Source organism: Poecilia mexicana, unplaced genomic scaffold (assembly GCF_051168715.1).
Source record: "Poecilia mexicana isolate PSO_F unplaced genomic scaffold, ASM5116871v1 scaffold_18, whole genome shotgun sequence".
NCBI classification, from domain to species: Eukaryota; Metazoa; Chordata; class Actinopteri; order Cyprinodontiformes; family Poeciliidae; genus Poecilia; species Poecilia mexicana.
The window spans coordinates 22,892,951-22,994,756 of record NW_028263387.1 but is presented as its reverse complement, the minus strand read 5'-3'; the positions used below and the strand labels follow the sequence as shown (position 1 = coordinate 22,994,756).

Here is a 101,806-nt window from a genome sequence, read left to right as displayed (position 1 = left end):
AGGTGGAAGTGGCAGACCATCCTGACACCAGGTGGAAGCGTAATACCATCCTGACACCAGGTGGAAGCGGCAGACCATCCTGACACCAGGTGGAAGCGGCAGACCATCCTGACACCAGGTGGAAGCGGCAGACCATCCTGACACCAGGTGGAAGCGGCAGACCATCCTGACACCAGGTGGAAGCGGCAGACCATCCTGACACCAGGTGGAAGCGGCAGACCATCCTGACACCAGATGGAAGCGGCAGACCATCCTGACACCAGGTGGAAGCGGCAGACCATCCTGACACCAGGTGGAAGCGGCAGACCATCCTGACACCAGGTGGAAGCGTAATACCATCCTGACACCAGGTGGAAGCAGCAGACCATCCTGACACCAGGTGGAAGCGGCAGACCATCCTGACACCAGGTGGAAGCGGAATACCATCCTGACACCAGGTGGAAGCGGAAGACCATCCTGACACCAGGTGGAAGCGTAATACCATCCTGACACCAGGTGCCAGCAGCTGAACATCCTGACACCAGGTGGAAGCGTAATACCATCCTGACACCAGGTGCCAGCGGCTGACCATCCTGACACCAGGTGGAAGTGGCAGACCATCCTGACACCAGGTGGAAGCGTAATACCATCCTGACACCAGGTGGAAGCGGCAGACCATCCTGACACCAGGTGGAAGCGGCAGACCATCCTGACACCAGGTGGAAGCGGCAAACCATCCTGACACCAGGTGGAAGCGGCAGACCATCCTGACACCAGGTGGAAGCGGCAGACCATCCTGACACCAGGTGGAAGCGGCAGACCATCCTGACACCAGATGGAAGCGGCAGACCATCCTGACACCAGGTGGAAGCGGCAGACCATCCTGACACCAGGTGGAAGCGGCAGACCATCCTGACACCAGGTGGAAGCGTAATACCATCCTGACACCAGGTGGAAGCAGCAGACCATCCTGACACCAGGTGGAAGCGGCAGACCATCCTGACACCAGGTGGAAGCGGCAGACCATCCTGACACCAGGTGGAAGCGGAATACCATCCTGACACCAGGTGGAAGCGGAAGACCATCCTGACACCAGGTGGAAGCGGAAAACCATCCTGACACCAGGTGGAAGCGGAAGACCATCCTGACACCAGGTGCCAGCGGCTGACCATCACAACCTTTAAGTTATTTGTTTTTCAGATTTCTTTTTGTTGTCAAAAACAAACAAAATCTAAGTTAAACTTGCATGGATTTACACAAAGGTTATATTGAACGTTAGCGACCTCTGGCGATCGATTATGGAATCACACGAATTTGAAATAAAATTTGAAATCACCTTATTTTTATAAATACAGTGTTCTTGAGTTTTCTTTATTTTTGTACAATGACCATCTTTGACTGTTTTATATTTTTCATCTGACTGCATGGCCACTTTGTCTTCAGGGACAGTAATAAAGTGATGCTCATATAGAAAATTTAACATTTTCTAGTCGGAATATGAAACAAATATGAAGCAGCAGTGGTTATCTTTTTCTCATAAAACATTCAAGAAATATTTTTCACTGAAACTTAAATATCTTTATCTGTAACAGACTGAGTTGTTGCAACACCAGAACAAAAAATAACTCACAATCTCATCTCTTTACACCCACTTCATTTATTCACTGTTTTTTGTCTTTTATATGCTTGAAGTAGTACCTTGTTACCAAAACTGAAACAAAACTTTCCTCAAAACAAAAAAAATGGAAACAAAAGAATTTCTCAGCTTTAGAGTGAAAATTGGCCAGAAAAATAATTTCAGTTTTTTCTTCATCTTCTTTTACACAAAGCTTATCGTAATGTTGACTGTCATCACTAAGTTCCCCTTTTATGGGAAAGAAAAACATCATTGAAATCTCAAATTAAGAAAATTAAACACGCCACATATCGACTCTCAGACTCTACATGCTGCAAATCACACAAATTAACATTTTCCCTTGGAAATTATTCATTTAGATTATAAACTTCAGGATATTTGATTAAATTATAGCCCTTCTGATATAGAATAGGTTTTATTAAAGTAGATGCAACCCACATAATTTCCCCCAAACTCAATAAAGTGAAAACATGTTGAACACAGTTTAAACCTGGTTTTCTTCTCCTACACGTCTGTAACTAAAACGTTTGTCCTTCAAACTGTGAAGAAACAAAGACAAAACATTTCAGCTCCTCCATTTTCAGGACTGGATCCAGATTAAGATGATCTGCAGCCGGTAAGCCATCCGAGTCGCTATGGAAACCATCTGGAGAGACATAAATAAATTATTTTCTCTTATCCCTGCAGTTCATTTAAACTATTTCTCTCTTCCATTTAAACAAACCAGCCACACATATGGCTGCTGCAATTCACTGAAATCATTGTTTCACTTAAAAACGTTAAAAATTGGACAAAGTCAACTTTCAAATTATCGCTAACCTTCTTTTAGGTGGATCTTTAAAAGTTAATTTAACTTCATGCAGGAAGCTTTTCTCTTAAAGAGATTTGACCATTAACTTTTCAATACAAAACTAATGATTATTAAAGTGTTAAAAGTTGAAATATATAATATCACCTACTGAGTCCAGGCCAGGCTGATGACGGCCGGACCTCCATACCCGGCGGATCGGCGTCGTCTCTTAGAGCCGCCGCTGCAGTTCTGGGGTTTTATCAAAGACAGAGAGGATTATTTATTTTATAAAACTTCTAAGGATGTGACCAGAGCAACAAAAATCTAAATAATTATTCAGCTCTCCAGAGATCGTTGTGAGAACACCAAACGTTTCCAGTTTTCTGCAGATTTCAGGAAGGCGTACCGGGACGCAGCTGTTCCCCTGTTTGACGCACAGCTGCAGCTTGCAGTGCAGATAAACGTCCCCAGAGCTCCCAGTGAACTGGAACATGTTGAAGGAGAAGCGGTTGGAGGTTCCTTCTCCGTTTCCCTCCACCTGCACCGTCTGGTCGCCGGGGGCGGCACAGCTGCAACCAGAGGAAAGATTATCAAAAACAGATTTATGGCTTAAGTAGCTAGAAATATTAACTCTTTACAGAAGCGCCTCACCCGTTCTTGATCAGGTCGTATCTCGGCTGGCTGCTGGGAGAGTCTCGACTGGTTGCCCAGCATGAATCCGTTTCCACGGCGATCACGGCTGCATCCAGTCCAGCGGTCGTCAGCTCCACCCAGATCTTCTGGTTGAGAACCACGCCGGTCGTTGAGTCCAGAGCGTGTGTGAGGCCGCCGTCGCTGTAGGCCTTCATGGCCACGGTGTAGTTCCACTGTCCAGACTTCACTATGACGACCACAGAGCTTCGGACACAGAGACACCAGCAGCTCGGTTAGCGCAGCAGGTAATATGGCAGCAGAATCTGAGGTTAACAGAAAGTTCAGCTTTCGCACCAAATTTGTGCCAGATAAAAATACTTTGGTGTCTAATAAAAAAAAAATCATATTTACTGATAATTATTTTTATTTTTAAAGATGGCCATCATGATTGTAACAGAAAATAGTCGTTTGCACTAAAATCAGCAGTAGTTATTGCCATTGATGGTCATAGCTAACCAAAATATGAGGTTCACTAAGCACAAATTTACTAAATGAGAATCTTAGCAATGCCAAAATATATAAATATACAAATAATTAGCAGAAGCTAACACTGAAAACCACTAAGCAGAAACAAATATTAACAGAAACAAACATTAAACCACTAAATATATAAAAAAGGAGCAGAAGCTAACTGCTTAACAGATTAAAAAGCTTAGCGGAAGCTAATGCTAACCACTGAGAGTTTCTCAGTCTGTATCTCACATCCTCATCTCCTTCCAGTTGACGACAGGAAAAAGCAAACTCCTCAGTTTCTGATTTTGCTACATATTATTACTTTAAAGTTGTATAAATAGGATCCCCAAAGTCAAAAACACATGATACGATCTAAAGCTCATCCAAGTCATGAAAACAGGTAAAACATTTGGTTCAAAAGGCTCACAAACAGCGGCCATCTTGAGAAATAGACGTGATCCTGAAACTGAAGTGGCTAACAGGGAATTTCTTTCAGTTTGTATCAAAACCTGGAAGATTTTTACAGTAATATTTGGAATCAAGGCCTCAACAAGCTTCCCATTGGAGCTGCAGAGCCTTGAATGCCAGCACACACCTGTCCTTGATGTTGAAGGCAACAATCTTCGTTTCGGGCTGAGTGTGCTGGCAGGAGAAGTCGATGTAGAACTGGTCCTGGCGACTGATGACATCAGAGCTGTTCTGGTACTTGATGGTGTTCCTGTAGGTTATTTGACTTCCATTATTCTGTAAGAGCAGAAAGTACAACAATAAAAGCTCATCGTCATGAAGCTGGTCAGTGACGTGGAAACTTATGAATGCTGTACATTGCAAACACACAAAACCTCACCAAATATTTTCTGATGCAAATATCTTGGTACACTTAAATAAAATAGGACAAAAATACATTTTCAGCTTGTTTTAAGTCAACAATTCCTTAATATTGTTGTAAAAGTATTAGTTGTAGTGCAGATTAATTAACAAATTCTTCCCAAGTTATAAGTGAAATAATCTGGCTGAGGAACTAGAACTTTTTCATCAGTATTAAGGAATTATTTACTAAAAACAAGCTTCTGATAAGTTACTCTTAAGTTAGTCGTCTTAATTCAAGTATGCCAAGATATTTGCACCAGAAACTGGACCAGAAATACTTGTTGTGTTTTTTTGGAGTTGGGGTGATGAACCCACCGTGACCTCCGTCCCGCAGGTGCTGCTGCTGTCGAAGCTGAAGGTCACCATGTGCTTCTCCTCGTCCATCACGCCCCTGCAGCTCCGGTCGTTCAGGTGTAACGTAGAGAAGTCGACGCCTTTTTCCTCCAGCAGACATCCAATCAGGGTGATGGAACCAGAGTTCTGGCTGCAGACAGTTGGATCGCCTAAAAGTTGAATAGCAAAAAGAAAATGAGTTTTATGGTTTGACTCAGTCTTGTTGTGAATGGCGGCTGTCTGTCTTACTCAGAGTGTTGGACTGTTTGTAGTCGTAGGCAAACGCGGCTCTGCAGAGGCAGCCGGTTCCCCCACTGATTTTCTCTCCACAGAACTCATGATCACTGCAGACTTTGTCCTGGCAGAAACCTTCAGCCGAGGCTGCAGAGAAACACGGTGAAAAATCAGCACAGACACTTTGAAGTCATGTAAAGATTCAGCTGAAGTGGATCAGTTCTTACAGCAGCCAGCAGCGGACCGCCAGTCTCCCACTGAGGTTCTGCTGTCCAGGCTGCAGGCTCTGGCGTAGGCCCACAGGAAGTGACACCTCAGCCCGTCCACTGAGGGATATTTGCACAGAGTGTCGCTGCAGGCGTTGATGTAGGGAGTCGGGTCGACGTCACCGTTACAGGAGGAGAAGGGAGATTCCTTCAGGGTGTTGCAGCTTCTCATCAGACGGGAGAAAAACAAACAGATGTGTTTCAGCATGCTTAACTTTCATATTTTCAAACTAAACAGTATTAAAAGTGCATAAACTTTGTATCTTTTTATGTTTTGTCTACATGGATATCTTAAAGGTGCAGTTTACTGTTTGTTTTAATAAAAGAAACAGTAAATATTTCCTTTAGTGTGATTAAATCTACTCACTGGTCCTTTATCGCGCTGCAGTTGACTGAAGTGTCAAGAGAGTCGTTGTACTGAATCTGACAGCTAGGGGGAGACAAACCACATGATTAGAAGACATTTTGTTTTTCTTTGACTTGTCCGTGAGCAGTGAGGTGAATAAGTATCCATAAGTTGTACTCAAGTAAGAGCAGTACTACCTCTATGACATTGTATTAGGGATTTTGTTCGTAGGGGGGAAAAAGGGCAAATTTCCACCAAAATGCTCAGAAATCTTGAGATTAATTTCAGAAATTTACTATAAAAAAAAAACATGAACATTTTTGAGGTTGAAACTTTGAAAATGTGCGAGAACAAAACACGGACGGTTTCAGAAATCTTTCTACAATATTTACATTTTCCACTCTTGGACCTAAAAAAATGTCTGTTTTTTCTAGAAAATTTCAGAAATTATTCTCAAAAATATCTGAATTTGGACATGTGAGTGTCTGTTGAGCGTCTAACCTGGAGGAGCTGTACTGATCCAACCTCTGGGCTGAGATACTGCTGCTGTTCACACACAGACCATCAACAGACGACCAAACTGGAGCTGAAAACATTCAGGACAGAATGTGGGTCAGAAAGTTTTGCTCTGTGCTGCTGAAGTTTAAGACCTTTCAGTCTAATCTTACTTCCCGTGTGGATCTGTGCTGTGGAGCCGTCAAAGAACAAATAAACTGTGTGATTGGAGATCGTAAAGTTTGCCATGACTCCGGTTGAGTCTTTGGAAATCCAAACGCCGTGCAGCGTCTGTCCTGAGCTGCTGAGGTTCAGCTGGGTGTCGTTCATCTGTGGGTCAGAACAGAAACGTTGGCGGCAACGATAAATCAATCATAAATCAATCATAAATTAATCATAAATCAATCACAAGCGGGGTTTCCATTGACCATGTAATGGAGCAATTTGACATTTTGCTTAATGGAAACATCAATTTCAAATAAAAGTTTTGGTGCTAGGATGAGGTGGGATTCTTTGGCCGTATTGAAATTGGTTTATTTTGCATCATCTGATCAACAGCTGCATGTTGCCACTGGAGCAAACCACAAAGAAGACGACAGGAAGTGACAGGAACATCATTTTTATGACTTATCGCATGAACAAATGTATTCACGCGTGAGTTTAACTGTATTCTTTAACTAATGGCAAAACATTAGCGAAATATTGGCGACGTTTTGCAGACATCTGTACCGGAAACACAGCTGGCTTCTGATTGGCTCACCTGGACTCTCCCTCCGTGCTGCAGGTAAAACTGAACATCTGGATCCTGCAGCTTCAGGGTGACGCTGTCCAGAAAGCTGACGTCTCTGCGACGGCGCTCCCTGAAGGTGGCAAACACTTCGAAGCCCGTTGATGAATCAGAGAGCATGGAGTAAACGCACCGATCCGTCACAGCAGTGAATCGGCCTTGAAAGTCGATGACGGCGCGGCCGGTCACAGTGCAGAGGTCGGCTGCAGCAGCACCTGCAGGCACGGACACACAGGTAGTCGGAAAAGTTAAAGTTTACTTCATGGAAGCTCATCTGTACATCTAATTTTTTCTATTTCCGTATGTATGGATGATTTAATAAAAATTTATTTGACATAGATCTAAAGATTTTCTTTTTTAAATAATTGCTTGACTTTAGGAATCAAAAATGTTTGAATATTTTCCTGTGATTAAATGTTTTTAATGGTTATTTTTCCACACTGAACTTGTAAACTGCAATATTTCAGTGTGTAAACACTGATTTACCTGTCAGTGCCATGAAGGTACACAGGTAAAGCAGGAGGCGGAGCATCGTGGAAAACAGCTGGCAGAGCTGAAAGAAACAAAGTTAGAAGAAGGTTCAGTTGCTTTGCTTTACCCTCGGGAAATTAAAAAAAAAATAATTTAAAAATCAGTATCTGGTTGTTTTATCATGGATCTGTCTATAGATGCCATGTAGATGTTTCAGCTCATGTTGTTCTTTTGCCAGATCTGTGCAACACATAAATCTTTTATTTTAAAACCAGAACAATTAAATAAACTCCATTAAATCCCCTTTAATGCCACCATTAACTCTTTACATTTCAAATAACTTTACATAACTGAGTTGTTAAAATCTATTTACATGTTTCCTCAGTTACAAAAAAAAAGAGGATTGGTTCAAAATGCGGCAGTTACCATGGCGACACACCTGGATAGTGATTGAATAAACTTTGTGATGCTGGAAATACCAAACAGCTTAGCCTGATATTAATGGGGAAAAAATCAAAGCATCTTGTTTTAAATGTTATTAATAAAATCTCAAAGCTAATTTACCTGTTTCACTGCAAAATGATTGGATTTTTAAAAAATGTAATGATACTTATGAGGAAGTGCAGCGTTTAAATGAGCCAGTGCCTCTGTTATTGTGTTAAGTTTTGTAAAAAATGACGACTTTACTTAGTTACAAAAACACATTAAAAAGCTTTAGGTGGAAGTGTTTTAAAAAATAATGTTTTTCATTGCAACTAATCAAGTTAATCAAATGTTTTTATTGCAGTTTCTCTCCACTATCAGCTTGTTGTAAATATTAACATGCTGTTCATTGTTTTATGTTTTAAATGTAGTAAAATGTGGTAAAAGTCACCTTCTTTGTTCCAGAGGAAAGGAAATGATTTATTTTTCTGTGTGAAGCTAACCTCTGCTGCTCCTTGTTCTCCTGGAAACAACAAACAGATTTTCAGCAGTTTTCACTTCTTATCGGCTAAAATCTGTTTTTCTAATCTTAAATAATAACAAACAAGACGTTTAAAGATTTAAATCACCCTCTTCAGCTGCGGGGAAGGATGATGACGGCGGAGGCTCCTCTGACCCGTCTGCCACCGTCTCTGCTCCGTCCCTCGGTTTGTTTCCGTCTCTTTTTATGTCCATCCTCGGTCCCGTCCACACCCAGGACCAAAGGGAGCGGCGCAGGAAAAACGACACTGACGCCTCCTGATAACAATCTGAAAGCATCTTGTTACAACCACAGAACCCTGGAAACACGCATACATCAACGATACCGTGTGACATTCACAGAAACAAAGGGATGCAAGTTATTAACTGTGTTTAATCGGTTTCTTTAGATCATTTGGTCAAACATCACATTCACACGCTTTTAGAGGAAAACGTTTTTCATTTTGGACAGAATGTTTCTATAGGAAAACAGGGAGAACATGCAGAGTTGATCTGCCTTTCTTTATCTATAGACAAAAATACAATAATTTAAAGCTAACATTAGCTCAAACTGAACATTACCACACAGACGTTGAGTCTTTGCATCATTTTCTTTTAGTTTGCAGGAAAAAAAACATGTAAACTGATGTTATTTTTGTAAGTTTTAATCAGTTTTCATTTATTTTTGTCCATCAGCTCACTGCTGTTCTGTTATCAGTATTACTCTTTTTCTGATTTTCTGCTGCTTTGTGGAAGATGTTGGCTAAAGTAGGTCAAACTATCCTGTGAACGTTCATCTGTACGTTTTCCCATCAGCATCAGCGAACAGCCGGAGGTTCACTGATCCTCACGACTCTTTCCAGTTTGTAAAAAACAGTATCAATGTTTCACAGAGCAGAATTTCTATGACTGGTAATTTAAATCTGTAACTCAGCATGTCCGGTGGAAACCTTTTAACTTGAGTGTTTGGCATGAAGTCTCATCTTACCAGCAGATATGAGTCAGAAGTTTCTGCAGAAATGACTGATACAGTTGACAGTTCAAAGAAGTTATGAAAATTGTGGCGCATATTACTGTAAAAATCGTCTAGATGTGGAAACAAGCATAAAAGTTTCCATGCTCGCCCCTCAGCTTATGTTTGTTTTTGTTTTTTTTCCCCAAGATGGCCGCCATTTTTGAGTCTTTTAAGTTTATTATTGCCAAAAGATGTTGCGCATTTTCGCAGGTTGGATAAACTTTATGCCACATCATTTGCATTTTACTCTGGCAATCATATTCATACAAATTTAAAGAAATAATATGCAGCATCAAAAATCAATAATTTACCTCAAAGAATAGGGAAAAACAGTCTAATTGCTTAAATCTGTTTATTAATAACAGGCCTGCACATCCTAAAGGGAAGGATTATGAAACCCAACACCTAAAACTGTAAATACAGAGTGCTGTGCATTTGGGTCCACAAAAGTCTCAGAAATAAGGTTGCTAAATGACCAATCAAAAAATTGAAGTTATTGAATTATTAGTCTATTTTATTTTACCTATTTTTTTCTCGCCCTCAACGTTCAAACCGATCTGCTTCTGACTGAGCAGAACGGCATTCTGACATTTAATATGTACATTCAAACCACATAACTAGTTAATTATAGGGCTGATCGTCACCGAGTCCATTTCCTGTCTGACAACTTTACGCTTTGCTTTAGTGACTCACCTGCTAACGAGATAATAAGACATCATCAGGAAGTTGTCTCAACTAAAGCATTTTTTTTAAAGAAGAATTTTGTTTACAAAGCACCAGACTGAAGACTTTATTCATTTGGTCTTTGGTAGAAACAGAGAAACAAATCATGCAAATGGAAATTGAGGATGGGAAGGTGACAGCAGGACAGGTGTGCAGGTTCAAGGTCAAACCCTTTAACGACTCAAGAATGAAATCACTTTTCATAAACTCACTTTTGAATGTCACTTAAATATCAGCAAAAATACCTGCAGCATTCCTTAAGGAAAATTGCTCAGAAAGTTTCAAGTAAAAATGGTAAACAATCAGGAAGCGTCACCTGGGAAAACTTCCAGGGTTTCCTCCAGAAAACCCGCTGAGCCCAGTGGGAGATCTGCTGGGGTCGCCCATCAGCGGTCTGCTGCGAGTTTGGGTTAAAAATGTCAAGTTACAGAAAGTCGGAGGTGCAGGATCAGGCATCAAAACTCAGAAATAACAGTGTGTAATACCTCAACCATAAACCTTTAGCTTAATCTGTCTTTACTGTCACTGGTGGAGAAAAATCCCCATTTAAAATGACAACACACAGCCTGGTGGGGGGAAAGTAAAGCCTGGTGGCCCGCCAGGCTGATAAAATACTGGGAGAAACTGACTTCTGTCTGTAGCTCGGAACCCTGTTCATATCGCCATCTCTAAACAAGAACACTGTGTTTGTATTAAAAGGATCTTTGGGCTACTCTTGGTCCGATTCCTCACCTGGGACCCGTTTGCCTCGGCAGATCCGACCCAAATAGAGGCATGAAGCCTCTGATAGACCCAGGATCACCGGGACACTCAAACCCCTCCACCATGATAAGGTGGCAGCCCAACGGAGGGGAGAAAACAAAGCCAGAAACAGTTCCCTGCTCTGGACTGGAGAGAGACCAGAAGGTGGCGCTCTGGTGTTTCTAACTAAACAAGAAGCTTAGTTCTTGTTTAGTTAGAAACTAAACGTTATGTTCTCGATTATTTTTCTCTCCATAGAAGCTACACCTGGTCGGGCATTCTGATTGGCTGTGGCTGCTTCCTGGAAAAGGCCATTGGCTGACATGAAGCTACCATCACCTGACCGTTCTCCCTGTCCTTTTCACTTCCATGACCATGGAAAGTTCTCCTGATCAGTTGATCTGTTGCTGTGTCTCTGCTCTGCCTTCTCCCAGCTCCAGTCGGTCATGGCTGCTGGTACTGAGCCCGGTTCTGGTTCTGCTGGAGGTTTCTTCCTGTTAGAGGGGAGTTCTTCCGCTCCACTGTATACATGCATGCTCTGCATGAGGGACTGCTGTAAAGTCAACGACTCAACACAAGCCAGTTGCTGTCGCCCCCTGCTGGACAGGAGGAGTGAATGCTGTAAGTAATGACTCCATACAATCTGCAGAATGTCGTTTGGTATAAAAGTTTTAAACTACGTTATAATTAAGTGAACCTAATGAATTGATAACTTGGATGAATAGTAATCTGACTAAATTGAAATGATTTTAAGTAAAATGCCATGACAACATTGTTGTGAATTAAGATAATTATAAGCTTTGAACCTCTTGGTACCTACTTTTGGGGTTCTGAACCTTTTTTGTATTGGTTGTTGGGGTTTTTGTTTGTTTTTTTATATTGTGTATTGGTGGGGCTCATTTGTTAGTTTGAAAGTTAATTAACAACAAATGTCTCAATGCACTTTAATAATTTCAGTTCAATCACATTTACTCCAATTGCTGGTACAATAAGCTCAGTTTATTGTTAAAGTAGTTTAAAAAGTTTGTACCAAACGACACCCAGCAGATTGTATGGAATCATTACTTACGGCATCCACTCCATCTGACCAGCAGGGGGCGACAAAGTCGCTGACTTTGCAGCAGTCCCTCATCTCCATGTAGCGACAGTGGAGAAGAAGAACTTCCCTCTGTCAGGAAGAGACCTTCAGTAGAACCAGAACCGGGCTCAGTACCATTATATGTTTTATTCATAATTCATCCCTGCTATATTTTTAGAATAATTTAGAGAAACACCAAAAATGTATATTAATATTTATAATGTAGAAAGTATGACATGCAAATGAGACGCATAATGATCCATAATGCGTCTCATCATGGATCATTACGTTTATTAAAATGAAGCACATATTATATTTAGGTTGTGTGGAAATTATAACTTCAATAACTTAATTTTATCTGTTTCACAGCATAAAAAATTCACGTTAAATGTGAAATCAGGCTGCAGCTGCTGTTATGATAGTACATAACTGATGCTGAAGCATGCAGAGAATTTGGACCCCTACTGGTCACAGATGTGCATTACATCATTTATTAAGTGCGTTTATAAAGAAATTAAATTTTTGAAAACATAGCTGTGTATTTGTAGATGTGCCTGGTAATCCAAAAACAGATTTCAAGAAAATGTAAAACATGTAGTACAACTTTTCAGACATTAAGATGAATGAGTAACATTTTGCATAAAGGTTCTCTTTTGGTTTCACTGTAATTTAATTGTATAAATTACTGAAAGTGTGCAGTTAAATATGCATCTGTTGTATCTGTTCATCTCTAATCCAGAGCAAGAAAAATCAAACATCAGGCTGGTTCAGTGAAAAGAAAAGATGAAAAACATTTTTATGCCACATTTTATTTATTTTTTTGTATTTTTATTGCTAGAAAAGTGAAAGAAAAAAAGCTTCATGTCAGAACTTCTTTTTAAAAGAAGTCAATTTGATTTAAAAATATAAAGTTATAATCAAATACAGTCCTCGTGGTTCCCTTCATTTAATTAAATCAAAACTATGAAGAAATAATTTCTGGTTGACTTTTGCCCCGTCCCCACATTAATTGTACTAAAAACCAATTTCATCTCAAGATATTAGATGATGAAGCATCAAAAAGTCAGAAATAATCCCAGATTTCCAAACATCCCGTTTGTGGATCTGGACTGATGTCAGGAATCAGCATAAAGGTCGGCAGTCGGTCCGTCGGTCCAGTTTCACATGGAAACCACCTGAGGAAACAATTAAATATCAGAGACATTCCTCCTCTACAAAGACTTTTCTCTACTTGTTTAGTGCAGATTTAGTTTTTTAACTTCGTTTATCACAAATCTGAGTTTTTGATTAGCCATGAATGTCAGAGCAGAGACTGAAAATAAAAACACACAACAGGTAAAAAGCTGAACAAATATAAAACATGATTTCAGCCAATTAGGGCATTCAAACAGGTTTTCTGAATTATTATTTAAATATTGCAGCATATTACAATCTTTTTATTGTGCTTGATTGTAAAGAATAAGAAAAAGGATAAAAATATTTTAATATACATATGAAATCCTCTTATCTAAGTAAAATCTAATTTCCTTTCAGAAAGGTAAAAAAACCCTCTCTTGTTATGTAATATCTTGATTACTGAATTTCTTGCCCAAAACATATTAAATAAATAAATAAACTTTCCACTTTCAGCTACTGAAATCTTTATGACAACAGTTGAAAAAACAAACCCACGTTGCCGTCTGGCCTAATGAACCCAGCCCATGCTGATGAAGGATGTGTCTCTAATTTTCGGTGGCGGTCTGATGGCTCTTCGTTCTCTCTTAGGTTCATCGGAGCAATCCTGGCATTTAAACACAGAAACACGACATTTACTATTTTGCAGACCAGCACTACACATACAGTGTTTTCCTAACATTCATCCCTTTAAAAACTAAGTTTTATTTTGAAAAAAATGTCCATCTTCCTCAGAAGCATTTAAAGTCTTGGTAAAGAGAACCAGGGCTGCACATGTGATGAACCCTAACCCTGTCTTGCTGAAAAGTTACTTGTAAGTTTTGTCTGACTTCATGTGTAAGAAGATATCTGCACTAGAAACTAGACCACAAAGCCTTTGTAAGACTTTGTGTTTTTGCAGTGTACTGTGTGATCAATCGGATTATTCTTTTTAATCGACTGACAGCACCAGCTGTTAATAAAGTTTCCTAAAGTTTGCACCGGGATGCAGTTGTCCTCCTGTTTAGGACACAGCTGGATCTTGCAGTGCAGATAAACTTGACCAGAGTTCCCAGAAAACTCAAACATGTTGAAGGAGAAGTAGGTGGAGGTTCCCGCTCCGTTTCCTTCCACCTCCACTGTCCCGTCATTCGGGTCAGCACAGCTGGGAGGAAGAAAAACCAGTTCATGTGAGTCTTATAACCCAGTCTGAACACTCTGATGGTTATGACTGATAGTTAGAGCCTCACCCATCTTTAATCAGGTCATAACTTGGTTTGCTGTCGTGTGATTCCTCGCTGGTTGCCCAGCATGAGTCCATCACCACGGCGATGGTTTTTGCATCCAGCCCGTCCGTCTTCAGCTCCACCCATATTTTCTGGTTCAGCAGAACACCAGAATCTACAGCTCTGGTGTAGGCAGCGTTCTCATATGCTTTCATCGACACAGAGTAGCTCCATTCTCCAGACTTGATGTGCTGGACCACAGAGCTGCAAACAAACAAACAAACAAACAAACAAACAAACAAACAAACAAACAAACAAACAAACAAACATGTGAGCTTATTAAACTGCAAAAACACAAAATCTTTCCAACTATTTTTGGACTAGTTTCTACTGCAAATCTTAATATACTTGAAATAAGACAAAACTAATTACAAGTAACTTTTCAGCAAACTATAGGAGCTTGTTTTAAGTTAACGATTCATCAATATTGATGGAAAAAGTACCAACACTGGCAGATTATTCCACTTATAGCAACACATTTTTCCATGTTCAAAGTAAAATAATCTGCCAATAGAACTAGTACTTTTTTAAATCAAAATTTAAGAATTAATGGCTTTAAAAAAGTCCTATGTTTTGCAGAAAGTTACGCTCAAGGTTTGTCTCATTTCCACTGTACTAAGATATTTGCACTAGTATCTAGTTTTGCATTTTTGCAGTGAAATCAGCTTAAAAAGTTTCCATCATGTGAAAACAAAAGCAGTCACACACTTGTCTTTAATTCTGAAGGCCACAATCTTTATGTCGGGTTGAGTGTGGTGGCAGGAGAAGTCGATGAACACTTGATCATGGCGAGTGATGACATCAGAACTGTTCTGGGTCATGATGGTGTTCTTGTAGTTTATCTGACTTCCATTATTCTGCAGAATCAGACGATTATTAGAGAAAAAAATCAGTTATTTCTGCATAACAGTTCTGTTTTTCTACTTTACTGAGATTTTATTGAACACAATGGATGAGAAAAATGCAAGAAACACACAAAGATCTCTGATCAGAATCAGAGGATGAGTGTAAGACCCACCATGATCTCCGTCCCGCAGGTGTTGCTGCTGTCGAAGCTGAAGGTCACCATGTGGCTCTTCTCGTCCATCGCGCCCCTGCAGCTCCGGTCGTTAAGGTGCAGGACTCTGTAGTCGACGCCTTTTTCCTCCAGCAGACATCCAACAAGAGTGATTGAACCAGAGTTCTTCCTGCACACAGCCGGCTCACCTGGGCATAAAAACATCTGTGGAAACTCTGATTTCCATCTTTTTCCAAAGACCTGTGTATATCTCAGAGGTTTCTTACCCAGAGTGCCAGACAGTTTGTATTTGGAGGCAAACAGAGCTCTGCAGAGGCAGCCGGTCTTCCCGCTGTGTTTCCTGCCACAGAACTCATGATCGCTGCAGAGCTTGTCCTGACAAAACGCCTGAGGCTCGGCTGCAGAGAAGCAAAACCAAATGTTACTCTGACATCATGCAGGCTGTAGAAACATTGCAGTAAAGTTGTGATTCTCTCACAGCAGCCTGCGTTTGACCACCATCTGTCCAGTGTGATGTTGCTCTGTAGGCGGCAGGCTGTGGCGTACGCCCACAGGAACTGGCAGCCCAGACCGTCAGCTGAAGGATATCCACACAGAGTGCTGTTGCAGGCGCTGATGTAGGGAGTCGGGTCGACGTCGTCGTTGCAGGAGGAAAACGGGGCGGCCGTCAAGAGGTTACAGCTTTTTCACACACAGGAAGATAAAAATGTTCGCCAAATTACATCAATTAGTCCCTCCAGTTTATTGCGATTCTACAATTGCAGAAATTCAGGTAAAATGAACAGATCAATTTTTGTTGTGTTAATGTGTAGCTGTGAAATTGCTGCAAATTTTCCACAAAATAAATGATCAAATACACTGGATTTAATTGGTGCCAACTCCCACCTGCAGGTGGCAGTATTTCTTACTTATACTCCTGTCTCAGGCTTACTTGATGTCAAGTTATTGTCTGAGATCAATAAGGCGCAAATATTATGTAATGTTTCTTGCAAATTCTTCTAAATTAGTTCCACAAAATCAGCGATTCCAGCTGGGAAAAAAAAAAAAAAAAATCACAGAAACAATCGAAAAAACCCTGATAGACTGATCAATTTGAAAAGATGTTCAATATTTAATTTTAAGAAGAACTTACCAAAACGCAGAGGCAGCTGTTAATAAATACTTTAACAGTTTGCTAATCGGGTTTATCAATAAATTCTGCCACTACCGGCCCTTTAAGAACATTCATGATCCTGATGCAATTCAAAATGAAAATGAGTTTGACATCCCTAACATCTACAATGCAAACTACACAGAATAACACAGACCTGTTCTTGGTAGAAGAAATAAATCTACTCACTGTTCGGTGATCATGTTGCATTCTATTTGACTGTCCACAGGGTCTTCATACTGCCTTTCACAGCTAGCAAGAAAACAAATCAACAAGTCAACTTCATGTTTTTGAAGGAATGGTTTTGAATTCAGAATAATTGTATTTAATTAATTATTCATAATAATGTTGCACCTTGGAGAGCTTAAATCAAGAAGCTTCGCACTCGACATATTTCTGGAGTCGACACACAGACCCTCCATCGCTGATCCAACAGGGACTGAAAGTTTACAGACAATATTAGTGAAAGTTTCATGAAAGCAGGTCATTAAAATCCTTTGAATTTACATCTTATAGCTGAATTTTGACAACTGAAAAGTATTCCTACCGACTTAAACCAGCATTGCATCTTCAATGTGTTTGTTAATAAATACACTGTAATCTTTACATTGTCATGTGAAAAAGTGTTTCTTTTTGTTTTAATTTTCAACCTTCCTGAGTAAAACTCAATTACAGCTTTAAGTCTTATGTCCTTTTATGCTCATCTAGAGATGGATTTGTTGCCTGTTTTTCTTTCTGGATAGAATTAATTAGTACTTAAAGGACTAATCCTGCCTTTACTAAAAATAAATACAGAACAAATAATGATCATAAATAAATAGCTTTAGAAATAAATTGCATGCCCCAAATGATTAACAAATGCATTACTGTACCATCAAATTTAATTAAATAATAATACAAAAGATATTTGTTTCTCAATCTTTGACTTTAAGAAATCATTTTTTGTGCTCATCTTCTCATTTTGTATTTTATCTTATTTGTTTTTTTTTCTTTTGCCAAATTCATATTTGTGGCAGGATTGGTCTTCCATAGGGAAGAACCAGACATTAAAAAGTTGAAGAATAATAATCAGTTCATTGCTGCCTTGTTTATTCCTACCTCTCATGTGGATCTGTGCTGTGTAGCCATCAAACAACGCCGACATTTTGAGCCCAGAGAACAAAGACGATGCTGTCAGTCCATTTTTATCCTTGCTTAATGAAATGCCCTCGAACTGCTGGACTGGACTGTTCAGGGTCAACACTGTCTCGTTCATCTGAGTGCAACACAGTAGGAAAATTATTAGTCACAAAATGAGAATCTATGCGAAGATGGGAAGAGTTGTGCAGGAATTTTGATCCAACTTTCTGGGAATTACCTTAATCCTGCCACCTTGTTCCAGGTGGAAGTAAACCTTTGAGCCAGCAGGTCGAAGGCTCACACTGTCCAGGAAGCTCACGTCTCTACGGCGGCGTTCCTGGAAGTTAGCCAGCACTTCAAACCCGCTCGATGAGTCTGACACCAGAGAGTACACACACCGGTCCGTCACAGAGCTCTGTTGACCTTGGAAGTTGATGACAGTGGGGCCCGTCACGGTGCAGATTTGGTTTTTAAAACATCTGATGGAAAAATAAACAGGCAGATTAATAACAAATCACAGCAACAGTTTAATAACAAACCCTAGCTTTCTGTCTAAACCAGAAACCAGAATGTGTATGTGTGTGTGTGTGTGTGTGTGTGTGTGTGTGTGTGTGTGTGTGTGTGTGTGTGTGTGTGAGTTTACCTGCCGTTTCCGTCACATTCCTCCTGCTCACCACAGCCGGTTGATGTGACAGCTCTGTCGATGCTACAGGTGAAACTTCTGCAGGTTTTTTCAAAATGGACTGTTGAATTAGGTAAAATCCCAACACCTGAAGACAAAAGTTAGACTTTTGTGTTTCCAATCTTAAAGATCACCCTATTTCTCTTTCAAATGTCAACAATGCTTAACAGAATCACCACAAAATGATTATTTCACCAACCTGAGATTCTGCATCCACTGATGTCAGTAAATCCAGAGTCAGCCGACCCAAGAGATACAGACTCAACTAGCTTACCCTCAACTGCTACATCCGCCATCTATACGGTAATAAACATTTAGTTGTTTTTATAAACAAAGAGCATAAATTACTTGAAACATTTAAATAGTTTATAGCTAAAGAAAAAGTAAAGATGGTTTTAATTTCAGCCTTTTATTCACAATATTGCTTTCAAAACCAATTTGTACTCTTAGAATACATGATTTATAGTAAATATACATGTGAAAACAAAATAATAAAAATACTCACCACTTCTGCCTCACTGGAGACTGAACTGAAATGCAGAGCTGTTTGTTTCCCAAAACTGAGGAGGTTCAGATTTACCTTGGTTAAAAGACAAAAAGACGCAGAAAATAAAAAAGCTATAAAAAGTGAAGCACTAGATTTTCCCGGGATTTCATATTGACCCTTTGCAACTACGTCACTTAAGGTGCATCCACACTGCAGCCTGAAGTGACTCAATTCCGATTTTTTGGCAATTCCAATTTTTTTTGCCGGGGTCGTTCACATTGCCAGTAAATGCGACCTGTATGCGTTCTGCAGTGTGAACGGGCAAACGACCTGAAAGTTTCCCGCATGCGCACTAGAGGGCGCAATAGCGTCAGCGTTCTCATTGTTCTGCCAACTGCCATAAAAAGAAGAAGTGCTCAGTGTTTGCGGAAGTAAACATGGAGGCTAACGGTGGAGCTTAGCTTACATATTTGAAGTTGTTGTCCAACTGGAGCAGCATATTAACGACTTAATCCTCATATAATCCGTCATGGTTGTTGTTTTTCTTCCTCTTTGCGCTTATCAGGACGCAGAATAGTGAGATTTGTTGAGAATTAGTGACGTTCAGTTCGGATGAATGCGACCTGGACGTTGGGTCGCAGTTGAATCGGATACGTATCGGATATGGGTCACATTCGAAAAAGAATCCGACCTGTGCTGTTCACACTGCCATGAAAAGATCAGATACAGGTCGCATTATCGGAACTGAGTCACTTCAGGCTGCAGTGTGAACGCAGCCTTAGTCACTCGAGGCGCCATGTTGGACGTTGGAATTGTTTATTCATGGCTTCTTCTTGTTGGAGTCAAGCTAATTTGTCAGTGAATATAACACACCTGGTTGGGGCTCATAGACGGCGGTATTTACAAAAGTTTGAAATAGCTAGCTTAGAAACCGACCCATACCTCCTTCCTCCTGACGTGTTTATCAAATTACCGACTCTACCTGAATTCATACCATGAGATTTATGTCACTGTGTCATAAACAGCGTTTCCCCTCACTCAGAAGAAGCCTTAAAATGAACAAAAGACGAGATGTTAGCCATTTTTTTCTTCCATTCATGCTAGGCTAACGTGACGGTGGGGCACTGTCTTATGGTTACTAATGGTAAGACAGGTACCTTTCTCCATAATGCGATATTGGATATCATCTTTCTAATCATACTTACTTATAAAGTATATGAACCTTAATCTCCTTACCTTGTAAAAAGTGTTTTTTGCAAATCCGCGACTACACGGATTACACCGAGGGTTGACGGTCATCATGAATAACTGCTGCTATCCACCGCCGCCGCATAATCCCTCAAAGTTATAGAATAAAATTACAAGTTAGGTTTTCACCCTCGTATTAGCAGCTGACCGCGTCTATTGTCAAAGCAAAATCAACTAAATAAAAACGATATTAAGCTATCAGATGTCGTTTTTTGACAGGTTTTACAGAAGCTGCGTTTTGACGTCCATCATGGCGGAGCGGGCCGAGTTCTGAAGACCGTGACGTCACGTGCAAAGGGTCAATATGTGACTAATCTGTTTATTTACAAATCTCGTAAACATCAAGAAGAGCTCGAATTAAATGTGTTCTATTTACTTTCTTGTTCATGTACATCATGTCAAAATGCACAGAGCACTTCAAGCTGCTCCTGATGGTTTGCACTGCTGCTTTTGCTCGAGCTTCATACGAAGAATCTTTTTCCCTTATGATGAATTTCGCCTCGCCAGACTCGGGTTTAGGTCCAACAATGCAGTCATCATTGCTTCCAGAGTTATAAAAACCGTTGAAACAGATGGCAAAGTTCTTATCGGTGAAATTCACCTGTTAAAAACAAACACACCACTTTAAAAAGCTGCCATGTTTTATGTCATTTTACATGTACTGAATTTTTAATGCTAAATATAAAAGATTCGACTACTAAATGGGATTCATGAGTTTCAGCTGCACACATAAATACAAATTAAAACCCATATTAGATTATATATCCACATGTATTCAGAAACTTTTTTTCTCCATTTCACTTACATAAACCTGCTGGTAATCATTTTGATAGAAAGATAAAGGACACAAGGTGAGGTTGAACTTTGTAGCTACATCAAATTTCTCCGCAGAAGCACCTGCAGACATGAAAACATAAAAATTAAATGCAGAATATTAAGTAAAGGTGGTCTGAAATTCTTGGTGAGTTATGAATATTAATAATAATATTTTAATTTTAGCTTCTCTTCAGTGGTTTCCACAGATTAACAATATAATGTAAAGATTTTCTTTAATTTGCAAACTTAAGGGATATGTAATGTGGATTGCACAAATTAAAACAACAACAACAAAAACAGCAACATGTTTTTGAGTAAATCCAGACAAAAAAAAACTCATTGGACATTTTTTTGTTTTTCAAAATGATGCATTTTTTGAATAATTATAGTTATTGGTCTAAGTACTTTAGACTACTATAGTACAATTTATAGCATATTAAAATTGAAAATTTTATTTTATTTTTTACAGCATGTGGGGCTGATCAGGCAACAAAGTATGACTCTATAGGGCTTCCTTGGAAGATATGGGTCACAAAATAGTTAAATAAAACCACAAACAATATAATGTGCTGTAAACATTATCTAATATAATTATTTTTAAGACATAAAGCTTAGTGTTTAATAGTAAAATTGTTTTTTTTTATCGTCATCAATCCAAAGGTGCAAAATATTTGTATGTCTATAATCCAGATTTTATGCTCTGTTATTTTTCACACAGCCTATTATGTGATGTTTTATTGACATTTAGAAACTAAAATACATCATCAATAATATTTCTGTGGATAAATAACCTGCTCTTTGCAGATTTGTCCATGTATTCTTTCATTTCAAAAATCACATTAGCCTGTAAATAATACTGTTCATTCTGGGTTCAGGTTGGAGATGTTTGACAGAATAACTTCAAAAACTATTTTGTTTTTAGAATTTTTCTTGTTGACGTTCATCAAGTTTAAAATTGACAACTTACCCATCACCTAAAAATAACTAATAATATTAAAATCTTACCAGTTTCAGCAATAAGTTGCACTCCACTACTTCTGACATTCTCAAACTCAGAGAAGAGTCTGAATGTGTATTTGGTTTCAGCAGAAAGAGACGACACTGTGTGAGTTACTGGTCCGTTTCCAGCTGCCGCAGCGATTCTTCTCTCGCTACTGTTGAACTGGAGAATGAAGCTGTTGACGTTGTTCACTCTGTTCCACTGCAGAGTTAAACTGCTCTCAGTTTCATTTAGGGACACCAAGCCAGTTGGATCTGGAGGAGCTGAAGACAAAGTTTAGAAATTTATAAAAGGTGAAAATTGCACTGCATCTCAGTAATGGTGTCTAATTTTATAAAGTGGAGAATAAAGCGAGTGTCAACCATATTTTGTCTTATAATAGGCAAAAATGTCTTATTGTAAGTGAAATAATCTACCAGTAGCCGTAGCACTCTTTTCCCAATTTTAAGGAATTATTTACTTTGATCAAACTGTTGAATAATTACTTATAAGAAAGGTTTTGTCTTATTTCGAGAGCACTAACGCATATTTACACTAAAAACTAGACCAAAAATACTTGGTAAGGTTTGTGTCTTTGCAGTGAGTGTATTAATAATGTTATTATTATTTCCTTCAAAAAGTAAAGTGAAGCATCTTACCAGTGGCAGCTGTAAATTGTACTCCTCGGTCTCTGACATTTCCAACCACAGCAAATATAGTAAATGTGTATTTAGTTGCTGCCGTGAGGGAAGAAACTGTGGCTGATACGGCTCCATTTCCACTTGGTGCTCCGACTGAAATCTCTCTACCGTTATACTGGATAACAAAGCTGACAATGTTGTTCAATCTGCTCCACTGTAGAGTGATGCTGGTCTCAGTTTGGCTTATTGCTTTGACGTCAAACACGTTGTTAGAAACTATTTCTAGAAAAAACAACATGACAACATTATATCAACATTTTAGGGGTTTTAGAGAAAGATTGAATCGTAACAGTGATGATGGAGCATTACCTGCACAATATGCAAGATGGCAAACTGATGGTTTCGCAAGTTTATAAACGTAAAAGTTTCCAGGACAGAGCTTGACGTTTATGGTGTGTGAGGGAAAATTGCAACAGGAAGAGGCCCAGTTATTACACACAGTGCGAGTTACAATTTCATTGATCTGTGTGGGGTGAGGCTGTGTTATGTACAAAGGAGCATGGGTTCCACATCTGTTTATGGCAACACACTTTTCTGGAATAGCAGCACTGCTCCCTCCTAGATAAAACCGATACCAGCCGTCCCAATTTACATGCTGGTCACACCTCACATTGCTCTGGTCTTGGTTATTTACTGAGCGCCACTCATCACGCAGTTCAGTGTAACGGGAACAGGGATCTGCACACTGAGGAACTCCATTTACGTTGATGCAGTCCAATCCAGCAGAACAACCTCCCACTACACAAGACAGAGCTTGACCTACGAGAGAGAGAGAAAAATCATGACACCTTCACAATAAAAAACAAACAAAAAGAGACTGAATTGCATTTTAACATGACGTGAATTTCTCCTAAAATGTTAAATTAACTGTTTTCCATTGTTAGATTTGTTTTATCTATTGCTGTTTTCAGTTACTTTGCATGATTTTATTCTGATTATAATAAATAATCCTGCTCTATGATCTACTGTAGCCTCAGTTTGCCTTTGACTGGCAAAAAACATGACCTGGAAATTATTCTGTGCATAATAATAATAATCATAGTTTGTGTCATAATGGTGTTGAGAACCAGAAAATTGCTGGAGAGCCAGTCACTGATATGGGACAAACATTGGACGAGGATGTCCAACCTGTCCAGCTGATGAGGTCTAAATGAATAATACAGTTGAATGTCATCTGTGTAAATATGAAAAGAAAAGGACTAAATAATGGCAGCAAGAGGAATAAAAGGAAAACAAAAATGGACCCAAAACAGAGCCTTGTGGCACCCCACAAGTTAAGGGGGCGGAGTCAGAGGAGAACCTGTGTGTCTTTATGCTGAATGTCCTGTGAGATAAATATGAGGTGAGCCAGTTAAAGCTGAGCCAGAAATATCAGCCAGGACCTTCAGCCTGTTAACAGGATTTCATGGTCGACAGATGAGATCTAATGAAACCAGCGCAAGATACATTTCTTTATTTTTATTTAATTTTTGTAGTTTTGCAAAGAATGTTTCAAAATACCTTAGCAGAGAAGCATAAAGAGAAGATTATGTTTCTGTTCTCCTCTGACTATGCCCCCTTAACTTGTGGGGTGCCACAAGGCTCAGTTAATAATTTCAGATATTAACAAAAAAGAAACCTTTGAGTTTATATCGTAACTGAATTAAGTACAATAATAAAAGAAATATGCTTTTATTCTAGGAATAAAATGATGTGTGTTTAAATACCTGTCAGTGTGATGAAAACACACAGGAGCAGCAGAAGACGAAGCATCTTGGAGGCTGGCCAGACAGCCGACAAGAGATGAAACACCACTGGATGCAAAAAGGTTCAAATTCTTCCAAAGTTTTTCTCTGGTTTAGAAATAAACACCAAAAAAATGACATTTAGGATTATGGTTATCAGAAAATACAAGAGTTTGAACTATAAATATGAACAGTGATGTTGCTCTTAAACTTGGACAAAAAAGGTAATTAAAAACAGTAGACAAAACCGTTTTTGTCTACTGTGACCTATGACCTTTTGGTTACAGATTGAAGACGACATTTCTTACATGTTCTGAAGGTTGTCTGCCGCCGCTGCAGTTCTGTCTTCATCTCAGCTCTTTGTTTCTTTCTGCATCCTTTTATGCTCATCCTGAGTCCTGTCCACACCCAGATGGGTTGTTATCTCCCTTGTTTGTCGTTACACAACTAGAACAAAAGAACACATAAAATTTCTGCATGTACTCCATTTAAAATTAATTTGAGTTTTAGTGTATTTGTCATAAAACTGAAAATTAAATAAAATTATTTGCATATTACTTTTCTTTTCTTTGTTGCAACAGTTTTTGTGTTCCAGAAATGCAATGCTGTCTTTCCTGTATCTTTAACACAATATTTGAATTGTTTTTCATTAGAATAAAGAAAAGAATGTACAAAAATAGGTTTTCTCCTTTAGGTCACTTATAAATACAAAAATGATAAATATCTATACGTAGTTTAAATACATTTCTCAATAGACTGACTTTGTTGTCACCCTTTAACTAAATTAAGATCTGCTTTGGGCATTTTCCATTGTAAATATAAAACACAACATTCTCAAAGAAAACTGTAATTTGTTATTTTGGCATTCAGAAATTTGACATATTTATATTTTCTGTAGCTGCAAATAAGTAAAAAAGGATTGTTTAAAGTGTTTTCATTGACACTTTCAAAAAGAGTCAGGGGCTTCAAGTTCACAAAGTTACTTTTCAATAGTTCCTTTGTTTTCATTATTTACTTACAGTAAACAATGAAAACTTATACTCATCAAAACCAAACAATGGTAATTGTACACAAAAGATTTAGAGATATTTAGAGTCGACTACACCTATTTGCTTGTTCCTTTTGCAAACTCCAGCTGGAGAAACCAGTTTACATTGTTCATCTCTCTTTGCTCTACTGTCACTCAAATAGATTAATTATCATTTCCAACTAGACTGTGACTTGATCAGAAACAGAGTAGAAGAGATAAAACTTTTATTGTCCCAGCAGTAAAGTGACCAGCAAGTTACAGCATGTAGATTTACACAAATAAACAAAAACAATTTACATTCTGTTTACATTCTAACAAAGCATTGAACTGTAAAGAACTGTGAGGTTAGCTGAGTGTTGTTGCTGACCATGTCCATCCCTTTGTGACCACAGAGTACCATCTTCTCATGGATACTTCCAGCAGGATAACACTCCATGTCATAAAGCGCCAATCATCTCAGACTGGTTTCCTGAACAAAACAGTGAGTTCGGTGAGCTCGAATGGCCTCCACAGTCACCAGGTCTCAGTCCAATGGAGAACCTTTGGGATGAGGTGGAACGTTTTCAGTACCTTGTTGAATCTATGCCACGAAGGATGAAGGCAGTTCTGAAAGAAAAAAGGAGGCCAACCCGGTACTAGCAAGGTGTACCTAATAAAGTGGCCGGTGAGCGTGGTTATAGGTAAACAATTAAAATCAGGATTTGGTCTTTTAAACCACCAAAGGGACCCAAAATATTAATCCAGCAGCAAAGTAGCAAATTCTAAAGGATTTGACAAAACCTTTTAGTTTCAACTATATTTATAAAAAGCTCAGATATGTTACTGACATGTGCTATATAAATAAAATTTGATTGATTTATTGATGTATTTGTTTGCATTATTGCTGTAGGTGTTTCCAGGATAGCAGGAGACACAAGGAAGTATAATGGAAAAACAAACTCCTTATGAGACAGCTGTTAAATTTCTCATTTACTTTGCGTTTACCTGTGACCTAGAAAGTGAAAACCACAGTTTGCAGAGTATCAGTGGACAGACAGAAGTTTAAACATGAAATATAATAACTCCTGTAATTCCAGGAAATACATCCTTGTTTTCCTTGAACCACAGGCAGGTAGCATCCGCTTTGGTCCTTCTAAGAACAAACACAGCTGGTTCAAAGAAGCTCAGTTGTCATGTGGGTTAGACTTCAGATATGAATATAAATTACAGTTTTGGTTTGGTTTTATTAATGAATATAAGTCAAAACGATGTCTTAATGACAGAAATACAAACATGCCATGAATGTGTGGTTCACTGTAACACGTTGTGTTCATTCTGTGATTTGCTGCTCTCAGTTCTCCTGGTTTATGTCTGCTTCCAGATCAGCACAACTATATGCATAAAAATGACACTTCCTGCTTAGCAAAATATAGTTTTATCTAATTATGAATCAGAAAATGTCTTGTTCATGGCCTGCTGTATCTGAGCTGCAAGCTGGTGACCTCTGAACCAACGGGTTTAACACATAGGTGACTCATTTAAGACACAACAATCAGGTAAAAGTTGGATTAAAAACAGCAGCAGAATTTGGACAGTTTTCAACAAAATGGGAAGAATAAGTGGAAGAGTCAGCATTAATAATCCTAAAACTTTAGCTTATTTCACAAATGCTACTAATAATCATTAATAGCACAGCATGCCAAGTTTAGTTAAGTGTGCAAAGACTGTGTCAGATTTATTATTATTATGATTGACACATATAATCTTTTGGTCTTTCCAGTGAATGGTACGTAATGATCTGCTTCCAGCTACTGACTTGTTTCCATGACTTCTCTTTTAATCCAGGTATAAAATGTATTTGTTTCATTGTTTGGACTAGAACTTGTTACATAAAAAATAAATTAATACTCATAAATTGAAATGAAGATTAGGCGTAAATTCAAGCTGGGCGACTCTGTCCTCCTACCTGCATCAACAGTGTGTCACGCCTTCGCCTCATCCAATCAGCAGCAAGCTGTCACTAGAATTCAGCCAATCATGACTCAAGAACCCCTTCTTAAAGCCAAACCTCCATGGATCCACCTGCTTCCCAGCTGTGCTTTGGCCCACCTCCTCCCCGTCTCCACCCTCATCCTTCCAGCAGGCTTCCCTCCACCATCGGTGCCTTTGCCCCGGGGCTAAAGGCCACCTGAGCCCCTCCCTGAGCTCACGGCAATTCTCGGCATCCACGTCTTCTGCTGGCGCCAAAGAACCTCAAGTCAAATAAAACTTTCCAACTGTTGCTTTTTCTCCATCTGTGTCTCTCCAGATTAAAATCTATTTTAATCTGATCATTTTCACTTGACAATTCTGTTTTTTTTCTCTTTTTCTAATTAATTCAATATCAGTTGTTAAAGTTTTGTGCCTTTCCCTAAATATTTACAGCAGTAAATTTTTACCCTGCAGGATCATCCCACCTTTTCTAAAGGAAGATCGTACATTATTCTAAAATTATATAGATGTTTCCTTCATGCACACATGGAAGAGCAAACAGGAACTGATTGGAGCTTTTAATTTTTAATTCCTAAAATATTTCTTGCTATGTTTTATAAATGTACTGGTTGTTTACACTGTTCGGATAATGAAGTGTTGTTTGCAAAAACCCAGAGACAGTTTGTTCCCTCAGGCTGTCTGGTGAACTCCATGTTCACCTCACATCCTGAGTATCAGTTTCTCTACTGCATATTTGCACTACCAGAACCTGCCTTGAACAACAAATATTAGTCTGCATACATATAAATGCACATATTGTTCTTTTCATTTTTTAATTGAAATGTCGCCACAGCAAAATTACTAGATGGTGCTCAGTTTTGTTCTCTTACATAAAAGTTTAGAAAGCCAATATCTATACACAATCTGTTTGAGAATACACTGTTTCCATGCAAATGAAACCCAAGAATCAGCAACAATCAATAAAGTAAATAAGTAATTATTCACAACCAGGGGTGCGGTATGGGGGAAAGTGATGACAATTCTAAGGGCCCTGACCAACAGGGGGCCCTCCACAATTTATTTATTTTTTGTTCATAGAAATAAAATAAAAAAATTTATTATATTGTATTTTCAAAGATTGTTTTTAGCAGTAAAAATTAATGTTTCCACTCCCAGATCAAAAAACACACATCCATATTTGCCCTGAACCCCCTATTGTGTTAAATGGTTCGTTCCTGGTCGGAGCTTCAGAGTGATGCTGTTAGCAGCAGGCAGTGGAAGACAGAAATGACTGTGGCAGTTACTATGCTGCTAAGAAAAGTTATAAAATCAGGTTTTCAAAAAACAAACAAAAAATAGAGGGAGGGAGAGAGAGAAAAAGGCAAGAGTGTCAATTTGTAACCCAGTTTTTCTCTATGAGAGTTGAGTAGACTGTGTGAGATTATCAACCATTTAGCATAGTTAGCTTAGCTACTACTGTTTGCCTCCATTTCATTAGCATTTAATGAATTAAGGAAAAAACTTACAAAGATATTCATACATTTAACTTGTACCTTTTGCCACTTAACAACAGATGAGTTAGTCAGCAGCAGCTCTAACCCACGTCCCTCCTGATCCATCCTCCCCTGAGTGAAATTAAAACTGCAGTATATAACTTTTATAAAAAATATTTTTTTCCACATATTTTTTAAAACTGTCATTATGTTGTGACAGTATGGTATGAGAGGTAATCTGTGAAAAATCTATTTCCTCTGCCTTCTCCCAGTGCTCTCTAAAAACAACTAGAGAGCACTGGGAGGAGAGGCAGGAGAGTTTTAGTGCTGTCAATCACAATCTCATGTGATGCTGCTCATCCTTCCTCCTCTTGCTCTGTGCTATGCTGCAGCTAGCATAGCCTGTTTTGAATGCTTAGTCTAGTAAGCATAGCTAAAAATGACGGCAGAACGATTTTCCTGTAATCACAAGTTGTTTCTCCCCCATTAGCACATTTAGCAGTGAGTGAATGAGGCTAATTGACAGTGCTAAGAGTGTCCTACTAGTTCTGATAGGTTGTTTTGGTCAGACCCGTGCATTACTTTAGCTAGCAATAGTGGTTCAGGAAGGAGATGGAGGAGATTAATTGTTTTCACAGATTATCTGTCTCATAACAAACTGTTACGACATCATGGCAACTTTAACAAATATGGAGAGAACATATTTTTTATTAAAGTTATGTACTGCAGCTCGAATAAAATGCAACTACATAGCATTTTTGAGAAGTCTGGATTGCTTTATGTGTATTTTGCACATTGTCTGTGACTGTTGCTAGTGGGGAGAGATATTTCAGTATCTAAAACTAATAGAAAAAATTGAAGTAACCTATTTGCATACTGTATGCAGACTGAATTTTTACCTCTGCATCTAAAATTCATGAGCAGTAAATATTGTACTAGTTATCAGTATTGGACCAAAGAAAGCAATGCAGTTGTAAGCTTTTGAAATTGTGACGCTTTTGATGAGTCAGATAGACTCAAGAAATTGTAACAGTAGCTGTGTGAGGGGGGGCCCAATAAAATATTTTTTTCGGGGGCCCAAGATTGCTGGCAGTGCCCCTGGATCCAGGTGCCATTATGCAGCAGGAGAACCAAACTGAGAGCCAGTAAACCCAGATTCAGACCCACTACAACTCTAAAATATTGTGATCATGGAGGTAGCCAGTGATCTTTGGGTTAGTTTGCTCAGAAGGAGCAGATTCTGCTGGGTTTGTTTCATTATCCAAAGCCAGGTAATGTCAGCAGAGTTCAGTAATTATCTATGAGTAATGATGGAGCTGGCATAGGCTCCAGGACCTAATGTCCTGATCTGGACCTAATGTCCTAGGTCCTGATCTGGAACATTCTGTTTAAGTCGTTTTTCATTCTATTTTCATTCTGACGGCTCCTTAACCAAACCAAAAACGTTTATAAATACTGTCTTCAAAAATATCACAGTGTTGTTCATAGATAAACTGATGAAAAGTGAGAAGAATTAATTTTTTATTTCAAATTAAGAAGGAAACAAATAGGAATAGATGTTTTTACACAATGACAGGCCATTAGGACTGGAAACCAGGTTGTAATAATTAAGTAACTTCTCTGCTTTTCTAATTGACATCTGTCTTAAAAGCCTTTATTTCACTCAGACATGATCTGTAACTACAATCTGCAATCGCTACAATCTGGCATGTTTCTCAGGTTTTCTATGAATTTAGCCTCTATTAGAGTTTTATACCTTCTTCTTAAGCTGCATGAATCTCTGATCCCCTGAGAAACTTGACGGGATTCACAGAGATCATTTATTCAAATGTTGGAATTGTTATTCTGAACATATTATCAAATAAGTCATGTAGAAAAAAACCCCATAAAATGTTATAATGAAGCATCACTTTGTAACTTAGAATTAACAGATGAAAACACTTGATTAATATGGCAGATTATTTGTTTGCTGAAATGATTTTTGGGTTTTGAAGCATCTAAATGCATTAGACAGATCAGATCAGTGACACATCAGTCCAGCTAATTGTTTTCTTTCTTTTTTTTTGAGGAACATGAAAGTGAAACTGTAGCTGTGTCTGAAAACCAAATCAACCCGATCACAAGACCAAACACATGATATCTTATATTTAGGCGCTGATGCAAACACTTTTAACAATCAGTTGCTGTTATAGGATCAAAGAGAGAGACATTGTGTCCTGTCAGGTTTTCTGTTTTTGGTTATAGACTTTTTTTTATCCCTGTAATGATGGCTTGGACAAAAGAACAAGTTTTCTGTTTCTGGAAATGTAAGTATTAAGATATTCTGTCAAAGTTCTTGATATCCAGCTTATCCATCTACTTGTTTTAGAAAATGTTCTACCTCAGTTCAATGCTGAACCACATTATGGTGCCATAGAGACTCGTATCGAACATATTTGTTCACTGATTTTTATCCGTGGATATTTACTGTTATCAGTGAAAACCTTAGATAAAATACACTTCAGTGTGTCATTAATACCTACACAGCCATACATTGATAACTTGTACACTTACTGGCTTGATTAGTAGAAAGTTCAGGCTAAAGGAATCGCTCACTTGTCTTTATTACAAAAACTCTGAATTCAGTTTGAATATGAAATGACCAATTAATGCTTTCTCTGAAAATTCAAGGGATTTTCTTTCCATTTAGTGAAAGAAATTGCTTAAATATTTATTTTACCTTGATCAATGGATTATATCTTAAAGAAATTAAATTGTGCATGATCAAAAACCATTTTTCATTAAAGTATTGATGAAAAACAGCTGTTACTAACTAAACTGTATTGAATATTTAGCAGTGTCATTGGAAAGAGCTTTGAAATCACAGAGTTGAAAACACTGATTGTTTTTATGTTCATAGGGATAAGGGTTATGGCTTTCATCATGCTCTCTTCACATCTCTGTGGTCAGTTTTCACTTTCATTTAATCAATGTTATAAAATAAATGTTTTAAACTGTATTGGGTATCTGTGAGGATTTGATTTTCTCTGTTAATTAGTTCTGTGTTGTCGTGTCTTTCCCTCCGTTGCCCCCAGCTTGTTTCCCCTGATTACCGCCCTGTTTATTTAACCTCATCTGTGTCCAAAACTCCCGGTCGGATCCTTGTCCAGGGTTAATGCCTTTGTTGTCATTTACCAGTGTCTGTGTTTCCTTGTCTCATTGTTCACCTGTGCTGCCTGTTTTTCTGAACTCTTCATTAAAACCATCATTTTCACCATAACCTGGTCCTGCTGCCTCCATCCTCACCACAGTCACCCTCAAATCATGACGGCATCTTTATGTGTGATTATGGCCGTCACTGGAAAATCAGCCACAGAGAACAGAACTATGGTTTAGACACAGTTTTATCTCCTCACTTTCTCTCTTTGTCTCTTCAGCACCACACAGAGGAGTTAAGACTATATGTGAGTAGAATATTTAGAGGTTATAAAATCAAAGTTAATTGTAACAACAAAGGTTTGATATAATTGCTTGTTGTTCTGTGTTTATGACTGTAACTTTTACCTCCATCATTAGTGCCAATTGAAGTAAATGTGACACAGAAGTCATATTGGGCTGAGAAGAACCACAACATCACACTGGAGTTCACCTTCATCCCCAAAATACAGTGCTCAGACAAATTGTGGATTGTTTCTTGTGATTGGTCGAAAGATGGTACAATGCACTACTATAAAATTTTATACGAGTATATTGAATTTGAAGATGATAAAGTCTCAGAGTCTCAGGATGAACAGTTTTCAGGACAAGTTGTGTTTGACAAAGACGTCCTCAGAAAAGGACGGATCAGACTCCATGTGTCCAGACTCAAGGTGGAGGACTCTGGAGTTTATATCTGTAAACTGAGGATTGGTCATTGCTTTGGATCAGACACATGTAACCTCAATGTTGCCGGTAAGTGAGCTTTGATAAGTCAGTAAATTTATACTTCATAGTTAGAACAGTTTTCTGTTTGAATTTTGGACAATAAAAGTTTCTTTCCTCCTGTCCTTCACCAGACTCTCATCCATCTGAACTCCCAGCAACTGACAGCCCTTCATCAGAGGATCGGGGAAGGACAGGATTACCTTTTGTGGCAGCAGCAGCAGCAGCAGCAGTGACTATTCTGATTATTTGTTACATTATTTACAGAAAGAAAACTAACTCTGAACGACAACCTCTACGTAGACAAGCTGAGTCTTCTTGTTTTGTGCTGTCTTAAGTTCCTTCTAATGTTTTTTGTGGGCTTAATATGTATTAATTATATGCATTAATTTGGCAACCAGGTTCAATTTATAATCATGTTTAATGTGGTTGGAAATAATATAGCTTAAAAAGAGTAAAGGTACAATGATTTATATTTCAATAAACTTTAAAAGCACTTTATAGTATATTAAAATATCCTGTTTTTTGTTCTAAAAAAGAAAACTGATTACCTCATAAGAGTTTGACACATGAACCAGTTCCCCATGGTTGTTTAGAAACTCAAGTGACTTCCTGGTTTGTGGTTAAATCAGCTGAACTGAGAATAACAATGGAGTCATTTAGAAGAATGAAAGTAAAACTGCCAAAAACCATTAAAACATTTTTGTTTAGTTTAGATTTTTAAAAATCAGAGAAATTTATATTTTAAATGCACTAAAATGTTTTCAGTGATTTATAAAGTTTAAGGCTGTTTCTGTTTAGAAATTTTTGCTCCTTTGTGTATTTTCATTAAAATAAACTTATAAGATGTGAATAAACTGCAGAATATGAATAAACTGCACAACAGGAAGCTTTTATAATATAACGGTATGTGAAAGTTTTGTTTGAAGTTCATGATGGCAAATATTCTTTTACATCCAATCAGATCAATCAGCATTAATACTGATTCAGCTGAGGTTGGTGTCACAAGATTCACTGTAAAAAATCAACAAAACACAAAAACAAACTGGAAAATTCCCATGATTTATATCTATTTTCTGTTCCCGCAGAATTTGCTTTGTAATGACAACGTATCAGATTTTCACTGAGCGACGGAACAGGAACAACTGATTTAACTGAAAATGAAACAATGTGCAGACATTTTGAGAATTAATGCTCAAATGTTGAAAGGTCACTCAGTGTCAGATTTACATAGTGGTGTGTTTTCCTTACAGTCTCATATAAAACGCACAAATATTAGAATGAAATATTTTTATACAAACCACTACCATTATTTTGTAGTAGATGTTAACATATTTTAATCAGGAGAAAAGAAAAGAAATCAAATCGCACCAGTAACTCCCAAAAAGTAAAGTTCTTTAATTATTTACAAAATCCACCATAATATTTTTCACTAGGAAACAAGCAAAGCTGTTGCTTCTAACTTGTTCTACTTTAGTTGCAAAAAAACCAACAACAAAAAATCTAAAACTTTGCTCAGCTGCATTTCTATACAGTCCATGCAAAACTGAGCTAAACTAGACATTACAGATCATGTTTCCTGTTAACCTGGTTTAGGAGAAAACTAAAAACCAAAAGAACCATGTCAGACATTATAAACCAAAAGGTTCTGACCTGAGATTTAATCCACCTGTCATCCCTAAAACAAAAATCTTAAATCACAAAGTTCAGTCTTCAAACAGCATGTCACTGAATGACATCCTGTTTTCCACAAACATGATTTTATTGTCAGTGCAACCAGATTATTCCTAAAATAAAATCTCCAGTAGAAACGTAGAAATGTGTTTTTCAACAGCTTGGATTTAAAAATCTGTAAAAAAAAAATTAAATTAAAAAAAAAAAAAAATAATAATAATAATAATAATATTTGATTGTTGTATCTGCTGAAATGTGAATGTTGTCAGTGTTTGACTTATGACAAAAACTATGATAATTTATACCAATAGAATACAAAACAACAAAATATGGTACAAACTGTAGACATTAAAACATTTTATAACAAAAGTCATTAAAATCCTCGGGACCAGTTGGTATAACTAACAACAAGGTTTAAATTCCTGAATTTTTAACGACTAAAAGTAACTCATGTTTTCTCTGTAGACGTAAACATCTTTAAACTTGTACAAATAATCCACTTTAAAAGACAAAAACATGTAAAGATAAAGTCATGAGCCTCTCAGGCTGTAAACTCCCTGTTTTGTCTGATTTACCTCAAACCACCAACAGTTTGACCAGTAATTGATCGACTCTGTAACAAAACCCAGTGAACTTCATCACCTCTTCCTCTTTCTGGTTTCATGCATTCTCTCTTCAAACCAGCAGAGGGCAGTAATGCAACCTGAACGCAGCCGGCTGTGGCCTGGTTCTGCAGTCTCTTCACTTCAGGCATCCTGGGCTGTGATGCTTGATGAGAGAAGCACAGGAAGCCAGGAAAGCTGAAGCTGAAGCCGCGGTGAAGAGTCCCAGTCCGACACAAAGACCCGTTCTGCCTCGGGTCGCTGGTTCTGGTTGTTCTGATGTCACTCTGGGCTCAACTTGGGCTGGAAAAATAAAAATAAGCCAATCAAGTACTGATCAAATTATCAATCATTTCACGTTTAAGAATTACATCATCAGACAGACAAAAATATGAAGCTAAAAGGGAATTTTGGTATTTTAAGGCCGAAATAACAATAATTTATACAAGTACCAAAATCAGGAAAAGAAAATTTATTCAAATTAGTTTATTTTAATATAAAACTTATGAAACTTTAACAAAAACTGCAGGAGTGTCTGTGTCTGGTGAATCTTTGGTTAAAACATGTTTGTTCTTTATTCAGTGGGAAGAAAATCCAGAAATTTTACTTAAATAAGAGTAGAAATACTAAATAATAAAGTTCCTGAAGTAAAAGTAAAAAGTACAGCATAGTAAAAATATTCCTAAAAGCTTTTTTTTTTTTAAAGTCACTCAAATATAAATGTTATTGAATAAATGTAACTAGTTACTGTCTAACTCTGTACCTATGAAAATGCTGCATTTAGAAAAGTATTTATGGAAAATAAAGGACATTAAAGGAATTTAAAGAGCAAAAATTAAGTTCCCTTCAATCCCCAAGGAGCATTGCTCACATAATAACAGGAAACAAATTTCTGTGAATTATTTTCTTATTTTTAAGACAAAGGTTTGGACAATCTTTGTCTACCAAAGATAAAATATATTTTAGTTGAGTAGAAACTTACGAGTGACGTTGAGCGTGAACTCCTTGACCTTCCTGCCGCATCCTGTGGCCATTCTGCAGAGATACCTGGCCGAGTCCTCGGCCCTGACGGCGGCCAGGTGAAGTCTGACCCGGCCCGCCGCCAGCGCTTCTTCATCGCACCGAACCCGACCAGCGAACTGCTGGTGTTGAGCTTCGACGACGCTGCTGTCCAGATGATAAAACACCTTCAGCTCAGGTAACTGGACACAGTGGATCTTAAGGGAGGAGACTCTAAAGCCAGGCCTGAGGGCAAAGCGCCACTCGATGGTGACGTCATCACGTTCCTCCGCCTGGTAAAGCAGACCATCGCTGTGACTCAACACTGAGCCTGAAACCAAGGAGGGAAACAACAAAACAATTAAAATAAATCTTCTCTGGCATCAATTTTAAAATATTTATGGAAGCTTTTCTTTGTCTACACTTGCAAACTACAAAAAAAACTTCTGATTGATCTACAAGTGGCCTAATGAAAATATGGGACAGATTTCACACATGTCTTAAGTATTTTTTTTTTTTTACAATCTGATCTGCTGATCCAGACATGTCGGGACTCAACCTTCAGCATTTTTACCTAGTTTAGTCATTCCTGTCTGACAATAAGGAAGTTGTTTACAACCTGTCAGCACAAACTGAACAAGTTTTTAATGCATATTAATAACCTCTGCTGTCCCTGCAGCTCTATAATTCCTTCACTTATTTCCAAATAAAGAAAGTTTTTGTTGGTGCAGGCTGTGCAGGATCTTTTCTGCTAGCTTTCATTTTAACATGTTGACTCACCACAGATGGATGAGGTCATGGCAGTGAGCAGCAGGATCCTGCAGATCATCTTCCTCCTTCGGAAAACAGAAGATCATTAATGCAGATGAAGGTGGATTCAAGTGCAAAAAGCTATTAGGAGCTAAAGAGATTTAAATTCCTGATTATCTGTTAGAACAACAGTTACACCTGCAGGCATTCAGCCATCTGACTGCTGCACAGTAAAACCTGAACAACCTGCTGCACTGATTGTTTATTCAAAGCTCTGCGAAGTCGTTTCACTACTCAAATTATTTAAATGTCATGTCATCTGTGTTTATTTTTCTGCCGTCTTTTTAACCCAAAATTTACTTATAAATTAGATTTTTAATCTCAACAATAACAGTTTAATCTGGTGAAATACAGACTACATAAAATGAAACAATTCACAGCCCCTGTTTTCTGTCATTTCTGTCTCAGTTCTGTTATATCATAAATACTCACATAATAACCAGACTGCTGGCTCTCCTGAATCAATATCTCCCAGAATGCTTCACTCTGCTTGTGAAGTTTAAAACTCTCAGTTTTACAGCTTGTGTTACTCTCAGCTGCTCCAGCTGCAAATACTCTTTACCCACAGATATGTTTGTTTTCACGGCTTCAAACGGGGAGTTTTTAAGTGTTACGTCACAGAACTGCTCCCTCTGACGTTTCTGTTTACGCTACAGTGGTAGTAAACACAGCTGGTCTCATAGGCAACAGAAATAATAATAAAAAATCATTACATTTGCCTAAAAATGTGTAGAAAATCACTCACTAACAACAGCCTAAAGAAACGAGGCCTAAATATTGAAATTCTACAGGATCAATAATGTAAATATATGAAATTATTAAGTAGGAAAGCGTTCAACCACCCCTGAAAATGACTTTTGAAACAGTGTTTCCATAGGAACAGTGAGTGAAGTAAATAAACTGAGACCTGTGACAAGTCATCAGGAAGTACACGTGCAGGTTCAACCCAGTTACAGGAAGAACCAGTGAAGATATGAAAGGTTTTTACAGCAGGGCAACAACTTTCACTTTGAGAAAAGCTCACAGTTATGATAACAAAGGACTGTTCACTAATATTATGAGTCAATAAATGCAGGTTTTATCTTGATCCGTTACACAGAGCTGCACTTCTCAACCACAATTTCCTAATTTATGAGAAAAATCACAGGTGAGCTGTAACTGGATCAGTGATTTTATTTGTTCATGTGACTCGAGTGCAAAGCAAAATCAAGAAGTATGTGGAGAAATAGTGGCGATTCTGTGAAACATTTAAAATACTTTGAGAGACGTTGAGCGGCTGCAGCCAGAAAACATTTTCAGAAGAGTCGTGATCCAAATCAACACAGAAATAATTAATTTCACACAAAATGAGCCTCAGTCCCACATGAAATATAAAAACTAACAAGAAGAGAAAATAAGACGTAGGGGTGCATGTAAGTCTGAATTTAAAACAAATCAAAAACCAACAACTAATAAATGGTGTGGATTCCTCTCAACAAACAATACAAAAATATTGAGAAGTTTGAAAGTTCATCATATGTGAAAAAAGCAAGAGATTCATGAAAATTAAATTCAAAACTCCAAGATAAGGTAAGACTGTAGCTTAGGCTAACGTGGACAGATGAGGCATAAAAGCTCATAAAGGCTTTTTATCTTAAAAATGTTTTATTCTAGTTTTAAATAAATGTAAAAGGAGTCTCCATTTGGTTCAGAAAATTGGAATCGAGATGATTTTTGTCAACAGAGTGACGTCACAGTAAATGAGCTTCCTGTTTCCTCCAGGCTGCTCACAGCAGAAAACATGTCGCAGCTCGTTCAAGACTGAAAGACTTGAAGATGATTCACTCTGTTGGTGTGTAAATGTTTCATCATGCTCATCTAAACTTCAAAACAAGCTTATGCTCTCCTGTCCGTCAGAGATCAGTGTTTTGGTTGGGTCGCCATGACAACAGCCCCAAACACTGGAGGGGAAATTAGCAGGTCTGATTGTTTTATGGGGCAGATAAGCAGGAATGATGCCCTTCGCTGGAAACATAGAGGAAAACAATCACTGATGGACCTCAACACAATTCAGCAATAGTAAAGTTCTTATAAATGCAAAACTTGTTGGTTTTTTAAGATTTATTTATGTTATTAAATAGCTTATTGAATTTCTTTTATCTTTCCACCTTTTGATAATGTATCTTCTCTAGTCCAGATCATGTCTGCACTTTCTAATTTACCATGTTGATTAAATTATTTATCATCATAACAATGTTGCCTCGACCTGCATTTTATCGTCATATTACAGCAGGGGTGTCAAACTCAGTTTCACCGAGGGCCACTTCAGCATATTGGCCCCCCTCAACGGGCCACATTGACGGTACAGATCAGGAGGGCATCCCTGCTAAAATACACCAGACAAAAGGTTGACTTCCCTCATTCAGTTCTGTAGAGGCTTATAATGAGTCAATGGTCCAGTGTTAGAGAAGGAACCATCTGAAGCTGCAGATAGTAGCTCTGGAAAACTAGACTTGGGCACCCCGAGCATAAATGTATAAAAATACAATGTTAAAAATAAATTAAACACCTCATATTGTTAAATAACTGATTTTATGTATTGAAGTTTTAAATATTACATTTGAGTTTCCATGGATGTAAAATTACTGCTCAGTTTAAAAATTACAATATTTAAATCAGTGTTTAAAGGTGAGCAAACAAATAATAAAAACAAGTCACATGGGCAGACATTATAGACTTTACGCATAGATTTAGTCTCAGAGGCAACTGAAATCAATTAATTAAAAAAATCCTTTCTGAATATCATCTCTGAACTAAATGGGTCTTTCTGACCGGGAGCTGACGGCGTGTTGAAGAGTTATGGACCGGACGCTTTGGAGCGTCTGGTTAGGAAGAGCATTACAAACCTTTGGTTGAAATGTAGTTTGTAGTCAATTCGTGCTCAAAACCCATTTTAAGTCAATTATTGGCCTATAAAATGCTGGGGGGCCACATGTGGCCCGCGGGCCTTGAGTTTGACATGTGCATTACGCCATAGAACTGCCAATTGGTAATTGAAGTAAAGTAGCTTCGATTTCAAAGAAGCCTACATTGAAGTCGATTGGCAAATGAACCATCACGGAAGAGGAAGGCTCTTGTCGTCTCACTGCACCCCAAGAGATGCATAACCTACAAAAACTGTTTCTGTCTGGTTTTGAACCAGAGACCTTTTGTGTGTAAAGCAAACATGATAACCACTACACTACAGGAACTGAACTTCTCTGCTTTGTTTCAGTTTGAGGTTCCAAAGTTGGTGATGTGAGATCCAATGCATGAAAATTTCAACTGAGGCTTGTACTCAGATGCCTGGATTCAGAGTACAGACCATGACACCACAGAGCCTTGTTGACCTTTAGTAAACACCTGTGATGAATAGAACATGCAAAATCTGTTTCTGTCTGGTTTCGAACCAGAGACCTTTTGCATGTAAAGCAAACGTGATAACCACTACACTACATAAACTAATGCTCCTTGCAGTGTTCCTGGTAGATGATCCACATTTTGTTAGAGACTAATAACGAGCATGGAACAATGTCAAGTACCACAGATCCTCTCAGAGAGCACAGTAACTTGGTGAACAAACTGTCAGACTTATACTTGTGCCTAATTTAACATTACAGTCCATAAACTAAGCCTGGGATCAAACAATTGTATTGAAGATGTCATTAGCAGAGACAAATGGTTCTACAGAGACTTGGCTAAATGGCTATGAAATAAAATCAATACTTACAAATAAAAGATGGTTCAAAAATAAAATTAACACATTAAATTAAAAAATATCTGTGAAATAAAATCAACACTTCAAAATACAAAATCTCTGGAAAATAAAATATTATGTATGTTGTTTTGAAAAACATTAGAATATAAGCACTTTTATCAAATCTCCATTGTGGTAAGATCATGTAAGTTCTTAAATCCATGGAAACTCAACAGTTTGTAAGGTAGGTGAGTTAGCTCAGCAGGTTAGAGCACAGTGCTGGTAATGCTGAGGTCATCGGTTCAAACCCCGTATGGGGCAATTCATGTGTAAGGGCTTTCAGACAATCAACACTTCAAAATAAATAAGGGTTCATAAATACAATCAACACTTCAAAACAAATAAGGGTTCAAAAATAACATCAACACTTTACAATTAAAAAAATGGTTCAAAAATAAAATCAACACTTTACAATAAATAAGGGTTCAAAAATAAAATCAACACTTCAAAACAAATAAGGGTTCAAAAATAACATCAACACTTTACAATTAAAAAAATGGTTCAAAAATAAAATCAACACTTTACAATAAAAAAATTGTTCAAAAATAAAATCACTTTAAAATAAAAAAATGGTTCAAAAATAAAATCAACATTTTACAATAAAAAACCCCTAACCCTACCCTAATCCTAACCCTAATCAACAGTTCAAAATGTATAATGGTAACTGTTTCTGTCTGTTCAGTCCATAAACTAAGCCTGGGATCAAAAAATGTATTGAAGATGTCATTAGCAGAGACAGAGGCTTGGCTAAAAAATAAAATCAATACTTACAAATTAAAAAATGGTTAGGAAGCGCATTGCAAACCTTTGGTTGAAATGGCGTGTTAAATTCAAGTCTCCATTACAGACCAGAGAAAACTAAAAAGAATGCAATGTTGTGTTAATCCATTTGAGGAGCCGGTAGTTTATCTGGAGGAAATAAATGACGATGCAAAAGTTAATTAGACTGTAACATGCGCAGTCCGCTGCTCAACCACTGCGGACGTGGCTCCGCTGCTGCAAAGACTTAGAAACCAGTGGAAAAAACTCATCCAGCGGATTTAACAAATGGAGCCTTCTTGGTGCATGTTACCAGGAGAGCGGCGCTCTGGAGGAGCTGCAGACGTAACATCTGTCCGTTTCAGAGAAGCAAAACCACGCAAAATAAATAAATAAATAAATAAATAAATAAATAAATCCTGGTAAAAGCGCACACCGGACCGCGCAGGGTAAAACACTCACAGAGTTCAGTTGATCTGTTTGGATCAGGCAGATCCAACTGACTGATGAATTAGTGCAGATTTTTCTGCAGATGGGAACCAGGAGGAAGTGCGTTCAGACACCAGCGGGTGAAGTGATGCTAATTTAAGTGAAGTCGCTTAATTTAATTTATTAAAAGTTATTGGGGTGGTTTTTGTCACTACGAGAAAAATTTAGATGCATTTATCTGCTTAATCTGTAATGGGATCTGGATTCACGGTGAATATTAACTAAACCGCATAAAATGCGACGAAATAGCCGATTTTAATATGATTATAATTTCATGGATAAAATAGTACAGGATCGATTTTTTTTATGTTGTCGGTCAAGCTAACGTCTAGCGCCACCTGCCGCCCTGACACCAACTCACACACATCTTCATTCACAGTCTTACTTGTAAATCGATTTTTCTTTTCTTGGACGTTTTGATGTTAGCTTGTCGAAGTCTCAGTTTTATTCGCTGGGAAAATCAATAAGCAGCTTGAGGTGACTCTGCTGCTCTCTAGTGGCGAGAAGCCGTAATGTTGGCTGGTAACAATCGGAATGCATTGTGGGAGATGTAGTTTGTAGTCAATTCGTGCTCAAAACCTATTGTAAGTCAATGTCGGCCTATAAAATGCTGCGGGGGCCACATAAAATGACATGGCGGGCCACATGTGGCCCGCGGGCCTTGAGTTTGACACATGTGTATTACAGAGATGAAACAAAATAATGACAAAAAAACAACAACAGGAAAGAAATGAGTTATTCAAAGCAAAGCAAACTAAAAATCAAGATAAAAATGAAAAGTAGGTTTGCTTGCTAAGAGCTGAATCCAAGTGCAAAATGAAGTTAAAAAATGAGACATCAGGGAAAATTTGGAAATGATGGAAAACTTATTCAGTAGATGGCAGAAAAGCCGTTTTGTTCACAGTAAAGCCTAAATCTAATCTATTATTTTTAATAGTTTTCCTGCTGATATGTTGTACTTGCAGTGTGGGAACTTCCCTAGACCAACTTGTTTTCCTGCTCCGTAAAATCAGCTGAAAAAATATTCCTTACAACGATGTGAGGAACGTTAAATTCACTGTGGATGAACTTTACATCCCCCATCATATTCTGCTTCTTCTGAGTCCCCAAAACATTTTCTTCCTTCCTGAAAAGCAGCACAGTCATCGTCATAGTCCTGAGCTCTGTGGACATGGAAGGAAGAAACCTCCATTTTGATTGCAGAGCAGAAACCTCCATCCCTGATAAACATTTTTCTGTTGATTGCCAAGATTTTGACCCAAATGTTTTTCAGAATTGAATAAACTGCATTACTCTGCCCGTTTGCCTTGTTTTAATCAAATCTGTGGAGTTTTTTCAATAATTAGGCCCCGGCAGCGAAGCGCTGAGAAAGTCTATTGTAATTGTACTATTCTCTCTCTTCCACCCAAATGAAGCGGCTTTTTAAAGGCTTAAACATTTTCAAAAACTCACCAGACCTGGCGGACGCGTCAAGACTGCAAGAAATGTACGTATTTTAATGTCGCAAAAATCGCACCAGAAACGGCTCCACCTGTGGAGTCACAATGTCAGGGATCATGAGCGCCCCCTGCCATGAGGCTGGAGAACTGCCTGCCTCACCTCGAATCTGATCTCTGCCGTTTCTGATCGCACACGAAACGCGTTACACACACAGTTGGTGACAAAGATCAGCTAAATTATAGAAAATCAATTCCTATATTAAATGTTTTTTAGCCATTTCATTGGCGGCGTACAGACAGGAGGAACATGTTCTCATAGAATGGCAGCCGGTGCAGTTAGCAAGAGGTTCATCAAACCCAGGTGAGGCTCAGCTCGCTGCTGCCTCATTTAAATGAGAAATTGCAAAAATGTAGCTATTTAGAAGAAAAAGTTATCAAAATTGGTTAAGCTAAATAAAAAACGAATACAATAAATAAAAAAAGACAAAACAAAATATATATTTCCTGATGAAAATGCATGTCTTAGAAAAACACAAAAGAACATATCATTTTTTGACAAAAGCACATGAATAAGGAAAAATAAAACACAAAACATGTACATTTCTTGATAAAAAGGCATGTTTAAGGAAAAGAAAAAAAACAACTAAATATATACATTTCTTGTTGAAAACAAACAAATATGTCTGATTTTATTTTTAATGATGTCTGCTTTGGTTCTCCATAGCGTCTCTTTACAGTTGACGCATTGGGAGGACGCAGAAATCAGACGCTGAGGCGCTAGAAGCTTCTTTCACTGTCATGGCTTCATCTCTGAAGTTTTCCTGGCGCGGATCGCTCATATATGCTCAGCTATATGGACATTTACATCCAACCCCTGTGAAGATGAGGATCCATGTTAGAATTCAAAAAGGTAGGAATCAATCCTAATCCACCGCGTTTGCGCTGCACTGAATGATCACTGGTTCGATTTTTTTCTCCAAAGCTTAGACTTTCGGCGTGCTAAGCTAAATATGCTAACATGGAGCCATGTGGCGAATGTGACGTCTATTCAATATCAGTGGCGCAAAAAGGGGGTATGCAGCGCATGCAACGTATAGGGGCGCAGCACCAGAGGGGGCGGCATGCCGATGATGCCTTTCGCTCCTTCACCTCGCGCAGGTGACGAGGTAAATGTAGGGAGTTTACATTTACATTTTCATACACTGACTTAATTTGGATTTAACAGAGGTGCAAATAATTAATGTTTATATTTAGTTGTAGTTTTTTAGTTGTTGATTTTAAGACTCTATAGTTATGGGTTTAACTATAGAGTTTTTCTTATCAACATTTTTTAATATTAACCTTTTACCAAAACCCCAGTGAACCTTCTCCATGTCCCGACCACTGGGCTTAGCAGGTTTTCTGGGGGAAACCCTGATGTATATGTAAGGATTTTTTATTTTTGAGTGTATGTTCCTAGTCAACGGTCTCTGTGTTGCCCTTAACTGTCTCCACCTGATTCTCGTTATTCTGATTACTCCTGTGTGTATTTAATCCCACCTGTGTGTGTGTGTGTTAGATGTCTGCTTGTGTTTCTGTAGTTCTAGAAACACAGGCTGTGCTGCCTTACCAGTAGCTGCCATTGTCTCAGCTCTTTGCCTTACTGCTCACCTGTGCTGCCTGGACGGCTGTATTTTTCTGAGATTCATCAACAAACCGCTATTTTCACTGCAACCTGAGTCCATCTCCTCTAATCCTCCTAGCCACCAGTTCATTACTATATATATGTGAGAATTGGTCTCAGGGGAGATTAACAATTAAAATTGCTTAATGATCATAATAATTCAAAAACAAAAAAAACATCTGTCATTTTTGTATTTTTGTATGCGTTTCTCTGTTGTCTGGAGAAGTCGCAATCCAATTTTAATTCTCAAATTTTAATAAAGCTATTTTTACATGGTCAACTTTTTTTTGGTAATTGAACAACCTGGCGTCTGCTGTCAGAGCGCTGCGATCAACGCTCTCCTCCACAACTCAAGACGGTGAAATAATTTAGTTGTTCATGGCTGTTTCCTCGTGGCGCAACGTGAAGCTCGACCTCATTAACGTTAAACAGTAATAAAGATACAGCAGGGACAAATCACCTGGGAAAGGTGGACAAATGGAGCCCAACTAAAACCACCTGGATGTCAGGAAAATGTGCATCTCTGCTAATTTCCAAGCCCAAATAAGCAACTTTACGTTCAAAAGCAAAACCAAAAAAACAGCAGCCTGCGACTCGTTAAATTTTCAAGCCACTTTATAAAAAAATAAGTCCGCAGTCGCTTATGGTTAGTCGGATTTAGGCTATTATGCTAATTTTACAATAAGCAGATTTTACGACGATGCATTCGAACGGCAAACGACACCATTGGTCGTAACGTCACCGACGTTTCGTAACTGTTCCAGGCTTATTTATGTCAGTAGCAGATATTAGAATAGCTACCCTGAGGCTACTGTTGGGTTCACAGTAGTTTATATTTTGGCCGTAATACAGCGCTGTATTTGAACAAACTCCCATTCAGTAAACGTAGCGAATACTTACCTTGAAGAAAATGGCTTCCTACAGTTGCTGAACCAACAGAAATATGCTTTGTTGAGAAATGATATATTTTCTAATTGTTGCTCGTTATCTCGTCTCCCCAGGTCCGTTAATGTCTTGTGTAAAAGTGAAACCATAAAGACACCAGTCGCTGTTAAAACTTCACAATCATCCAGAATTTTATTCAATCAAGTATCAGGTCACGCTCAACATAATTAGAAACCAAAGCCACAAGCAGTAATTAGAAAAATACCTTCAAAAAATACAAAAATACGAAGACACGCCTTCTAACGTGTCGTTTAGAGGTGGTCTGAAACAGCCTGGAATGACGTATCTTGTTAAAACGTGATACACGTTTTAACAAGATGCATATCACATTATAACGTGATGGTGTCATAAAAAAAAATCCTATGCATAATAGCGATGCACTTCCTTAGAAAACTCTTCACACTGTGAACAAACCCATCTCTACTCCAAATTCTTTCCGGATTTGTCTTACGCCACCTGTACAGTATTGGACCACTCTGCAGAGACGTAGGTCATATAGGTAGCTTAAATCTACAAGGTCATTGTTTTGTTCAATACCCAATTTACATGACTCAACATACAAGTAAAAATATAAACCAACAAATATATCAAATCTTGTCTTCCAACTCAGCTGTCAAAACCACAACAAAGTCTGCGACTTTAACTCAACTTCACACAGAACTACCTTCCACCCTAGAGAGGTCGTCTTGTGTTATGTTACCAAACTTTAAAAATGAGCCCATTCAAAAACACAGAACTCTCCTTTAATTTGAACAATTTCAAACGGTAACAAAATGAAAACTTTGAGGCTGGGCCAAATGTGACTTCTGATTCATTGGACAAAGGATCTGGATCAAGGTCCAAGTCTGATGACAGAATAATAATATGTTCACTTTGTTGGTCATTTCTATCCATGTCTGTTTGTAGATTATTTCCACCAGATTCCTCTCCATCCAAGCTGCTCTTGCTTTTAGTGGAAAAGTAAAATCTCAACCTTCTGAAACGAAGTACAGAGGACAGTCCTACTGCGACAATGTCATCCAGCACAGCTTCTTCCTGGAAGCCCAGGATGTCATGACAAAATATCTCAAAACTTCCAAATCTACAATTTCAAACAGTAACAAAATAAAAATGAAAAATACTTAAAACAAAATGACAAATCTCATTTCCATTTGTCTTGGACATCATTTTCCTCCAGTGTCTGAGTGGCCGCATATTTTTAACATAGTTAAGCAAACGATAAAATGAACATAAACATATATATATATATATATATATATATATATATATATAGTTTTTTTTCACATTTTTAATTTTTTAAAACTGAATCTTATAACTGATTTGTAAAATCAAGTAAAACAATACACCATCTGAAAGAAAAACATGCTTTTGATGCAAACTGCAAGGAGCACATGATGCACCATTAAATCAACTGTGAATTTTCAACGTTATTTACCATTCACATACCTACCATCAGCAATAAACGCTACTAATCATTTCAACATCTCCAATTCCTGATGAGCTGCTGACACTGAGCTTTGCTCAAAATCAATTTGTTCTTGTAGGAACTGAAAGTTTTTTCCAAGCTTTAAACTGTCGGTCCCGTTTTGGCAGATCGTTCAGTGCTCGCGTCTCTACATTGTCATATCTTTGGCAATGTAAATTGCAAAATGCAGTTTGTTTTCCCCATCTGTCTACCCAGACATATGTCCAGGAAGCCTGTTCTCTCTGGGGAAAGCCTGCTGACTGTCGGAGACGTGCCAAAGCAGGCGGAGCTCACGGTCTGTCCGCCCAGCCCTCAACAGCACTCTTCGTCTTCTCAGACTTCTCTGTCTGAGAAGTTGAAGAGTGGCATATAGATGGCTGCGAACGGGAAAGTGTCCTGGGCCTCAGTTCCAGTCCTCAGGCCTGATCTGCATGCTTTACTTGACCAGTTTCTGTATTGTACAGTAGTTTGATCTCTGTAGTCCTTGTTATTGATCCCAAAAGAAAGATCTTCTTTTGCCTCCCTGGAGGTTCTGGCTCTTTTAAGTATGTGGCTCATGTGTTTGAACTGGACCCCAGGGTAGCGGTCAACCTGCACGTGTGGATTTGTGGGTTGGGTAACCTTGAAGTCTCACAGGATGAGTATTGCTTTCCTGGGGGTCAGGTGCCATTTGGTGAACTTGTCCCGCTGGTGGTTGTGGATGGTGAAGAGCGCTCTAGGCGCTGCTGCTAACGGTTTGAGTGAGGTTCTGGGAATGGTTTTCAGTTCTGGTTTGGTGGAGGAGGAAGGTTCCTGTCAGCCAGGGGTTTCAAACTCATTTTGGTTTAGGGGCCGCATACAGCTTAATCTGATCTGCAGGGGGCCACACAAGTAAACTCATTGCAAGATTAAGCAGAACCAATAAAAGTGGACTTGGTTTTTTATATTAAACAAATTTCACTTTTATAAAATATATTATGAATAGCCCAGAGTTTTTAAGAAAAGTATCTGCAATTTCAACAATACTTTTACTCAGTGTTAAGAAAATACATTTCAAATAAGCTAGTTTTAAAACTTAACATGTCTTGATTCAAATGGCCTAATTGTGGTAATGTATTGTGGCCTATTGACCTTTACATTACAGCAGATGGTTTGCTGGGATCGTTTGAACTGCCTTTTGTCTGTGAGAAAACAATACAGTGGAAGTTCTAGCTTTTCACACTCATCTGTGAAAAGCCATAAACACAGCAGGAGTTTCTGGCTTCAGATAAAACAGGGGTCCCCAAACTACAGCCCGCGGGCCGGATCCAGCCTGCCACGTTGTTTGGTCTGGCCCCCTGAACAATGCCGGATCTGGCCCGCCTCCTCATACCAGAGAGCATTCAGTGTTTTTTTTCTTCATATATTGTATTTTCTGGTTTATATGTGGATTTTTCTTCAACCACCAGGGGGGTTCTTGAGCAAATGTGAAACTTACTTTCCCTCAATGGAATATATACCAGTCAGTCCCAGTCACCGTTTCACTCACGGTTTTTTCCATTGGCATTCTGGGTAAAAATCTATCTAAAAGCGCGAATGTGTCGTCCCCCCCCCCCTCGCTCGACAGTTTCAAAGACAGAACAGCGCGCACCCCCCCTCGATAAGAATTTTCTAAGGTTTCTTTCTCCAGAAACCTGAGACCGGCCCCGACCAGAGAAAGGAACAGCTATGTGGCCCTCGCAGGAAAAAGTTTGGGGACCCCTGAGATAAAGGGTCAGAGATAGCTCCTGGTTGGATGAGCAAAGATACGCCTTATTTGAATAAATTAAAGATAAGAATACGTCTTTTACTATAAAACTTTATACACAGAAGTAACAAATTAGATTTGCTCTTGCAATTCTCCAAAGACGTCTTTGCTTTTTTTTCTTTCATTCTTTCCAAGTCTGTCAGGTAAATGAATGTATGTCTCTGTTGTTCTGCAGTTTCTGTTGTAATTTTATGTATTTTCTTCTATTTGATTAAACTCTGTAATTCTGTGACGTCAACACGCATTCCTGTTTTCCTTGTGGACACGCGGCCCGCCGAGAGGACCTGGGATACAGAGGAAGAGAAAGCCAGAATTTTTCCAAAATTAACTAATTTAGATATTCTTCCTTAACATCAGTTAAACATTTATTTAAGTGCATTATGCATAAGGACTGATCACAGTGATTGTACAATGTTTCAAAATATTTATTCACAGTTTTTAGAACTTAAAAACACTGTCCTGCATCACAAAATACAAATAGATAAAAATTAAGAAATGATTTAAAAACAATTTTCCACATCAGGAAAGCAAATTGAACAAATTATCTAGCTACACATTCAAATCTTAAGTGTCAGCTGTTTAAACCCTTGTCCGTGCAAAGACGGAGGCAAACGTAGAGGCCTATGGCAAATGATACAAGTTTTACGTCGGTTGGACCCCATTTCAACATACGAGGGTTAAACAGACATTTCATTGAGCACATTTGTTGATGCATGAAATTTATACATATGGAAAAACTTATATGACTTGTATGCAAGTTAGCATGCACAAGAAATATGACCCGTTTATGGACCCTTGTCTTAGGTTTATAGAAAATTATTTAAAAAAAACAGAAAATCCACAGTGAGTAGCAACTGTGAGCATGAAAATTATTTAAGATGACAACAGTGTTAGAAAATGCATGGATGGAGGGATATTTCATTTCTTTGTTGATCTGAATACAAAAAACTAAACATTATGTAGGAGTAAAATAAAGGTGTGGTTACTAAATATGTACACAGCTGCATAGAAAAACACAAAGAACATTATTAACATTTTACATCCAGTAATCTACATTACATAAGAAATATGAAAAAAATAACATGGACCAATCAGTGATTCTCTGAGGTCTGAATAAATTAGTAAAATCATAGTAAAAAGCTCTGATGTGACACAATGAGTCCAAAAGTTCACTAGAAAACAAAAAGTAAAACAAAAAATGGATAAAAAAGTAAACCACAAAAATTAACTGAGAAATATTAAACCTCCGAGAATCAATGACTATGATGCAAAACTTCATCATTTTGATATTTTTATGACTATAAAAAGATAGAAACATGTAAAATCTTTTTTTTTCTCAGATAAAAGTGAAGGATGTTCCTGAAAGCTGCTGTAAGATCAGTGTTTCTGCTTGGAACAGACTGAACCAATCTGAAAAAAACAGACTGGTTTCTGTTGAAACCATCAGACTGTGATGGAAGCTGAAGTTTCTCTGCAGTTTCCAGTAAAGCATGTTTCTATCCATGGAGCTTTGAGGAACATTTTCATGTCAACAGAAGGAAGAAGCAGCACAGAAAAGAGGTTTGAGTCTTTCATGATTCAAAGCTGAACTGAAAATGATTCCCATGTTTCCATCTCGGACCATTTCTGGTTCCAGGATGAAGATGAATCGGAGGGAAAAGACCATCTTTCCACTTGAATCCAGTTCAGATCATAACTTCACAAGGCCTCTAAATGGAGTCCAGTTTGAATTGGATCTTTATTGGGACAAACTATATCAGACACTAAATGACAGACATGAGAAAATAATCAGGAGGAAAATCTTTGAGGTCTTTCAGGATCCAGTGAGTCTCTTTAGACTCAAACTGCTGCAGCTTCAACCTCTGGGGATCAGCAGGACATGAAGACCATTCTCTACTTTACAGAGATCAGTCCCTCCACCTGCAGAGAAGAAGGATGGAGAGATCAGATCAGTGAGTGTTTCCAGCCTCTCTCCAGCAGCAGTCAGTGACGCAGCACATCCAGTAGACAGTTTCCAGGCTGGAGTCAGACTGATCTCAGAGCTGTGACCAAGATGAACCTGATCAGTTGTTTCCTGAGATCAGATCTGCTGCTGCCACAGTTTGATGAACGAGGACCACTGTCTCTAGACAGGTTGGACGCCGGACTTCCTGGAGACATGGACACAGCAACAGCACTCATCTTCACATCAACACAAACACAGGAACACAGCAAGCTGCTGCTCCTCTGATTGGCTGATTGCCGTCTCTGTGTCCAATCAGGAAGCCCGAACCATTCTCATCCCACTGAGCTTTACTGGGAACACTGGATCTTTGCTTCAATGCTAACTGGGTTTAGTTCAATACTGCTGACAACAGCTGGACTCAGTCCAAATATTGACTTACTCTACGGTCTTTACAAGATGCTTCAGCTGCTGAACATCTGACTCCTTCAGGCTGTAGTTCTTTCTCAGGTTCAGTTGTGTCAGATGGAGGCTGTTGGACTTCAGAACTGAGGCCAGATAATCACAGCTGATCTTTGACAAACTGCAGCGGATCAATCTGAATAAAGAATAAAAGATGTGAGCTGAAGCCAGCAGGATGCAGGTTAACCAGTCCAACAGAACCAGTTAAAGATTATCATGAATATTAAAGCCAACATGCTGCTGCTTCAGTAAAGACCTGCTGACTTCAGCTTTTAAACTCCGTCAGCTCCACCAGCAGCTCCATCACTACAAACTCGGCTTCTGCAGTAAATCATTCAAATTTCATGCAAAACTAACAAGTCAGGTGGAAAAATCAATACATGGAGATTATTACAGAGAAATTCAAGTATTTTAATCGTTCATCATCCAGAAACACACAAAGTCATGGAGAGTATTTAATGTCAGACTGACTTTAGGAGCTGAAACAGAACCAGAACCTGGTTCTGGGTCATGTTGTGTTGGAGGATTTTAGTCAGTAAAATCATTCCAGGTTCTGATCAAACCATTGAAGCATCAATCATATCAATCAGTTATATCTAATTATTCACAGAAATATCAAATTAACTGAAATCTTACGTCAATTTCTCAAATCTGCAGCCTTCAGACTGTAGAAATCCACAGAGCTCCTTCACTCCAGAATCTCCCAGGTTGCTGTCGATCATCTCCAGTTCTGTCAGATGGGTCGGGTTGGACTTCAGAGCTGAGAACAGAGACGCCCAGCTGGCCTCTGACAAACTGCAGATCACCAAACTGAATAAGGAATAAAAGATGTGAGCTGAAGCCAACAGGATACAGGTTAAAACTGAAATATGAACAAATAAATAAAAATGTATTTTAAGTTTCTTTCTTCCTCCTACTCCTTTTCGAGTATGTTTAGATTACTGTGGTACAAAAATGTCTTTTGCATTCCTTGTTCTTCTGTATGATTTTATACTGATTTGTTTGAAATGGTTTTATTTCATTAAAAAAATTTAGAAAATTAATTTCCCTGAATGTAAAACATAATAAACTGATCCTAACATCTAATCCAGTCAAACTGGTTTAAATAGTCCAAACCAGCAGAACCAGAATATTTTATCATAACATGTTAGAATATTTCAGTTGGGCCTTCAGTAGTTCTGGACTGGAATTAAAACGGACTTTCAGAACCAAACTGTGACGTCACAGCATAAGGAAGGGTACATGGGGGTGGGAGCTTTCCAAGTTAAGGAGGCAGGTGAGGTTAAAGGTCATTCTCAAGGTCGTCCACAGTAGGAGCCTCACATGTGAAACCAACAGACCTGAATAGGCAACGTCTGCAAAGATCAGCTCCTGTTCCACTTCACTGGTTCCGCTCAATAATTACAATATGAGTCAAACACTCATTTTATAGAGATTCATCACATAGATCAGTGTTTCTCAATCCTGGTCGTCACCGCCCCCTGCTCTGCATGTTTTAGATGTGCCTCTACTCCAGAACAGCTGATTCAAATGATTGCATGACCATCATGTACTATAGAAGCCTGTTAATCACCCAGAGATACAATTCAGGTGTGTGGCAGAAGGGAAATACCGAAAACATGCAGGACAGGGAGGGCAGAGAGGACCAAGGTTGAGAAACACTGACAGAGGAAAAGATTTCAAGCTTTTATTACGTTTTAATGATTTTGGCTGATGGGTAGAGAAAACCCAAAATTCAGTTTATCAGAAAGTCAGAATCTCACATCAGACCAATCAGAAACGATGTTTGAAGCACAAATGATGGACTTGTGAAAGTTTGTCCCTCTTTGTTCTCAGTATTTGGTTGGTCTCGTGTTGCATGAATCCACATACTTATGGAAATAATTTCTGGGCTTTTGTTTGTGTGTCTTGTTTTGTCATTTATTACCGTATTTTCCACACTATAAGGTGCACCAGATTATAAGGCACATAGAATAGACGCAGAGATTAGTAGAGGCTGGAGTTAGGTTATGCATCCACTAGATGGAGCTGCATTAAAGGGAATGTCAACAAAACACTCTGACTGCGGTCGGCGAGGAGAGCCTTCCAGGGCCGGACGATGGTCATCCTTCTCCGTTCGCGCACAGCATGTTGGTGGAGAACGTGGTGCTAAATGACCTGCGGATGACCTGATTCTAGACGGTCGGTAGGTAGATAGGTCAGTCAAACTTTATTAACAAATCAGCGTTCTGACAACTATCCCAGCATTCTTCTTCTACGGGCAAAAATGAAGTCGGTGGCTGCTTACCGTAGTTGCTAGACCTGTTGTGGCTCAATATTGGTTCATATATAAGGCTCACTGTCGGCTTTTGAAGAAATTTAAGGTTTTTAGGTGCACCTTATAGTGTGGAAAATATGGTAGTTTGTGCTTGTCCTCCAAAGTACTGTCTCAAGTATGACTCGTGTCTGGTGCTCATAGTTTTGTTAAAAATCATAAATAGATGTCATCACATCAGTGTGTTCCTTTGTATTTAGTTTCTTTGTTTTTCCATTTTGTTCTTTGTGCATTCCTGCTTAGTTCTCTTAAGCCAATTTTAGATTTTCTATGACATGTTCTCTAGTTTCTCTCCTGTTATTAGTTTCCTTCAAATTTAATTGTATTTTCACCTAAAAGATGGTTTCTGACCTTATATTTTGTAATTTGCACAAATGATTTTGTAGAAATCCACAGAGCTCCTTCACTCCAGAGCCTTCCAGGTTGGTGCTGCTCAGGTCCAGTCCTGTCAGGTGGGACGGGTTGGACGTCAGAGCTGAGAACAGAGACGCCCAGCTGGTTTCTGACAAACTGCACCTCCTCACTCTGAATGAAGAATAAAAGATGTGAGCTGAAGCCAACAGGATGCAGGTTAAAACTCAAATACACACAAATAAATAATAAATATTGTAGAAAATTAATTTCCCTGAATGTAAAAGAATTCAACGAAGCCATAGAATATCAGTGACTGATTTTATTGGATAAATAGAGAAAACAAACCTCAGTTTCTCCACTTTACTGATTGAACTCTCCAGGATCTCACACAGAGGCTTGATATCAGAGTCTCCAATGGTTTCACCTCCCAGTTCAATCTCACTTATTTCCAGTTCTTTCAGATCTTTGTTGGATTTCAGAGCCGAGGCCACAACTTCACATTCAGTCTTCTGGAGCGTACAGCCATCAAGTCTGTGATTAGAGAAGAAATAAAATCAGTTCTGATGAAATCCATATCAGTTCATTAACTCTTTGTTTTTGATTTAATCTTTGTACATTTCAGTTTAGTTTTCTTAAACCAGTTTTAGATTTTCTGTTTGTCATTTTCTCTTTAGTTTCTCAGATGTTAGTTTCCTTCACATTTTATTTAATTCACACTAAAACATGGTTTCTGACCTTAGCCATTGAACTTTGCAGCCAGGAGTCTGTAGGAAACCACAGAGCTCCTTCACTCCAGATCCTCCCAGGTTTGTCCCACTCAGGTTCAGTTCTGTCAGATGGGTCGGGTTGGACTGCAGAGCTGAGAACAGAGACGCCCAGCTGGTTTCTGACAAACTGCAGAAATCCAATCTGAATAAAGAATAAAAGATGTGAGCTGAAGCCAACAGGATGCAGGTTAAAACTAAGATATGAACAAATAAATAATAAAAAGTAGAACATTTATTCAATTAAATCAAACTAATGCTGGAAAAGACTGGAGCTACAATCCTCCAATCACATCAGAGCAGAGTTCTTTGATGTCATGAATACTGAATGATGATTGGCTGATGCAACTGACCGCCCAGCACAGATCATCTACAGATAACAATGTTTACCCTTAAGCCAATTTTAGATTTTCTGTCTTTTTTTCTCTCTAGTTTCTCTCCTGTTATTAGTTTCCTTCAAGTTTAATTGTATTTTCACCTAAAAGATGGTTTCTGACCTTATATTTTGTAATTCGCACAAATGATTTTGTAGAAATCCACAGAGCTCCTTCACTCCAGAGCCTTCCAGGTTGGTGCTGCTCAGGTCCAGTCCTGTCAGGTGGGACGGGTTGGACGTCAGAGCTGAGAACAGAGACGCCCAGCTGGTTTCTGACAAACTGCACCTCCTCACTCTGAATGAAGAATAAAAGATGTGAGCTGAAGCCAACAGGATGCAGGTTAAAACTCAAATACACACAAATAAATAATAAATATTGTAGAAAATTAATTTCCCTGAATGTAAAAGAAACATGATGAATTGATTCTAACATCTGATCCAGTCAAACTTGTTTATAGAGTCCAAACCAGGAGAACCAGAACATTTTAGCAAATAAGGAACTCAAAGTTTTCTATGAGCAGCAGCCTGGAGGAGGTGAGCTATTTCTGCTGGTTCCTGATCATCAGAGGGCGACCCGAATTGGTAACTGGATCAGAACCACCCAGTTTATTCATTAATGGCCTTCGGTTCTCATTAAAGCTGCTGAAATCCAGTGGAGGCCATTATTTCCTAAGGAGACGCGACTTGATGAAGCTTCATCACAGAGACGAGGCTCCAACCGACTGACAGCTGTCAGACTGAAGAGGACGGTTCCTCTCTGACCCGGCCCAACAGAACCACAGCTTCAGGACAAAGTGAGGAACCTGCTGCTGCTACTGCAAACCTCCCTGTCATTCAGCTCATCTAGATTTGCTTTTCTACAATCAGTCTCTTCTTAGATGTTTCATTAATGATGATTTGAACTGGTCAGTGTTTGTGGCTCGACTCTGGAGGAACAACATTTCATTCTGGATGCAAAGATGAGAACCAGAAATGAGAAATAAAACAACCTGAATCTTTACCAAACCAAACTGAAACATCTCCATCATTAATTATCATCATTTGAACTATTTTACTTAATTTTAGTTCAGTCAAAAACATTCTAAAGTGAAAAAACTGAAAAATAAATTCAATAATGTCAAAGCCTGAAATAAGAAAATAATTTATTTGTAATGTAAAAAGTTTGGAGATGTTATTCTGACACTTAAACAGGTTATTTTCAAATAATAAAATGATTAATTAAATGTAGCCTTAGCATATCAGTGACTGATTTTATTGGATAAATGGAGAAAACAAACCTCAGTTTCTCCACTTTACTGATTGAACTCTCCAGGATCTCACACAGAGGCTTGATATCAGAGTCTCCAATGGTTTCACCTCCCAGTTCAATCTCACTTATTTCCAGTTCTTTCAGATCTTTGTTGGATTTCAGAGCCGAGGCCACAACTTCACATTCAGTCTTCTGGAGCGTACAGCCACCAAGTCTGTGATTAGAGAAGAAATAAAATCAGTTCTGATGAAATCCATATCAGTTCATTAACTCTTTGTTTTTGATTTAATCTTTGTACATTTCAGTTTAGTTTTCTTAAACCAGTTTTAGATTTTCTGTTTGTCATTTTCTCTTTAGTTTCTCAGATGTTAGTTTCCTTCACATTTTATTTAATTCACACTAAAACATGGTTTCTGACCTTAGCCATTGAACTTTGCAGCCAGGAGTCTGTAGGAAACCACAGAGCTCCTTCACTCCAGATCCTCCCAGGTTTGTCCCACTCAGGTTCAGTTCTGTCAGATGGGTCGGGTTGGACTGCAGAGCTGAGAACAGAGACGCCCAGCTGGTTTCTGAGAAACTGCAGAAATCCAATCTGAATAAAGAATAAAAGATGTGAGCTGAAGCCAACAGGATGCAGGTTAAAACTGAAATATGAACAAATAATACAAATTTAGAAAATTTGCTTATTTAAACTGATACCATGCTGGAAAGTACTAAAGCTACAATCCTCCAATCAGAGCAGAGTTCTTTGATGTCATTAATACTGAATGATGATTGGCTGATACAACTGACAGCCCAGCACAGATCATCTGTGTGACAAGATGAACACTCAGAGAAATGTAGTTTTTATTTCAGATTTAGAAGTTATTTGTTTGTCATTGTCTTTTTATTGCTTTTTAAAAGCTTTATAAAGCTGTGGTCTGTAACATATAAAATTGATAAAAAACTACATCAGTCATAACTCTTCTTCTCTTCAGTGTCAGTTTCTTCGGCTGTAGCTCTGGGCTAACTTCAGGAAAATGGGATGTCAGAGTATCATCTATAAAATTTCACCACATAGCATGAATGTAAATCAGAGCTTTAGATGTAAAACATGAAGGCCTGTTCTCCTCTTAATGCCATAAATATGGGACAGAAACATGCATGATATTTTTATATAAACTTGAGCATTAATTTGTAGATCAATAGTTATACTGTAGAAAGATGACAAATCTGGTTCTTAATGAAATCGAAACAAATCTAATTCAAAGTGTCATGGAGTCAAAGGCCTCATGGAAACAACATTGACATTAAAAATAAAGATAAAATAAAATCTCATTAAGAAAACATAAGTAGTGATAAGTCCTTTATTACTAATATATTTTACAGACCAGATTACAGATTACAGTATTAGTTGTGGTCTAAACAAACAATCTTATCTTACATTATAATTGAAAAAATGCAATCTTAGTTCAGTCACCTGTATTAAATATGGCTCAAAATGTCTTTCCATATTATGTTCCTTCGTATTTAGTTTTTTTATCTGTTTATATAGAATATTTTTGCATTTCTGTTTAGTTTTCTTAGATCAGTTTTAGATTTTCTTGGTTTATTATTGCTTATTTAGTTTCTCTCCTGTTATTAGTCTCCTTCATGTTTCTATTTTTTTTCCACACTAAAAAATAGTTTCTTACCCTAATTGTTGTATTTTGCAGAGACAGTTCTGTAGAAAACCACAGAGCTCCTTCACTCCAACACTATCCAGGTTTGTCCCGCCCAGGTTCAGTTCTGTCAGATGGGACGGGTTGGACTGCAGAGCAGAGAACAGAGACGCCCAGCTGGTTTCTGAGAAACTGCAGAAATCCAATCTGAATAAAGAATAAAAGATGTGAGCTAAAGCCAACAGGATGCAGGTTAAAACTGAAATATGAACAAATAAATAATAAAAAAGTAGAACATTTATTTAATTAAACCAAAATAATGCTGGGAAAGACTGGAGCTACAATCCTCCAATCACATCAGAGCAGAGTTCTTTGATGTCATGAATACTGAATGATGACTGGCTGATGCAACTGACCGCCCAGCACAGATCATCTATAGATGGACAATGAGAAAAATTTAGTTTTTTTTTCAGATTTAAGTTATTCTGTAGTCATTGAGTTCTGTTATTGGATACTAATGAGGTAAAGTTTAAACATGATGTTTGGCTGATAGACTATGAAAGAAATTTATATTTTATATCAGATTTAAAAGTTACTCTGTGATTGTTTTTTATTGGATTTTAATTTAAAACAAAACTCAATTTAAATAAAATACAGAATCAAGACTTCTCCGGGTCAGGGGGACCGTCCTACCTCAAGTGGAGGAGTTTAAATATCTGGGGATCTTGTTCACAAATGAGGGAAGAATCTTTACCAAACCAAACAGAAACATCTCCATCATTAATTATCATCATTTGAACTATTTTACTTATGTTACAGCCCCTGGCCTCTTGAGGCTGTGCAGGCTCCCTTTTTGTTATGTAGGATCAGCTGTGGGAGCACATCTCCCTCCCTGATTGGCTGCCTGAAGGCTGCTGGGGAGCAGTTACACCATTGGACCAGCAGAGGATTGCCAAGCCAATCAGATGTTGATGAGGCCCACCTGCACCCTATAAAGGCTCCTGAATCCATTCCTCTAGTGGGGCAGCTGTTCCCCTTGTTAGGTGTTAGCAACTGCCTTAGCAGGTTTGTTTTGACTGTGGCGGTGTTGAACTGTTTTGTTTCTGCTTGTTCAGTCTAGCCATTTTACCTTGCTCAAGTTTAATTTCACAAGCTAGAAGCTCGTGTTTGGGAGGCTTGGTGCTCCCCTTAGCATTCCCTTTGTGTGTTCTTTTTCCCCCTTTTGGGTTATTTTGAGTTTACTTTGAACTGACTTGGACATTTTGGAACTTTAATTTGCACCTGACATTCTTGAGTTTGTTAATCCCTTTTGTTTTGCATTAATTAGATTAAGTTGTATTGTTTTGTGAAACTTTATTTTGTAATAGATCATTTTACTTTACACTTTGCTCTGGACACATTTTATGTTGCTGCCCCTGGACCACTAGACCTGGGGGGATAACAACTTAATTTTAGTTCAGTCAAAAACATTCTAAAGTGAAAAAACTGAAAAATAAATTCAATAATGTCAAAGCCCGAAATAAGAAAATAATTTATTTGTAATGTAAAAAGTTTGGAGATGTTATTCTGACATTTAAAGAGGTTATTTTAAAAGAATAAAATTATTAAACAAAGTCTTAGCATATCAGTGACTGATTTTATTGGATAAATAGAGAAAACAAACCTCAGTTTCTTCACTTTACTGATTGAACTCTCCAGGATCTCACACAGAGGCTTGATATCAGAGTCTCCAATGGTTTCACCTCCCAGTTTAATCTCACTTATTTCCAGTTCGGTCAGATCTGGGTTGGATTTCAGAGCCGAGGCCACAACTTCACATTCAGTTTTCTGGAGCGTACAGCCACCAAGTCTGTGATTAGAGAAGAAATAAAATCAGTTCTGATGAATCAATCTGGATCATAAACAGACTAAACAGTGATGTCATCATCTTATCAACATCTGATCTTCAGTTTAATTATTTACTCTTTGGTGCAAAAAAACTGAAACTCGATTTATTCACTGCATGTTTATGTCCGTTAAGGTTGAGAAGGAACTGCACATGAAAACTTTAAACCTTTCAGACAACCAGCACAACAGAGACACAATCAAAACTGTCAGATGACTGATTACCCTGCGATAATAACTCAGAAATAGTCCAAATAGTTTGGCTGTATTTTTATTTATTTCCTACTTACGGAAAGTTTCTGTTTATATTATAGGTTTTTTGTGCCTTTCTATACTAAAGAAAAAGATAAAAAATGTCTATTTCGCAAGGAGATATTAACATTCATGGAAAAACCGTGCAAAACCTTATATTAAGGCAGAAAGTATGATGGCCACCCACCTTTCTTTAAATATCAAAGAAAGATGGGACAGAAACATGGATGATTTTTTATATGAACTTGTCTGTTGATCAATGTTTTACTATCAAAAATTACAAAGAAAAAAATCTGATTCTTGATCAAATCGAAACGAGTCTAATTCAAAGTGTCATGGAGTCAAAAGTCTCATGGAATTAACTCTGACATGAAAAATAACATTAAAAATAAGGATAAAAGAAAATCTCATTGAAAGGTGATTAGTCCAATATTGCTATTATGATCTGTAAAATATATTACAGGATTAGTTGTGGTTTCAACAAACCAACAATATTATCTTACATTATAATGGATAAAAAGAAATCTTGGTTCTTGCCATATGCTGTCCATTCACCTGTATTAATTATTGCTCAAAATGTCTTTCCATATAAATATGTTCCTTTGTATTTAATTAATTTTTGTTTATGATTTTGTGTGTTTCTGTTTAGTTTTCTTAGATCAGTTGTTGCCTTTCTGTTTATTGCTGTTTCCTCTTTAGTTTATCTCCTGTTAGTTTCCTTCCAGTTTTATTTTATTCACACTACAACATGGTTTCTGACCTTAACAGTTGTATTTTATGGAGTTGATTCTTTAGGAATCCACAGAGCTCCTTCACTCCAGAACCTTCCAGGCTGGATCTTTTCGGCTTCAGTCCTGTCCAATTGGATGGGTTGAGCTTCAGAGATGAGAACAGAGAAGTCCAGGTGGTCTTCGACAAACTGCAGTCCCACAAACTGAATAAGGAATAAAAGATGCAAGTTAAAACTCAAATATGAATATTTAAATAATAAAATGTAGAACATTTATTTAATTAAATCGATGTGATGCTGGAAAAGACTGGAGCTACAATCCTCCAATCACATCAGAGCAGAGTTCTTTGATGTCATGAATACTGAATGATGATTGGCTGATGCAACTGACCGCCCAGCACAGATCATCTATAGAAGGACAATGAGAAAAATACAGGTTTTATTTCAGATTTAAGTTATTCTGTAGTCACTGAGTTCTGATATTGGAAACTAATATGAGATAAAACTTAAACATGATGTTTTTCTGATACACTAAGAAAGAAATGAATATTTTATATAAGATTTAGAAGTTATTCTGTTATCCAACACAGCTTCAGGAACCTGCTGCTGTAAACCTCACCTTTCATTTCATACAGATTTGCTTTTCTACACTCAGTCATTTCAATGGATGTAAAGATGAATCAGAAATGAGAAATAAAACAATCTGAATCTTTACCAAACCAAACTGAAACATCTCCATCATTCATTATTATTTGACATATTTTCTCATTTAGTTCATCAGTCAAAAACATTTTAATGTGAAGAAGACCTGAAAAATAAAGTTCAATAATGTCAAAGCCTGAAATAAGAAAATAATTCATTTATAAAGTGGAATGCTTTTGAGATTTTATTCTGACAAACAGGTGTAAAAGGAAATCTATTAGAATACAATTATTTAAGAAATAATTTATCAGTGAATACCTTAATGGATAAAGAGAAAAAACAAACCTCAGATTCTTCACTTTACTGACTGAACTCTCCAGGATCTCGCACAGAGGCTTCATATCAGAGTCTCCACCTCCCTCTATCAAGATTTCACCTATTTCCAGTTCTTTCAGATCTGGGTTGGATTTCAGAGCCGAGGCCACAACTTCACATTCATTCCTTTGGAGCGTACAGCCACGAAGTCTGTGATTGGAGAAGAAATAAAACCAGTTCTGATTAATCAATCTGGACTAAAATGTGGTAACAGTGATGTCATCATCTGATCAACATCTGATCTTCAGTTTACTGAATTTGACCCATCAGAGAATCTGTGCAGTTCCTGATTAAACTCTGGGTTTGTTTAGCCGATATCTGCTGCAGCATCTAGATTAATCATCATAATTAATAATAGTAGTGTATTCTACATAAACATGGATCCCACCAGCAAGTCATTAAATGCTGCCACAGAGGAAACTGGGAGCATAACAGACACATGATGCTCCCAGATTCGTCTCTGGACAGTCGTCAACCTGCGTCAGCTAAAAGCTTCAAATTGTTCTGGTCGTCCTGCAGCAGAACCGGTCTTTCTGGTCATTCAGGTCTGGACTGCCCTCTCAGACTGTTGATCTGAGAGGAACAGTCTGTCTCTGCAGTGGTCTGTCCATTGCTTCAGAGGAACAAAAGGTTTGGATGTCAGAGGAAATTTTTGCTAAACTACTAAAGAGCTGAGGACCAAAACCCCTGGAGGAGACGAAGCGTTTGGGTTCAGCAGCGTCTTTCATGGTGAAGCAGAGAAAGTTCTCCCAGTAACTAGAAGAGACTGGGATGCCAAAAGAGTTGAAGCTCATGTCTCTGCAGGTCTTCATGGAGGACAGCTAACAACCTCAACAAAGGCTGCAGATGAAGAGTTGATGAGGAAAATGGTTCCAGCTCTGGAAGCAGAGTTCTCAGAGCTTTGGGAGGATCTGACAGAAACTATGGCTTTTTCTGGAACCAGACAACAATCAGCACACTTTGGTCTCATTTACAAACTCAGAGGAAACTAGTGGGAGGAGGAAAAGTTGGTTCACAAAGTTTCCAACTAGTTTCCCTGGCAACAGGGGGTTTATTCCAATCATCCAAGTTTTCATTAAATGTAAACAATTATTTGATAAAAAGAGCCAATTATTTTAAAATGCGAAGTATGGAATGGTGGCCCATTCACTTCCAATGAGTGAAGAGGAGTTTAAGGTTAAAATTGGTCTCTGGCTGATTGGATCTTTCAAAGAAAACAGAGATTTTCTGGAGTTCAAGGTTTTCTATTAATTTTTATTTGAAAACTGATAAAAACAAAATGTGGATGTTAAATGTCTAAAAACCAAAAGCTGCATATGCTCTGGGTGAGCTGAATGTTTAAATGTTTGAATGGTTGAAATAACGGGAGGACAATAATGCTGAATCAGCATCCACACAATGAAAACATCTGGACTCACCGAGCCTTCCTGCAGTTCCTCACAGCTGGAACCAGTCTCAGTCGTCCATCATCTGATGTGTTGTACTTCTCCAGGTCCAACTCATCCAGAACCTCTGTCATCTGCAGCACGTCGGCCAGAGCTGAGCAGTCCGTCTCCGAGAGCTCCTTCTGAGAATCCAGCAGCTTTTTTATCTCCTGATGAAACGAGACGTCGTTCATCTCCACCAGACAGTTGAAGATGTTGATGCTTCTGTCAGGAGAGATTTCATAAGTGTTCATCTTCTTCGAACCACAGAAGATGCTGATGCTTCTGTCAGGAGTGATGACATCAGTGTTCATCTCCTTCAGGTTGGTGATGATTCTCTGGATGGTTTCTGGACTGCTCTCTGTCCGACCCAGCAGGCCTCCTAAGAGTCTGTGGTTGGACTCCACAGTGAGACCATGAAGGAAGCGGACAAACAGGTCCAGGTGGCCATTTCTACTGCAGAGGGCTTTCTCCATGACTTTCTTCATGAACTCATCCAAAGACAAGGAAAAATAATAATTTTCCAAAATTTTCTTGATCAGTCTTGTTTTCCTCCAGGTGTTGAAGCAGTGGCGCATGTAGACTGCAGCCAGAAACTCCTGGATGCTCAGATGAACAAAAGAGTAGACGGCGATGTTGTGAACCCCTTTCTCCTTTTTAAACATCTCGGTGAAAACGCCCGAGAACAACGCAGCATCTTTGAAGTTGATGCCACACTGTCTGAGGTCTGATTCATAGAAAACCAGGTGTCCCTTCAGCAGCTGCTTGAAAGCCAGTTTTCCTAGAGACTCAATCAGCTTCCTGTTCTTTGAACTCCAGATAGATTCAATCTTTTTTCCTTCGTCATACTTTTCCTTTTTCATTTTGAGTTGAACCAGAAGGAACTCTACGTACATCTCAGTCAGGGTTCTGGGCAGCTCTTCTCCCTCTCTGGTCATCATCACATCCTCCAGAACTTTAGCAGTGATCCAGCAGAAGACTGGGATGTGGCACATGATGTGGAGACTTTTTGACTTCTTGATGTGGGAGATGATCTTGTTGGCCTGCTCTTCATCTCTGAATCTTTTCCTGAAGTACTCCTCCTTCTGGAGGTCAGTGAACCCTCTGACCTCTGCTACCATGTCAGTGAATGCAGCAGGGATCTGATTGGCTGCTGCAGGTCGTGTGGTTATCCAGAGGAGAGCAGAGGGAAGCAGTTTCCCCCTGATGAGGTTTGTCAGCAGAACATCCACTGAGCTGGACTCTGTAGCATCAGTCAGGATCTCCTGGTTGTGGAAGTCCAGTGGAAGTCGACTCTCATCCAGGCCATCAAAGATGAAGAGAATCCGAAACGCTTCTAAGCTGCTGATTTCTTTGGTTTCAGAAAAGAATTTATGAATCAGTCCTAATAAGCTGAACTTTTCTTTTTTCAATGGATTCAGCTCTCTAAAAGTGAATGGAAATATGAAATGGATGTTCTGGTTGGATTTCCCTTCAGCCCAGTCCAGAATGAACTTCTGTATTAAAACTGTTTTCCCAATGCCAGCCACTCCCATGGTCATCACTGTTCTTATTAGTTGATCACTTCCAAGTGGGACTTTAAACAGATTTTCTCGTCTGATTGTTGTTTCCTGTTTCCTGGACGCTGTTTCAATCTGTCTGACCTCATGTTCCTGGTTGACCTCTGTGGTTAACCCCTCTGTGATGTGGAGCTCTGTGTAGATCTGGTGCAGAAGGATGTTATTTCCATGTTCAGTGAGGCCTTCACAGAGACTTTGGAACTTCATCTTCAGAGATGTTTTGAGATTACACTGACCAACAATATCTGAAACAACAGAGAAATGCACAACAGCGCACACTTTAGCTAAACTTCAGGAATACAATTATTTTTGATGTTCTCAGAACAGATTTGTATTTAAAATTTCACAATCATGAAAAAATTATTTAATAAAAATAATTACCCTTATCTAAAAATGAAAGTCATTCCAACTTCAGTCTTTGAGAAATTTTGAGATTTAATTTGTAATTCTCTGAAAACTCAGATTTGAGTTCACTGAGGTGACAGATAAGACGTTTAGTTGCCACAACAGACTGAGAAACATTTATGTCAGATGTAAAAATATTAGTAAAAATATTGTAGGCTGCTTAGTTTTGATAAATTTAAACAAAATACTGTCGCTCAGAAGTCGGCACGATTTTTGTGCTGCAATGCATTCTGGGTAGATGACGTAGGCTAAGTGCTAAGTGCAAACTCCTTCCAGCCACAACACTACTTTTTCAGTAACGAGTAATCTAACGCGTCACTACTTTAAATCCAGTAATCAAATTAAAGTTACTATAATCCAAATCACTGTGTGTCACTTTTTTCTTTTGCAATTTATTTTTAATTCCTTTGTGCATCTTGGGGAGCGACTGCCGTTTCTATGCTACAGATAGCAGCAGCGACACAAACAGACAATAGATGGAGGGAGATGTACAAGTTGTTACTGGAAAAACAGGAAATACTTTGAGATTTTGTCGCCAAATCCGATTATTATAAGGGACTTTAGGCTTGTTTTTTTCTAAATTTACTTGTAAATTTAATGAGTCGCATGGTTGCTGTTTTTTGGGTTTGTTTGAACGTGAAGTTGCTTATTTGGGCTTGGAAATAAGCAGAGATGCATAATAAACCCCAGATGTTGTCTGACATCCAGTTAGTTTCAGTCAGACTTTCCCTGTGCATTTCCAGAATGATCTGTCCCACTATGTCTTCATTACTGTCAAGGTAATATATTTGCTGTGAATGACATTGAGCTTTGCGTTGGGCTAAAACAAACTGCAAACATCAAGAGTAATATGAAAAGCACAATAAATATGAAAACAGCCATGAATTAACATGTCCGTACAGTTGGGCTTTAATACTATAAATGCCATTATAGTATTAAAGTAAGTGTCACAAATCAGTGCAGCCATCTGAGCTGTGAGTTTGTTTCCAGGGAAGGAATCGGAAGTCTGCAGTCCTCAACTGAACTGAACTCAGAAAGGAACAAATCAGTTCATTAAGTGATCTGATTCAGTTTGTTCACTGAACTGAACCAAGCACCACCTGGACAGGTCAGTTGGTGGCCATGCTGGTACCAGTTCACAACGTCCAGTGTCCATTGGGACAGGTGAATAATATCAGATTAATTTAATATAAATTAACTTCAATGAAATGTACTGAATCTCAAAGCCTATTGGTTAAGTGTCCATTTGACCAAGACTGACTTCATTCTAAATTGATATGGACTCACTCTGATGCAGAGCCTCATGTGGCTCAAACTATCTGAATAAATGTGTTTATATGAACAATTTGGAATAACAGAGCAGGACAGACTGACATTCAGGATGAAGATGAATCTGAATTAGAGACGACTTCATGTCTCCAGATTGGGAATGTCTGAAACTCCCTCCATCTCAGTAAACAGATCAGTGTAATTAATGAAATGTTTCCATGTTATCTGTAGTATAAATCATGTCTGCACTGACTGATCGATGCACTGTTTGGAGAGACTGTGAGCATTTATCTGGGGGTTGAACCAGACAGGATCTGACCCTGATATCATTAAAATCAACACTCGACGTTTCTGTGGTCTGCCCTCTCTTCAATCAACATTCAGTTTTTCCAGCTCATCCGGTCTGAGTTCAGGTTGCTTTGTTCTGCTCTGTCTTCATGCTAACTCAGACCCTCATGTTGCCTCCACAAGGTTAAAGTTCAGGTAGAAAGTGACCTCCAGTCATTAAAGTTGTATTCTGATGAAGAGCAGCAGGACTGATCTGTGGTTTTCTCTGTCAGGAAAGTTCTCTTTATTTTACCAATTCCTTCAAAAGAAGCCTGAACTGTTTTATCTGGTTTAATAATATATGATAATCCCCCGCAACCTGACCCCGGATTAGTGGAAGAAAATGGATGGATAATATCTTCACGTTTTTGTGGAGTGATGGTGAAATAGATCCTAGATCGCTGCAGGTTCTGATTCCTTGGTCATTATAACTGATATCAGGAGGACAACCAGTAGATAACATCAGTTAGATGAAGTGGTGCTGGACATTAATGAGGAGATCTGGATGATAAACATCTGTTGGCTTCATGTCTCAGCCTGATGTATAGATACATGTCGCCCTGCTCTGAGGAACATGCTGAGCACCACAACATGGCAACAAAACTTAAAGATCAGTTTTGTGAAACGGGATCTGTTCGATTTCAGAGGAGGGGTCAGAAACTTCAATCAGACAGTAGAGGCTGTAAACTGTGTCTCTCACCTGTAGCAGGAGACAAAGAGGACAAACCCAGCTGGTTGGACAGGGTCGGATCTATGAGCCGAAGACGTTGGATCATAATGTCACTGGCTCTCTTGCCTTTCCTCGTCACAGCATCTATGGTGGCACGGGCCTCGTCTGCTCTGGTTTGGGTTTTCTGAAGAATTTCCTCCTTCTCTGAAGGATTAAAGACGCCATCTGATAGAAGGCCATCGAGGAGCTGTTTCAGGATTTCCTCAGAAACTCTCTCCACAAACTCAGAGCGAACCTTAAGAAGTTTTTTCTCTGCAGGCAGAAATCAAAGAGAGGCAGGATTTATTCAAACTGACGTCTCAGAGAGAAACATGATGAAGATCAACTATTCATGTTGCTCCATCCAGAGATTCCCCTCAGAGTCTGTTGATCAGCTCCTCAGGTCTAAACTTATTGTGTTTCTGCCTCATATCTGAGTGATGACCACTGATTCTGTCTGCATGAATCATCACTTTCTTCTATTTTGTGAAGAATAACAAAATAGACACCTTCTAACATTCCTTTAAGATGATTCATTTCTGCTTTTGATAACTTACCAAAATCCACTTCCTGCTGCTGCGCCATCTTTTATCTGGAAAACATAAAGGATTCATTGTGTTTCATAAGCATGTGTTTTTTCCATAAATAATTCACTTTGCTCTTATGAAGTTGGAATGAAAAATACCAGATTATCCATGAAAAATACTAATTTAAACATACACACACACCGCCAGGAAAACATATCCATATAACTATGAAAATCGTATTATGTTAGTATGTAAACTGACTATAAAAATATATACTTTGTTAAATCAGTGATATAAACATTAATCTATCATGAGGAACAAGTATTAAGTATTGATGCTTGTTATCTTAATCAAATCTATAAAGCACTTTTCATACTAAAAGCAGCTCAAACTGCTGTACAGATGAATAAGAACAAACCCCCATAAAGCAATAACCCACCCCACATGGATAAACACAACTTTATGGGAAATGCACACATTAAGGGGAAATGATCCAGTTTCTGAAATACAGTTAAAAAGTCAGGTCCTTACCCTGGTCTTAATGACTTCTGGCCTTGGTTAGCACAGAGCTTTGCAACAGCTGAAGGCTGTGCAGAACGATGCTAGGGAGGCCAGAAAGCAGGACATTATTTACAATAGTCAATACAGCTGGAAATAAAAACATGCATCAGAGTCTCAGTATGGAGAGAATGGGGAAAACCCTGGCTATATGTTTTAGATGGTAAAAGCCTGTTTGAGCTCACTTTCATTCTGCATAATGAACAAATAGTTAAGAGTCAAGAAGAACATTTATTGTAGAACTGAAGACTGTTGTAAAATATTTAATTATATTCTTTGGGCCAGATGATTGTCATTTCTTAAAATGTTGAATGAAAAGCTGCAAATAAGGCAGACAAAAGAAAAAACAGAAAATACTTAGAAAATCAATTTAATCTTAAATCAATTCAGTTTCCAGTCTTCTGTGTTATTCTAGTTATTTACTGAAAAATTGCAATTTTTTTGTCTAGAAAATTTTGAGTTACTTCTTAAGACAAATAAAATAATTTAATGTGGATTATTTTACTGATAAAAAACATTAAATTAAATGATCCACACCAGTTCTCATCACACCTGACTCACCTGAGGCTCCGCCCCTTCTCACTAATAAGAGAAACGCCACCTTGCTTCAGTTCATTCATGTTCCAGTCATTGTACACCAGATGGTGTTGTTTATTTACTTTCCAGCCGATTCTTTCAGTCAAACACATATTTGCTCCAATTTTAAAGGGAATTAAAAGACTCACTACAGCCAGGAGCCAAACCACTAGGGTCAAAGGTCAAAATCCTTCCACCAACCCAAAGAGGAAAAGCTGCAGTGATTCTCATTTTAGTTATATGACATAAACTAACCCAAACATTCAACACTGAACCAAAAATAGACAAATAAATACCTCAAAAGGTCTAAATATTCACAGACAAACATACTTTAGAGACAAGTAAATTTCTTTAACTCACCAGGAATTTTCGTTTTCCTCATCAAAACAAGTTGACACTAAAGGGGAACATGAATGCAGGAAATATCAGGTAGTAAAATAATTAAAATATGAGATACAGAAACAGACTAACTAGGAAGAGTCTGTAAACAGCTGTGGGAATTATGGCTGATTCAACTGATAATTTAGCAGATATTTGTGATTTCCTAATAATCATTTAAAAGCCAGAAAGAGAAATGGAGCGACAGTCAGAGTGACACTGACTGTCGCTTACATTACATGTAGCTCCATGTAACTGAGCTACATGGAGCCAGTTTTAAAGTCCCTGGCTCCATGTAGCTCAGAGATCAGACTATTAGTTTATAAATCACAGAACACCTCAGCACCACAATACATTAAAGATCTGCTGTTGTCATAGCAACCTTCCAGAACCTCTCAGGTCTCCTGGTTCTGCATCCAGAACAAGAGCCAAACGAGGAGAAGCAGCATTCAGCTTCTATGCACCACAAATCTGGAACAAGCATCCAAAAAACTGCATAACACCAAGTTCCTTTAAATCTAGACTAAAAACTCAGCTGTTTAGAGTTGTTATTGAAATCTAATCACGAATCAATAATCTGATGTGCAAACTGTAATGTTGTTGACGTGTTTCTATGACTTTGTAATCTTGAGTTTAATGATGTAAAGCACTTTGAAATGCCTTGTTGCTGAAAGAAGCCATACTAATAAAATGTGATTGATGAATATTCTAGGGGCTGTTATTATTCACCATGATCCTCCATCCATCCATTTTCTGCTGGTGTCTCTCCAGCTAACGTTCTGGGCGAGAGGAGGGGTCACCCTGGACAGGTCGCCAGTCTGTCTCCATGACCATAATCACTTATTATTGATACATGTTTAGGAATTGACTGAAATGTGATCAGCTGTCCTCTGTCAGCACAAACTGATTCAATCCAGATTTTCTACTGATAAAAGCCCAGAGAAATCCTCTCTGATCAATAAATTATTTACTCCATATTCAAATATTTTCCAAACAAGGAACCCAGATATCTCAGCCGGGCCACGAACACTCAGAACCTACTGGTACCAGTTTGACTCAGAGTTCCTGGTTGAAATCAGGTGCTGCAGCTCTGCATCACAAACAGAACCAGAACCGGGCCTAGTTCTGGTTCTGCCCAGCAGCTCAAAGAGAGAAAACCCGGTCAGGACTGGAAACCAGAAGAAAGTGGAGTTAAAACTCACCTCGTCGGACCTTTACTTCTCCTTATGTTCACACAAACTGAGTCGGAGCGAACTGGAGAAAAGTCTCCAGAACTCGCCACACCTGAGGCTCCGCCCCTTCTCACAGCACAGGTGTGCTCACCTGATAAAATTCTAAGAATCCTGTCTGATCATCATTACCTGGAAATAAATGTTTAAAAACAACAAATTCACATTTCAGTCAATATGTTCTTTGTTTAAAGTAATTAATGGAGATTTTAAGTTGATCAGATTCAGTTTTGTCTACGAAGAACTTTATAAACCAACCAATGCTGCACCAGGTTTCTGCTCAGCATGAAAGAGCAATAAACCTCCAAAATTATTTTCTTCTTGTTCTACTATGATCTCCATGGAGATATTAAATCTGAGGTTCCCAGGACTGAACCTTGAGCTTCCCCACATTCAGATGAGACGTTTCCTGCTGACACAAAGAAGTCCCAGTTCTTCAGGTTAGACTGGAACCAGACTGGGCCTAGAGCACTTCAGCAGAGATCTTTTCTAGAACAAGAACTCACACTCACTCTGAAAATACACATAATTTTTCATTAGAGAGAGAATTTTATTAGTTTATTGAACTATTTAATGTTGATTGTCACCTGAACCTTCCTCTTTCATTCCTAGATATAATGTAATTTAAGCGTCTGGCTCTTTTAGCCAGGAGGGTTTAAGTTGTATGACTGGTTTATCTCAACCGTTTTCCAGTGAAAACATTGACAACCTGCTGAGTTACAAACAGTTTTAACGCACAGTTCTTAAGAACTCCAGGCTGTTCTTAAGAAAACCAGACTTCATCCACCGCGACTGGTTAACCGTTGGGCATGCAAAGCCGATGCAGTTAATGCCACCTCGGGGTCCACATGTTGCACGCCATTGTTGCAAAGAATGTCTGCTGTAGATTTATTATTACACACACACACACACACACACACACACACACACACACACACACACACACAGAGGAAATCATGTTTTCATGACAAGACTGAAATTCGTACCAACTTTTCCTTGCAAATGAGCTCGAGCTCAGTGAGGTTGGACGGAGAGCGCGTTCAGCTCTTTCTACAGATTCTCGATAGGATTCAGGTCTGGACTTTGACTTGGCCATTCTAACACCTGGATACCTTCAACTAATATAGACATTTTTGGATATGCTTTAACCTAAATGAAAGAAATGAGAAAAATACATGAATTAAAAAGTGTTATGAAGCAGCTCTTTTTAATTGTTTGATAACGCTGTTAGCACCGGAGTGGTAGCGCTACCTCGGTGTCAAGTCGTATTTAAGCTGAAGAGAATCTCAGAACTCAATCGTCAGCGGTGTACCGCTGGGTCGACAGGCGTTTCGGCCGTTTACCACCTGACGCCGTAACCAGCGGTGGCCTGTCAAGGTGATCAAGCCTGGAGGTTCTGGGTCTGTAAACAAGGTTATTTAAGAGTTCTTTGTTTGTAGGATTAAGAGTTTCTTTATTTTTATTGGTTTGCTCTAATTAATCTGTTAATTGCTTATTGGAGTTTTTTTTAAGCTTACGGACGGAGCAGTGGCTTTGTTAGGAATAATTTGTTGTTTGATGTTCTAATTTAGGATTTTAGAGATAAATTTTTTTTAAGGCTAGGTTTGGTTGGTACAGGGTGTAAATTGAGTGGTATAATGTCTAATTTTTAACCTGATTAGTTGTTTCTATTGTTTTGGAACTAAAGAAACTTGGGTTAGGGTTTTTAAATATCTCTTTGGCGAAGTTTCAGAATTGAGATAAAAGTTTCACAGATCACAACTAGGTTTGAAATATTCTGCTATTGGCGTAGAATAATCTAGTCCAGGTTTGAAGTGTCACCCAATCCGTTTGGATTGTTTTACATCAAACCACATATCTAAAATAAATACCCCAAAATGAGTTTCAGCTTAAATTTTAGGCCACAACAAACAAGATAACGTACGAAAAAATAAAAGTTTGAATCTTCGTGGTGCAGTCGTGACAAAACAAGCAAACAAAAAGCTCATTTGTGTTTTATTCTAAACTTTAATCAGCAGAAACACTAAATAAAGTCTCCATCTTGTTTGAACTTGTCAGAAAAAAACAGCAAATTTAAGTTACTTCCTGCATGAGCCGTAGCATCAGTAACTTAAAATGTAATTAAATTATTTTAGACAAGAAAAGATTTACGCTCACTGGCCACTTTATTAGGTACACCAAGTGAACTGATATCACAAATAGTAAATCACACAGACACTCGTGTCTCAGGTTTATAGAAAATGATTAAAAAAACAGAAAATCCACAGTGAGCAGCAGCTGTGAGCATGAAAATGGTTTAAGATGGAAGTGCAAATATTCACACATTCAGATGGTTCGGTCAGAACCTGAAACAAATATAATAAAAGTGGATCAGCAGCAATTCGGTGATGCTGTTCTGATAATATAGAACAAACCTGTAGGCCTCGAAGAATGAATGCTTCTCTAAAGTTTGATGCAAATCGTGATACAGAGGTGTGTCTAACAAAGTGGCCATGGAGAATAGTTGTACAATTTAAAATAAATTACTTTTACCAAAAGGATGGTAAAAAAAATTCAGATGATCTACTTGTGATTTACATTCTAGCTGAACTTTTAAAGGGGCAGTATCATGTAAAAATCAACGTTTTTGAGCTTTAAATTATTCCCTCATCAGATTCTTTCAAGCATGTTTGAGAAATCCTTTAGTCTCCATGGCAACCATTCAGCTGTGCAAAACGCCTGAACGGACCGAAGGCTTATTGCCTCTTTTCTCCACTCAGCAACTCCCCCATTAAGCTCCTCCAGACTAGCCAGCAGGAATTAGCAAACACCTGGTGTAACATGAGAGTTTCAGTGAAAAGCTGGTAAAAACCATGTTAAAGGGTTAATGGAGGAGCCATGATGTGACGTCTTCCTGAAAGGTGAGTTTCAGAAGGAGCAGAAGTTAAAGACACAGGCCCAATTTCAAGGCGTAAATTAACTTTTTTTTTTTTACGTCATACTTGCCATAAGTAGAATTCTTCCAACAGAAGGTAACACAGTTACTAGATATACAAAATACGTGATACTGCCTCTTTAAGGAGAAAGGAAACAAGATGTGAAGTGATTTATTGCTTTAAACAAACATTCATGTTTGATGGTGAAAGTCCATCCAAACGGCAGACTTTCCTCTGGGAGTTTTTCTTTCTCCCAGCATGCCTAGCTTTTCTCTTTTTCCGTGGACATCCTCCCATCATGCCACGCTTCCCGGGTGTTCTTCAGGGCCTTGGTCCGTTTGGGATCCACCACCACGTAGTCCACCCGCCTGCGGTCGCCGCGCGCTCGCTCATCACCTGCTGCAGCGTGATCGCTGCTGCTGGGCCCACCTTCTGCAGTGGAGCGTTTCTAAAGACACACAGAGAAGATGCATGACATAAAGTTCTCATTTATATCCTGCAACAAATAAAAAGTTAAGCTTAAAGCACTGGTGTCCAAACTCTTTGCAACATGAGCCACAACTGTGAAGTTAAATCTCTTTTGTTGTGAAAAATGGAAAACTAATTCCACTGTAAAAACAAACTAAATACATAGTATATTAATAAGCTGTATTAGCCTGATTTCTATGCAGAAATTATCTGTTTAGATGTATTCTAGACAGCAGTAGAGGCCTTCTACTTAAAGTATTTATATATTTAGAATAATTTAATAAATGGAAGCATCAAATTCTTTTTTTTTTTTTTGAGTAAACCTTTCTTAATGTTTGTGGTGCTATATACTATCAAGTTAAAATGAAAGGCAATGATTCTGTAATTAATAGTTTTTGTGTTTAAGTTTTGTATTTTAAGATTATTTTGAATTTGTTTACATCCTTTTTTTTAATCAGTGGAATCTGTGTGATTCTTTATGTGATCAAGGGCCACACAGAGTCATACCAAGGGCTGCAAATGGCCCCCGGGCCACACTGTTGACACCCTTGTTGTACTATATAGACACAGTTGGTTCTATGATGCCCTCTAGTGGACAAACTCCAAGCAGGTAAAATAAATCACTAGTTATATTTGAGTAATCTAGTTATTGTTTTAAAAGTAATAGGTACAGGAAATGTTATTTTTAAGTAATTTTTCTTATTTTGGTGAAACTGATTATTATATTTTTATTTTTACCTGTCTTGTTGGAGTCGCTCGTCCTGTGTGGAGGTCCAGGTCCAGATACTCCACCTGTTTTTCAGCTCGTCGTACCAATGTGTTACTGACTCCACCCTCAGAGCCGCGATGCAGCATCATCCTCAGCGACTGCAAACGAAAACAATCAGATTTTAACAAAATGCCGGACATAAAAATAAGCATTTGGTGATCAAAGATGATAAAAATGTGTTTCACCTGCTCCCCGGCGCTTTGACTGAAGCTGCAGGTCACCATGGTGACGTAGCTGTCGTCGGGGTCATCAGAATCAGAGGATGGGGATGAGCTTTGGGCCGAGCTCGGCCTGAATGACCCACGAATGGACGGACTGAGACACAAAAAACACAATATTTAAAATTTATCATTTTCTAAGGATTCTTTCAAAAACTGTTTTTACTTTTTTAACACTTCATTGCTTTTATTTTTACCCTCCAGTGTATTTTACTTCTCTGAACGTGTCTATATTCATTCACATGTTACATGTTGTAGTACTAAGCTACGACCACAGGGTGGAAGCAGAGAGCAACGCAGCTGCAGCTAATCACCGTCTTTCAGAGAGAGAACTTCACATTTATAGTTAAATATATTTATTTCTTCCTGCTTTAGCAAAAATGTTGACGCCAACTCACCCTCGAGTGAAGGTCCGAGTGACAGGTGAGCGAACAGGAGGCGGGACTTCCTGCCAGTCCTGCGATACCGGAGTTATTTCCAGAGGAGCTGGTTTTACTGAAATATTCACGAAGAACATTCAGAGCAGAGCAATGTTAATAAGTGTAGTTTGTTTGTATGTGACCCACTAAAGTGTAATGATAAAAGATCAAAATCAATTCACCAATGATGTTCTAAATCGTATGTAATGGCAGCAGCATGTCAGCAGGGGGCAGCACTGCAGCATATTCTACAAATACTGAATATAACTGATTCCTGTCGTTTCTCTGGAATCTTGTTTCAAAAGCATAAAGCTGAAAATCTACAAATACAAGTCAGCATCTTTAGTGTTTGCAGGAGCAACACAAACATTAATTATTCACCTTTCCATGTCCTGCATCTTTAGGTTTGTATGTGTGCTGCTGCCAGAACCTTTTTCTGCAGACTTGTCAGGTAAACTGGGTGCAGATTAATAATTAAAACCAAAAGAGGCAAATTGGGAACAGGAGAGTCACGAAATGACAGAGTTACACAAGGAGGGAAGGAACTATGAACTCCTTCTTACTGTTTCGAAATGGCTCAGTAAGTCGATGATAGACTAAAGCTGCACACACAGAACTTAAAAGCTAATGTTTTCTAACACATCAGTAAGGTCTTCACTAGTATTACATGTTGCACAATGTGTTTAAGCGATACATTTCAATACGTGTCAAACTCAAAACCCTCTAAAGCCAGATAGTTTTGCAGGACTGAAGTTTGTACCTTTTGTTTTCTGTGTGGCCTCTGCAGGGATCTGGCTGCTGCTCTTCTCCACAGACTGACTGCCACAAACTCCTGCAGAGGCGTCATTTTAGGTAGAAAACAGCTTTAGGATTTTATACTTTAACAAATCAGTTGTTTTGTGCAATCAGAATGAAAAGGCAACGTTAATTATATGTCACCTTTCAAAAAGACAAAGAAAATTACAGACAGCAAACACATAATTTTTAAATAAAGAACTGGGAATGCTTTTCATCTAACCAGTTAGGTTTTAAATGTTGGTGTAAAACATTTAAAAACACCAAAACAAGATAAGACTGAGATTTGAATTCCAGGGATCATTTCAAGCAAGGACCCAGCAGACCAGTTCACCAACCCGTTTCCTTATTTTTGCTCTGGTCATAAATGTAAAGCCCTTTAATCTCAAATCTTAGAATCAGAAACACGTAAAGTAAAATATGTTTTGTTTAAGAAGCATCACTTTGTTATCAAACAAAAAACCCAGTAGGGGTTTTGACTAAAGACGATCTTTGTTTTGAGTATCGTTTTCTGCATCATAACCTCACAATAACAGAAGTCTCAGTGCATCACGAAGCTTCATCTGCCCAACAATAATTTCCCGTCCAGCTGCCACTGACCTTTCCGCTGAGGTTTCAGGTTGCGGTGGATTGGAGGAGGAACGACTTCAGCTTCACCTACGCTGGTGTTGTGCATCGTATTCCTCCGCAGGGGCGGGGTGGAGGGAATGACTGGAGTCATTGTGGAATTACGAAAACCCATGTGGGCAGGTGGAGGCACTTGCCTCCCCAGCGACGCTAGGTCACCTGCAGCAGCAACGGGACAGGCGGGTAGGGAGGAGGTCAGTGGAGTCATTGGGACGTAGTTGCCATCTTGGAGCTCAGCAGTAGAGTCTGATGGACCCCCTGGATTAGCCCTGGATTGAAAACAACAACTTTAGGTTAGAATTAAAAAATACAAAGTTTCTGCAAACGTTTTAAAGTAAAAAATCTTCAACCAGCAAGGAGGTTTTATAGCTGAATCCTAAATCCACCCTTCTTTTAGCTAATTTTTCATGTTTTTTCCTACACTGTGTGGATTACGTTTCTGTCAAGCAATCAATGAAGTTTATTTGTTGCACATTTCAGCAGTGAGGCAGTTCAAAGTGCTTACCAGCTTAAAAACACAAAATGAGATGAAAAGTAATGCTAGTGCTAATAGTTGCTATTGTTATTTTGCTCCTTTTAGCTTTTTAGCTAATTTTGTTTTTTTGCAAGAGTTTTTTCACTCTGCATGGAGTATTTTACTGTAGGTCCCAACCTAGAGGCTACTGTTAGTATTTCAATTAGGTTTTTAGCTCATTTTAGCTCAGAAGCTGTTCTGACCTTACAGTTTAGCTTTGCAAACACAGTTCAGCACACATATTTAACACCCTTTATGTGGGATTTTTGCACTGACTGATTGTTTTCCCTCCTCTTCTACAGATTTTCTACTTGTGTTTTGCAGGCTTTTGCTTCATTTCTGCAAGTCTCAAATGTTTCTGCAATATTCAGCTGCCTTACAGCATCCAGCTAGCATCTCCACATTTTGTTCTAGTTATAAGTCACATTACGTCCTTCTGCTTTAATTAAATCGCTAAATGCTCAACAGTAAGCCGTTTCTCCATTTGAAAGAAGAGCTTTGATGTAAAAATGTTTTTCAAAGCCTCAGCAACATGACGAAGTGTTTTAGTACTGACTCACCTCGCTGCAACCGGGGGCTCGTTGGTGGAGGCGCTCATGGGAACATAACTTTCATCCAGATCGTCATCTTCAGAACAAAGGCTTCCCAGAGGAACCATGCCTTTATTAAACTGGGAGAAAGAACGGACAGGAGGGAACATGACTTAAAGATGAGCAATGATTTGAACGGTTATGGCATTGAAAGTGGTTGACTCACAAAGTAGGTGTTGAAGCTCTCGCTGAACTCAAACATGGTGGCTCTGTCAGGCTGAGACCAAGGAATGAAGACAGATTCGCTCCCTGGAACAGATATTAAAAAACCTGCATCTTAAAATGTGACTTCATCAACATCCCCCCTGTGTCGACATGGATTCCTCCCAAATTACGTGAAATGAGTCAGAATCAGAAGATAAAATCCTGTTTATGTATTATTTGGATCTCTGCAAACATTTTTAAGGAGAAAACTGGGAGTGATGGGATGTGGACATAGACGAGGCTGGCACAATCCAAGCTGTGTGTCATATTTCGTGTTGACAGCTGAACACATCCTCCTCATTTCTCATGCTGCTTTTTTATAACAAAACATTTATTGCAAAAGTAATTAACAGGCCGTGAAATCATTTCTACACAATAACATCTTTGTTTTGTTGAGGGGTAAAGTTCTCATCTTCTTAATAACTGCAGTTCTGGTGAAATTACTCTGAACACAAGCAGGAGTTTGTTCCACTAAGCATGAAATCTGCAGCCCTGCCACCTGAGACCAGTAAAGCTTCTTAAAAGTAGTTTTCTGATCTCCTGTGAGCCTCAAAGGTCACGAAATCTTACTCCTGCAGCGACAAAAAAATGCTTTCATTTTTAGATAAACCATTTTAATTGTAAAATATTTAGCACCATGCAGAGTGATTATGACAACAAAACTTTTCAACAGTTTTTATCCAATTTAATGTTAATTTATGGTCAAGTTTCCTACTTTGTGGAAAGCTTTCTCGTAAAAATGTAATTTGTTCATTTTCTACTTGTTAAAGTTTACTTTAAGAATCTCTTTCATTTTAATTGATTTGTTTTACATATATATATATATATATATATATATATATATATATATATATATATATATATATATTTTATTAAAGAGTTCTGTACACAAAGTATTATTACCAATGTATTAATATAATAATGAACTACCTCTCAGAGCTGCAAGCGATTGGTCTTGCCATTCGCTGAGGTTGCTAGGTAACAGATTGTGCTTCACTTGCTAGGTGTTATGATGCGTTCACACCAAATGTGTTACACGCGTCAAAAATGCGTCAGACGCTTCAAGATCAACTAATAACTGCATGGCTGGATTCGAAGCTGTCAGCCATCTTTGAATGCAGATGGCTGACATTTTGCTCTACACCCACACAGGTGCGTCTGGTTTACATACAAAGTCTATGTGTAGGGCGCATTAGAGTGTCAGAATCGCTCTAGTCGTCGTTTTCCGTTGTCAGTGTATTTGTTGGACGCTCTGGATGCATCAAATGCTCCCAACGGTTCAAATCGTGCCGCGATGGGCCCTCGACGGGCCCTCGACAGGCCTGCACATAGACTTTGAACATAAACCAGACACACCTGATGTTCAGAAGATGTTTGGTGTAAACGCACCATTAGGCAACGCCTGCTGATTTGTGGTGTTCATTCTAAAGGTTTTTGAAACGCCTCGTTTTCCAGATACCAAAAACCTTATTGCTAAAACCTGACTGAGTCTTGTTTTAAGTGCTTTGGTTGTTTCTACAGAAGTAGAGTCTCAAATGGAAGAACAATTTGTGAATTTTACATAACAGGTCCCTTTAATTCCTAGCAGGAAGTTGTGGTTGTTTTGAAGCAATCTGATTGGCTGATGTAGGTTGTTTATTTTTGTTTTTTTGCTTTGCGCTACACTGCCCCCTACTGGTTTGGCATGTTTGAAACAACTCTCAGGGGTGAACTGGTGTGGATTCAAGTGGATGTAACCTTTTCTGAATCCTCTGCGTACAATATTTGTTATAATTGATGTAGCAGAGATATTCTGCAGTAATGACGCTGTTACCTCTTGTCAGTGTTCCTCTGCTGATGCCCTCATCCCTCCTCTCCGGTTCACAGTTGGCTCTTGGTTGCCCACCAGGCCCTGTGAAAACCGCAGCGATCTCTCCATGCAGTGTGACGGTGGGGGGCTTGGGCGGCCGAGGGGGAGGAGGCGGGATGGCGGCGTGGAGCTCGGCCTGAGTTAGCGAGTCCACGCTGGGCGTAGAAGAGGGCCGGCGTGGGGGAGGCGGCTGAGGGGTGGATGCCGGACGGGGGACCTGGTAGCCACTCATGGCGCTTGAAGGATGAGCGCCGGAGCGGGTGTCATCGCTGAGCGGTACGGCAGCCGGACGCAGGTGGAAATCTAAGGAGTGCTTCCTGGGATGAGGGGAGGGGTGGCCGTGGGAGCGGGCGGCTCGTCTCTGGAAGTCGGAAGTCATGGTGGCGTCCAGGGACTGGCTCAGGGGGCTCGCCATGGCAACCACTGTCCAAGGAGCCGACCTGAGCCCGGACGAGGACGGAGGCGGAAGGCTGCTTGGAGGAAGAGAAGAGGAGGAAGAGCAGGAGGAGGAGGAGGAGAAGGTGGCCGAGGGAGGAGGGTAGAGGTGGTCACTGTAGTCCGTCTCAAGAGAGGTGGATGAACCCAAAGCAGGCCTGAAGGTAAAGATACAAACAAGTGACGGATTACACCTGGTGCAAACTTTACCTCCTTAAATCCAGTAACTTGTGGCTGCAGCTTTTTTTCTCTGACTGTTCCAGTCCAGCAAAACAAATGAATCCAGAAGAAACAGAAATCTCTTCATCAGCGCAGGCGAACTCTGCCTGCAGTGTTTTTATGATGAACTGTAGCGTGACGGTGGGAGAAGTCAGCCCTGGTAGAAACATGTGGGTGTGATCCAGGTTGAACTCCAAATCCTTGTTGCTCTTAAATGCAACAAGTCAAAACCTGAATCTCTTTGGTCCTTTGTTCTCCAGATGGTTTTATTCAGGATGAATCTTTTAGGAGTTGTTCAAACAGAAATAAACAGTTTCCTCAGTAAAACTCACAGCAACTTATTGGCTAATCCTTTTGTTTGATCACCATTTCCTTTGCTCTGCTGCCGAAATTCAGAATCATAAGATTGAAACGAGTTTTAGTACCAATTGGTGAGATCCCAACCTCCCACATTTGAATGATTATTGGAGCTTAATTTACTAATTTAATACAAGTTAGGACCAAAATCTGAGGTTGGAGGTTGTTTAATTTAGCCTTATTGGTTGTTTACCTGGTGTGACTCTGGCAGTTTGACAGCCACAGGTAGTCGTCCTCTGCACTGCTATCGTGCTCCAGGTGACGCACGCTCACAGGGTCGTATGGGGGTGGGATGGACCCCGTTACCATGGTGATAGTAGGCGTGCCTCTGGTTGCGGTCACGGAGGTGGAGGCAGAGTTGGACCGTAATTGTCTTTCTGCAGCTAAAGTGGGAAAAAAGCCGTATTATGTCTGCACAAATCAAAAATATGCAACCAAAACATTGTTGCTACTTTTCCAAACCGCATTTTTAAACTAACTCCGTTGTGCTCAGCTGTCTGTTCAAACCAAAGAGCCTGCTTGAAGAAAAGAAAAAAAAACATGTTTCTTCTGAGAACACAGCTGACAACTCATCATCACCTCCCATAAATCATGACATCTACATTTAATGACATCTTCATTTGGTTCTATTTAATTGCTGGCGTGTCTAGTTGTGGCGATGCGTCAGGATTTGGAGTTTCCTCCCTCAGGCTGGAGGTTAGGATTAAAAGCAATAGATGGAAAAACTCATTTGTACCCACAGAAACCAGATCCCTCCATTTGTGAGTTACAACTCTGTTTTTTTGTATTCGTGAATCGGCGCTTGCGTGCTTCGTCTGTTTCCAATATTGTCTGCACTTTATGTCATTTTGTGTGTTTGAAATACCTGGTTGGGAAATAAATTTCCCCTTTGGGGATAATAAAGGAACTGAACTCAACTGAACAATGCGGAAGAAAGAATTTAAGAGACATGGCAGAGCTGATGGTCAGCTTTCCAGAAACCACTGATGTGCAGGAACAAGAATCTCTTGGGTCAACAGACAATAGTCTGAAAAGGGAAGACTGTCCAGTGAGCAGCTGGTGTGTGAATGAAACTGTCTTTTTGATGCCAGAGGGGAAATCAAGATTGGTTTAAGATGATCAACAAAACGAGTCTCCATGTTAAGGTCAAGATTTGGTGACTCAGGATTATGGTTTCATGTTTCGATAAGGAGCTTCTTCTACTCCAAACAAACAGATATCATGGAAGAGTAGCAGACAAACGTGCAGCAGCTGCGCGACGGTATCCTGCCTCCCAAAAAATCGGTGGATTTTCCACGAATAATTTGGAGTCAGGAAAATCTGCGAATGTGTGAATTTGTGGATATTGACTTGCTAAGTATGTGAGTGTTCACTGTGCAAATCCAGTTTAACCACAAAGAGAAAATTATAACACGATGTAGTCAATCACGTGTCTGAAAGTAAACACGGTTGGCGTCTAGAAAGAAGCTGGTGTCCTATTGAGACACTTTGCTCTCATCTGAGTCGCTGGCACACAACCCAAAGGACCTTTCATCCACATTTTCCTCTACATGTTCTTCCTTTTTCTCCTCCTACCAGTTTTCACACTGACTCAGTCGCTGCCCACACGGACAAACTAAAGGCAAGCAAAGCACAGCGAGCGGGACGTGTTGGATTTGGCTCATTTTTTTTGTGGTACCGTCGTCGGTAGGGTTGAAGCCACACAGGAGGCAGATGGATGTGACCCAGCGGTTCATGTCGTCCTCGGACTCGGCCACCAGGTACCAGGTCCTCTCCTCGGTTCGCAGGTCGAAGACGAAGCTGCTCTCCAGCTCCTTCTTGGTGAAGGAGAGGCCGGCGTCGACCTGGAGCAAAGGAAGAGTCGGGTTTCTGAAAGTCTGTTAAAGCGTTTAACTAACCGTCTCCTGACAGACAATTGGAAATATACTACTGCAGTTTTTTTATGGATTTCCTTCAAGCAGACACTTTCTTGTAATGAATAATTCTTCAGGTTTTCATAATGTTAATTTTTTTTCCTTGTACTTTGGCTGATTGGCTGCAAGACATTTGTTTTTATTTGGTTTACTTTTAGTGGGTTTAAAGAGGCACCTAAACTAACAAAATAAATCATCGTAGTCGCTAGTTACATCTTTGATCCAGAATGACATGACAACACTTTTTTTTCATCATATTTTGGTGTTTTTACCTGCTCACACAGATTCAAGTTGATGGTCCCAATCGGCCGCCGGGAATGCTGGTTCTTGTAGTACTGCAGAACGTCTGGTTCTCCACTCAGTCGGCCACTGCGCAGGACGAACCACCGTCTTTTCCATGCCTGGTAAAATACAGTCATTACAGAGACACTGAAGTTTTTGTCCACATAACAAAATGTAACACCGTTAAAATAAGAGCATAAACGGCTTTTTGGACCTTCCATAATGTCTCTTAATAATAAAGAATCAACTTGTTTTAATACCAGATGCAGAAGGGTTAGCAGTTTTCCAATTTTCTGTTGAATGCATTCATTTAATTTCCACAACAGAATGAATATGATTTAAGCTATTTGTACTTTTTAATGTGTGACTAGTTTTTTTATTTTTTTTTTATTTTAATTTATGAGTTTTTAAACGGTGAAGTACAAATTTCATTGCCTATTTTTGTCTGAGGACACAACAGTGAAGTTATTTCTTTATTTCTGTTTCACTCGGAGCTCCAGCATTTTAGACCTACCTTTCTTTTGATTCTTTTCAAAACTATTCGATTTTGTTTTAAATAATTTCCCACAAACATCAGCAACTCATACTAGAAAATATAGCTATCCTCATTTAGCAAAAGATTTGTTTTTTTCTTAATTGCAGAGGTAAACATGAGAAACCAGCTGACCAGATGTGCTGGAGCTGTGGTCGGGTTGCTAGGTGATGGGCTGGTATTAGCTGGGGTTGCTAATTCAGGGGCAGTCTTTCTGATTTGTGACTTAACAATCTGGAGGTTTTTGAAATGTCTCATTTTTCAGACACCAAAAACAGTCAATTATTCCTGAAAACTATTTAGGTAATTTTTTAAGATCTTTGTTGAAGCAGTAGGGACCCAAAGGGAAGTACAAAAAAAACAAAAAAACAATCAAAAGGTCAATTTTGCATAATACGTCCCGTTTATCCCCCAGTCTTTTCCTTTTGCGGAGCCAGATCCTCGGTTCTGTTCGGTTCTGTTTGGTTCTGTTCGGGTTAGTTCAGTGCCTTGCTCACACCGGGTCTGTTTAAGTTTTTCCCTTTTACAAATAATTCATCACCGTGCCACACTTCAGCAGTCGTCTGCATCGGCGCTGCAAGCACTTTCCTGACAGCTTTTTTTTTTTCAAAGCGTCATGTTGCATTTGTAGCATTTTCTGTTTTAAACTGGTTTTATGCAGGCAAAACTAAACAGTTACTTTTTGGATTATCAAGGTTACAAATCGCTGCTCCAGACTTTAATTTTGGACCTTATAAACAAAGTGGCTGCTTGTAAGATCAGATTATGAATGTTTTTCACTTTTTCTCCTACACACGTCACTATTCTGACTGAAGACGGGTTCTGTCCTCATGTCCAGGGTTTAATGCTCCGGTAAGCACAAACTAAACGTAAAACCAAACATGGCCCACATGCAGTGAGCTGCTCAATGTCTGACGCTGCTCTCTGGATGCCGTCATCACGCAACAGGCATTGTGGGTACAGACCATCTTCCTCCATGAACCAGAGAGCCACAGAATGACACCTCATATTTTAGACATGACTCACAACCTGAGTGTGTGTGTAGGTGTGTGTAGGTAGAGTGTGACCGTGATTATTTAAAGGTGTGAAGCAGAGCAAGGAGAAACATTTTAAAGTGAATTTGCAGCTTACATTCAGAGGAGAAAGATTAGTTTGTGAAAGCTTCGGTTTATTTGCGTTAATGTTCAGCTTCTCTGTGAGGAAATTAACTTCAACTCGTCCAAAACCAGAAATCCCTCCTTATCCCTGCTGACCAACGTTTCAAAACAAAACCAACAGGACCAAAAACCCAGCAGCCGTGTTCAAATTATCAAAGTTTGTGCCAATTAGGCACCGAGGCACATTCCCCTTTCTTTCTCTCCAAACACACACAGGAAGAGGAAGTAGCTGAACAGGAAATGCTGGTAAGAGATGGCAGTGGAAGTGGCTGTTTATCCTCTTTCCCCCTCAGTCCGTTTGATAATCGTTTGTCTTCAAGCTGCTGGTCCAATGAAAGCAGCAGGGCGGCTGCTGCTTGCAGGCAAATATTTTCCTGCACCTTCTAACTTGAGAAAGTTTTGAGCCGTTTCTGTTTTGATCCAGAGTCTTTTTAACTTTTTAAGAGCTGAATTATTATTTTACAGTTTAAGATGTGAACCCTCCCCATACAAACCAGTCTTTAAAACCAGTGGTTTAATCTTCAGCACTGTAGCTCAGTTTATTCATTTGTTCAAGTTTCACTATGAATTGTTTATTTTACATTCATAAAATGTCAGTTTGCTTGTATTTTACTGTATTTTGTTGTTGGAATAATCAGCATATTGTTTTCATTCAGGTTAATTAAAAGTTATTAGTTTGTCTGGGAAAAGTTGAAACCATAAAAATGATCTATTCTATATTAGTAATTCATTGTTACCTTTCAAACTAGTTGAGCTTTTTTCATTTAGGGAAGTTTTTTATTATCGACTTTATTTCTAAAAAGCCGGTTTTCTTTTTCAGCTCCTGAGTAAAACAGAAAACTTCGCCCGGAGCCGCCAGCAGTCATTAGACTTGGAGTTAATAAGTGATAAAATAAGATTGTTTCTCTAATAGATCTCATCTGGGATGACTTCATTACTGGCTTTTTGGAAAAACCCCGGAGGATTTTCCTCAAACCTGAGATTCTCTTTAGTGCTTTCAAACTAACTAACCCACCCAGACAGAAACCGTCTCAAATAAAAACACCCAAACGGTGACGTCGGCCATTTATGTCAGGAACGTAAAACTCACCAACATTTCAGACATAAAAACGCTTTTTTGAGTAATGTGAATGTTTTAGATGTCCTTTCTGAAGGAGAAGAGCGACGGCAGCTGTTGAGATAAAGACAGGAAATAATCAGGAGGTGTGGCGTTTGGTTTCACCTACTGAAGACAATGCATCCATGTGATCAAACGTTTCACTCCCTGATCTTTATTCGCCTCAGCCAAACGCCCAGGATGGACTGCTGGCTCAGTCACCTACGCTACGTTTTGGTGTCATTGTCCCAACTCTGACCTACGACCCTAAAACTCACAACTTTTGAGATGAGAGGTGCAACTGTCTCCAAGAAACGGTACAGGAAGTCCTGTTTTTGTTGTCTGGACCCAGAAGAATCTCAGTCTGTGACATTTTACACAGAATAAACCAAAAAGCAAGCAGCTAATTTTTTACATCTGATCTGGGCTAAACCGAGAAGCAGCAAAGTGTTTCTCATTCGCTCATTTTCAGGGAAATATCATTTGGAGAGGAAGATCTGAAAGTAATAATGATAAGCTCTCTTCCTGCGACAGTCTCCTCAAGCTCCCTAATGTTTCCTCCTTTGACCTTTGAACTCAGGAAGAGGGCACAATGGCTCTAAAATAACACTTCCTCCTTCCTGCTGCTAAACTAAAATTAACACTGCATCTTAATTTGAAAATTTCCCCCCCATCTGCTAACTCTTGACGCTGAGACAATTAAAAAATGTCACGTTTAATTTATGGCAGAGTTTCAGGTGACCATAAAACACGTCACTGTTCTGCAGAGACACCGGATCCAAACGCTCAGATCCTGTTCAGTAAAACCAAATTGGAAAAATAAAATAAAATCACTGTTGAATTAGAGTCGACTCTCAGTCTATTTATGTGCTGAAGCTTGTCTAAGGTGATCATAATGTCAGAAAAGCTTCAATAAATCTCCTTTCTGGGTTTCATTTCCACAAAACTGTTTTAAATCATCTGTAATTATCAACTTCAGGTTTGAGCATTCACATTATTTCAGTTTCTGAACTAACGAGCAACAAACGAGGTCTTAATGAAAAATAATACTTTAAGTCGGTACCAATATACTCTGAAGCTGAAATCAATTAACTTCAACAGCAACTAAATGTTTTAATTTAGTTTAGATTCCCATTAGTGGGTGATTTTGTGTTAAGTCAGCTCATCAGATGATGTGAGAAGGTTATGTCAATACAGAAAACAGGAAGTGCTCCCTTTCTAAATTAAAATTATATATAACTTTCATAAATAATATGATTTGTAATTTTTCATTTTTATTTTCACTCTGTCGTTTTAAATCATGGGACAGATAATCTGTGAAAACATCAAACTCCTCTGCCTCCTCCCTGTTCTGGAGAAACGAACCGCTCAGCCGCTGGCGGCTCCAGGTGGAACAAGCGGAAAGGAAGCGCGTGAGCAGCGCCTACACAAGCTTGATGGACATGCTAAGACACCTCCTCCTCGTTCCGGTTGTTTCTGACAGATTTGTGCAGACAGCATGTGGATGTCTTGATTTCTACACAGATTACGTTTTCCTGTCAGGACATAACAAATACTGCAGAAACATCTATAGATATTTACAGACGTTTCTTGTTTTATTGCGGCACCCCTCTGTGGAAAACATGATGTCCAGCAGAGCAGGACCAAGCTGTCCAGACCGGGATGACCCGTGCTGAAAGTCCAAGCCAAGAACGACGTCAGCGCTCTGGGTTTTGGATGTGATCAGCCCGTCTCCGTTTGCTCTAACAGGCTCTGAGAGGCTGCAGCACTGAGAGAGGAGGAGATGCATCCAAAACGCTGCATGAGGAAGAAAACAGCCTCATGCAATGTATGAAATGCATAACTTTTGCAGATTTTTCTCGTTTCTAAGACCCTCGGGGGGCGTGTCTGCAGCGTATTTGTGAGTGTAGCTGAAGTTACAAAATCGACCTCGTCCTGCTTGGCGTTTCTGTGTTTCCAAATCTGCTAAATCTCTAGGAGAGGCCTCTTTCTTTCCCAAACAGGCCCAGCTGAGAGCGATTAGTTTATTACATAACACACGAGCGCACACACTGAGGTTTCCACTGAGGGAACTTTAACCATATTAACATGAACACACGGCTGCTGCTGCCATTACGCTGCAGGTCTTTGATCGTGTGTTGACAACAGAAACACAGCTGGACGCAGCGTGTTTATCCACACACCGCACTGTGGATACCACCATCTAAATGTCTGATTTTCCTTCTTCTTCCTTGTTTGCCCCTTATTAACCCAATCAGCTGTGATTATAATTGAGACAGAATCAAATCTTCTTTATAATTTGTTTATTTTTTTTAAAACTTTCCTGTTATGAGTGTTTTTAAAGTGCAACGATCTCAAATTCTTAACTTGAAAAGTTGCGTTTCTATATTCTACATTATTTGCTCCCTTCTCATAGCATCAAGTCCAAATATACTTCTTCTTTTTTGCATGTCATTATTCCTCCCAGACTTCCCTTCCACACATACTTCCTAAGGAAGGAGGGCAAACGACAATAGAAGAGGAAAAGAAAGTCCAGTGAATGAGTGAAAGAGAAAGAAATGGAGGGCTGTGAAAAGAAAACAACTTTCTCTGGAAATATGGAGATTATGAGAAAACATGGAAAGGAGAAAGGAGATTAGCTCAACTCACTGGTGAGGCATGTCAGAAATGTGGGGTGTGTGTGAAGCTGCTGCTGCTTTACTGGAAAGTGAGTCCAGCTGCTGTCCAGCAAAAAACAACATGTGGTAAATCCAAATGTCGCTTTTTCTAAACAGCATGTGTGTCTTTTTTATGTAGTGGAGGAGAAAACACAGGAAAAACCCAAACAGAGCCAAGGTTTTAGTTCTAAACCCAATTTATATTTGTGTAAAAAGTCTTTCTGACTTTCTCAGATCAGCTTTTAACACTTTTTATTGATGATCCACAGAGCAAAGCAAAGTTTAATCAGAGTAAAACATGACAGCTGCGCTCGATGTTTAACTGCTTTACAACTGGGACTTGAGGAAATGACTCCTTGTGTCAACAGTGATGACACACACACACACACACACACACACACACACACACACACACACACACACACACACGCACGCAGAGAGAAAACTTCAGGGTTTAATTTAGAAAATACTCAGGAGAGAATCCCTGAGACATGATGTTCAGTTGCTTTGTTTTTAAAGGAAATGTTACTCACATAACGGCGCAGTTTTTTCTCTGGAGGTGATTTTCGCAGCCAGCCTTCACACACCACGTCTGCTGCTCCGCTCATCCTCAGCCGGGTCAGGTGTCAAATTAAAATATCCAATCCGTCAACCAGGACCGCTGAGCCTGAAGAGAGGAGTCAGTGCAGATCGATTTGAGGAGATGTGTTCAGTCGAACTCCCGTCAGGATGTTAAGTTTGCAATCCAGTTTCAGAACAGAAGAGTTTTCCCAAAATGCCAGGAATTTAAATCGGCTTACTTCTTCTACGTGTTGTTTTCCTTCCTCCTGTGATCCAGATCACATCTCATCCCCACATGGCCGAGCCGCTCCGAGTCGCTCCAAGTCAGCGAGTCACGCCTCCTCCTCCTCCTCCTCCTCCTCCTCCTCCTGCTCCTCCTCCTCCTCTTCCTCCATGGGTTTCCACTTCCCAGCAGAGCCACGCCCTCCTCTCCCTGCTGCTGCTGCGATAACCAAACACAATGCCTCAGCTCGGACATTCCTTCTCTCCTCCCTGGTTTTTCCACTCCTCTTCCTCACTCCTCCCGTTCTGCTCCACAGATAAACAGGAAACTCCCCCTGTGGGTCTGAATGTCGGGAGGAAGGAGTTTCCTCATGTTCAAACTGACATGGGCTATAAATAAATTATATAGGTCTGCAAATGATCATAAAATGCATAAAAACAAACATACAAGCAGAAATGGCCCAAGGAAATATTAAGACAATATGATAGTTTATTTATCTTGGTCAACACTTTAAATATTTTATTTCTTTTAACTAGGACTTATAAAAAACGTTATAAACAATGCTTTTTTTTTCCTTTTCCATACGTGCGATATTAAATACAAATATTTTGAACAAAGGAATACAACTTAATCAGCGTAATATAAAACATTTCATTAGCTCCACATTTTTAAATTCCCTGTTTTTCCAACCCATAAATAATTTCCTTCTGATTGTTGATGCTTGTTTGTGAATATTGAATTAAACTGTATTCATTCATACCTTTACTCATTATTTCTAAACATTTTAACACCTGATTTCTTATTCTTTGGGCCATTTTCTTCCATCCAGCCTCAGCTCTTAAACATATTTATTGTTCTGTTATATTCATCTTTTTTGTACCACATTCAGTGATGAGATTTTAAAAACTGTCTTTGTTTTGCTCACTTTGTTTAATATCTACTTTGCTGAGAACTGGAGTTATTATAGCAGAATGCAAACTAAATTCATACACAACATAATCTATAGCACCACCCAGTGGCAGAATGTGGGAACTACTTTAACACAGGATGGAAAATAAAAGTTAATTCTTTGGAATATTTATTATGAACGTAAATTAAGTAGCTTTGAGGTGTGAAATCACAACATATTGCAAAAATAAAACAACTACATTAAACCTAAATGAAGTGATGAAAAAAGTTTTTTAAATCTTTGTACATTATTTTTGTAACTAAGTGATAACATAAGGAGAAAAGTTGTTTTTATTGCTGTTATTACAGTGTAAAAATTGATGCAATTGCTGGAGAAAAGGTTTGTGTTCTGCAAAAACCCATCAGTGTCATTTTTTAAAGGTGGGAAATCAACTCTTAGGCCACTCCAGACCATTGAGGCCTTACTGGGAGTTCTGGTAGTAATTTGGTTTTGACTCTGAATGATGCAACAGGAGGAAGTGAAATAATGAAATGAACTTTCAGGATTATTCTGCCTGATTTTAGTTTTGCTTTTACTTCAGAGAAGACGAAAGTTAAGTTTAAACAAACATCCAGTTTGACGCAGCAGATTACACAATGACCAGTTTTTAATGTTTCCTTTTTACACAACGTTTGCATTAGTTTCTTTCTGAGGAACTGAATCGGTATCATGTGTTTCTGGATGTTTTATAGAAAATGCTTAGTGAATCTGGACAGTGAAAGATTAAGATGGACATAAAGTTTATGCGTTCTGATATCAAATATGTAAATTAATGATTAATGTGATGATAAACAAAAACCTTTGTGCTTGTGGTATTCTCACCGCCTGGAAATCGAATAACAAAAGTGCAATAATTTGCCTACAGAAATGAACCGTAAAAACATAAAAGTAAAACCTCAAATTCACTGTATGCAAAAAAGAGTTGGCAGAAACATTCAGAGTGATGCAGCGATGTTTTAAAGGTAATTTTATTTATATAGCACGTTTTCAGCAACAAGGCAATACAAAGTGCTTTACAGGAATTAAAAGGAAATACAAACAAAATAACAAACCAAAGAAAAGAGCAAAAGCAGAAAAAGAATCTAATGTTGATCTAAAGTATGTAAACTAAGAGCTCCAGTTCAGGGTTGTTAAGTTTCCTCTGGTCTAATTTCATTTCTGGGAGAACAGGAGTCTGAAAACTAGTCTAGATCCAGAAGAGTCTCTGCATCTAAACAGTGAGAACTCTACGGTTTCTAAATAACTGATAATAATCTGGATTAGAGTCAGACGTCAATCGACAACCAGCTCTGATTCCTGGAAAGACAAAGTCTGGAAATTACAAGGTGGGTTTCCTTTCATGCTCAGATTTATATGTGTCAGTATTTTTAGGCACTATAAAGAAAACGTTGCATTTTTAGCTTGGTGTACATATTTATTTTATGCCAAAGTTTATAGTGAACAAGTTCATATGAACCTCTTTTTTAAAAGAGTGATGTGTTTTTACATGAATTTACATAAAAGACATATTAGGAAGCATTTCATTTACTTTTATCCTTCATACAATTGTAAATGTTTTATGCTCTTTGGTTTTGGATATGAATGTCAGCCATTTGCAACTTTAGTTTGTTTTAGTGAAACGTTTATGTGCATTACTATGATGTTATTTTGGAAATTAATAATGAATCCAGTTTCATAAAAACGGATTTTAAAGAAAAAGTGAGTTTTCATCCAGAATATTGAACTTTATTTGGGTTTTTTAGGGACATTTAACAGTTTGAATACTGTAGATTTTTTTTCTCTCAGATGGTCACCAACTCATCGTCCTCCAACGCCTCCATCGTTCCGTCACACCCGTCCACAGCAGACCTGTCCTTCAGCATGTACGCCTACTGCCTCATGACGGCACCCAGCTCCTTCATCTTCATCGCCATCGACATCAACATCATCGTCCTCATGCTGCCCCTGTCGGTCTTCATCCTTCATCATGGCGTCCAGCAGTGGCTGCAGAGGCGCTCCGCCTCCGCAGTAGCAATCAGTCACTCCGACTGCTTCACCTACCACATGGTCGTCAAGGAGATGCTCGGCGTCTTCGGCTACATCCTCAACCTAGCCGGCATCTGCAGAGGTGATTTCTATATGATACGTGCTGGAGGTTACTGCACGTACCTCACTTGGTTTGAGCAGATGTTCTTTCACGTCCTGACGTGTCTGGAGCGCCACCTGGCTGTCGTTCATCCCATCGTCTATTTGAGACTGAAAAACGAGCGCGGGATCAGGATCAGGAACGTCAGCATCGGCTGCGTCTGGGCGCTCAGCGCTGTGGGAGTGACTGTGCAGATGTACGTGGACGCGTTCTCAGTCGTAGATTTGTGTCTTGTGGTTCTGTCTCTGATAATCATCTCTTACTTCAGTGTTTCTGTCCTGCTGGTTCTGATTCGCCCAGGACCAGGAGAACCAGGTGAGGCCAAAGAGAGGGTCGGCCAACTGAAACCACGGGCGTTCTGCACAATCGTGGCCATACTGGCTGTTCTGGTCATAAGGTTTGCTTGTAATATGGTTTGGGAAGTCGTTTTTATGTCCGGAAAAAGAAGTGGCTGTGTTTTAATAGCTGTGTGTGACTGGGGAAACGTTCCTGGCAGTCTGGTTTTACCGCTTCTGTTTCTGCACAGAGCAGGGAAATTTACTGGATGTATATTTCAGTCAAGGAGATAAAAGTCTTTACAGAGTAGCAGAACTATGATGGCATGTTGGGGTAGATAGGAAAAAAGCTATAAATCGGATTATTTAGATTAATTTCAGAAGTTTTCTAGAGAAAATAAGGAAATTTCTGAGTTTGAAAAGTCAAACTTTTCTAGAAAATAAATGAGAAATGTTTTTAATTACAGAAATTTTCTATTAAAAAAAAAAACAACAACATGTAAATATCAGTTTAAAAAGCCAAAAATGTTCATCTCTTGAAATTCAAAGTTTTTTGCAGATCCCACACATTCTGGACACAAACGGTTTAAACTTTTACTTTCATTTCAGTGCTACAGAGAGCTTTCTGCAGAAACCAGCTGCAGAAGAGACAATTTATTCCTCCAGTCTTTCTATGTGATGAACTCAGAGAACAGCTAAAGTCCAGCGCAGTCAGGATAGAAGATAATCCCTATATTTGTTATGTTATTTCCTTCATTGTTTATATATTTTACTTCATTGTCAGCACAATAAAACCAGAGAAGTTCCTTGTATGTGGACACAATCAACCAATAAAGCTGATTCAGATCCACATGGAAACATTTTGTTTTTATTTATGTAGTCCTTATAAATAATCTTACATTTTTCTTCATTTTCAGCGTTTTGCTCAAACTATTGATCACATTAATTGCAGTTTTGCGTCAATATGTAATGCAAACTAAAATACAACTTCAGTGGGATTTGCCTGTCGAAACAAAGCATCTAAAAACAATCAGAAGTGGAGTGTTTGCTTACCAGTATGCAAAAAGTCACACAGAATTTCCTCCAGCTGCAGAACAAACGCTGCCCTGACGTCCAAAGCACTTTGTATCGGATCAGATATCAGCTGAAGGCAATTTGTGGCTCTGCAAGAAGAAGAAAAGAGGAGAATTAACAAGGTGGGTGTTGTGTGCACTTTTATTAAGACATATTTAATTTTTTGTCTGTTATTTTCTGTTAAATTTAAACTAGTTACGCATTCCTTTGCAACTCCTAACATTTAAAGTGTCTGAAAAAATATATTGTTAGTACAAATCTGTTCTTTAGTTTGGACTGTGATAATATTCCTAAAAATCACAAAGCTTCATTTATTTGGTATGTGAAGGCTCAGATTAAATATTTAATGGTTCCTGTTTTGTTTCAATTGTAGATTTATATTCAAATTCTAAAAAACCAAAAACAAATTCACTGTTAAAGGTCAGGATGGGCATTTATCACACCGTTTATCCTTAGAATGAAAATTTATTTTATTATGACAAAATATATTCATCAATTAATGATGTTAGAAAACACCAAAGAATTACAACAAATTGTTCTCATTACTATTTTTCCCAAATGTTTGTTCAATAATTAATATTAATTAATATCAATACATTTTAAAATATGATTAAAGGCAGCTTAGAGATAAAACAAAAATCACTTCTTTATGTAATGATGTCCTGAAGAATGCAGTATTTGTGTTGGTGGGGATGTGATTATTGTGCCATCTAGTTGCATACATCATTATTTTATAATCAGGTATATTGTGATCACAATAGTGCAATAAAATCTGGTGGTTTATTACAAATAAATCAAAGTGAAACATTTATTGTAGTCTTAATAACTAGAACACAGTTTTTATTTTTATTCTGGTCCTTCATATTTTAGACAGTCTCCGGTTCATCACACCTGAATCAAATTGTTGCGTCACCTAATCAGGCAGCTGTGTTGCATCAGTCTGATAATCAGACATTTATTTAAGTCATGCTACGATCACTTTGGTTTCAGTTATTTCTTTTTTGAATTCTTATTTTCGTTACTTATTAATTCTCTGTCCCTTCTGTGAGCTCGGTTATTTCTTATTTTTGAGTACTGGAATTATTTTGTTAGATTTTTTTCTGTTTAGGATTCCTCCTGGTCCCATTTCCTGGAGCTTTATCTTCACATTTAGCTTCCCAATCGTTCCCCTTCCCAGCTGCAATCAGTTGCCTGGATGCAGGAAAAAACCTAAAACAAACAGGACAGAAGATCCTGAAGATCAACATCTGAGCTGGATAACTTTCTATACATACTAACGTTTTATAAACATCACATCACTTATTTGATTTGTTTTAATATAAACTGGATTACTGTACGTTTGATCTGGGTTGCATTGAAGTGAACTGAGTTAGACTGCATTTTAAAGGGAAACCATTAATGCAAAGTTCAGATTTTGTACTTTTTTGCATTTCCATTTGGATCTCAACTGCTTCTACCTTCCTGAAAAAGAAGAAGAAAAAAAAACACCTAGCTGTTTTTGGTGTCTGGAAAATGAGCCGTTTCAAAAACCTGAAACATCACAAATCAGCAGCCCTGTTACCTAACAACCCCAGCCCTGTTGCCAAGCAACCCAATCTGAACTCCAGCACATTTGGTCAGCTGGTCTTACTGTGTGCTCTGTACAATGGCTGCTGGAAAGAAAAAAAAAGTGTTTTGTTGTTGACTTACCAACAGGAACCACTTGTGAGTTGTGCAGGAGACTCCACTTCTGCTTTTCAAAGATAAGCAGCTATATAACTGGGCATCTGTTTGCAGCCATTTTCCTGTAAATGTTGAGTTGGGGGTTGGATTATAGCTTAGCAGCTTATTTTGATTTTAACAGCTCAAAATAGGCAGAACTGAGCAGACTAAAGTCTCATTATGTATGAAATGTAATGAATTTTAGGATAGACCTATCCTAAGATTGCTTTTAAATTGTGTTTGGTTCCATAATCTAATTCTGCACAGAACTGGATTATTCAGAGTCTCTTTCAGAGTATCTGACAAACAAACCTGTATCTGGTTCTTCTAGATGATAAACTCATCGGTGACCAACGACTCCTTCCCTCCTCACCTTTCCTCCGTCAACTCCTTCCTCCTCTCATATGTCCAGTGCATCATCTCCAGCTCAAACTCCCGTCTCCTCATGGCGCTCTACATCTTCCACATCGCCCTCATCCTCCCTCCCTGCGTCTTCATCTTCTACCGCTGTCTCAGCCAGCCGTGTCGGCAGAACTCCGCCTCTGCACCAGCGGGTCACTCTGACAGCTTCAGCTGCCACGTTGCCTTCATGGAGTTGATCAATTTACAACACAGAGATAAATAAAACGATTTAGACGTATTCTGTTTCCAGGCAGAGAGAGTTGACCCGATTCATTCTGTTCACAAACAACTAGGAGACTTTAAAATGCTCAGAAAAATGCCATCAGTTTGTAATCTACCTCTATCTGCTTTGATAATAAACTGCATTAGAGGTTAAGGGATTATTAATTGTCTTAAATGTTAAATTTACTGATGTTTTTACTAAATCTTAATTTTAATTTTACATAAGATCTTAAAACATTTTATATAGGAGATGGTAACACAAATTGTACTGGTGTATTATGAATTACTAAATAATAGATGTTAAACAAATGTTAAGCATGATTATTGAAATATATAATTTTTCAAAAATGCTTATATTTTTTAAGCATTATTTATTTAAAATAGTTACCGACTAATTCAACAATAATTCCTGGAAGTGTTGCAAATGTAGAGGAAGGATTTACATAAAGGTTGAAATAATTAAGTGTTTTATAAATTCAGCTTTTGTTTTTGTTATAAACATGTTAGCCAGACGTAAACGTCTCTGAATAAAACACTGAAAGAACTCTAAAACAAATTCATTTCAGTTTGATTTTTACCTTTTCAATTTGCTGGAACAAAAAGTTTTTAATTTAAAACATGACAACTTCACAATCAGTCATGTATTTTTATCATGTTGTATTTTGGCACAGAAGTTTTTAACTCAAGAGTTTCGACATGTTTTGGAGACAAACCAAAACTGTCAAAACCAGCGCTGTAATCATGTTTAACATGTTTTGGTAACACTTTATTTGAAGGGGGTGAATAAGACTGTCATGACACCTTCATAAAGATGACATGACACTGTCATGAACATGAATAAGCCTTCATGAATATTTATGACTGTTATCATAAAGCGTCATTCGGTAAATTGACACTTTTAATACAAAGTTGACATTATTCAAAATGTCTTTGTTATGACAACTTGACATTAACCAGGAAATCATTACTGTTTAAACTTTACCTTTAATAACATAAAGTTACCTAATTTTTAAAGTGCAATCAGTAATACTTTTATAACAAATTTATATCAGTAATGATTTATTGGTTAATGTCAAGTTGTCATAACAAAGACATTTTGAATAATGTCAACTTTGTATTAAAAGTGTCATAATTTACCGAATGAAGCTTTATGACAACAGTCATAAATATTCATGAAGGCTTATTCATGTTCATGACAGGTGTTATAACAGTGTTATGACAGTCTTATTCACCCCCTTCAAATAAAGTGTTACCCATGTTTTATTGTTTTGTTTTAATCTCTCTGCTGTATCTGCATGTAGCTATTTATGTTATTAACTCTGTCAATTCTTTGATCATTGGGCTTCTGTAAATATAATTTACGATTTTCAAACAACTAGTTTGTCCCGAGTTTACAAAGCCCATCTAGGAACGAATGCTACAGATTAGCTCATGCTATTAGCACCATGATAATGACATGAGACGGCTGTTTCATTCAGTTCGTTATTGTAAATCTGTTCTAATAAAATAAATGGAATAAAAAATAGATGTTTTCCTCCATATGTATTTATTTTTGCAGCCCAAACTTAACAGTTTGTACAAACTTGATCTGCTAATGTTATTCTCAGAAACCAGGATAAATATTAGTACCAATATAAATCTTTAACAATCTATTTATCTGCACTCAAACATGTGTAGCAACATGTTTACCAATAAATCTTGCACTGTGACGTATGTGGCTCCTACAAAACAACGTTGATACATTGTACATGGCAGCCATTTTGGATTTTGAAGCAGGAATTTGTGGCTATTTCAGCTTCCTGGACAATTCTGGTTGGTTATCTCTGAATTTCCTACACAGAGTGCATTAAATTTTATTATCATTACACAAGTAATGCTGTGCTATATTTACTGTGAAGGCTCACATGGATAAGCAAACGTCGTCACTGCTTAGGGCCCCCTGCTGGTCTGGAGTCACAAGTGGTTCTCTCGAATTTACAAATGACATATTTAGAAACACAAACAAAAAGAAGCTTAATAGTTGAAAGATGTTGTTGCAAACTCACATTTTGATAATAATTTTATAATTTCTGCTGCTTATGTCGGACACATTTCATTGTGACTGCAAATTTTATAAAAGGAAGAGCAACAGACTGTGACTATCTGGCTGTGGTTATGGTTAGCCGGTGAGCAAACGGCCTGTCCTCAGCTGCCCTACTGACTCCATAATAACTCAGGAAGACATTCTTCCTGCAGTGGAAAAACATTTCCCTACAGAAATGAGCCATGCAAAAAAAAAAAGTCTGCATGGTGCAAACCAAATGGGACACCAGGAGGCACAGCGATGCGCAGTGACGTACTTCATGGCCAGGAATTTCTGTCATTTAACGGCCATCTCTGGCTTTGGGGTGAAGTCAGAAGCTTGGAAATCAGACACACTGAAAAGGTGGGTGTAGTTTTAAACTATTATGCAGACATTTATTTGTATTTGCTAAGATTTTTAGGGTTAGAGAAGGAAAGTGGGAAAAACTGTTCCAGTGGCAACATTTCTCAAGTTGGTGTTTTTATTTATTTGTTTAAAAACGCGTCTTTTATTTTGTGCTCTAAGTACACTTTCCATTTTGAGTTTAGATTATTACTGAATACAGCAGGGGAGTCCAAACGTATCCAAACAGAGGCAACAGTGAAGTTAAAAGTAATTTAGGGTCACAAAAATGTTATCACTTTTGTGATTAAAAATGCAAAAGGATTTCTATCATAAAAGAAAACTACATACATGAAATCCTGATAAAAAGTACAGCCTGACTTCTGAACAGGAAGTCTCTACAAATTTTTATTTCATATTTAGTTTAGATTCATAAATGGGGTGCAAATTCTACTTTGGAGTAAAACTTGCTGGATGTTTGCAGTGCTGTGTACTATCAAAATGAAAGCAACAAATCCGGGTATTATTTTTGAAACAGGGGTCCCATATAATAACTGTTGGTTATTAAAATATGAGCAATGTGTGTTATTTTCTTTTTTAGATTTCAGAATTTTTCAGTTTTCCTGCATCAAAATTAGGTGAAATTTTCACCTTGTCTTAAGCATGTAAACATCTTCAGTCTGATGAAACAAATCTGAGCTACTTTCGAATTGAGGGCCACACCGAATCATTTCAAGGGCCGTAAATGGCCCCCGGGCTGCACTTTGGTCATCCCTGAAGTACAGTGTGTCTCTAATGGTTTAAAATCAAGAGGGTTAAAACTGACTCAAGAATTGATAATCAGTAGTTATTTTTGTGTTTTTGTTACTATATGAACATTTAGCATGAAGTTATCTGTATGTTTCTGGAGCCAGAGCTCCTGGTTTTGGTGGAGGCATCAGGTCTCTAAAATCACTTTGCTTTGACTCCAGCTGCTTCTCTTCCACAGACATGCTAGTGAACGGTTCCTCCTCCAATGCCTCCGTTCCTGCGCTCCCACCAGACAACTCTTCCTCTGGTGTTTCCTTCCATTGCCACACTACGGCACCCAGCTCCTTCATCTTCATCTTCATCGACATCAACATCATCGTCCTCATGCTGCCCCTGTCGATCTTCATCCTTCATTATGGCGTCCAGCAGTGGCTGCAGAGGCGCTCCGCCTCCGCAGCAGCAATCAGTCACTCCGACTGCTTCACCTACCACATGGTCGTCATGGAGCTGCTCGGCGTCTTCGGCTACATCCTCAACCTAGCCGGCATCTGCAGAGGTGACGTCTACATCATACACATTGGGGATTTCTTTACCTCCCTCACTTGGTTTGGGCAGGTTTTCTTCCACAGCCTAACATGTCTGGAGCGCTACCTGGCTGTCGTTCATCCCATCGTCTATTTGAGACTGAAAAACGAGCGCGGGATCAGGATCAGGAACGTCAGCATCGGCTGCGCCTGGGCGCTCAGCGTAGCTGGGATGAGTGTGATGATGATGACGTCCTTCTACTACATCTGGGATTTCTGCATCTTGATATCGTCTTTCTGCGTCCTCATCCTCTGCAGTGTTTCTGTTCTCTGGGTTCTGGTTCGTCCAGGACCAGGAGAACAAGGTGAGGGCAGGGAAGCGGCTGACCAGTTAAAGCAAAGAGCTTTCTGCATGATTGCCACCATACTGGGAGTTCTGGGTCTGAGATTTGCTTGGAATTTCGTTTGGGAGATCATTTTTATGAAAGGATCCCAAAGTGATTGTGTTTTACTGGCTGTTTGTGTCTGGTTCAACGTGCCCAGCTCTCTGGTTTTACCTCTTCTGTTCCTGCACAGAGCAGGAATGTTTGTCGGCTGTGGAAATGAAAATCAGTCAGGAAAAGAGAAACTTATCAAGTAAAGTGACATAGATGTTGAAAATAGTAGAAATATTTCACATCAACATTATAACGTCACTGCAACTTTTAATTTGGTTTTGTGCCCACTGGATGGCAGCAGAAACACTGATATGAGGATCCGTCATGATGTAAATGAAGCTCTGCAAATATATATTTAATCACAATAAAAGTAATGCAACGTTTAAAGAAATAGTCAAAGCTATAAAGTCTCATTGTTTGGTATTTGCACATATTTATTTAAGTATTTTGTGTAGCACGATCATTGTATTTAATGCTAAGTAAAATAAAATTATGACTTTGAAACTTTGGTTTTGTGTTTTGCTTGGTAAAGCTTCGTTAGTTTTTACATTTCTTGTGCTTTTACCTTACTTTAGTGTCCCATATATGGATGTATGTTCCACTCTGAGCTTCAGTCTTTAGCTACATTTTATCTTTATAGATCATAATCCCTGATTTTACTTTTCTCTGCCACGTCTTGTTTCAAACGTTGATGTTTTTAAGGTTTCTGTGTATTCTTAGGTTTCATATCTGCTATTGTTTGCCTCTGATTGTCTCATAGCTGATAGTTTCCAGCAGATTCTTTCAGTGTCTTATGACGCGTTCCAGTTGTACTCTGAACTGGAAAATTCAGACTTCCCAGTCATATAAATCAACTGGTTGCCCTCGTTAGCCAGATTTCCCACTGGGAAACTACACCCACCTACATCTTGTGTTTCAATATGGCCGCTCCTTAAAACAACAGTAACAATCTATGGTGGGATTTTTTAAATTATTTTAACAAGACAACATTATAGCAGTGCATCTAACATAAATGTTACATGCATTGCCTGCAGCTCTAACCTGAATAAATTAAAACTGGTGTTTGCTTATGGAAAGTAAAGCATAACATGATGCAAGAGGAACTTCAAACGATGTTTATGGGCGTCGCCATGCAGAATGTCGTTACCTCAGTCTGACGTCAATCCTTGGTTTTCTTACTCAGCGTCAGATTCTCTGGTTGTTTTTGTCAGTTTTTAGAAGTGATT

At 38.7% G+C, this 101,806-nt stretch overlaps 8 protein-coding genes across 9 annotated transcripts; 3 read left to right on the top strand and 5 right to left on the bottom strand.

The window, feature by feature from the left end:
* Positions 1–1,115: 1,115 nt before the first annotated feature.
* On the bottom strand, positions 1,116–11,912 carry LOC106907958 (alpha-tectorin-like). Its single transcript, XM_088016069.1, has 15 exons — positions 11,844–11,912; positions 8,406–8,574; positions 7,369–7,435; positions 6,856–7,111; positions 6,269–6,425; positions 6,102–6,186; positions 5,622–5,684; positions 5,216–5,418; positions 5,004–5,135; positions 4,737–4,924; positions 4,147–4,295; positions 3,057–3,302; positions 2,812–2,974; positions 2,575–2,654; positions 1,116–2,261 (listed from the first exon to the last, which is right to left on the bottom strand). The coding sequence occupies exons 1-15, from the start codon at positions 11,910–11,912 to the stop codon at positions 2,249–2,251; spliced, it is 2,040 nt and encodes a 679-aa protein (XP_087872195.1). The 3' UTR covers positions 1,116–2,248.
* A 733-nt stretch (positions 11,913–12,645) lies between these two features.
* On the bottom strand, positions 12,646–23,492 carry LOC106907966 (uncharacterized). Its single transcript, XM_088016068.1, has 21 exons — positions 23,473–23,492; positions 22,800–23,278; positions 22,449–22,712; positions 21,816–22,073; positions 20,800–20,891; positions 20,371–20,595; positions 18,765–18,839; positions 18,459–18,555; positions 18,221–18,347; positions 17,816–18,056; positions 17,557–17,713; positions 16,813–16,897; positions 16,648–16,710; positions 15,787–15,989; positions 15,575–15,706; positions 15,309–15,496; positions 14,999–15,147; positions 14,255–14,494; positions 14,007–14,169; positions 13,524–13,632; positions 12,646–13,027 (listed from the first exon to the last, which is right to left on the bottom strand). Exons 1-20 carry the CDS (start codon positions 23,490–23,492, stop codon positions 13,537–13,539), a joined length of 3,354 nt encoding a protein of 1,117 aa, XP_087872194.1. The 3' UTR covers positions 12,646–13,027; positions 13,524–13,536.
* A 7,296-nt stretch (positions 23,493–30,788) lies between these two features.
* LOC106905414 (uncharacterized) lies at positions 30,789–33,491 on the top strand. The gene is made up of 5 exons (XM_088015918.1): positions 30,789–30,993; positions 31,587–31,631; positions 32,104–32,130; positions 32,243–32,617; positions 32,722–33,491. The coding sequence occupies exons 1-5, from the start codon at positions 30,951–30,953 to the stop codon at positions 32,922–32,924; spliced, it is 693 nt and encodes a 230-aa protein (XP_087872044.1). The 5' UTR covers positions 30,789–30,950; the 3' UTR covers positions 32,925–33,491.
* A 474-nt stretch (positions 33,492–33,965) lies between these two features.
* Positions 33,966–37,212, bottom strand: LOC148154203 (uncharacterized). The gene is made up of 4 exons (XM_088015919.1): positions 37,105–37,212; positions 36,643–36,698; positions 35,846–36,193; positions 33,966–35,166 (listed from the first exon to the last, which is right to left on the bottom strand). Coding segments are annotated over exons 1-4 (570 nt in total). The 5' UTR covers positions 37,107–37,212; the 3' UTR covers positions 33,966–35,002.
* A 12,170-nt stretch (positions 37,213–49,382) lies between these two features.
* On the bottom strand, positions 49,383–67,917 carry LOC148154202 (NACHT, LRR and PYD domains-containing protein 3-like). The gene is made up of 15 exons (XM_088015899.1): positions 67,641–67,917; positions 63,375–65,184; positions 61,927–62,106; positions 60,970–61,143; positions 59,737–59,922; positions 58,107–58,280; positions 56,852–57,025; positions 56,462–56,647; positions 55,306–55,479; positions 54,780–54,953; positions 54,390–54,575; positions 54,042–54,215; positions 52,013–52,186; positions 51,357–51,512; positions 49,383–50,892 (listed from the first exon to the last, which is right to left on the bottom strand). The coding sequence occupies exons 1-15, from the start codon at positions 67,714–67,716 to the stop codon at positions 50,880–50,882; spliced, it is 4,011 nt and encodes a 1,336-aa protein (XP_087872025.1). The 5' UTR covers positions 67,717–67,917; the 3' UTR covers positions 49,383–50,879.
* Positions 67,918–72,895: 4,978 nt separating this feature from the next.
* LOC106905418 (GRB2-associated-binding protein 1-like) lies at positions 72,896–89,871 on the bottom strand. Of its 2 annotated transcripts, XM_014970264.2 has the most exons (14): positions 89,734–89,871; positions 89,467–89,600; positions 83,482–83,610; positions 82,975–83,140; positions 81,490–81,679; positions 80,250–80,878; positions 78,399–78,481; positions 78,203–78,312; positions 77,102–77,397; positions 76,467–76,538; positions 75,686–75,782; positions 75,255–75,384; positions 75,039–75,167; positions 72,896–74,280 (listed from the first exon to the last, which is right to left on the bottom strand). In XM_014970264.2, exons 2-14 carry the CDS (start codon positions 89,539–89,541, stop codon positions 74,095–74,097), a joined length of 2,292 nt encoding a protein of 763 aa, XP_014825750.2. In that variant the 5' UTR covers positions 89,542–89,600; positions 89,734–89,871; the 3' UTR covers positions 72,896–74,094. The 2 variants fall into 2 exon arrangements, with proteins under 2 accessions (XP_014825750.2, XP_087871853.1); XM_088015727.1 differs by lacking the exon at positions 76,467–76,538.
* A 2,559-nt stretch (positions 89,872–92,430) lies between these two features.
* LOC148154201 (uncharacterized) lies at positions 92,431–93,363 on the top strand. Its single transcript, XM_088015539.1, has one exon. It carries the CDS (start codon positions 92,452–92,454, stop codon positions 93,358–93,360), a length of 909 nt encoding a protein of 302 aa, XP_087871665.1. The 5' UTR covers positions 92,431–92,451; the 3' UTR covers positions 93,361–93,363.
* A 6,496-nt stretch (positions 93,364–99,859) lies between these two features.
* LOC148154200 (uncharacterized) lies at positions 99,860–101,064 on the top strand. Its single transcript, XM_088016067.1, has one exon. It carries the CDS (start codon positions 99,860–99,862, stop codon positions 100,781–100,783), a length of 924 nt encoding a protein of 307 aa, XP_087872193.1. The 3' UTR covers positions 100,784–101,064.
* The last annotated feature ends 742 nt before the right edge of the window (positions 101,065–101,806 follow it).

Bases quoted from the DNA above. Each gene is read 5' to 3' on its own strand.
- LOC148154200 (XM_088016067.1), top strand. From the start codon at position 99,860: ATGCTAGTGAACGGTTCCTCCTCCAATGCCTCCGTTCCTGCGCTCCCA.
- LOC148154203 (XM_088015919.1), bottom strand. The intron at 36,194-36,642 runs GTGAGTCAACAT...CCTTGGTTTCAG, and splicing joins CATGACCTCATCCATCTGTG to GCTCAGTGTTGAGTCACAGC. The intron at 35,167-35,845 runs GTAAGTTTCTAC...TTATTTTTCCAG, and splicing joins GTTCACGCTCAACGTCACTC to CCCAAGTTGAGCCCAGAGTG.
- LOC106905414 (XM_088015918.1), top strand. From the start codon at position 30,951: ATGATGGCTTGGACAAAAGAACAAGTTTTCTGTTTCTGGAAAT. The intron at 32,131-32,242 runs GTGAGTAGAATA...CTCCATCATTAG, and splicing joins CAGAGGAGTTAAGACTATAT to TGCCAATTGAAGTAAATGTG. The intron at 32,618-32,721 runs GTAAGTGAGCTT...GTCCTTCACCAG, and splicing joins ATGTAACCTCAATGTTGCCG to ACTCTCATCCATCTGAACTC.
- LOC106907966 (XM_088016068.1), bottom strand. From the start codon at position 23,492: ATGTTTTTTGCCAGTCAAAG. The intron at 18,556-18,764 runs GTGAGTATTTTT...ATTACCGTATAG, and splicing joins TCTCCAGTGAGGCAGAAGTG to ATGGCGGATGTAGCAGTTGA. The intron at 18,348-18,458 runs GTTGGTGAAATA...TTTTGTCTTCAG, and splicing joins CAGTGGATGCAGAATCTCAG to GTGTTGGGATTTTACCTAAT.
- LOC106907958 (XM_088016069.1), bottom strand. From the start codon at position 11,912: ATGGAGATGAGGGACTGCTGCAAAGTCAGCGACTTTGTCGCCCCCTGC. The intron at 4,296-4,736 runs GTGGGTTCATCA...CTGCTCTTACAG, and splicing joins CCTGCGGGACGGAGGTCACG to AATAATGGAAGTCAAATAAC. The intron at 3,303-4,146 runs GTGTGTGCTGGC...CTGTGTCCGAAG, and splicing joins GCCTTCAACATCAAGGACAG to CTCTGTGGTCGTCATAGTGA.
- LOC106905418 (XM_014970264.2), bottom strand. From the start codon at position 89,541: ATGAGCGGAGCAGCAGACGTGGTGTGTGAAGGCTGGCTGCGAAAATCA. The intron at 83,611-89,466 runs GTGAGTAACATT...GTATTTTACCAG, and splicing joins AGAAAAAACTGCGCCGTTAT to GCATGGAAAAGACGGTGGTT. The intron at 81,680-82,974 runs GTACCACAAAAA...TTCCCACTTTAG, and splicing joins CTTCAACCCTACCGACGACG to CTGCAGAAAGACAATTACGG.
- LOC148154201 (XM_088015539.1), top strand. From the start codon at position 92,452: ATGGTCACCAACTCATCGTCCTCCAACGCCTCCATCGTTCCGTCACAC.
- LOC148154202 (XM_088015899.1), bottom strand. From the start codon at position 67,716: ATGATCCAACGTCTTCGGCTCATAGATCCGACCCTGTCCAACCAGCTG. The intron at 57,026-58,106 runs GTAAGAAACTAT...TTCTTTATTCAG, and splicing joins TGCAAAATACAACAATTAGG to ATTGGATTTCTGCAGTTTCT. The intron at 52,187-54,041 runs GTCAGAAACCAT...TTCCTTATTCAG, and splicing joins TGCAAATTACAAAATATAAG to TTTGGTGATCTGCAGTTTGT.